Here is a 144,179-nt window from a genome sequence, read left to right as displayed (position 1 = left end):
GACACCTAAATTTCATTGGACTTTTAAAATCCAATGAAATCTAAGTTGGAGACACCCCCCTAAGTGTCAAAATAGTGTCATCTTGCGAGTATAAACCAAAACTTCAAATTAGAACCCAAAACTAACATATTATATATATAGGGATTTTCTCTAGAAAGGATGTCCGCATTTTATAAAATTTGTGGATGTGAACTATCCAGTCGCTATCCGGTAGACAGCCGCAAATTTTGGTCAACAGGTGCTGTAGCAAGTTTGGTCGTCAAGGTATAACAGATGTCTTCGGGATGGCGACCGGATAGTCCACATCCGCAAATTTTGTAAAATGGGGACATCCTCTCTATAAAAAATCCCTATACATATATATACAGTTTTTTTTTTTAGGGCGGACACGTTTGTATTTTTTTTTCACGGATTCTCGTCGCCAAGCGCTCGGTAGTCCATTTTTTATAACAACCGAACGCTGCAATAAGCACTCGGCACCACTTCCTCCGCCGATTTTTGAGGGTATTTCCCCGACGGTTCATCCCATATCTTCCTAGGGTGTACAATGAGGCTTGTGGAGGTTGTATATTAGGTTTTAACTCCGGTTCAAAATTTGGAAGTTGAAACCTAATATAAAAGCAGACAAACCAGTGTCGAGCGCTCGACAACGCTACCTAGTACTCGATGCTGAAAATCCGTGAAAATAAAATTGCGTGTGTCCGCCCTAAACCTAAAGAAGAATTGTATATATATATATATATATATATATATAAAGAGCCCATGGGGGGTTAATGATTTAAGAATTTGATCCAACCCAGTACCAAAGTGAGTAAAAACTCTAGAGTCATGACTCTAGTTTCTCTTACCCACTACATAGAATTTCTTTTTTTGAATTTAATAACAAACAAGTTCCAAATTTTAAAAGAGTGCTTATATTGCCACCCACTTGTCATATTTTCTCACCATCTTATTTTAACATCCACTATTAAATTTGAAAAAAATTATAAAATCACTATTCCTACATTTCATTATTCTTATAATATCCTTTGATATACCAACTCAAATACCCACCTACTAAACACTCTTCCTACCCCCCTTAACTATTATTCCACTATAACACCCCAAATCTTACTGATCTTGGTTTAGGTGGTGTTACTAAATTGATTTTAGTTTAGAACTAATGTTTACATTTTTCTTTGCAACCACAAACATGAATTTGATTCACATGCAGATTAATGAAAAATTTCTTCCTTCTATACAATTATAATTATGTGTTATGCGTACTTTGGATTTCCATATTTGATTAAATGATTATGCATGCACAATTTGTCTTGTGGAAACAATTAAATTGCTTAAGTATCTCATTAAGCCTACTCGGATCACATATGCATTGCACTTGTGCATATGTGTGATTGTTATACTTGAACTAGGTTTAGAAAGTCAAGAGTGACCAAAGGAATGTCAAGGATCAAAAGGTTTGACCTTGAAACCCTAGCAATTGACCAGCCTACACAACTAAGGCTAGAACCCTAGAATACTTGAGTAAGAGATAAGGAAAACAGCCATGGCATGAAGTGTTGATCATGACCAAAGCTGGAGGTTGAGTGTGATCTCGGGTAAAGGAAAGAAAAGAAATAAAATGATGGTTTTTGTTTAAGTGAATTAAGCAAGGAAAGAAAGTAATGGACTTAGATTGGCTAATGGGCTGAATAAACCTAGTTCATTAGGCTAAACACTTATGAAGCAAGGCCTTAAGGGATTGGCCAACCAACCTAAGCCCTCTTGGGAAAATCAAAACCCTGAGAACTAGCCTTGAACCCTTTCCCATGCCAGTTAAGAGAAGACTGAAGATGTGACTCTTCTATTCCCACTCCAACAACCATATTCTACCTTTTTTAAAAACCAACCTCCATTCAGACAACCATTCACACATTCAATTCAATTTCAACGAGAGAAAAAGAGAAAGAAAGAGAGAAAGAAAGAGAGGCAGAGAAAAAGAAGAACTTGAAGGAATTCAAGAACAACCAAAAGTTCAAGAAAGGGGAAGAATGAGTGCAGCCTACACTGCTTTTGAAGGGAATTATGGTAAGAAACCTCCCAACCAAACTCTCAACTTCTTTATTACCAGTTCTTAGGATTAGAATAATGATAGGATAGCTTAGATAAGTTGCATTTCGAAAATCAATAGGCTGTCATGTTTCAAAAACCTTGTTTGGCTGATTTTCAACTCACTGACCCTACTGCCATGTTTTCAATGTCTGCATCAAACCTCTTGGAAATTGACAAAATTGTTTTAATATGAGAAACTATACATCTTAACCTTTCTTTAGAATCAAATAACTCAAATCCAATGTTTTATGAATTTGTAGTGAATTTTACAAGTTACTGCAATTTTCTGCATGTTTTCACAAAGAGAAGTATTAGTTTTTTATGCACGAATTTCGATACATTTGGAATTTTGATTTGAAATTGTTACAGTAGCTTTTAAATGTGATTTTAAACCTTTTCCAATTGGTCTCACTCGATTTGGTTCAGTATACACAAAAATAAGATTTTTGATCATATGAACAGTGATCATGCAGAATTTCAGTTTTTTTGTGTGAGTTTTAGCACTTTGAAAACCCCACTTTCACAACTCCAAATGCTCTGAAAATTTTTTTGTACATAAATATCAATGTGTCTTCTAACTTCTTGTGAAAAATTTTATTCAAATGATTTTTGTACAATTTTATAAAATTCATGGAGCAGGTGTTTCTCTTTTGACATTTTTAAGCGTTTTCAATGAGGTGTCAAACTGCCATTTTCCAATTTTGGATCTTTTGGCCTAAACTCTTGGTTTGAGCAAGTCAAAAACCACCACTGAGATTGTTCTGGGAATAGGAGGGAGTCCAATTACCCCTGGATTGAAATTTGGGTTGTCAAACCTCTTGTTCTTCAACTAAAGCCTTGAAATTGATTTATGCAGTATGTCCATCTTTCTGTCATGACTTTTGTAATACCTTTAAGCCTTCATTTGTGCTTCAATACATAATTTAAGACTTCTGAGAGGTCAGACTTTAATTGTTTTTTATTTTGAAATCTCGGATGCAACTTAGCTTGTCCATTAAGCCATCAAAACCTAGGAAACCCTAATTTCTGTTTAGAGGAAACCATTTCTGATTTTGTTATGCTTCAAACTAGGGAAACCACTTGTTGGGACAACAGCAAGGACAAAGACTACATTTGAGGTAGGGGGAGCTTGTCCACTTAAAACCCTATGTCTTTTCTTTATACCTATATGTTTATATATATGTATATGTGATTGTGTTTGTGCTTTTAGTGCTAAATACTTGGATGTGCATTGTGTTTGAAATGCTTAAAATGAGTTTTCAATTAATCATTAAGTTACTATACAAACAACCTGATCGGCCTTAATTCCACAACCTATATTTACTTTGTTTTAGATGATCACTTAGGGTAAGAAAACCAACATGATATGGCATGTTGATGACTTCAACTTGCTTTATCATGTTGGAAAAATAATTTGAATTCGGTAATCAAATTAGATTGATCAGGTTGGTGCAGTTTGCCTTGTTGAATAACATGCTTGGTGTTTTAAACTAAGTCATCATGTGTAAATATGTTGATGACTTCAACTTGCTTCAAAGAGGAAATATAACTTGAATTAGTGTTGCTCACAATTAAAATACACTTAGGTTGAATTAAGTGTAACTTGCAACCCTCTACATGCATGAAACCGAGACTAGCAATCTAGTTACATGCCTCTAGATGAATAATTGGTATCTTACATAATTGAAGTTAGTATTGAAACAAATTAGAATAATTTGGATCCTAGTTTCATTGCTTTGTTTTAGTCTTACATGTTTTTAGGAATGTAAACTAATTAACTTAAAAGCTTGAAACTAAAAAGGAAATAATTGATTATCCTCATTTGTTTTAAAAAAGAATACAAGCCTATTACATTTAATTTATTGTTAATATAAGTTGCTGGTTTTTAATTCCTTAATTAAAAGCATGCTTGTATGATTTATTTAATGAAGTAGTCATGCACTTGTAAAACTGTCATCACTTAATTTCATATGCATAATTGATAAATGGTTTATTAAGGGCAGGGTTACCTTTATGGAATTTGTCATTGCATTACATTTGAACATTCATAGTTATTGAATTGAAAATGTGTACTCTAATATGTTTTGAGTGTTTGGACTTCCTAATTAGAGATAAAAGGGCAACATGAAACATTATTCTCAAGTTCAATTCTCTAATAGTATACATACAGGTTTATCTAAAATTGGTTATGTGTTTTAAAAATATTCTAGATGAAAAGAGATATGATTATCTACTTTTAATAAAGGACATGTCAGTCTAGACCTACTTGATTATTAGTAGGAAATGAGGATAGGGGTAATTACAATTACAAATTAGGAATAAGTCCACTATTTTGAATTTTGACAGGTTTGCTTTGTCATGGATAAAAGTTACGATTATATTTTACTTTTAAACATGCATTTGCATTTCATGAAATGATTCATGGTTGTTTGGAATGTTTTTTAAAATATGAAAACTGTTATTATTGTAACATGCTCAATTGAGACCCAGACTTAGTTTAAAGTGTACTCTTGCTGTGGTACTACATGTTTCCTATTGAATTAAACTTGTTAGGATTGCTTGGCTGCCTCATATTTAAGATGCTTGTGATTCTAGCTATTCTGGCAAAAATGTTTACTAAAACCTTACTTTTATAACTCAAACTACTTTGAAATGTGTGTAAATGATTTGGACTAGTTGAGTAAGTGATCAGTTGTTTTTGATGATGTTCACCCCTACACAGTTTATTAAGTGCAAGAAACCTTAGGATTAGCAATGGTAAGCTTGGTGTACGTACTTCTTAGATTATGAAGAAAAAGAAAGTAGCTGAAGAGTTAGGTCTCCAATTAAGTGTAGAAGTCCCAACACCACCAACATCACATTTCTCAAGTGAGGAGGATCCTAGCATGGATGAGTGTGTAACAACCCCTTTCCTATTTTTTTGCCTTTATTTTATGCTTCAATTGAGGAATCTGTTGACTTCATACTCTTAGGATTAGAATGGCTCGTTACTTCATTACTTTGTTTCAATTTACAACTGGTTTTCCATTTAAAAGGATTAATGAATTCCCTTTTGTTATTTTGCTTCATTCATTGAATTTCAAAGCAAGGGCTTATTTTCCCATTTTTTTTTTTTTTTGAGAAGAAACGAGAACTTTTATTAAAAAGACAAAGTAAAATAAAAAACACAGAGTGGATCAGGAATCCACAAACTTATAAGAAGAATAAAAGTAAAAAAACAAAACTGATCTTAGATAAGAAAAACCCAAGACATCGCCCCAGAACTAGTCTCACTGCACAACAGCTAACACGTTCAGCATAATAGAGGATATAGAGTGTGCCCAAAAATCAGCCGTAACTGATGCCCATAAAGCAGCCCAAAATTTCGCTCGCTCCCAAAGAACTTCCACTTCAACCCCCTTATAATCATCGAAAATTCTTCTATTGCGCTCCATCCATAAAACCCAAAAAACAGCCAGCACCAAGCATCTCCATAGGGTTTTTGCTTTTTTCCCCTTCCCTAAGGCTTGAAAGCAGGTACTCAAAAGCTCAGAACAGTTTTGTGGTATTACCCATGAAGCGCCAACCTCCCTAAACAACTTCCACCACAATTGTAAAGAGTAAGAGCAATGAAGGAAAACATGGTCCACACTCTCCTCCCCCGCTTTACATAGAATGCACCATTGAGGTGAAAAACAGCTAAAAGGCCTCCTCCTTTGAACAAGATCACAAGTGTTTACCCTCCCAATAGCCACCAACCAAACAAAAACTCGAACTTTAGGAGGAAATTTTGCTGCCCATATTTGGGGATAAGGAGAAAAATAAGGGTCATTGCTTTTGTTGCATAAAAAAGTACTATAGAATTGGAAGAAAGACACCCTGACCCTTCTAGCTTCCATCTTCTAGAATCCACCCTTGACGGAAACAGACGAGCCCCTTCTAGCTTCTCTAGCAAAACCACAAGCTCAGCTAACTCCAAATCATTTGGGTTTCTCCTAAACCCAAAATTCCAACTGTAAGGATATGCATAAGTGTCCACAAAACTTGATATAGAATCATGATGCTTTGTAGACAATAAAAAACAGCGAGGATACATTACTTTCAACGGGCGCTCCTCCAACCAACAGTCCTCCCAAAACCTGACCCTAACCCAAATTTCCCACTACAAATTTGCAGCAATGTAAAAAGGACGGATAGCCAAGAGAAATGTCTCTCCACGGACTACGGCTTAAAACCCTCAACACAGGCTTTGTGTCCCAACCATTAACAGCTTCCCCATATTTGCTTCTTATCACATAATGCCACAAGGAGACTGGTTCCTTAGAATACCTCCACAACCATTTACCAAGTAAAGCTTTATTCCTCTCAATCAGATTTCCAACCCCTAAACCTCCATTTACCTTGCTTTTAGCCACCACCTCCCATCTCACTAAGTGGTCTTTCTTTCCCTCCTCCACGCCTTCCCACAAAAAATTTCTCATTAACCGTTCTAGCTTTGAGGCCACTCCGCAAGGAATTTTGAACAATGACATATAATAAATTGGGATGCTACTCAAAACAGCTTGAATCAAAGTGAGCCTTCCTCCTCTCGATAAAAAAGCCTTCTTCCAACTTTGAAGTCGCTTCTCCACCTTGTCCACTACTGGATTCCAGAAATTTAAAGCCCTAGGGTTCCCTCCAAGAGGAAGACCCAAATACTTCATTGGCCAATTACCCACCTCACAACCCCAGGAGTCTGCCAAACTGGCAATTTTGTCCTCATCTGAATTAATCCCCACCAGAGAACATTTTCCTTTATTAATTTTCAGACCCGAAATAGTGCTGAAGAGATTGAGCACCTCCAGTAGATTGAACCAATTATCTTCCGACCCCTCCAGGAAAAAGATAGTATCGTCCGCAAACTGAAGATGAGAAATCTCCACACTTTCCCTCCCAATCTGCAGACCTTTAATCAGATTGTTTTCTTGAGCTTTTTCCAATATTCTACTGAGCACATCCACTACTAAAGTGAAAAGAAAAGGTGATAAGGGGTCACCTTGTCTCAAGCCTCGCGAAGCTTTGAACTTGCCCCTAGGTCTACCATTAATCAATATTGAAAAGTTAACAGATGCCAAACAACCTCTTATCCAACTTCTCCATTTGTCACCAAATCCTTTTCTTTCCATAACTTCTTCCAAAAATCTCCAATCCACATGGTCATAAGCTTTCTCAAAGTCTATCTTGAAAACCAACCCCTCCTCCTTTTTCTTCCTCACTTCCTCCACTACTTCATTTGCCACTAGAACCGCATCCAATATTTGTCTGCCTTTCACAAAAGCACCCTGAGCTTGAGAAATTGTACTACCCATGATCTCCCTTAGCCTTGACGCCAAAACTTTAGCCATGATCTTATACAGACTTGTCACTAGGCTTATAGGCCGAAAATCCCCAACTTTCAAGGATTCAATCTTCTTGGGAATTAGACAAATATATGTTTTGTTTGTCACTGCATTAACCACCCCATTATTGTAGAATTCCTCCATTACCTTCAGGATATCATATTTCAACACATCCCAGCATCTCTGAAACATTAACATTGAATAACCATCTGGACCTGGAGATTTATCTCGGCCACAATCAAAAACTGCCTTTTGAATCTCCAATTCCTCAAATGGTCTTTCAAGCCAAGCTGCTTGTGATTCACTGATTGGATTCCAATTAATGCCGTCCAAACCCCATCTTTCCTCCTCAGTACTACTATACAATTGCTTGAAAAATCTTAACAGCTCATGTTCTATTTCCTCCTCCGCTTCTACTACTCCGCCTCCCTCCACTTCCAATCTTTCAATAAAATTCTTCTTTCTTCTACCACTAGCAACTTTGTGAAAAAATCTGGTGTTGCTGTCTCCATCCCTAGCCCATTCGATTTTTGATCTCTGCCTCCATTTCACTTCTTCCTTAAAGGCCAAATCTCCCAAACGAAATAGAAGAGTTTCCCTCTCCTTTTTTTTAATGCTATCTAAACTGTCCCTGCCTTCCAGAAGGTCCAGCTCTTCTATTTTTGCTTCCACCTCCCTTTTTTCTTTCTCCACATCACCAAAAGTCTCTTTACTCCAAGACTTCAATTTCACTTTCACCCCTTTTAATTTTCTCATAAGCTTATAACCCTCACACCCTTGAATATTCTCTGACTGCCACCAATTCTGGAACATTTTTTTGAAACCCGGATGATCCAACCACATGTTTTCAAACCGAAAAGGACCTGGCCCCCATTTCAACTTGTTAGTATCCAGCTCAATTGGGCAGTGATCAGAAGTTGCCCTAACCAGCGCTTTTTGTCTAACATTTGGATAAAGTGCTTCCCAATCTTCAGAAAATAAGAACCTATCAAGTCTTCGGCAAATCGCCTCTTCTCCAGCTCTAGACCAAGTGCATTCCGCATTGAGTAGGTTTGGATCTCTCAACCCAGTCTCTAGAATAAACTCATTGAAAACATGCATACTTCTAGTAGTCCTTCCACCATTGGATTTTTCAGAATCATAACGCACCACATTGAAGTCACCACCCAAGCACCATCTTGGGCCGCATAGACCATAAAGACCTCCAAGTTCTTCCCAAAAATTCGCCCTTTCCCGATATCTGCATGGGCCGTAAATGCTTGATAACCACCAATCTGCCCCATTTGAACCTTTGATTTTTACAGAAACTGAGAACTCCCCAATAACAGACTCCAAAACTGAAACATGTTTTGTGTTCCAAATCACCGCTATACCACCCGAACTACCCCTCGCAGGAGCGAACACCCAGTCTTTAAATCTGGCCCCCCAAATACTTGCCACCAGCTTTCTGTCTACTAAAGCTTTCTTTGTTTCTTGTAACATTACAATGTCTGCTTTGTGATGAAACAACTGCTCTTTTAAAATTACTCTCTTCCTTTTGCTGCCTAGACCCCTGACATTCCAGCTAATTATCTTCATGGATTTTTTTGTTCTTCCCTAGAGCTTTTACAGCCCTTCTTTCGTCGATTTTGACAAGAGACGTAGACTTTCTTGCTTCAGTTTTCTCCCTAAGGCCTTTGCTGGATAACATCATACTAGCATTTCTTCCATTAATTAAGGACTTTTTGAGTGGAACCATTGTCACCTTCATTTTCGACAAAAAGCTACTTATTTGTGTAGATGCTTCATTTTTGGCTGACACAGAGCCTACACTTCTTCTCCTTTTATATTTTAAAATCTTCTGGTCCTTTTCGGTAGTCTTAAAGGCATGGGGCTTAGGACCAAGTCCCTTCCTAACCTCCCTCGTCGAACACACAACTTTATCTGCAGGAGGCACATAATTATTTCCAAAATCTGATATGGAATCAGTTGGCGCTTAACCCATTGATGTTTCCCCCTCTGCACCGTTAAAAAAATGTTTAAGAACTCCTTCATGACTTTCCAGCACTCCCAAAGTCTCTTCTTCATCTTCCGAAGACTCCTCCATTTCCTCCTTTTTAGAATCAGTTGAGACCAAAGAAGTTTCATTTTCCAGAATAGCAACCAGGTTAGAATTTGAAACCTCATCTGAAAAGAAATTAATTCCCTCGAATTCCTCCAATTGTTCTGAACCCCTAGTCACGTCTGCAGCTCTGATCACATGGCCATTTTGAATTTCTCCGCCCCAACTTTCCAGTTTACAGTTAGCAACTTCCCTTTCTGCTCCTTCTTCCCTTTCATTATAGTCAAGATCTGTATCAAAAGCAAGAAGATTAGAGTTCTTAACTTTTTCCAATACCACCTCTCCCTGCTCGCATAACTGGGCTCCAAACTTCTCTGGTTTAAGAACAGTAAATTTGTCAACAGGATTTTTTCTGCTACCAAATCTCGATAGGAAGGTTGATTTAGCTAGCTTTGACCCAATCACTTCAGCTCCTTTCCACCCGTTTCTAGAATCTGATCCATAAATAGAGTCCCTTTTATCATTGGCTTCCACTTTATTATTAATAACTTCTGGCTGGGCTCCCTGCTTTTTCAAAACTAACCCATCAGCTTTTTCTAAAACAGTAAGGCCCAAATCCACTTTAGGCCCACTTACATCTCCACTTGACTTATTAATATTGACTTTTGACTGGGCTTCCAGCTCTTTCAAAACTAACCCATCAGTTTTTTCTAAAAGAATAGGGCCCAAATCAACTTTTGGCCCACTCACATCTCCATTTGACTTTTCCGTAACACCCACTGGCTCTTTAGGATTCTGCTCTATCTTTTCATTAATATCTCCCAACAACCCTTCTAGAAAATTATCTCCAGCTTCCTTTCCCACTACAAGAGGCTCATTGATTTTTAAGGGCTGCAACTCATCTTCTATCACCAAGTCCAATATTCCATCTAGGAAATTGTCCCCTAATAATTGCTTCAGCGGTACCTCTTCCCGAACTCCCCCACCACCCCGTGGCACTTTCATTGATCCATCTTCTGGGACTGTTTGCTTGTAAGTAGCTGCCTTTTCACCTTCCAAAAGATTTCAAGCAAAATCATTAACACCCCCATGTTTCTCTCCATCATCAATGCTACTTTCATAAGACTGTTCAGTTCTCAAAGCTGTCTCTTTACTTTTAAGATTTTTCATCTTTTTCTGCCAACTCTTCCTGCCACGTGTAACCCCCTGGTTGTACCTTTCAGACTGACAAACCTTCTCACCTTCCCCCACCTGATTCTTTGCCGGAATAGCAATTGTGTGACTCCTCTGAAAATTCCGGCCGCCATCTATGGTGGGTCTTCGTGCAGCTGAGACGGGTCAGATTTTTATGCTAAGAACTCCAAATTCTCCACCCAGTTTAATGAATTCTGGCAAAAACCCATTATTAATCCCTTTCACTCTGATTCTTGCTTCAAACAAGTTCCCAAAATTCAACGTTCTTCGATCAATCTGGATCAAGCCACCACATACATTCCCAATTAACGTGAAAACATGCTCCGTCCACAAGTTTAGTGGTAGCCCTTCCACTGCAATCCACCCCCCATAACTTACAACCTTTCGTTGACAAATAGAATTGCAACTCTGGTTCCATTTTGACAGAATCACACCTGTTTCGCCTTGGAAGGAAATTTTCGTCAACTCTACCGCCTTTCTTACCTCCTCTTCCGTTGGACAAGCAAACAACGCTCTATTAATCTGGAATGGATTGAGACAAATTTGGAATCCCAACACCTCCGATATAGATTTTTCAACCGAAGACCAGGTTTGATTAACCGTTTGTCTTTCGCATACGACCATACGCTCCCATGTAGTATTTTCTTTTCTGAGATACTCCGTTTCTTTCGACTCTCCCTTGTGGTTCCGATAACTGCCACCCGTCACCTTGAAATCTCTGTTCTGTGATTCTGAGTTTCTTGATACCATCTCTTTGTAAGTAATATGTGAATTTACCCTTGACACAGCCTTATCCGAAGATCTGCTGCTTTTCATGAACTCTGTCTTCTTTTGTTTCTCGTACAGAAAAGAATGTAAGTTTTCCTCCAATTTTCTCTAGCCCGCTGCACCTTGGCCTTTTGGAAGAATAATGCTTCGCACCACACCCTTCGCACCACACTCGGATAGCCTCAGAAAAGACCCATTTTTATTGCTGTACCTCTCCAACCACAGCTGATAATGAGGACCTCTGTAAGTTTTGAAAAGCTCCTTTTCCTGCTCCTTTTGAGCTTCCCTTACTTGATTGATAATCCACGCAGCACCCCCTAACCCAACACCAATTTGATAACTCTTTAACCTGTTTCTTTCTGTGATCAAAAGGATCTCGCTCCTTGAATTCCTGTCTAGCTCGATGAAGAAACTTTTGAATTCTATCCTAAAGGCTCTCTCTCCTCTCTCTCTCTCCTAACTTCTCTCATCTCTCTATCTTAGGATGCAATTGCCTGACTGGCCAGATCTTAGGTATATGTTTTTGGAAATTTACTGGTCTGCTCCTCCATAGAAACCAACTAGACTAAATTTTGAAGCAGTTGAACTTGGCACACCAATGAAATCTATTATAGCACCAAGACCAAATTTTCCAAACCTTTTTTTTTTTTGTAGCACTGAGTATAGGAACCTTCTTTTCGAAGTAAAAAAAGAAAAGAAATAGGAACTTGTTTACTTTACATTGCAATTGATCCACTTAGTGAATGCAGGGTGTAATGAAAACCATTATACACGACATCATTTGCAAAATCATCTTGTTATTATATGGCTTTCCCGGATTTTGCGCTAACCCTCCTGTTGTGTTTGCATCCCCATTGTTAAACCTATTTTAAGAATTCATTTTTAAACTCACAAGCTCACTACTTAAGAATGTTTCTGCTGGTTACATTTTCTTTGTTAAAAGTAAAAATTTAACTCTGATTTTTAGATAACTATATGTGTTGATTAAGCCTTACATTGATCATTGGCTTTGGGATGATGTTAATCTCAAGGTTGCTGGCCAATGTGGCACTACCACATGCTCAAAGTAATAGGCCCTACTTTGGGGTGTGACAAAATTAAGGTGGTATTAGAACATTGTTAGGGACAACTGACATTTTCAAAATTTTGAAATTTTCTATCCTTGAAAGGTGAAAACCACTGTTATAAGTGTTGAGTCAAAATTATTTTGCACTTGAAAAAAAATAATGAACCTTAGGAATTTTGATCATGACAGGTCTGAGCCTAATAATGAGGGGACAAAAGTAGGAACTCTAGGAAGTGAGCTGTCCAAAAAGAAGAGACAGAGGGAAATGAGGAAGCCTGACCCTGAAGATCTTGTGATGGATGATTAATATCTAGTCAAGAGAAAAGGCTCAAATTCTAAGGATAGAAGTGAGGAAGATTCAGAGGAAGATTCAGAGGAAGACGGAGCATAGCTTTAAAGAGGAAGATGAAGAGGAAGAGGAAGTGTCTGCCAAGGAAGTCACACCTCTAAAGAAAAGGAAACTGAACTTTGCCCACAGCCCATCCTTTGAGGGGAAGAAGGCCAAACTGTGCAGCCTCAAAGGGAGGGAGAAAGGAGGACCTAACAGTGCTAATGGCCCAACTGCAAGAACCCCCACACCTATCCCTAGCCCACTTGTGAACCCTGAAAACCCACCTCCCAACCTTATGCTGAATCACCACACCTGCTGCCTAGACCATCATCTTTTCTAATCCCTTTGGACATGATTAGGCATAGCCACCAAGAAACAAAAACGCTTAGACAGTACATTGCTGGCTTTGATTTTCTACTCAGCATTCCTACATAAAAGATCACAGATGAGGCCAAAAACCATTTTCTAGTGACTGGGATGAATGCGAAGTATAGGGAGATCTTTAGAGATTGTTTTCCTTTCCCACCATACTAGAAGATGAGGGCAATCATATTGGCTTGGGGAGGGGAGAATAAAGCCAACAATGAAGCAAACAAAAAAGTTGCAACTGCTAGTAGTGGTTGCAGATCAAGGAGGCCAAACTAGTGATCTTGACCCTTGAAACTAGTCCAAAAACAAAAACAATTATTTTAGTATAATTCCTTTAGTTTATATTTTTGCTATATTTGATTTTTCTTGAACAATTGCCAATTATTTTTGCTCTATGATCCCACTCTTTTGCACAGGTTTTTGAATTGAGTTTTGGGGACAAAACTCTTTTAAGGTGGTGTTACCAAATTGATCACTTAGTTTAGGACTAATGTTCACTTTCTGCAACTACAAATATGAATTTGATTCACATGCTTAGATTAATGAAAAGTTACTTCCTTTTATACACTTGTTACAATTATAATTATGTGTTATGCTTACTTTGGATTTCCATAGTTGATTAAATGATTACATGCACATTTTGTCTTGTGGAAATAATTAAATTGCTTAAGTGTTTCATTAAGCGTACTTGGATCGCATATGCATTGCACTTGTGCATATATGTGATTTCTATACTTGAATTAGGTCTAGAAAGTCAAGAGTTGACCAAAGGAATATCAATCAAAAGGTTTGACCTTGGAACCCTAGCAATTGACCAACCTACACAATTAAGGCTAGAACCCTAGGACACTTGAGTAAGAGATAAGGAAACAGCCATGGCATGGATTATTGATCATGACCAAAGCTGGAGTTGAGTGTGATCTCGGGTTAAGGAAAGAAAAGAAATCAAATGATGGTTTTTGTTTAAGTGAATTAAGCAAGGAAAGAAAGTAATTGATTAGATAATGGACTGAATAAACCTTGTCCATTAGGCTAAACACTTATTAAGCTAGGTCTAAAGGGATTGGACAGCCACTTAGAGCCCTCTTAGGAAACCAAAAGCCCAGACAAGCCATCTCCTAAGTCTCATTTCCCACGCAAAAATTGAACATGAAGAGGTGATTCTTCAGTTTCCTTCCAACAGCCATATCCTTACATATTAAACCAACCACCATTCAGACAAACCACTCCCACAATTAATTCAAACTTCAACGAGAGAAAGAGAGAAAGAAGGAAAGAGAGACAGAGAGAAAGAGAGAAAGAAAAACTTGGAGGATTCAAGAATCTAAGAAAATGAGAAGGAGAAGTGCAGCCACACAGCCTTCGAAGGGATTCCTAGTAAAAAAATCTCCAAACCAGTCTTTCAAGTTCTTAAATACCAATCTTTGAGATTGGAATGATGGTAAGATGACTAGGTTAAGTTGCATTTCGAAAATACATAGGTTTTCATGTTTTAAATTCTTGTTTAGCTGTTTTTCAACCTACTGACCCTACTGCCATGTTTTTGATGCATGCATTAATTCTTTTGGAATTTGACAAAACTGTTTCAATGAGAGAAACTAGATATCTTAACCTTTCTTAAGAATCAAGAATCTCTCAAATCCACTGTGTTATGAATTTATAGTGATTTTTACAAGTTGCTGTATTTTTTGCATGTTTTCACAAAGAGAAACATTAGGTTTTTATTCACGAATTTTGATACACTTGAAATTTTGATTTGAAATTGTTACAGTAGCATTTAAATGTGATTTCAAACCTTTTCCAATTTGTCTTATTCGATTTGGCTCAGTATACACAAAAATAAGATTTATGACCAAATGAACAGTGATTATGCAGAAAAATCAGTTTTTAGTGTGAACTTTGGCTCTTCGAAAATGCCACTTGCACAACTTGAAATGGTTTGAATTTTTTTTTGCATGAGTGTTAGCATGCTAATTAATGGTCTATGGAAAATTTTATTCAAATTAGTTTTGTAGAATTTTATAAAAATCACAGTGCAAGTGCTGCTTTTTTGGATTTTTTGAGGAACCAATTATGCACAAAAACTGCCATCTTTTGTTTTAATATTTTTTGGCCTAAACTTTCAGTTTGCACAAGTCACAAATCACCCATGCTAATTTTCTAAGAACATGACGGAGTCCAATTACTCTTAGATCAAAATTTGGGTTGTCAAACCCCATGTTTTTGAGTTAAAACCTATCTGCAACATACCTATTTTCTTTTATGGCTTTTGTTATGCTTTTTAAACCCTCAATTATGCTTCAATACATGATTTAGAACTTGTGAATGGTTAGACTTCAATTTTTTTTTATTTTAAAATCTCGGATGCAACTAAACTTGTCCATTAAGCCATTAAAACCTAGAAAAAGTCTAATTTTGTCTAGAGGATGTCATTTCTGATTTCGTTATTTTTTTAATTAGGGAAACAACTTGTTGGGACAACAACAAGGACGAAGACTACATTTAAGGTAGGGGAGCTAGTCCAGTTAAAACCCTATGCATTTTCCTTATACCTATATGTATTTATATGTATATGTGCTTGTGATTATGCTTTTGGTGCTGAATGCTTGGTATTGTATTCTATTTGAAATGTTTAAAATAAGTTTAGAATTAATTATTAAGCTATTTTTCTATCAATCTAATCTGCCTTAAGTTCATAGCCTCTATTTATTTTGTTTCTTAGTTGTTCATTTTGAGTAAGAAAACCAACATGTGTATGTATGTTAATGACTTCAATTTGTTTCACCATATTGGCAAAGTAATCTGAAATTAGTAATCAACTTAGACTGATCAGGTTTATGCAGTTTGCCTTGTTAAATAACTTGTTTTGTGTTTTAAACTAAATCAACATGTGTATGCATTTTGATGGCTTCAACTTGCTATAAAACAAAAAACGAAAAACTTTTACTAAGTTAAGTTTTGACTTAGAAGTGTATCAGAACACCTAGTAAGATTAATAGAGTTTGCATAACTGGAAACAACATTAAGGGAAATCGAACCTAGTTTATATACTTGTTGGCTTCACATGCTCCTAGGTTATGAATCTGATTTGAACAAGTAACTAGGAATTGAATGAAGAGAGAAACCCTTGATTATTTCCTTTTGCATCAACTCTTCATTGAATGAATACAAGACTGCTAGCTTAAAGGAAAATGTTGATAATATGATTATCTTTATTTGCATTAATTGAATGATGAAGCATGTTAAAACTAACTTGTGCAATGAACTTATAATGCATATATGAAACTGCCAATACATATGCACATGTATGATTATTATATTATGGTTCATTGAGGGCAGGTCTTCCCTTCATAGGGGCTGCCATTGCATTACATTTGAACATTCATAGTTATATATTGAATTGAAAATGTGTACTCTAATATGTTTTGAGTGTTTGGACTTCATAATTAGAGATGAAAAGGGAAAACGAAAATTTATCCTTGGGTTCAATCCCCTAAAAGTATGCATACATGTTTTTCTAGAGTTGGTTATTTGTTTTAAGAATATGCTAGAGAGAAAGAGATATTATTATCTACTTTCAATCAAAGACATCTCACTATTATTAGTAGAAAATGAGGATAAGGGTAATAAAAATTACAAATTAGGGATAAGTCCATTGTTTTTAAATCTTGACAGGGTTGCTTTGTTATGGAAAAAAGGTACGCAATGCATTGTATTTTACTTTTAAACATGCATTTGTATTTCATGAAATGATTCATGGTTGTTTGGATTATTTGTTAAAATATGCAAACTGTTACTATTGTAACCTGAGACCAAGAAATGATCTATTTGTTTAGTTTATATCTGTAACATGCTCAATTGAACCCCAGACTTAGTTTAAAGTGTACTCTTGTTGTGGTACTGCATATTTCCTGTTGAATTAAACTTGTTAGAATTGCTTGGCTGCATTATATTTAAGATGCTTGTAATTTTGGTCAGTTTAGCAAAACTGTTTGTTAAAGCCTTACTTTCTTATCTAAACTACTTTGAAATGTTTGGAAAATGATTTGGACTAGTTGAGTAAAATTATCAGCTGTTTTTTGTGATGCTCACTCCTACACAGTTTATTAAGTGTAGGAACCCTTAGGATTAACAATGGTAAGTATGGTATACATCTCGGATTTTGAAGAAAAGGGAAGTAGCTGGAGAGATAGGTCTCCAAGTGTAGAAGTTCCAACACCACCAGCATCACATTTCTCAAGTGAGGAGGATCCTAGCATGGATGAGTGTTTAACAACTTTTTTTCTATTTTTGACTTTATTTTATACTTCAATTGAGGAATCTGTTGACTTGATAATCTAAGGATTAGAATGGCTCATTACTCACTTCCTTACTTTGTTTCAATTAACAATTGGTTTTCTATTTAAAAGGTTTAATTAATTCTCTTTTTTCATTTTGCTTCACTCATTGAATTTCAAAGCAAGGGCCTATGTTTTTATCTCATGAATTCATTTTTAAACCCATCAACTCACCACTTAAGAATGTTTCTGCTAGTTATATTTGTTTTGTTAAAAATAAAAATTTAACTTTGATTTTTGGTTTCAAACTCTAGTGTCAATTAGCCTTACATTTATCATTGACTTTGGGATGATGTTAATCTCAAGGCTGGTGACCAATGTGGCCAACGCTGCCACATTCTTAAAGTGACAGGCCCACCACTTTGGGGTATGACATCCACCCACCCATCTTTTTCCAAATAGACAAAAAAATCTTATACCCAATTCTATAATTCATTCTTAAATGTCAAATTAAATCCCTAAAATTAATATTCAATTTCTAAATAAAAAAAAAACATTAAAATAGAATGAATTCTGGATCTAAAACTATAAATAAATAAAAAAGGGCTTAGCGTATAGAATAATTATACATTTTAATAGATATATGGATATCAACAAAATAGTATCATCGATTTTAAGTTTTGGTGATAGAGTAGAATTAGAATTTATGGAAAAAATGTGTGGATGGGATGACAGTTAAGGGGGGTCGAAAAAGTGTTTAGGTGAGTGTTTGAGTTGGTATATCAAAGGGTATCATAGGAATATTTGGTGGTATGAAGGGTTTTTTAATACTTTTTAAATTTAATGGTGGATGTTAAAATAAAGTGGGTGGGAAAATAGGACAGAGGGGTGGGAAAACTTCAGAATGTAATCTTAATTTTCACATTGAATCATTTTTTTTAGGGCTGCTATGTGCACACCTCATATCCTTTCACTACACACCCCTTGTAATCAATTTGTGAAATAACAAATTTAACCCAATACAAAAAGACCATAGAAGACAATTTTTTTTTTTTTTTAAAAACATCCACCATCTATCCCAACCCACCCTCCATGCCACTGCCATGGCGCTCGACGTCAGCGCCGCCCTATTGCCGACGATGCCTCTCATTCTCTCTCCTTCCCTCTCTATCTCCTCTCTCTTCTCTCTCTTTCCCTCTCTTGATCTCCTCTATTCCTTTCTCTCTCTCTCTCTCTCTCTCTCTCTCTCTCTCTCTCTCTCTTTCTCTTTCTCTTATGTCCCTCTTTGTCCTCACCCAGACCCCACCCTCACCCCTACCTTGCTGGCCTCCAAATCAATAGATGACGACCACCACCTCTTTCCCTTTCTCTCTCCTCTTCTCTGTCCCTATCCTCTCTCCTCACCCGCCGCCGAATGGAATTGCAGCGAATGGCGTCGAGCTCTCGAAGGCAGCGGCACAATCGATGCTGGCGACGACGAGAGCCATAGACAAAGGCGTCGACGTGTTGGCGCTGACGGAGGTGCCAAAGATGGTTTGCGACCTTACCGGCCTCCCTTCCCTTCAGGCAGAAGGTGCAGGTCGCCGAAAGAGATAGAGGAGAAATGGAGAAGAGAGAGAAGGACAGAGAAGATAGAGAGAAATGGAGAAAGGAGATAGAGAGAGGGAAAGAGACAGAGGAGAGAGGGGGAAGGAGAGAGGGGGAGAGAGAAAGGGAGGTCTGTTAAGAATTGTTTTGTTACTTTATTTATGCTGAATAAATAATTGTTGTCATATTCTATAGGAAGTCAGGTTGTTACCTATTCTTTAGGAGTATCTCAAGCAGTATAGGAGTCTGTTACTCATGGGTTTAGTTGTCCCTAATTTTATGCTATATTGGTGTTTTGTACGATTTATTTATTCTCTAGTTAATGAATAATCAAATAAGTCAGTTAAGTAAAGTCTCTTACTTGGTCTGTTTCTCAGTAAAAGTCTTAGTTTTATCTAACATCTGGTATCAGAGCCCCTGTCACACTCCTGGGTATGCAATAGAGGCACCCATCCTGAGTACCCCGAGAGGTCAATGCTAACAAAATCGGTGTTAATCCCCCAAGACGCCAAGGAAGGGTTGATCCTTTTGTATTTAAATGGATTGGGTTGGATCAGAGTACGCATTACACAACAAGATCTTTTAAGAAAATACTAAGATCAAAATAAATAGTAATCCAAATAAAGATTAACCAACCTGCTAGGGTGAAATAGTTAAATCAATACCCCAGAAAGGGAATTACTAAAGTATAATTAAAACACACATAAGTTACAAAGCAAAATAACATTGTTCAAAAAGGATTCCCAATGTAAAACACACATGGGAAAGCAAGAACCGCTACGATAGCAAAAGACATGATAACAGAGACCTTGAGACACCCGACAAGAGAATCCAAGCTGCGCACCCCTTCAGTCAAGATCTCTTCCAAGAGGCAAATCTGTATAAGCAATAGTGAAGAAACAAAACAAAACAAAACAAACAAAGTAGAGAGTAAGCATCTCATACGATCATAATTTCCCTCAGGAGACCCTGCTAGGTTTGAAAACCTTTAAAAACATTTCTCTGTGAATGATTGATTTTCAAAATCCCAAAACATTTCCACAAAATTGATTTAACACCCCAGCTGCAGCAGTATATGATAAACATGCATAAAAACTCATAAATAACAATAACTCAAATGGTTGATACACATTAGGTACGATTACGGCCAGCTATAATCAAAGAAAATATCATCCGTAGTGAGAATGCCCTGGTAACAGAAATAAGAACTCGCAATTGAGAAACCGTATCACTTTCACAAAATGGATTTAACACCTCAGCTGAAGCAGTATATGGTATACATGCATAAAAACTCATAAATAATAATAACTCAAATGATCGATACACATTAGGTATGATTGCGGCCAGCTATAACCAAAGAAAATAGCATCCATAGTGAGAGTGCCCTGGTAAATAGAAATAGAAACTTGCAATTGAGAAATCGTGTCACTGACACTTGCTCAATCATGGGTCCCCGTCTCGTACAAACACACGTAGCCACGTGTTAGCCTGGCTAAACTCCCCATAATGTACAGATTAATTCTTCTAGAAGGTTTAGAGATTTAAACCCGAGGTCACGTACTACGCTACCGAAACTCTCAGACCAAACACAACAATCATAATAGCATGTTATCACAGTTTAAAAACTACACATACATACACAAAGTCCATAGTCAGGAATGTAGGATAAATTCTCCTACATGGAATCCAATGCTCTTCAAGTATTCTCTTCCATAAGCCTTCCACGTTCGCGCACAGTCCTATGTTGGCAAATTCGTCGTAACTAGACAATACGGTAACCTAAACCTCTTAACAACTCGACAATTAGGTAACTAGTTGTAGACCTCCAAAGATAAACTCCACTCCTAGGGACTTCTCTTTGCACTCTCAAAACTTTAAACTATAGGAAGTTTATTCCCTTTTGGTATATCTCTTTTTAGAGAAACTCCCAAATAACCAAGGAGTGAGTAATTCTAACTTCACTTAGTGGTGCAAGTGAAAATGAGAGACAAGGGTCTCTATTTATAGACACTAGAGAGTTGGAAGAAGTTGTAATTCTCCAATGTGAGACAAATTGCACTAAAAATACTCAAAAGAAAGCTAAAATTCAAACGGGGTTGGAGAAACCCGGCCGGACTACCAACTTACAGACACACAAAACCCACGGGTCGACCCACATAAAGACACGTGGGTCGCACGACCTGCTTTGCACAGTAACCGGTCTTGGTTGGGATCAATTGCTGAGATCGCTTCACTTAAATGAAGCGTAACGCTCAGATTAGAAGATGGAAGACGATCCAGTGTGACGCACATAAGCCAACTCCCGTGAGCTCACCTCGTTAGCGCACGCGTCAGACACGCTGGCCAATAGCATCTCGCCACGCAACGCTTGTTAGTCCCAGTCAGCAAACAATTTAATTCTTTTTTTTTTTTTTTCTATTTTCCTATTTTCTCTCAACTTCGTTAATTCACCAAAAATAGCTCAGGACTCCAAATAATTTCCCGAAAAATCCTACGGACTCGTAGTGATTAATCCTAATTTCCTGTAACCTCAAAACAACAAATTGATCTCTAGAAAAATTAAAGAAAATTTCACTCCATTGAATTTAATTCTCAAAAATTAATTCCAACTTGATAATTACCAAAATCACACTTAAGGGTACTAGAGCTCAACTCTAAACCACTAATGGTACAAGTTAGTTACTCAAAAGACAAAGGAAACCTCTTTCCTTTAAGAAATCTTAAGTTTCTAAGTACAAAAGAAATTCGAAAATACGTGTCAAAACTTGATAGGATTGCAAAAATCCAGAGTGTTATAGCCCCTACTGGGCCTGACATAAAAAAACTCTCCAAAAATCAGCAACTTTCCCATTTGCAGTAACAAGAACATATGGCGTCTAAGAAGGCAGTAGATAACTATGTCCAGCCTGCCATACCTCGTTTTGATGGCAATTATGATCATTGGAGCATGTTGATGGAGAATTTTCTGAGATCCAAAGAATACTGGAATCTTGTGGAAAGGTATAGTCAAACCGAAAAATGGAGCAGTTTTGACTAGGGGTGTGATTTAGTTTGGAAAATCCGAATCCGACCGATTCTAATCCGAAAATTTCCAATTTTGGAACGTCCGAATCAAATCCGAAATCCGAAAATGCCGAATTCCGAAAATTCTGAAAATAATTGGATTGGAATTGAAATGTATCTGTAAATTCCGATCCAAAATTTTCCCAAGGCATTCCGATTCGATATTTTTGAAATTATGCCAATTTATTCCGTATTTATATTAATATTATATCATTTATTTAGTTTTTCACTATATGTTTCATTAATTTGTTATTTGTTTCAAACATACACACATATATATATTAAAAAAAAATAACTAATACTATTAATATAAACATATGTATATTATAAATATATGTGTATCATAATAACATAAATGCTAATAACAAATTAATGAAACACCCACATTTTTTTTAAGTGTAATTACTAATTTTTGTTTTTTGTTTTTACTAATAACAAAAAGTAACGTGAAAATTCCAATTTTTTATCTGAAAATTTCAAATTTTTATCTGAAAGTTTCGAAAATGTGATATTCCAAAAAAATCCAAAAAGTCTGAGAAATCCGAAAAGTTTGAGAAATCCGAAAATTCCGAATTGGAATGAGATGTTGAAATTCCGATTTTTTGGAATAGAAATTAGAATATAAATTTCATTCCGAAATTTTTTGGATTGGAATTGAAACACCCTATTTCCGATCCGATCCGTCCGAAACACACCCCTAGTTTTGACAGAAGTACAACATAAGAGACTGGATGAACATAAATTGAAGGATCTAAAGGTGAAGATTTACCTATTTCAAGCCATTGATCGTGCAATTTTGGAGACCATTCTCCAAAAAGATACTTCCAAGCAGAGTTGGGATTCAATGAAAAAGAAATACCAAGGCTCAGCGAAGGTCAAGCGCTCTCAACTTCAAAGTCTTCGAAGAGAGTTTGAGACTCTCCTAATTAAAGCAGGGGAGTCCGTTACAGATTACTTCTCAAGAAAGATGGCAATCGCTAGTAAGATGCGGATTCATGGTGACAAGATGAAAGATGTTACCGTAGTCAAATAGATTCTCCGATTGATGACTTCGAATTAGAACTGTGTTGTTTGTTTGATTGAAGAGTCAAAGGACATAGATGAGCTCTCGGTTGATGAGCTGGAGAGTTCCTTGAAGGTTCATGAACCAAAAGTCAACCGAAGTGCCATAGAGGAGCAAGCCTTGAAGGTGTCAACTAATGGTGAATTCTCAACAACAAGAGGATCTAGTCGAGGTTGAGGGTGAGGTCGAGGAAGAGGCAGAGGTAGAGGAAACAGAGATGGGAATAGACCCATGGATCATTACTCAAATCATGATTCTTGCAGCAGAGGCAGTCATGACTCTGGTAACAAAGGTAGAGGGTGATATAGGCAGCACTCAAACCATCATGAATCAAGGACTGACAAGTCACAAATTGAGTGTTATAGGTGTGGCAGGTATGGTCATTATCAATCTGAATGTCATACTAATATGAATAAAGATAAGGGTGAAAGTGCAAATTTTGCAGAAAAATAGAAAGAAGATGAAGCCACTCTTCTAATGGTATGTCAAACCATGAAGGAATCCCACAAAAACGTGTGGTATTTGGACACGGGTTGCAGTAATCATATGTGTGGAGAAAAATCTATTTTCTCTACTCTGAATGAAACTTTCACAACTACTGTGAGATTTGGAGATGAGTCTAAAGCTTCTATCTTGGGGAAATGAAATGTCAGAATTCGGAACAAAAATGATACTATACCCTTCATACAATTTCAAATGTTTTCTATGTTCCAAGTTTAAAGACAAATTTGTTGAGTTTAGGGCAGTTGCACGAGAAGGGCTTACTTGATCAAGATTATAGATGGAGTTTGTCAAATTCATGACAGAAAGAAGGGTCTGACTGCTCAGGCTTTTTTGACAGCAAATCGAATGTTTCCTCTACACATTCAGCATGATGTTCTAATTTGTTTCTCTGCCAAGGTGAATGATTTAGCATGGCTTTGGCATTATCACTATGGTCATCTGAATTTTTAGAGGCTTAAAGACACTACATGATAAGGGGATGGTGACTGGTCTTCCTCAGATAATATGTCCCTCACAAATCTATGATGAATGTGTAGTTAGCAAGCAGCACCAAGATCAATTCCCAAAAGGTAAGGCATGGAGAGCTCATCAACCACTAGAGTTGATTCATTCTGACATCTGTGGGCCGATTAATCCGATATCTAATGGAAAAAATAGATACTTTATTTCTTTTATTGTTGATTTTAGCAGGAAAACTTGGGTCTATTTCTTGCAGGAGAATCATAAGCTTTAGGCCCCGTTTGGGCGTGCTGTGGATAGCAATTCTCAATCACCTACAGCAGTTTTAGTGTTTGGTAAAAAAATTAAAAACTGCTTTTTCCCACAATTCTCAACTCTCCACAACAAAAACAGAAAACATGTTTCTTTGTGCTTTTGAAAGCTACAGTGAATGACAAAACCGTCCCCGGATTTCCACCCTGAAACCCGGAGAGGTCCTGTGGGATCCAAAATCAAGGAAAATCCTATCGAAAATTGACAGGACCGCCCCCGGATTCCACCCTGAAACCCGGAGAGGTCCTGTGGGAATCCAAATTCAAGGAAAATCCTACCGAAAATTCGGCAGAACCTCCCCTGAAAATGGACTAACCCAGAAATTTCAAACCTGTTAAAAACACTTCTAAACAGCAACCACCTCTACCACAACCAAATAGGGTCTCAGATCCAACTTAAAATTTGCAGGGTGGTTATCAGACCTGCTATTCTATTACAAGGAATTTTTAAAAATTAAATGGCGCCTACAAGGTCCAACTAAGGAGATGATTGCAACTGCCTCGACGTGTTTGGCTCGACCTCCACCAAATCTACTACCTGGGGGACAATTTAAGACAAAACAAATGAACTGTGAGACAACTCAGTGAGTGGACAGTTTAACGGGAAACATAAGTAAAATTTCTGTTCCAGAAAATCCTTCAAAAAGCACGTTAACTCTAAAACCTCTCGTTACTGTTTGGAATCCCCCAGTTGTAAAACAATTTCACAAGTCTTAAAAATGTTATAAAACCCATGAAACTCAAGGAAAGATAACACATATCTCAATAGCAAATCATTTAAATTAACAAAGCCATAAAAATAATAATAAAATCGAAATCATTATAAAACTCGAAAAATATTTCTCACTTAAAATCCATACTCAAACTCTGAAAATACCAATTTCATTTTCCACCATGCTATATACCCTGAATAATCCTGGCCATACACACGCGTGGAGTAAATCCAACACGTGCAGGCAATATCCTGGCTATACACACGCGTGGAGTGAATCCAACACGTGTGGAGTGAATCCAACACGTGCAGGCAATATCCTGGCCATACACACGCGTGGAGTGAATCCAACACGTGCAAGCAATATCCTGGCCATACACACGCGTGGAGTGAATCCAACACGTGCAGGCAATATCCTGGCCATACACACGTGTGAATAAATCAGCACGTGCAGGCAATCCTGGTCATACGTGCACGCAGAGCGGCCCCCAAAGGGCGAAGCATCCCGACACACGGCCCAAAGCCTATATGTGTGCCGTGATGGGTCCCAAAGACCTATCCAAACCGATAATCTGGAGGGTACTGCAAAGGGTGGTTTGAAAACCAATAACTCAAAAACACATAATGCAAATCTCAAATCCTTTAATTTTTCTTCCAAAACTCTTCTTAACAAAACCAAACTCATCAACTCGCTAAAACTAGTATGAAAATATATGGTTTTAAAACTTATTTATGAACACAATTGAAATTCGAAATCCATCACCATTGATCAAATCCCAAATTAAAATCAACATCACGGAATAATTAAAATGATACGATTTTCATAACTTATTAAGGATTAAACAACCAACTCAAAGATTTTTATTTCTCAAACAATAATTAGAAAACAAGTATAAATTAAATTATAAACTTCCATAAACATTTTCAAAAATAAAACTTAGTCCACTCACAGTGAGAAGATCTAATGTCGATCCTCCGCCAGATCGTCGCGAACCCCGATCGTGTCGCCTATAACACAACGATAAAATATGAAATTAGTCTCGACTCCAATACGTTTAATTTTGTGTGTGTTAATTCTAATGTCTCGCTAAACTCACGCTCGAGTAACGGTTATAAATCATCTTCCTCAAAACTATACGCTCTCTAACCTATTCCTAACCATCTCGAAACTTCCCGGCTCACACCAGCATCAACCACACCCAAACTCCTAATTTCTTCAAGTTTCTCATTAGGGTCGACACTTAGAGGTTTACTAGTGGATAAATTATCCAAAACCACTCCAACAATTTCCACAAAACTCAGCCAATCCATAGCAAATCCGAACTGGGTTCCAACCCTTGAAATCAAACTTCTCAATGTCCAAAATCCTCCAAATTAACTCTAATTTTTGATGCTAAACATAGAACAACCTTCCTAAGAGTGAAAATTATCCAAAACACAACAAGATTAACCCATAAATCTCTACATTCAAAGGGGAACCCGAAATCACTAAAAATCCAAATTTTTAATTTCCTAAATACTTCAAATTAACCATTAAAAATACAGGGAAAATAAAGCCCAAGATGGGGAAGAGAAAACCCACCAAGAATCTCGAAGACTTGTGGTGAAATTGACTGAAAATGGAGGGAAAAGTTGACGGCCCTGTGTGGCCTTTTCGAGCAGCACCGACGCGCAAGGGGGGCTGGGCTAACTGGAGGAGGAGCTGGCGAGCTGGCCGGCGTTGGGGGAGGCTCGCCGGTGGCCTGGACTGGTCGGGAAATGGCCGGAATTGACCGGGCTGAGCTGGGCTAGGCTGAGCTGGTCGCGCACAGAGAAAAGGAGGAGAGAGAGAACTCGGGGAGAGAGGAGGCCGGAGGGGTGGTCGGCGCCTGGGGGAAGCTCGCCGGAGCCAGAGGCTGGCCAGAGGTGGCCGGTGATGGTGAGTGGGGTGGCTGGGGCTGGTGGGCGCAGGGGAGAGGGTGCGGGAGAGAGGAAAACCGAGAGTGAGAGAGAGAGAGAGAGTGCGGGGGTGATAAATAGAAAGGGAGAGAAGGTTCTAGAGAGAGAGAGAAAGTTCAAAAAAAATTAGATTTTTAAACCCAATTTGTCATTTTACGAAATTGCCCCTCGCTTCAAACGCCCATATCTTCCAATCTGTAACTCGGATCGAAGCGTGCTACGTGTCTATGAACTCGGGGGATCGAAACCTATCTAACGGACCCAAGGTCAAAGTCGAAAACCCATTTATTTTAAAAGTCAACTTTTGGTCAAGCTTAAATTAAAACAAAAATAAATATTTAAATCAAAACCCTTTTTATTTTCCAAATAAATCTCATAATCTTTAAAATGCAATTCCACACCTTAAAAAAAATCTCTTAAAAACATAGTTAAATAAAAATTTAAATTTCTAGTGAAAATTTGGGTCGGGTCGTTACAACCTTCCCCCCTTAAAAAAATTTCGTCCTCGAAATTTAGTAGAAAACTTAAATTTAAGTGAATTGTAGTTGCAACTTCTCATCACCCATCAAATCAAACCTCCTTTTAGCAACCATAAGTAAAAAAAATATGCGTGACTTTGGCATTTCCTTCCGTTTCAAGAAAACCAAGGAGATTTAAACTCAGGAAATCGCTCCATAACGAACCTAAATAATTTAAGCCTCAAAATAAAAACTTGAAAATGTGATAGAAACGCCAAACCCTAAATAAAGTTTTCAAGAATAAAATCATTACGAAGTAAATTAATTTAAAACCTTTAAATCATTTGAAAACCACTCTAACTCACGAATCGAGAAAGTTCATCTTTTATCGTCAATCAAAACGAGAATACGTGATACGCAAAGTGTGTGTGTGTCCCATAGTTTATAAAAATATTGTATTATGCCCAGAGATGGATAACGTACCCATGATGACATCCGGTGAAGCCAAAGCGTCCTGCTGCGTCATGGCGAAGACTCTGCCCTGGGCTTTGGGGCGTCCTGACTGACCCCTCTGTTGTCCTCCACCTCTACTGCCATGGCTGGACTGGGCACCACTACTAGACGTAGCACCCGCAGTCTCCACTGCTCTCTGTCCCTGAATTTGGGCCCTTGAAGTCTGTCCCTGATGAGGGGCCGATCCCGAAGTTCCTCCATCACCCGATTGTAGCATCGGGCACTCCCTCATAAAATGGCCCGTCTGTCCACAATGATAACACCCAGGGCTGCCCATATGACACATCCCATCGTGATATCTGCCACAAGAACTACACAGAGGACGACCTGTCCCACGAATCCGACTACCCTGAGATCCACTCAATCGTGCTGTGCTACGAGCTGAGCTACCCGCTGACTGATAACCGAAACTATGACTGTGTCCAGAACCTCGGCTTCCTTCTGAGTCATGTCTAACACCTCTAAAACCACCACTTCCTGAAGAACCTGAACTGAAACTGCCTCTCTTGGATGGTCCTTGACTAGGGCCACTCATCGAGGTACTCTGAAAATGACGACGCCTCGCCTCGCCTTTACTCCGATCAGATAAAGACCTTTCGACCCTCATAGCAGCATCCCTCAAAGAACTAAAAGTAGAGTGGTTAGCTGCTGTAACCGCCGTGCGAATAGAGTCTCTCAGACCCTCCTCAAATCTCGAGCATCTATCTGCCTCGTCTGCCACAAGTGCTGGGCAAAACCTGGAAAGCTCGGTAAATTTCCTCTCATACTCTGCTACTGACATAGATCCCTGTCTAAGCCTCAGGAATTCGGCTCTCTTCTCATCACAATAAACCCGCGGATAGTACTTCTCGTAAAAGATTCTCCTAAATCTGTCCCAAGTGATCTCCGCCGCGGTGAGTCCTAAACGCTCGGAATCCCACCAATGATAAGCATCACCCACTAGCAGGAAAGTAGCCAAGACTAACTTCCGGTCATCGGGGCATCCCATAACCTCAAAGATCCTCTCGAGTTGTATCATCCACTCGTTAGCCTCACTGGGATCCGAAGTACCCGAAAAATTTGAGGCCCCGAGCTTACGGGCACGCTCAATGCTGTACTCTTCCTCAGGAAACGCCCTAGTACGAACAGCAGTAGTCACTGCCTCGGCTAACCTATCAATAGACTGCTCGAAACCTTGTGTCGTCTCATCGACACCTTCTGCTACCCTATGGTGGGTCCCCGGTGGTCGGCCACGTCGTCGAGGAGGCATAATACCTATAAGAAAACCAAACTCTTATCAATAATGGGGATGCACATTCAGTGCAGAATTGAGGAATCTAAAACCTAATGCTCTGATACCAAGTTGACAGGACCGCCCCCGGATTCCACCCTGAAACCCGGAGAGGTCCTGTGGGAATCCAAATTCAAGGAAAATCTTACCGAAAATTCGGCAGAACCTCCCCTGAAAATGGACTAACCCAGAAATTTCAAACTTGTTAAAAACACTTCTAAACAGCAACCACCTCTACCACAACCAAATAGGGTCTCAGATCCAACTTAAAATTTGCAGGGTGGTTATCAGACCTGCTATTCTATTACAAGGAATTTTTAAAAATTAAATGGCGCCTACAAGGTCCAACTAAGGAGATGATTGCAACTGCCTCGACGTGTTTGGCTCGACCTCCACCAAATCTACTACCTGGGGGACAATTTAAGACAAAACAAATGAACCGTGAGACAACTCAGTGAGTGGACAGTTTAACGGGAAACATAAGTAAAATTTCTGTTCCAGAAAATCCTTCAAAAAGCACGTTAACTCTAAAACCTCTCGTTACTGTTTGGAATCCCCCAGTTGTAAAACAATTTCACAAGTCTTAAAAATGTTATAAAACCCATGAAACTCAAGGAAAGATAACACATATCTCAATAGCAAATCATTTAAATTAACAAAGCCATAAAAATAATAATAAAATCGAAATCATTATAAAACTCGAAAAATATTTCTCACTTAAAATCCATACTCAAACTCTGAAAATACCAATTTCATTTTCCACCATGCTATATACCCTGAATAATCCTGGCCATACACACGCGTGGAGTAAATCCAACACGTGCAGGCAATATCCTGGCCATACACACGCGTGGAGTGAATCCAACACGTGTGGAGTGAATCCAACACGTGCAGGCAATATCCTGGCCATACACACGCGTGGAGTGAATCCAACACGTGCAGGCAATATCCTGGCCATACACACGTGTGAATAAATCAGCACGTGCAGGCAATCCTGGTCATACGTGCACGCAGAGCGGCCCCCAAAGGGCGAAGCATCCCGACACACGGCCCAAAGCCTATATGTGTGCCGTGATGGGTCCCAAAGACCTATCCAAACCGATAATCTGGAGGGTACTGCAAAGGGTGGTTTGAAAACCAATAACTCAAAAACACATAATGCAAATCTCAAATCCTTTAATTTTTCTTCCAAAACTCTTCTTAACAAAACCAAACTCATCAACTCGCTAAAACTAGTATGAAAATATATGGTTTTAAAACTTATTTATGAACACAATTGAAATTCGAAATCCATCACCATTGATCAAATCCCAAATTAAAATCAACATCACGGAATAATTAAAATGATACGATTTTCATAACTTATTAAGGATTAAACAACCAACTCAAAGATTTTTATTTCTCAAACAATAATTAGAAAACAAGTATAAATTAAATTATAAACTTCCATAAACATTTTCAAAAATAAAACTTAGTCCACTCACAGTGAGAAGATCTAATGTCGATCCTCCGCCAGATCGTCGCGAACCCCGATCGTGTCGCCTATAACACAACGATAAAATATGAAATTAGTCTCGACTCCAATACGTTTAATTTTGTGTGTGTTAATTCTAATGTCTCGCTAAACTCACGCTCGAGTAACGGTTATAAATCATCTTCCTCAAAACTATACGCTCTCTAACCTATTCCTAACCATCTCGAAACTTCCCGGCTCACACCAGCATCAACCACACCCAAACTCCTAATTTCTTCAAGTTTCTCATTAGGGTCGACACTTAGAGGTTTACTAGTGGATAAATTATCCAAAACCACTCCAACAATTTCCACAAAACTCAGCCAATCCATAGCAAATCCGAACTGGGTTCCAACCCTTGAAATCAAACTTCTCAATGTCCAAAATCCTCCAAATTAACTCTAATTTTTGATGCTAAACATAGAACAACCTTCCTAAGAGTGAAAATTATCCAAAACACAACAAGATTAACCCATAAATCTCTACATTCAAAGGGGAACCCGAAATCACTAAAAATCCAAATTTTTAATTTCCTAAATACTTCAAATTAACCATTAAAAATACAGGGAAAATAAAGCCCAAGATGGGGAAGAGAAAACCCACCAAGAATCTCGAAGACTTGTGGTGAAATTGACTGAAAATGGAGGGAAAAGTTGACGGCCCTGTGTGGCCTTTTCGAGCAGCACCGACGCGCAAGGGGGGCTGGGCTAACTGGAGGAGGAGCTGGCGAGCTGGCCGGCGTTGGGGGAGGCTCGCCGGTGGCCTGGACTGGTCGGGAAATGGCCGGAATTGACCGGGCTGAGCTGGGCTAGGCTGAGCTGGTCGCGCACAGAGAAAAGGAGGAGAGAGAGAACTCGGGGAGAGAGGAGGCCGGAGGGGTGGTCGGCGCCTGGGGGAAGCTCGCCGGAGCCAGAGGCTGGCCAGAGGTGGCCGGTGATGGTGAGTGGGGTGGCTGGGGCTGGTGGGCGCAGGGGAGAGGGTGCGGGAGAGAGGAAAACCGAGAGTGAGAGAGAGAGAGAGAGTGCGGGGGTGATAAATAGAAAGGGAGAGAAGGTTCTAGAGAGAGAGAGAAAGTTCAAAAAAAATCAGATTTTTAAACCCAATTTGTCATTTTACGAAATTGCCCCTCGCTTCAAACGCCCATATCTTCCAATCTGTAACTCGGATCGAAGCGTGCTACGTGTCTATGAACTCGGGGGATCGAAACCTATCTAACGGACCCAAGGTCAAAGTCGAAAACCCATTTATTTTAAAAGTCAACTTTTGGTCAAGCTTAAATTAAAACAAAAATAAATATTTAAATCAAAACCCTTTTTATTTTCCAAATAAATCTCATAATCTTTAAAATGCAATTCCACACCTTAAAAAAAAATCTCTTAAAAACATAGTTAAATAAAAATTTAAATTTCTAGTGAAAATTTGGGTCGGGTCGTTACAACCTTCCCCCCTTAAAAAAATTTCGTCCTCGAAATTTAGTTGAAAACTTAAATTTAAGTGAATTGTAGTTGCAACTTCTCATCACCCATCAAATCAAACCTCCTTTTAGCAACCATAAGTAAAAAAAATATGCGTGACTTTGGCATTTCCTTCCGTTTCAAGAAAACCAAGGAGATTTAAACTCAGGAAATCGCTCCATAACGAACCTAAATAATTTAAGCCTCAAAATAAAAACTTGAAAATGTGATAGAAACGCCAAACCCTAAATAAAGTTTTCAAGAATAAAATCATTACGAAGTAAATTAATTTAAAACCTTTAAATCATTTGAAAACCACTCTAACTCACGAATCGAGAAAGTTCATCTTTTATCGTCAATCAAAACGAGAATACGTGATACGCAAAGTGTGTGTGTGTCCCATAGTTTATAAAAATATTGTATTATGCCCAGAGATGGATAACGTACCCATGATGACATCCGGTGAAGCCAAAGCGTCCTGCTGCGTCATGGCGAAGACTCTGCCCTGGGCTTTGGGGCGTCCTGACTGACCCCTCTGTTGTCCTCCACCTCTACTGCAAATATTTTATGTAAATCAATTAACTGTAAATACGAACTTTGAAAGATATTATGCTTAAACAAAAAAAACCCCAAACTAATAATCATTTCTCAGTAAAATAATAAAATCTGAAGTTGAAAATCAATCGTTGAAAAAACAAGTTCTCAAACTAAAATTGATACTGTCAATTTATAAATAAATAATTTAAGCTGAAAACTTTCTTCTTAAACACTTTCAATATACTGAAAATCAATAAAACTGCTCAACTGAAACCGTCATACTTAAAACCTTTGTTGCCATAAACTCATCACTTAAAATACTTAACAAACTGAAAACACACACCAGTCAGTCGAATCTGTCATACATGCGCAGAGCCAAGAATCTGTTGTACGCATGCAGAGCCAGAAATTCTGTCTTACGTGCACGTAGAGCCACCCCCAAAGGGTCAAGCATCACGACACACGGCCCAAAGCCTGTGTGTGTGCCACAATGGGTCCCAAAGACCTATCCAATCTGATAACCTGGAGGGTACTGCAAAGGTGGTTTGAAAACCATTTTTCCATAACCCAAATATATCCTTTTTCCACCAAGAATAAATATCATTGAAATCCTTTTACAAATTTAAATCCATAAGCCCAAAATGTTTATTCAAATTAAATTTAAACTACATGAACCAAATATATCCAAACTTTTCGATAATACCCAAAATATTAAACAAACAATACGTATAAAATAAGGAACTAGCTAGATTTCCTTTCCAAGATCCAACAACTCAGAAACCACCAACCTGTAAATCCATGTTTTAAACTTATTTATGAAAGCTTTTGAAAACTGAAATCTGTCACTATATATTAAATCCAGAATCAATTTAAGATATTAAGCATGATAGAATTAATGGAATTTTCATAGATTCTTTAGGAAACTAAAAGTCCACTCGAATTTACTATTTCTCAATTAAAACTCAAGATAATCAAATAAATAAATTCATAAAGTTTAAAAATGCTTTTAAAAACAAAAGTCCACTCACAAATTGGAAAACTCTAGCTTTAATCCTCCGCTGTGTCGTCTCGGATTTCAGGGTTGTCGCCTACAGTTAAAGAAATGAAATATGAAATTAGGCTCGGCTCAACGACGATTAAAGTGTACGTGTGAAGCCTAAATGTTCCGCTCAACCCTTCTATTTTTCAAAGATGATTTATTACTTTTCTTAAAGTCTGATTACCCAAATCTCTTCTAATTCCTTCCCGGCTCAAAATCCAACTACACCCAAACATTTAATCCATCAAACATATCCAATTAAACTTTATGTGCGCTATACCTCGACCAAGACTCGTCTGTGAGTCGATTCGATACAGAAAAGTATCTGAATACAATCCAAATTGAGGTTTCGTCAAATCCAGAAGACTTCCACCTGCTTCAAATCAATAACCAACTTAGAAATCGCTCTAAAAAAAACAAATCTAATTTCCAAGAATGACAATGAGGGACGAGACCACCACTGATGCGGCCCAGATTTGTTGTTTCCAAGACTAATTTAGCCAAAAACAATCGACTTCAATAGAACCCATTTAATTTCTCAAACTTAAGCATCAATAGGGTCTCCTAGGGAAGAAATTTTGTCCAAAATAACCACAAGAACATCCTTTGTAACGACCCGACCCAAATTTTCACTAGAAATTTAAATTTTTATTTATGTTTTTAAGAGATTTTTTTAAAGGATGTTGGATTGTATTTTAAAGATTTTGGGATTTATTTTGGAAAAATAAAAAGGGTTTTGATTTAAATATTTTTGTTTTAATTTGGGATTGACCCAAAGTTGGCTTTTAAAATAAATGGGCTTTCGATTTTGACTTTGGGTCCGTTAGATAGGTCTCGATCCCACGATTTCATAGACACGTAGCACGCGTTGATCCGAGTTACAGTTTGAAAGATATGGGCGTTTGAAGTTAGGGGCAATTTTGTAAAATGGACAAATTGGGTTAAAAAAAATCAGATTTTTCTAGAAGTTTCTCTCTCTCTCTAGAACATTTTCTTCCTCTATTTATTCTCTCTCCCCGCACTCTCTCTCTCCCTGTTTTTCTCTCCGCCTCACCCTCTTCCCTGCGCCATAACCCCAGTCACCATCGGCGGCCACCTTGCCGGCCTCGAACTCCGGCGAGCACACCCCCCGGCGCCGACCACCCCCCCAGCCTACTCTTTCTCTCTTCGTTCTCACTCTCCCTGTGTTCTCTCTCTGCTCTCTCCCTCTGTGCGCAGCACCGGCCATCAATGTGAGACCCAAAATTTTTCAAATTTATTTTGGAATTTTTCTTTAATTTCTAGAATTTTTCTAGAAATTTGTTTGGCGGAAAATCGTATTTTTCCTTAAGCTTTAATTGTTTGACCAACTTTGACTAGAGTTTTGACCCAAGTTAGACCTTTAGAAGGTGGTACTTTTACTCACGAACCCAACGGAGCAAGTCTCGTATTATTCCGAGTCCGGGAGATTATTTTATGAATTTTCCAAAATTTCATTTTTAAAAGCATTTCATCTTAGTTTGTGGAGCTTGAAATTTTTGAAATTTTTTTAAAGGGCAAATTGGTAATTTGACCTCATAGTTAATTAGTACTAGTCGATACGAGTCCGTAGTATTTTTCGGGGTATTTTTCCGAGTCCCGAGCTATTTTTAATTAATTTTTGAAGTTGAGAAAAATAGGAAAAAGAAAATAAAATAGGAAATACCAGATCGCGCCACGTGGCACGATCTGGGCTGTTGGATCTCGCATGGCCCATCTGATCCGACGGCTGCATGTGCAACCAGCTGCATGGCCCGCGACACGTGGCAGCCTCTCCACTTGACACGTGGCGACGGTTGGTGGTGAGTCCACCCACTGAGTCAACGAGTTGACCGAGTTGACTCAGTCAAGCCTTCCTATAAATAGCAGCGCACCCTTGCTGGTTCTTCATCCATTTCAGCCGCACGCTTCCCAAGAGAGAGCTTCTCTCTCCTCTCTCCTCCTTTCTCTCTCTTCTTCAATCTTGTTTTGAGTTTATCTTGAGTTCTGGAGCTCCGATCGACGATCCGATTTCGCCTACGCGATCATGGCGACGAGCTCTTCAATTCTAGTAGTGTGAGTGCTATGTTTTGGTGAAGTTTTAAAAAAATCATTTCTGAGCTCCATAGGTAATTTCTTGATCCCTGTTGAATTTCTGCTAAAATTTTGTTAAATAAATCTCTTGTTAATTAGGCTATTTTAATCTTATTATTTAGCAAGTCTAGTGACCGAGACTCTGCTCGTGGGAAGTCTTCAACAGGTATACCCTTAACCCAGCTTATTTAATCTGCTGTTGTTTAAGTGGTAGTTATAGACGAAACGCCGTTTAACTGTTGTTATTAAATGAACTTAATAAATATTGAGGCCATATCAGTGGTAACCAAATAACGTGATGACTAAGGTCAGTCCATGAGCATACATGCGTTGGGTACTGAGCCAGAGCTCCCTCAGTTTCCCCATGCACTGACCTGGTCACGTTGTAAGGTTCATATCTGATCAACCTCCTCGACAATAAATTAAAATAAACTTAGAAACCACACGGTCTGACATGACTGTCTGCCTCGGGGAGCAGGGTCATGCCGGATCAAGAATTTAGAGAAGCCTAGCAAGTTACGCTAGTGCCAAACCTCTAAATTTTACCTGGTCTTAACAGACAAGGTCGAGAGTACGTTTAGTACGTTCCTAATAGCTGTCGTCGGATTCGGATCTCCAGTTTCCCAACAGGTACAAGTGGGACCCAGACACAGGAAAGGGATCAGGCAAGGGACACACTTTGGTAAAGCAGGTAGGGGGAAAGTACCATATCCCGGTTATTGGATTTCCTGCCTATTTTCGTACTCTATGTATATGAAAATGTCTTTCACAGAGAATGTGCATGATTTTTGTATGGCATATTTGTGTGATTTTCTGTGTGATACCTTGGACGACCTGAGAGTAACGGGCACGTGTTGTGACCTTGGGTTTCGATCCCCTAAACCTCCGGAGGGGTAAGTACGGACTGGTTAGTCGAATGTCCTTCTGGGGAGGCTAACCAATGTGGTATTACCAGGTAAATGGATACTCTCACCACAGTATCGAGGTGGTGGTTGAATTTCCGATACTGGTGGTTGGCCTGTATGTGATCGGTCGCAGGTATGTTTCTGAACTATGTCACGTGACAGGAAGGATTTTCACTGAAAAAGATGTATGAGCATGCAAAGGCTTTACTCACGGATTATTGGCATAATTACCTTTATCATTACTGGCTTTGGTTACAATATTATTGGTATTGATACCCTGTTTTTGGGTGTGCATTGCTTTTAAACTGTTTTCCTTGAAATCCTATATTTTCGAGTATTGTTTCAAACCTAACCAGGATTTTCCCTCGAGGGGAAGCGATGAACGTATGTGACGCTTACCCCCTACTGTACTCTTGTGAGTGCAGATAATCCAGTTGTTGGAAACCAAGATTGAGGTCGTGGGTGTGGCACTTGCAGCTTGTCAATTTCAGTCTTGCTATCTGGTTTAGATCCTTTCTTTGGATCCGTGGTGGTGTTTCTCTTTCATCCTCGTAGGTGGCATATCCCAATGGCTATCCATGAGTCCAATTTGTTGCACCACTTTGTTGAAGACTGAATCACTCTGGCGTGGGTTGGACTATCCTGACATATCTGTTTATCTACTGTTTTATTATGTAGCATTAGGGTTAGTGTATTTGAAACATATAACCCTCACGGGTTGGTACTCTTTACTATTATTTATAATGTGAGGCATTTTCAGTAATTTCTTTCGCTGTATTTTTACTACTCTGATCCAACCCGGGTTCTTCAATAAAAAAGGCTTAACTCGTTTTAGAGAGCTTGTGAATATAATACTCGGGGTAAGGGGTATTATAGTCTCAGGATCTTTAAGACGGGTGCCGCTGTGGTGTTCCCAGTTTCGGGGCGTCACAGAAAAAGTGGTATCAGAGCGGTACGACCTAAAATAATAAAAATAATAATAATAATAAATAAATAGATAACTTTGTAAGATTATTAGTAGATTATTTTTACTAATATGCAGGATATGCCAACCCAGAGCCGATTCAGCAGATTCCTTCGAAGTTTCCAATCAAACACATTCTTCGATAAGTCTTCCCCTTGAAACACTTTTGTTCCTTGTATTACTTGTGTCAATCATTCCCTTATTTGTTTTCAGTCTTGCTGACAAGATGCCGCCCCGTTTCGATCGAACTAACAGTAATGCCAATAATCGGTTCGACCCGCAACAAATGGCTGAATTTATGCAGGCTTTCTTTGCTCAACAAGCTGGTAACCGTCTCACTCCCGCTGAACGTGAAGATAAGCGACGAGGCGAGTACTTAGATCGTTTCCTTAGGACTAAGCCGATGAAGTTTCACGGAAGTTCCGAACCCGATTTAGCTGAGAATTGGGTTACGCACATCGAGAAGAAGCTCGAATCGATTAACGCACCAGATGAGTACAAGATCTGGCTAGCTACACATGTGTTTGAAGGCGAAGCTGACGGATGGTGGAGATGCATTAGGCACCGAGAAAATATTAACACTATGACTTGGGAAGGATTTAGGGAATTGTTCTACGACAGATATTTTCCCGAGCCACTGCAGATGACAAAGATGAAGGAATTCATGGATCTAGAGCAGGGAAACATGACTGTTTCTGAATATGTGGGAAAGTTTACTGAACTTGGACGTTTCGTCCCATCTACCATGAATGATGAGAAGGCAAAGACTGTCAGATTTCTGCAAGGTCTGAAGAACGGGATTCGCCAATACTTGGCAAGTCAAAGGTTTACAGTTTTCAAAGATGTGGTCAATGCTGCTTATGCTCAGGAGCAGGATTTCCTTGCAACTAGACAGAAAGGGGAAATTGCGAGGTCTGAGGGAACAAGATTAGGAAAAAGAAGAAATTTTCAGAGGGGAGGACCCTCCCGAAACCAAAGAAACTGGAAGAAGAATAGACTTCAAATTTGTTTCCAGTGTGGAGGTGAAGGTCACTACAGAAATGATTGTCCTACTAGAACACAGCAGAATGCCCCCAGGCCACAACCACAGATACAGGCTGCACCACAACCATTTAGAGCTCAACCATTGCAACATGCACCACCACAACCCAACAATCGTGGAGGACAAGGAAGAGGTGGCGGAGGAAGACCACAACCAGCTAGAGGAGGACGAGTTTTTGCAGTAAGAGCTAACCAGGAAGAAGCCCCACTTGACGGCACAGATCGATTGTGAGAAAAGAAAAGTGAAGGTAGTCACGAGTAACAGAGAAGAGGTGATCATCCGATTGCACAAACCGCTACAACCCATCAACCCATTGCTGAGAGTTTGTTTCAAAAGCAAGAGAGTTATGCTATGCTATTCACTCATCATTTCCACACAAGCCAAGCAGAAGGAAGATAAACCAATACCAGTGGTAGACGAATACCCAGACGTTTTTCCAGAAGATCTGCCCGGAATCCCACCAACAAGAGAAGTAGAATTCAAGATTGAACTTGTACCAGGCACTCAACCTATTTCAATCCCGCCCTACCGCATGGCACCAGCCGAGATGGTGGAGCTGAAGAAGCAATTAGACGACTTGAAGGAGAAGGGCTTTATCAGAGAAAGTATATCACCATGGGGAGCCCATGTTCTATTCGCCAAAAAGCATGATGGAACATTGCGACTCTGCATAGACTACCGGAAGCTGAACCAAGTCACAATAAAGAACAAGTATCCATTGCCTAGAATTGACGAGCTATTTGATCAACTTAGTAGAGCGAAGTACTTCTCAAAGATTGATCTCAGATCCGGCTACCATCAACTCAGAGTTCGAGACGAAGACATCCCAAAGACTGCTTTTCGTACCAGATACGGACATTATGAGTTCGTTGTGATGCCGTTTGGATTGACAAATGCACCTGCCGCATTCATGGACCTGATGAACCGAGCATTCCGTCCATACTTGGACAAATTTGTTATTGTCTTCATCGACGACATCCTGATTTACTCCAAGAGTAAGGAAGAGCATGAAGAGCATCTGAGAATTGTTCTACAGACATTACTTCAAAAGCAACTTTACGCCAAGAAGTCAAAATGTGAATTTTGGCTGAAAGAGGTACAGTTCCTTGGCCACATCATCTCAGAAAAAGGATTATCTCCTGATCCCAAGAAGATCGAAGCGGTTTTGAATTGGGAACAACCGAAGAGCATGACAGAAGTCCGTAGTTTTCTTGGATTAGCAGGTTATTACAGAAGGTTTGTAGAAGGTTTTTCCAAGATTGCTACCCCGATGACTCGACTACTCAGAAAAGGATTCAAGTTTGAATGGAACGAGAAGTGTGAAGAAGCATTCTAAGAGCTCAAGAAACGACTGACAACTGCCCCAGTGTTAGTCTTACCCAACAATGAAGATCCTTATGAAGTCTACACCGACGCGTCCATAATAGGAGTCGGATGTGTACTGATGCAGAATGGGCGAGTGATAGCCTATGCCCCAAGACAGTTGAAGGAATATGAAAAGAATTATCCAACTCATGATTTGGAGTTAGCCGCTGTTGTACACGCTCTAAAAATCTGGAGATGCTACTTGTATGGAGGCCGATTCACTGTTTTCTCAGATCACAAGAGCCTCAAGCATATATTCACTCAGAGAGATCTGAATTTGCGACAACGACGCTGGATGGAGTATCTTAAAGATTATGATTTTGAATTACAATATCATCCAGGAAAAGCCAACAAAGTAGCTGATGCACTGAGCAGAAAGAAAAACACTCTAGCCAGTTTAATGATGGCTGAACGGGAGATCCTACAGACTTTGGGTCAGTACAAAGTCAACGTACTCCATGATGGAAGGATTGCAAGTATGCAGATTGAGCCCCAATTGGAGCAAGAATTAGTTCAAGAACAAGAAGGGGATCTAGAGATACAACAGAAAAAGAAGGAGGTATACTCAGGAGATGCACCTGGGGAATGGAAGGTACATTCTGATGGAAGTTTGAGGTACAGAGGCCGAATAGTTGTGCCAAACAGGAAAGAAACAAGACAACGGATTCTGAACGAAGCTCATTCCACCAGTTTTGCTATGCACCCTGGAGGAACGAAAATGTACCAAGATTTGAAACGAAGATACTGGTGGAAAGGTATGAAAAGAGACGTGGCTGATTTTGTTAATCACTGTGTGACCTGTCAACAAGTGAAAGCCGAACACCAGAAGCCGTCTGGATTGTTACAACCGTTACCTACTCCAGAGTGGAAGTGGGATTGTGTTACTATGGATTTCATCACCGATCTGCCGAGAAATACAAAAGGGCACAATGGTATTTGGGTTATCGTGGACAGACTCACGAAGTCAGCTCATTTCTTGCCGGTCAAGATGAACTCACCCGTTGATTATTTTGCTGATCTCTATGTCGAATGGATTGTTCGATTGCATGGTATTCCGAAGACGATTGTTTCCGATCGAGATCCCCGATTTACGTCTCGATTGTGGCGGAAGTTACAATCTGAATTAGGCACTCAATTGAATCTTAGCAGTGCCTATCATCCGCAGACGGATGAGCAATCTGAAAGAGTTATTCAGATACTGGAAGATATGTTGCGAGCTTGTGTTCTAGATTTCAGAGGTAAGTGGAGTGAGTACTTACCGCTCGCCGAGTTCGTATATAACAATAGTTATCAAAGCAGTATCAAGATGGCACCGTACGAAGCACTTTACGGAAGGCCGTGTCGTTCGCCACTCTGTTGGGCCGATGTTGAGGACCGAGTTGTTCTGGGTCCTGAAGTGATTAAAGAAACGACCGAAAAGGTCAAGATAGTCAAGAAACAACTAGAAACAGCCCAGAGTAGGCAGAAATCGTACGCTGATCGAAGGAGGAAGCCTTTGGAATTTCAAGTTGAGGACTTGGTGTTTCTGAAAGTTAGCCCTTTGAAGGGTACATTTCGGTTTGGTATGCGAGGCAAGTTGGCACCCAGGTATATTGGACCGTTCAAGGTTTTGAAACGTGTCGGGAAAGTTGCTTACAGGTTGGAGTTGCCGCCTCAGTTAGCATACATACATAACGTATTCCATGTGTCCCAGTTGAAAAAGAGTGTGCCTGACATCCCTCAAGTGATGCCTTGGATTGGTTTACCGCTCGAACCAAACGTGTCTTATGTGGAAGGACCTGTTTCTATTTTAGCTTACGAGACGAAACAACTCAGGAATAGGAAGGTACCACTTGTAAAAGTTCAGTGGCAGCGCCACGGAGTCGAGGAAGCGACATAGGAACTGGAATCCGACATGAGGAAGAGATACCCGCATCTCTTCAGTGAACTCAGGTAATCTCGAGGACGAGATTTTTTTTTAAGTAGGGGAGGATGTGAGACCCAAAATTTTCCAAATTTATTTTGGAATTTTTCTTTAATTTCTAGAATTTTTCTAGAAATTTGTTTGGCGGAAAATCGTATTTTTCCTTAAGCTTTAATTGTTTGACCAACTTTGACTAGAGTTTTGACCCAAGTTAGACCTTTAGAAGGTGGTACTTTTACTCACGAACCCAACGGAGCAAGTCTCGTATTATTCCGAGTCCGGGAGATTATTTTATGAATTTCCCAAAATTTCATTTTTAAAAGCATTTCATCTTAGTTTGTGGAGCTTGAAATTTTTGAAATTTTTTTAAAGGACAAATTGGTAATTTGACCACATAGTTAATTAGTACTAGTCGATACGAGTCCGTAGTATTTTTCGGGGTATTTTTCCGAGTCCCGAGCTATTTTTAATTAATTTTTGAAGTTGAGAAAAATAGGAAAAAGAAAATAAAATAGGAAATACCAGATCGCGCCACGTGGCACGATCTGGGCTGTTGGATCTCGCATGGCCCATCTGATCCGACGGCTGCATGTGCAACCAGCTGCATGGCCCGCGACACGTGGCAGCCTCTCCACTTGACACGTGGCGACGGTTGGTGGTGAGTCCACCCACTGAGTCAACGAGTTGACCGAGTTGACTCAGTCAAGCCTTCCTATAAATAGCAGCGCACCCTTGCTGGTTCTTCATCCATTTCAGCCGCACGCTTCCCAAGAGAGAGCTTCTCTCTCCTCTCTCCTCCTTTCTCTCTCTTCTTCAATCTTGTTTTGAGTTTATCTTGAGTTCTGGAGCTCCGATCGACGATCCGATTTCGCCTACGCGATCATGGCGACGAGCTCTTCAATTCTAGTAGTGTGAGTGCTATGTTTTGGTGAAGTTTTAAAAAAATCATTTCTGAGCTCCATAGGTAATTTCTTGATCCCTGTTGAATTTCTGCTAAAATTTTGTTAAATAAATCTCTTGTTAATTAGGCTATTTTAATCTTATTATTTAGCAAGTCTAGTGACCGAGACTCTGCTCGTGGGAAGTCTTCAACAGGTATACCCTTAACCCAGCTTATTTAATCTGCTGTTGTTTAAGTGGTAGTTATAGACGAAACGCCGTTTAACTGTTGTTATTAAATGAACTTAATAAATATTGAGGCCATATCAGTGGTAACCAAATAACGTGATGACTAAGGTCAGTCCATGAGCATACATGCGTTGGGTACTGAGCCAGAGCTCCCTCAGTTTCCCCATGCACTGACCTGGTCACGTTGTAAGGTTCATATCTGATCAACCTCCTCGACAATAAATTAAAATAAACTTAGAAACCACACGGTCTGACATGACTGTCTGCCTCGGGGAGCAGGGTCATGCCGGATCAAGAATTTAGAGAAGCCTAGCAAGTTACGCTAGTGCCAAACCTCTAAATTTTACCTGGTCTTAACAGACAAGGTCGAGAGTACGTTTAGTACGTTCCTAATAGCTGTCGTCGGATTCGGATCTCCAGTTTCCCAACAGGTACAAGTGGGACCCAGACACAGGAAAGGGATCAGGCAAGGGACACACTTTGGTAAAGCAGGTAGGGGGAAAGTACCATATCCCGGTTATTGGATTTCCTGCCTATTTTCGTACTCTATGTATATGAAAATGTCTTTCACAGAGAATGTGCATGATTTTTGTATGGCATATTTGTGTGATTTTCTGTGTGATACCTTGGACGACCTGAGAGTAACGGGCACGTGTTGTGACCTTGGGTTTCGATCCCCTAAACCTCCGGAGGGGTAAGTACGGACTGGTTAGTCGAATGTCCTTCTGGGGAGGCTAACCAATGTGGTATTACCAGGTAAATGGATACTCTCACCACAGTATCGAGGTGGTGGTTGAATTTCCGATACTGGTGGTTGGCCTGTATGTGATCGGTCGCAGGTATGTTTCTGAACTATGTCACGTGACAGGAAGGATTTTCACTGAAAAAGATGTATGAGCATGCAAAGGCTTTACTCACGGATTATTGGCATAATTACCTTTATCATTACTGGCTTTGGTTACAATATTATTGGTATTGATACCCTGTTTTTGGGTGTGCATTGCTTTTAAACTGTTTTCCTTGAAATCCTATATTTTCGAGTATTGTTTCAAACCTAACCAGGATTTTCCCTCGAGGGGAAGCGATGAACGTATGTGACGCTTACCCCCTACTGTACTCTTGTGAGTGCAGATAATCCAGTTGTTGGAAACCAAGATTGAGGTCGTGGGTGTGGCACTTGCAGCTTGTCAATTTCAGTCTTGCTATCTGGTTTAGATCCTTTCTTTGGATCCGTGGTGGTGTTTCTCTTTCATCCTCGTAGGTGGCATATCCCAATGGCTATCCATGAGTCCAATTTGTTGCACCACTTTGTTGAAGACTGAATCACTCTGGCGTGGGTTGGACTATCCTGACATATCTGTTTATCTACTGTTTTATTATGTAGCATTAGGGTTAGTGTATTTGAAACATATAACCCTCACGGGTTGGTACTCTTTACTATTATTTATAATGTGAGGCATTTTCAGTAATTTCTTTCGCTGTATTTTTACTACTCTGATCCAACCCGGGTTCTTCAATAAAAAAGGCTTAACTCGTTTTAGAGAGCTTGGGAATATAATACTCGGGGTAAGGGGTATTATAGTCTCAGGATCTTTAAGACGGGTGCCGCTGTGGTGTTCCCAGTTTCGGGGCGTCACAATCAACGCCGGCCTCCCCTCGCAGTCGCCACTCTCTGGTGACCTTCCCTCAGGCCGGCGACCTCCCCCAGCGCTCCTCCAGCCACCCCAGCCGCGCGCACAGAAAACCCAGAAAACCCAGCAGTTTGGCTCCCCTTTGTGTCGCAGGATTCTAACCAATTTCCAGTGCCAAACACCTCCATTTTAGGTGAGTTTTCTTCCTCTTCTATTGGGCTTTCACCCTCTTATAGTTTAGTTGTTTAATTTTGAGAATTTGCTGAAGATGAAATATAGGGGTTTAGGGTCATTTCAGAATTTCTGTGGGCTTCGGATTGGGGGGCTATTATGATGTTGTTTTGGATAAATTTTGTCTCTAGGAAACCCAATGGCTGTGTAGGATTGAAAATTGGAGGAATTGGGAGAAATTTGTGAAATCTAGTTTTGGTGCCGCCACTTTGAGCGGCGACAGCGGGGGTTCTGACCACCCAGCCGCCACGTAAATTATTTAGCGCTATTTTGAGTACCAAAACTGAGTTCATTAGTGTTTTGTATAGATAGGTGCGACTTGAGGAACGGAAGTTTCAACTTGGCACGTGAGCGGACACTTTGCAAGCGACACAGCTGTGGCTCGTGACGGTCCGGCGGAGGATCGAAGCTAGGGCTATCTCTGTGAGTGGACTTACTTTTATTTTTGAAAAAGTTTATGGAAGTTTATAATTTAATTTATACTTGTTTTCTAGTTATTGTTTGAGAAATAAAAATCCTTGAGTTGGTTGTTTAATCCTTAATAAGTTATGAAAATTGTATCATTTTAATTATTTTGTGATGTTGATTTTAATTTGGGATTTGATTAATGGCGATGGATTTCGAATTTCAAATGTGTTCATAAATAAGTTTTAAAACCATATATTTTCATATTAGTTTTAGCGAGTTGTTGGGCTTGGGAAAGGAATGTGGTTTCTCATTTTATATACAAGGTTTATTTAATATTTCGTTTTTGTCGAAAAGTATCATTTCGGTCCCTGTATATTGAATTTGATTCGAATTTCATATATTGGCTTATGGATTTAAAGTTTCTTTCGGAAAAGTACTATGATATTTATTGTCAGTGGAAAAAGGATCTATTATTTGGTTTATAGAAAAATGGTTTGGAAAAAGGATCTATTATTTGGTTTATGGAAAAATGGTTTTCAAACCACCCTTTGCAGTACCCTCTAGGTTATCAGATTTAATAGGTCTTTGGGACCCATCACGGCACACATATAGGCTTTGGGCCGTGTGTCGGGATGCTTCGCCCTTTGGGGGCTGCTCTGCGTGCACGTATGACCAGGATTGCCTGCACGTGCTGATTTTATTCACACGTGTGTATGACCAGGATATTGCCTGCACGTGTTGGATTTACTCCACGCGTGTGTATGGCCAGGATATTGCCTGCCTCTGCGATGCAGGAATTCCGCACAGGTGTATGGCCAGGTTATTCAGGGTATATAGCATGGTGCAAAATGAAATTGATATCTTCAAGAGTTTAAATATGGATTTTAAGTGAGAAATACTTTTCGAGTTCTATAAAGATTTCGATTACATTATTTTTATGACTTCGTTAAATTAAATGATTTGCTATCGAGAAATGTGTTTTGAGTTATCTTTTCCTTGAGTTCCATTAGTTTTATAATATTCTTAAGCTTGATAATGGTTTTAAAACTGAGGGATTTCAAAGAGTGACGTGAGGTCTTAGAGCTAAACGTGGTTTTGAAGGATTTTCTGAAACATAAAGTTTACTTTTGTTTTCGTTTTTATTAAACTGTCCACTCACTGAGTTTGTCTCACGGTTATCTTGTTTTGTTTTAAATTGTCCCCCCAGATAGTAGTTTTGGTGGAGGTCGAGCCAATCACGTCGAGGCAGTTACATCCATATTCCTACTCGAACCAGTAGACGTCATTTATTTTTCGGTGTAAAAATTCCTTGTAATAGAATAGCAGCTCTGATAATCATCTACAATTTTAAGTTGGATTCTCTGTGAAATTGTTGGGTCTGAGACCCTATTTGGTTGTGGTAGAGGTGGTTGCTGTTTAGAAGTGGTTTTAACAGGTTTAGAAATTTCTGGGTTAGTCCATTTTCAGGGGAGGTTCTGCCGAATTTTCGGTAGGATTTTCCTTGATTTTGGATTCCCGCAGGATCTCTCCGGGTTTCAGGGTGGAATCCGGGGGCGGTCCTGTCATCCTTCTAAAACTGAAACTTTCAGAAATCCCGAATGGCTCAAAATCCCCAGATTTTCATTTTTACAAAACTCAAATTAAACAACGAAATCAATGTGGAAGAGAAAGCCCATAAGTAGAGGAGAAGAACCCACCTAGAATTGGAAGGATTGGGGTCGATTTTTGGCCGAAATCCGGCGAGACAGAGGGGTGTCTCTGGTGTCATTACTGTGCACGTGGGGCTGGGTTGCTAAGAGACGTCGATGGTGGTCTGTGCCGGCGAGAGGGGAGCTAAGGGAAGGATGGTCGACACGAGGGGGTCGCGCCAGTGGCCATGCGTCGCCGGGAGAGTGACCAGAGAACTGGATTCTGGCCAGAGCTGTTGCGCGCACAGGGTGAGTCGCGAGAGAGAGAGAGAGAGGGAGAGAGAGAGAGAGAGAGAGAGAGAGAGAGAGAGAGAGAGAGAGAGAAGAGAGGTCAAGGGAGGGTGGCCGGCGCCTGGGGGTGCTCGTCGGACGTAAGTCGTGATGGCTGTGGCAGCTGGTGTTTGCGGGCAGAGGGGGGTTGCGAAAGAGAGAAGGAGAAATGGGAAAAGAGAAAGAAAAGGGGTGTGCCGGAAATGAGAGAGAAATGAAAAAATTTAAGAGAAAGGTAGAGGGTTCTAGAAGGATAGGGAATTTTCTGATTTTTTTTTTTTAATTGGGTCTTTCTAGAAACACCTTACAATGTAAAAGTCTAAAATACCCCTCAATCTTTGCTCTTTCATAAAAACGAATCCGTAATTCCGATTAACAAACCGTTCGTGCCTACGCATTCATCAGATCGAGGCCTTCCCAACAAGACCAAAACTAATTAAATATTTGAGTCAAAATTTAAGTTAAACCTTTTAAAATAACACGTTTATAAAATAAAACAATAATAGGTAAAATTCAAATAAATCCATTTTCGTGAAACAAAATGGGTTACCAAAAAATGTTTAAATTTCTAGCGAAAATTTAAAGGAAAAATGTTCTCGAGGTATCACAGTTCAATTTCTTTTAAAGCCTTGTAAAACCAAAGTTAAGTAAAAACTCAAATTTGTAGTGAAAGTTTGGGTCGGGTCGTTACAGTGAATCACAATAACAATGAATATTTTATTTTACTCACAATACCCTCATTGATTTCTATAATTTTTATTTGTTTATTTTAAATTAAAAAATATGTCTATTGTTAGTTATATTTTATATTGTAATAATTAATTATGATATTTTGTTTGTACGATTAAAATTATAATATACTTAAAAAAAAAGAAATAGGCATACTTATTTAATAGTGTTGTTCTTAGAAAAATTAATGCTAATGAAATTTGTAGCCAAAAATTTCAAAAACAAGTAAAAAAATAATTTATTTTTACCAAACAAATAAGTGAAAGGCACTTTCAGCATCATGTACATTTTAGTAATTATACATAGTCACAACACTTTTATATTAACATTTACCAAACACTTGATATTGTTTTTTGCACTCACATCACTTTTGAAAATATAGTTTACCAAACACTCAACTGCTTTACTTTACAGTTGACTTTTCTTCACAACTATTTTTCTTCACAGCTGTTTTTCCTCACAGCATTACCAAACTGACTCTTAGAAGCATTCAAAAGCTTTAAGACTCTTGTTGAGAATGAGATAGGGAGAAAAATAAAGGCTTTTCGAACTAATCGTGGTGGAGAATACAATTCTCAAGCCTTTGAAAATTTTTGTTCTATACATGGCATTCACCACTAACATTTCACTACCTCTTATACACCATAGCAGAATAAAGTGTCAAAAAGAAAGAATCGCACCATTTTAAATATGGTACAATGTATGATACCAAAACGTTTCTGGCCAGAAGTAGTGAATTGGAGCATTCATATACTGAATAGAAGTCCCACATTTGCTGTACAAAACATGACACCACATGAAGCTTGGAGCAGTCTTAAACCAACAGTTGATCTTCTTAAAATATTTGGCTACGTTGCATATGCCCACATTTCGGATGAGAAGAGAAAAAAGCTTGATGACAAAGGTGAAAAATGTGTTTTTCTTGGCGTGAGTGAAGCTTCAGAATCTTATAAGCTATTTAATCCAATTTTCAAGAAGATTGTCACCAGCCGGAACATTGTATTTGATGAAGAAAAGACATGGAATTGGACTGACAATAGCTCTAGGCAGCAGTAGTATATTCCAATATGTTTTGATTAGATGAAGTGGAAAAAGAGTCGGATCAGCAGGAGCAGCCACCGAATTCCACTCATTCAGCCCCACCAAGTTCCTCTCAGCAGCAGTAGCCACTGAATTCCACTCACTCAGCCCCACCAAGTTCCTCTGCAATTATTCCAAGTGATGTCCAACTATCAAATCCATCCAATCCAAGAGAACAACGCCCAAGAAAGAGACTAGCTTGGATGATGGATTATGTAAGTGGAGAACTATCTGATGATGATGCACTTTTTCATTTTCCTCTATTTGTAGATAACAATTCTGTTGCATTTCAAGATGTTGTCAAAGAGACAAAGTGGCAAGAAGCCATGGATACTGAAATCAAAGCCATAGAGAAGAATGATACTTGGGAGCTAACAGAACTTCCAAAAGGGCAAAAGACAATTGGAGTCAAGTACGTGGGTCTACAAAACAAAATTGAATGAGAATGGAGAGACTGACAAGCATAAGGCATGCTTGGTGAAAAAAGGCTACAAGCAGGAATTTGGCATTGACTATGAAGAGGTGTTTGCTCCAGTTGCAAGGCTTGATACCATTCGGCTTGTACTTTTCATGGTAGTAGAAAATTCATGGCCTATCTTTCAATTAGATGTGAAGTTAGCTTCATGGAGAGTTACAAGAACAGGTGTATATTGATCAACCTCTTGGTTATGTACTGCAAGGGAATGAAAATAAGGTTTACAAGCTGAAGAAGATACTCTATGGACTGAAACAAGCACCTAGGGCTTGGTATAGTCGCATAGAGGCATACTTTGCTAAAGAAGGCTTTCAAAAATGCCCATATGAGCATTCACTTTTCACAAAGCTTGGAGAAGGAGGGAAGATACTTATCGTGTGCTTGTATGTCGATGATTTGATCTACACATGTAATGATAGAGCCATGTTTGATGCCTTTAAACAATCTATGATGACTGAGTTTGATATTACAGATTATGGATTGATGCGCTACTTCCTTGGCATCGAAGTAGTACAATTAGCAGCTGGAATTTTGATTTCTCAGAAGAAGTATGTTCAGGAAATTTTGGATAGGTTCTAGATGAATGAGTGCAATACAATTGGTACTCCATCATCACAAGATTTGAAGCTAATGAAGAATTCTAGTGGAAAGAAGGTTAATGCTACACTCTACAAGCAAATAGTGGGCAGTCTAATGTACTTGAATTCGACTAGGCCGGATATAATGCATGATGTAAGCCTTGTTAGTCGTTACATGGAGAATCCAACTGACATTCATCTTCTAGCTGCAAAACGAATTTTTCGTTACTTGAAGGGCACATCTGATTTTGGAATACTGTATAAAAAAGGAGCACAGTCAGATCTGTTTGGCTTCATAGATAGTGATTATGCAGGAGATCTAGACGATAGGAAAAGTACTTCAGGGTATGTTTTCATGATGGGTTCAAGGGCTATTTCTTGGTCATCAATGAAGCAGCAAATTGTGACATTATCAACAACGTAAGCAGAGTTTGTTGCAGCAGCTGGATCTACTTTTCAAGCCATTTGGCTGAGAAGAAAACTTATGGCACTACACTACTAGCAACAAGACTCAACACCAATTTATTGTGATAATATCTTGGCACTCAAGCTTTCTATAAATCCAGTTTTACATGGGAGGAGCATGCATATAGATGTGAGATTTCATTTCTTGCATGATCTTTGCAAGAATGGTATGATTGATTTAATTTTTTGTAAGTGAAGACCAAGTTGCAGATATTCTGACCATGCCTCTAAAGTTACCTGTGTTTTTTAAGCTGAGAAATTTGTTGGGTGTTTGCTCTATGAAGGCTATTGTTTGAAGGAAGTAGCAGCTTGTGGTGCACGAAGATGAAGTTTTTTTCTCTAAACTGATTGTTTGAAGACTTCAGTTTAAGGGAGAGTGTTAAGAATTGTTTTGTTAATTTATTTATGCTGAATAAATAATTTTTGTCCTATTCTATATGAAGTCAAGTTGTTACCTATTCTTTAGGAGTATCTCAAGCAGTATAGGAGTCTGTTACTCATGGGTTTAGTGGGTTGTTACTCATGGGTTTAGTTGTCCCTAATTTTCTGCTATATTGGTGTTTTGTACGTTCTATTTATTCTTAAGTTAATGAATGATCAAATAAGTCAGTTAAGCAAAGTCTCTTATTTTGATCCAAAACTTCTAGGAGATAAAACTATAATTTCCTAATCAATAAAAACAAGGAGTCGTTACTTCTCTTTGGAAGCGGATGTCCTTAAAATAAGAGAAAGCTAGGAAAGTTAAAGAACAAAGGAAGAAGCTCTGGAATTGCTTGTTTATTTGATTCAATGATTCAGACTTATATACATATGGTACTTCTAAAAATAACTAAACTATAATAGTTAAATGAATTTAAATCACAAAATATTAATTGCTTAAAGCCCAATACGGATGTAAGCCATAAAATTTTGATGGTTTAGAGCTGATTGCTTCTAAACTATTTATTTTTAATGGTTATTAAAATATTTTAATAATTTAGTTAAAGTATTTATTTTATAAGGAAATAAATAATTTAACTTAATTATTTTTTTTTGTCCAGATCCTTCTAGATCATGGCTCCCCCATTTAAGAACCTTGAGCTCCTGCTCAAGTTAAATGGTGAGGTGGGGAACTCTTTGGTTGCCTTGTCTCAAAGATACCACTTGGATTTGCTGGGAAGTTGATGCGTAAAAACTCATACTTTCCATGCCAGGTCTCATTAACCTTCTTCTCTAATATGCAATCCTCCGTCAAAGGGTCTTCTCGTTCAAACCTTAGGTCATCAACAGATGAGAGACGAGTGTCTTCGTTAGGGTTATCATCAAGTAGCGATGGTTCAAAGACCTTCAAATTCTCGGCATTAATAACCGAGTACATATGCATGTATGGTGGTAATTCAAGCTGGAAGGCGTTGTCACCAATTTTCTTGATAATCGTGAACGGTCCATAGTGAATAAGCTTGAGCTTCTTACCTTCTCCGGTTAACACCCTTTTCCAAGGTGTAACCATACTAGATCACCTTCCTTAAAGGTACATGGCACACGGTGCTTGTCATGGCAAGCTTTATATCACTTCTGCAATCGTTGTAGTTGTGCCTTTACCTCTTTATGGATCTTGCTAACTCGTTCGAGAAATTTTTGTGCTCGAGCATGTTCTTCTTCTTCCTTTCCACTTAACTGCTTGTCACTCGTAGTGAATGCCAAGTCGAAAAGACTCTGAGGTAAGTATCCCAAACAAACCTCGAATGGAGATTTGAGTGTGGAGCCATGAATTGCTCGGTTAAAAGAAAATTGTAAGTAAGGGGGACTTTCATCCCAAGTTTTTGAGTGCTTGGAATTATAACCCCTTAACAAATGCATCATAGTCCGGTTAATTACCTCTGTTTGTCCATCGGTCTGTGGATGAAAAGTAGTGCTCCGTTTCAACCTAGTATCCATCATTCCCCATAAAGACCTCCGGAAATGTCCTAAGAATCGACTATCTCTATCAGAAATAATTGATGTAGGTAGGCCAAAATGTTTCCAAACATGTTGGAAGAGCTTAGCAGCTCCTTTCTCCGATTACGGTCTTTTTACATGGAATAAGAATCACCATCTTGCTAAAATGTTCCACGACTACAAACAAGTAGTCATTTCCATACTTGGTTTTAGGCAATCCATAAAGAAAATCCATCAAAATGCTCAAGGTCGGCTAGGTACTGGCAATGGTAGATACAGTCCTAACTTTCTATTAGAAGGCTTCAATGTATTGCATAGAACACAAGCTCGAATGTAACGAGAAACATTGAGATGCATCTTTGGCCAGAATACATAGCGACGGAGATTCAGTAGAGTCTTCTCTACTCTAAAATGGCAAGCTAAATTGGAAGTATGAGCCTCTCGAATCCAATGTAGTCTATCTCTATCTTCTGGAATGCATAATTGTGTTCCTTTTTACATCATTCCATCCTTCAATTGATACTCACTAGTCTTTCTGTAACGACCTGACCCAAATTTCCTTGGAAATTTAAAAAATTTTATATAATTTTGTTCATTTAAGAAATTTTATAAGGAAATCAAATTTGAAAGACCTTGGAAAAATTTTTACTAAATTACTTTGGAAAATGTTTTAAGAATTTGTTCAGTGTTTTCACTGAAATTGATTTAATGTTGTTCAAAGCTTACATGTTAAAGGTGTTATGTTTTTATATTGTGAGACTCCGTATTTTTTTTTTTCAAAGATTTATTTAAATATTTTGAGAATTTAATTTGATCATTTTGGAAAATAAAGAGGTTGTGATTTAATTTTAATTTTTTTTTAATTTCTTTGACCCAAAAGTTGACTTTTTATTCTATTGGGCTTTTGATTTTGACTTTGGACCCAAATGGTAGGTCTCGAGTCCACGAGTTTATAGACATGTAGCACGCGTCGATCCGAGTTACGGTTTAGGAGTTACAGACCATACAAGTGAGGAGCAATTTTGTAACATTTCACTTGGGTTTTGAAAACCCTTTTTTTTTTTTTTTAAATTCTGAAACCTCTCATTCTCTCTCCTTTCTCCAGAAATTTCTACCAATTTATCTCATTCTCTCTCTCTCTTTCTCTCCCTCTCTCTCTCCCTCTCGCACCTTCCTCCCCTGCATACACCAACCCAGCCACAACCACTGGCTTGCGCCGGCCACCCCCGCCGACCCCGACCTCCGGCGACCACCCCTAGACACCGACCCCGACCTCCGGTGACCACCCCTAGACGCCGACCACCCTCCCCCGAGTTCACCCACTCTCTCTCTCTCCTTCTCCTTATTCTCTCTCCCCCGTGTTCTCCTTCTCTCTTCCCTTTCTCTGTACGCGACCACCAATCACCAAAACCAGCCACCTCTTGCCGCCACCAGCCGCCGGTGACCTTCCCACAGGACGGCTGACACCCCCAGCTGCTCCTCCAGCCAACCCAGCCCTCCTGCATGCTGGTCCTGCTTGGAAAAGCCACACAGACCCACTGGCCTTCCTCTCCATTTTTAGTCGAATTTTCACCTCAAATCTTCAAGATTTTTGGTGGGTAATCCTTCATTTGCTGTGAGCTTTCTTTTTTTCCTATTGAATTCATTGTTTAAATTGAGTTTTGTGGAAATGAGAAATTGGGGGTTTAATGCCATTTCGGGTTATCTTGGGTTTTCAGATTTGGGGGCTACTATGGTGTTGTCTTGGATAAATTTCGTCCTTAGGAGACCTAATAGTTGTTTAGGACTGAGAAAATTAGTGGGTTTGGTTGGAATTAAATTTAATTGGTTGAATTTTGGACTGGAAACAGTCACCTCGGGCGACACACGCGGTGACTTCAAACCCTCACTACCTTTTTGCTACTGTAGGTTTATTTTAGGACAACTCTAGAGTTGGTTATCGATCTTGGTTAGGATGTTTTTTGGTTAGGCTGAGCCGGGGAGCTTTCAGAGTGTTTACGTAGGAGTTTTGGGTCTACAAGTGGATGTTGGGAACCGTCGAGTTAGAATGAGAGTCGGGTGTGACGTTAAGTTGAGCACACATATACATTTAAGTGTCTTGAGTCGGAACTAATTGTATTTCTTTGATTGTTTATTCTATAGGCGATACGGCCGTGACTCGTGACGATCCAACGGAGGATCGAAGCTAAGGCTCTCTTTGTGAGTGGACATTGTTTTTAGAAGCATTGCCTAAACTTTATGAATTTATTTATTTTATTATCTTGAGTTTTAGTTTAGAAATAGTAAACTCGAGTGGACTTTTAATTTCCTAAAAAATCTATGAAAATTTCACTAATTCTATTATGCTGAATATCTTACAATTGATTTTGGATTTGATAAATGGCGATAGATTTTAGTTTTCAAATGCTTTCATAAATAAGTTTAAAACATGGACTTACAGGTTGGTTTTATGAGTTGTTGGTTTTTGGAAAGGAAATCTAGTTCCTTATTTTATTCACATGGTTTGTTTAATATTTTGGGTATTATCGAAAAGTTTGGATTTGATTCATGTAGTTTAAATTTAATCTGAATAATACATTTTGGGCTTATGGATTTAAATTCATAAAAGAGTTTTCAATGGTATTTCTCTCGGCGGGAAAAGGATTTATGTTTGGTTATGAACGATGGTTTTCAAACCACCTTTGCAGTACCCTCCAGGTTATCAGATTTAATAGGTCTTTGGGACCCATCACTGTACACATTTAGGCTTTAGGCTGTGTGCTCGGATGCTTCGCCCTTTGGAGGCCGCTCTGCATGCACATACGACCAGGATTGCCTGCACGTGTATGGATCTTACTCCGCGCGTGTGTATGGGCAGAACATTGCCTGCCTGTGCGATGCAAGAATTCCGCACAGGTGTATAGCCAGGTTTTTCAGGGTATAAGCATGGTGGTAATTAAATAGTTATCTTCAAAAGTTATTAAATATGAATTAAAGTGAGGAATTCTTTTGAGTTTTATCAAGGTTGTTACGATCTTTTTATGGTTCTTTTATTTTAGAAAGTTGTTATCTTGAGAAATTATATATTTTTTTATTTAATTTTTTTAAGTTTAAATAAACTTTGTGACTTTCTTAAGGATAGTAAGATGGTTTTAAAACTGGGGGATTTCAAAGAGTGACGTGAGGTCTTAGAGCTAAACATGGTTCTGAAGGATTTCTGAACAGAAAGTTTACCTTTGTTTTCGTTTCCATAAATCTGTCCACTCACTGAGTTATCTCACAATTTTCCTATTTTTGTCTAAATTTTTCCCCCCAGGTAGTAGTTTTGGTGGAGGTCGAGTCAATCACGTCAAGGCATTAACGTCCATTTCTTTACTCGGACCCTGTACGCGCCACTTTAATTTGTAAAAATTCTTTGTAATAGAATAGTGGCTCTGATAACCACACTTAAATTTTAAGATGGTTTTCTTTGTAATTGTTGGGTTTGAGACCCTTTTTGGTTGTGGTAGAGGCGGTTGTTGATTTTAGAAGTGTTCTTATAGGTTTTATAAATTTTGAGTTAATCCATTTTTAGGAGAGGTTCTGCCGAACTTTCGGTAGAATTTTCCTTGAATTTGGATCCCACAGGACCCCTCCGAGTTTCAGGGTGAAATCCGGGGGCGGTCCTGTCACTTTCCCTGTTGTAGCTTCACATAAATGGAGCTGAAATCAGCATCTATGTCATACCCTTTGGTGTACTTAGAATGAACAATTGGTTGGATCTGCATAGCCACCAGCAATGCGGAACTAACCAGTCATTGTAGAGATAGCATATCTGCCAACTTGTTGGTCACTCTTTTCTTGTACTTGATCACAATGTTGAATTGTTGGAGGTAAGACATCCATTTCATATGGCGAGCTTGCTGCAATTTTGACTGTGTAGTCAAAAACTGAAGAGGTTTGTGCCCTGAGTGAACCACAACTTCCTTTCCCAACAAGTAAGCTTTCCAATGCTTCATCGATTGGTGTAATGCATAAAGCTCATTGTCATAAGTGGATAGTTCAAAACTGGCCCACTAAACATCTCAGAATGGTATGCAACTGGCTTCCCATCCTGGAATAAAACGGCTCCCATGGCGTAGTTATACGCATCTGCTTCTACTTCAAATGGTTTCTACATATTTGGTAGTGCTAACACTGGGGCCTCGGTAATCTTTTGTTTTAGCAACTGGAAAGATTTCTCATGTTTGTTCGACCATTCAAATTTTGAATTGGCCTTTGTAAGAGAGTGTAAAGGTGCTGCAAATTGTGAAAAGTGTCGAATAAACTTTCTCAAATATTGACATGCACCTATGAAGCTTCGAACTTCAGTCACTGAACGAGGTGTAGGCCATTTGGAGATAACTTGCACTTTCTCTAGATCCACCTTCAGTTCTCCTGCACCAGCAATAAATCCCAAGTATACAAGATGTTGCTTCCCGAATTCACACTTCTTACCGTTCAATTGTAGCTGATTTGTTCGTAAAACTTTCAAAACCTGAGCAATATGATGAAAATATTCCTCCCATGTGATACTAAATAATAGTATGTCATCAAATTATACAATGACAAAATCGTCAATGAATGGGCAGAGTATGTACCTCGTTCATCAATCGCATAAAGGTGACTGGAGCATTACATAATCCGAATGGCATAACCATCCACTTGAATAGTCCCTGCTTCGTCTTGAAAGCAGTCTTCCAAGTGTCTTCTTCATGGATGCGAACTTGATGATAGCCAAATTTGAGATCAAGCTTTGTAAAGTAGTGAGCACCGTGTAGTTGGTCTAACAAGTCATCAATCATCGATAGTGGATACCGATTCTTAATGGTTATTTTTGTAACGCCCCGAACCTCGGGCCCAATAAAAATACCGAAACACTGTCTTTCAATCATTTTTCAAACAATGAGCCATGTGCATAAACATAATAAATCAGGGTGCGAGTCCAAAAACATTTTGTAAAATCACTGTATAAAATCGATTTAAATCAAATTAAAATGGGTAATACTGCCTCGACTTCTCCTCACTGCCTCCTCAGCCTACTTAACCTGCAAAACACAAATAACCCCACTGCACCATATCTATGGCATACCGGGTCATTCAAACAAACAACCCGGTAAGCTCACTACAGCTCGTATGAGTGAAATTACGTAATAATTATCCTCAATAATTAATCATATGGCCTCAAAATACTTTTCCTCAATTATCACAATTTACAATCCACAATATATTTACTATAATACCAAGCCATAAATAAATAATCCTCATAAGTCCATAATTCCTCAATCACATAAAATTTCATTCACCAATGATCCAAGCATCAAGATAATCAATATTCCTCGTTTTCACATCAAATCCCACCAATAATAATAATAAGTCATTCCAATAATCAATTGCCTAATCGTCAACGATTAACCTCAACCTCAAATCATTCACGTCCAATACATAACCTCAATGCATAATCACCATCATTTCTATCCTCAAGATTCAAACCTAGACTTTACCAAATCCATGCATACACGCAAGCAAAGCAACCAATCAAATTATCTAATTTCATTCATATCGCTCTTTGAAAATCACCCAGTTTTAAAACCATTTCTCAAATTCATTTTTAAATCATCTCCAAAACTGTAAATCTCACGCCACACTAGTACCCGGAGAACTGCTGGTCATACACTGAGGTAATTAAGCTTGCCACATCCCGTGCATAAACACTAGCAGGCAGAAATACTCGCCACTTCTCGTGCAGAGCGAATCTATACACGAGTAGGCAGGTAACTAGGCTCGCCATTTTTCGTGCAGAGCGAATCGATGCACGGGCAGGCAGGTATTTCTCGCACAACCTCAATCACAACATCCCTTGAAATTAACTCATAACTATCATTGTTTAACAATATATTAATGCCTCTTGTATTTCTTTTCAAATTCATCTCTACATATGCATCATCATCAACACTTGCTGTGAGAAAATTTATTCTTAAAACATTTATAAAGCAAGGTCCACTCACTGTTTACTCCGAACTATGCCGAATCCTTTCCGAAGTTGATTCCTACTCACGACCCCTCACTTGTTTGCCACTCAAATCATACCAACACTTCCTCAATAAGTAACTTGATTATTCTGTAAAATAATTGCCTAATCATCATTCATTAATCCTCGATAATAAGCATTTCTTGTCTAATTCAGCAATTATTCTCAGGGCAACTCTATAATTCCCAATTAATTCATTAGCCTCAAATCCTCGTCAATTCATTCTCATGATTCAAATCCTACACTTAGCCTTCTCTAATGTATAACAACAAACACACAAAACAGACAATCCACTAACGGTACTCTACATTACAATCCGATAAGTTTCACTCACCGTGTAATCACGTAAAAAGACTGAAATGCCCTTGAACGGCAACACGCTCGAATAACAAATTCGGCAGCATGACGGCATTGGGAATAAGATTTCCCGAACCCGTGTACCTGTTAAGACCAGACAACCAAATCAAATACAAAAGGATTCACAAATGGTCGTTCAACGACCGAAACGGGTGGTAACCACCACACATGATGGGCTGCCCAACCCCAAACAACACACAAACTCACCAAAAGGACCTAGAAAGGTTCCTGGGACCGCAATTGAGCGGAATCAGGTTAAACAACCACTAACCCGTCGCCAAAAGTGGTGGTTACGGTGGTGGCAGCGGTGGCACAAACCTGGAAATACCCAAAATCAACTCTAATTAATCTTAATTGCACAATAGAACCTTCAATTGCACAAAAACAACTCGAATTCAAGTCCAATTTGAGAAATTCGAAAAAGGCATAAACCCTAAAATCGAATTTTCAATTTCTCAAAATTGGACGTGCCCACCTTAGGAGAAGAATTACCCATACCTCAAGGATCAATTCTCGTAACTGGGTCGACGGTCAAATCTTGCCGAAAATGGCCTAAATCGACGGCGGAAGTCGGCGGCTAAGCTTGGCTTTTCTGAGTTGTTTCTGCGCGCAGGGGGCACCGGCTGGCAAAGGGAAGCTCGGGGGGGGGGGGGTTGGCCGGCCCAAGGGGATCACGTCAACACGCCAGTGGTCCCGCGCCACCGGGAAAGTGGTTGGACCACTACCTCCAGTGGTGGGGCCACACGCAGAGGAGAAGAGAGAGAAAGAGTTTGCGGGAGAGAGAGATAGAGATCGGGGCCGGGGAAGGGTGGTCGGCGTCTGGGGGTGCTCACCAGATGTCGAGGTCGGCGGGGTGGTCGATGATGACGGCTGGGAGGGGGTGTGTGTGTGCGGGAGGAGAGAGAGAGTGAGTGATTTTGGGTTTTTAAAACCCATCTTAATAAATTTACAAAATTACCCCTCACTTCAAACGCCCGTGACTTTCAAACCGTAACTCGAATCGATGCATGCTACGTGTCTACGAACTCGTGGACTCGAGACCTATCCAACGTGCCCAAAGTTAAAGACGAAAGCCAACTAACTTTAAAAATCAACTTTTGGGTCAAGCCCAATTTTAAAACAAAAATTAAAAATTAAATTAGAACCTTTTTAAATTCCAAATAAATTCCCAAAATTCTTAAAATAAATTCTCAAAATATTTAAAATAAATCTTTGAAAAAATACGGGATCTCACAATTTTATTGAGTGCCCTGTAATCAACATACATGCACCATCCTCCATCTTTCTTGGGCACAAGTAAGACTAGTGAACCACATGGTGAACAACTAGGTCGGATAACTCCTTGTTCAAGAAGTCCTTGAACTTGCCTCTTGACCTCTTCAAATTTCGTCAAAGAAGTGCAATACAAACCCAAGTTTGGTAGTGGTGAATCTCCTACCAAATGAATTTCATGTTCAACAGCTCTCCGCGATGGCAATCCCTGCACATCCTGGAATAAGTCATTGAACTCCTCCTACAATTTTCCAATATCAGAATATTGTGAAGGAGATACAGTCGATGTTGATAGTGTGATAGCTCCTGAACTTAGCTCTTGAGGTCGAATCATTAATAAAACAAATCGCCCACATGAATTTGCCAATCTCTTGGCCTGGGTTGTTGTTAACAAACTATCTGTGGTTTGTAACCTGCAAGAGTTGATGTGAAATTCCTTCTCATCCTTCACAAGACGATACTTGTGATGCCTCCTGTAGTGAATGGCATCCCGGTCCCATAAGTACGGACTATCCAATATGATTTGGCATACGTCCAATGGAACCACTTCACATGTCACCTCATCGATGTATCGATTGGTGATTGCGAATTTGAAGATACATTGCTTTGTGATCTACATGTCAACGTTCTTCTGAATCCACCCAAGTGGATAAGGCTTAGGGTGAGGTGTAGTTTCTAAGCCAACATTTCTTACTAGAGCCTCTGAAATCAGGTTCTTCTGACTTCCTGGATCAATAATTGCCTGCACAACACTTTGCTTTACCTGAATGTTCACGTAGCAAAGCTCTTCTCTGTTGTAGGCATCTCCAATATCTGTTGGTTTTTTCATAAGGGTAAGTGTAGCATCAGGTTGCTTCAACTCTGAAAGTTCTTCTGCCTGTTGTATAGTCAAGGTAGCCTTTCTATCATTTCTCCCTTGGTTATTTCTCTAGTTCTTCAGTTGCAACTCAGGATGGAGTATCCAGCACTTGTCTTTGACATGTCCATTGGTTCAACAATGTTCACAGTAATTTTCTGCGATGGACCGTCCTTGTTTTGCTTCCCTTTATTCTTCCAATCATATTTGCTACTAGTTTTATCATCCTTCTTGTCAGTTCTTTTGTTTTTCGCCTCAATGGCGATGGCTTTCACAATAGTTTCTTCAATCAACTCTACGGTGAACAATTTTAGTTCTTTCCATATATAGTCAGCAAGACCTCCAATATACTTCATGAATACATCGTAGTCATAGACATCGATATTCAAAACCATAGCTTTGTTATGAAACTCAGTTGTATACTTTTGTACCGTATGCCCGAATCTTTGCTTGAAGTGTTGCCATCGATACCATCTTTCTTCTTCATAGCCAACTAGATAGAATTGTTTTCTCAATAGTATCTTGAATTTCTTCCAAGTTAACTTTGATTCATCGTGGTGTTGTTGGTAGGACCTCCACCATGTTAGAGCATGACTTGAAAGTTTCAAGCTTGCAAATTTTATTTTTTGAGAATTAGAATACTTATACAATGTGTAATAAGTTTCTAATGTGTCAATCCAGTTGTCTAATTTTTCAGCATCAACATGACCTCTGTACATAGGGATATCAACCTTAAAATCAATTTCTAAGGTATCTATGGGATTATTGTTCTTACCCGTTTCTTCTTTGTTATCTCTTGTGTTATGGTTGGTGTCGTCTTCTTCTTCGCTCTCCTCGTCATCCTTCTTCTTAAGATATTTCTCCTTAGAAGTGGATGCCCGTGTGGAAATTAATTTTTCCACAAGCTTAGAAATTGATGCTGATAAGGTTTCCACTTGTTTCTCTAGTTTCGTGATTCGCTCCCCATCACCAATTGGTGTTTCGCTTGAGTTTTTTCCTCTCTTGGATCTTGGTCTTTTATGGACAATCAAAGGACCTACAAGTTCTTCACCAGAAGTTCTGCGTCGGCCGCGAGTTAGGACCATAAACCACTGTCACCCTCTCGGATCTATTCGCTCTGATACCACTTGATCCAAAACTTCTAGGAGATAGAACTATAATTTCCTAATCAATAAGAACAAGGAGTCGTTACTTCTCTTTGAAAGCAGACGTCCTTAAAATAAGAGAAAGCTAGGAGAGTTAAAGAACAAAGGAAGAAGCTCTGGAATTGTTTGTCTATTTGATTCAATGATTCAGACTTATATACATATGGTACTTCTAAAAATAACAAAATTATAATAGTTAAATGAATTTAAATCACAAAATACTAATTGCTTAAAACCCAATACGGATGTAAGCCATTAACTTTTGATGGTTTAGAGCTGATTGCTTCTAAACCATTCATTTTTAATGGTTATTAAAATATTTTAATAATTTAGTTAAAGTATTTATTTTATAAGGAAATAAATAATTTAACTTAATTATTATTTTTGTCCAGATCCTCTTAGATCATTCTTGGTGTGTTTCTCAGTAAAAGTCTTAGTTTTATCTAACAAGGTCGGCAGACAAACTGCCACTGCCGGCGGCGGGCAGGCGGACGGTGTGGGATGTGGTGGGGTTGGGACTTGGGTGGCTGGGTTTTGTTTTTTTGTTTTTACTTGGGGTGTGTAGTTTGGATGTGTTGGTTTGGTGTGGTGTGTGTAGTGTTTGAGTTGAGTGGGTGTATATTGAGAAATTTGGTGAGATTAATGAGATTGAGGTATTTTGGTAATGAGAGGGGTGTGTTATGAGAAAATTCAAATTTGAGAAAAGTGTGGGGGTGTGTAGTTAGAGGAAAACTCATAGGTTTAGTTGTCCCTAATTTTATGCTATATTGGTGTTTTGTACGTTCTATTTATTCTCAAGTTAATGAATGATCAAATAAGTCAGTTAAACAAAGTCTCTTACTTGGTGTGTTTCTCAGTAAAAGTCTTAGTTTTATCTAACAAGGTCGGTGAACAACCCGCCAATGCCTGCGGTGGGTGGGCATTGGCGGGTGGATGGTGTGGGGTGTGGTGGGATCGGGACTTAGGTGGCTAGGTTTTGTTTTTTGTTTTTTTTTTTTTTTAACTTGGGGTGTGTAATTTGGATGTGTTGGTGTGGTGTGGTGTGTGGTGTTTGGGTTGGGTGAGTGTGTAGTAAGAAATTTGGTGAGTTAATGAGATTGAAGTATTTTGATAATGGGAGAGGTGTGTTATGAAAAAATTCAAATTTGTGAAAAGTGTGGGGGGTGTGTAGTGAGAGGAAATGTGGTGTGTAAATAGCAACATTTTTTTTAGTGGGGCTGTGGGTGGTTGGGGGTTGGGAAAAATAAAAATTTCCTAATAGGGCGGCTCACATGCAAAAACGTGATGGCAGTACTACCACTGCCATGTCGACATTGACAACCCAACCATCGCATAAAAATAAATACTTATAAATATATATTTTGTCTTTTTGTTACATAAACATGTGAAAACCCAATAAAACAACACAAAATAAAGAAAGGTCCATTGATTTTAACTACTAAATTTCAATAACTTTTTAGTTTACATACTAAAATTAAATATCATTTTAGATTAGATACTAGTTGAATAGTCAAACCTAACAGTTCTATATTTATTTGCTATGCCATTGTGAAAAAGTACAAATCTACCCTTCCCTCATCAGCAACATGACTGACCTCCGGCCAACCTCCAGCCACTGTCTCCTGCCGTCCTCCGGCCACTGTCTTCCGGTCGACCTCCGGCCACCTTATTCCAGCCAAGCTATACTCATTACACAAAAAAGATAAATTAACATTTGACATAAAGGGGATTCGAACCCCTCTTGAATAAGAGGAATACAACATCTTCCACCACTATACTAAGTCAACTACTATGTAAAATTATTGCTTTAAGCCTAATTTATACTATATTGTCATATATTTTTTTGAAAAATAATTAATCTAATTAGTCACAACTAAATCTAAAGTTGTGACTATCACAATTAAGTTGTGACTGTCTTTAGATTTAGTTGTGACTGATTTGAAAATGTGACTCTCACAATTAAATCTAAGTGTGACTCTCAGGGTCGAAAAAAAACCCTAAGCTCTAACATGAAAACTAAAGACAATGCACCTAAAGCACCCCCAAAATTCATATAGCTAGCAACCAATTAACAAAATTTGAAGTTGTAAATGATATTCATAAAAAGATAATTTTAACATAAAACACCTAGATGTTTAACATAAAAGCTAACATAAAAAGGAAATTTGCATTAAACATATACCCTCTTAAGGAGGAAATTAAACATGTGACTGTCAAGCAGAAATAATTTGAAATTCATTTCTATCTTTGCTTCCATCTAGAAGATGCCATCTTAAATCTAAGTTGTGACTGTCATAATTTAGTTGTGATGTGGGACATGCATTTGCCTATCAATTAATACCTAAAGGATTCAAAAAGAAAAAGAAAAATAAGAAAATCTAACGGATTAATACACCACACCTAAAAATAATAAAAAATTAACCGTGACAGTCACAACTAAATTGTGACTATCCAACTTAGTTGTGACTGTTTGGTAGTCACAACTGCATTTGAAGTTGTTATTGTCCAACAGTTATAACTAAATCTAAAGTGTGATAGATATGGAAAGAGATAAAGTTTAGACTCCCAAAAGATAGACCCTAAAGTCCAACATGAAAACTATAGACATTGCACCTAAACCACCCCCAAAACTCATATAAAAACCAATTAACAAAATCTGAAATTGTGACCAATATCAAACTAGTTATGAACTTCAAGCCTAAATGAAAAATGCTGTGACTGTAAAGATTGTAAGTGGCATTTCCAAATTTAATAGCACGTGAGAACTCAGGAGGCATTGGCTCACTTGAAACAAATGTCACCATAAATAAAATTGCACCAAACATTCTCAAAATGAAAAAAAGTGTCCAACTACATGAACCAATTAATATTAGGTAAGAAGCTGTGACTAAGCTCCACAATTTCATGAATAGAAGCTGTGACTGAGCTCCACAATTTCAAAATAATTAAAACTCTAATGTAGAAACCATAACAACGGAACAATCACATACATAATGAGAAATAAAAATCAAATCAAATACAAAAAAAGAAAAAGCAAAAACAGAGCCGAGCCTAAACTCCAAAATTAAACAATATACAAAACTTGAAACACGAAGATTAGGGTTACTGAACTTAAGCACGAAGTGCTCCGCCGACGCTATTTATCGTTCACTATTGTTAGGCTAGGCTCCTCCGGCGGCATTGAGGCACTACTACAAAAGCATTTACTCCTGGAGGAATTAAATCGCCAGGAAAAACAATTTTCTGGCAGAAAAATAGCTAAATCCGCCAGGATTATGAAGCAGTGGCGGATAGAGTTTCTGCCAGCATTAAAACCGCAGGCAAAACACTTTTCCTGGCGGACAGCTGTCTAAATCCGTCAGGAATACCATTTTACGGTGACAAGGCATTAAACTTTTCCTGGCGGATATATCCGCCGGCATTAACTTATTTGCATTGGATATATCCGCCGGCATTGAGTAATTCGCGTCGGATATAACCGCCGGCAATAACTAATCCCTGGCGGATATAACCGCCGGCATTGATAGTATATCCGCCAGGAAAAGTAATAAAATATATAAAAAAATACTTTTCTGGCGGATATAACCGCCGGTATTGATAGTGTATCCGCCAGGAAAAGTAATAAAATATATTTAAAAATCCTTTCCTGGCGGATACAACCGCCAGAATTATTGAATATATATAAAAAAAATAAATGAAATTATATTTGAAATAATTAATATAAAATAAACTAATTAATATAAAACATTTCAAATAATAATTATACACTAATAAAGATAAAAGCTTTCAATTAACAATACATGTCAAAGAATATTGTTCCATCAATAGAGATAAGATAAAGTACGCAAACAAAAATAATCTACTCAAGTCCCGCAGCAGAACCCGAACCGGAAGCTGAATGTGACCTTGATCCTCCCTGCGGACCAAACTGTCTCACAAATTCTTCATCACCTAAATTATCGGAAAGCAATCCGGAAAATCCAACACCCGTAGAATGATGTGACCCACTAGGAGATGGCTGAGAAGGTACCTCTGGCCGATACATAGGCAGATGCAAAGGTGACTGAGGCATAAACGGCATCTGGTACATAGGATGCATCGAGAACATTCCATAGGGAGAATGTGGAGGCTGACTCTGGCCAGAAGGCTGTTGTGGATGCGAGCTCTGCGAGTGTGTTTGTGTCTGCATCATCACTTGCTGTTGCTGCTGAATAAACATCATCATCTGTTGTTGTTGCAATTGATACTGCTGATGCTGCTGCTGTAGCTGTAACTGAGTCTTTAACAGCTCAATTGCCTCATCTTGGGCATCCTGCTTAGCCTGCATAGCCTCTTGCTTCTTCTACCATTCGAGGCACTGTGCCTCCAAAAGAGCTTCTCTTGTCTTCAATGATCTCCGAGAAGAAGTACTAGATTGAGCCCTAGCATAAGGCACCATTTCAGGTGTCACCCCATGTCCATAGAGCCGAACTCTATTTTTCCTCTCAAGACCCATCTCCTCAACATACACTGCTGTGCGAAGTTCAGAAGTGTCATCCGCTCCAGACTCAACCCGTGAGTCAACAAAATTCTCCATGGACATCTAATAAACAAATATTTAGATAAATTTGTAAGTAAAATTTAAGAACATAAAATACACATTATGGAAAAAAAAATAGTATAATATTTACCCCTCTCTCCTCCGATGGCACATCAATACAACTATTGTCTTTGCGCGTGTGGGTGACACGAAAGAAAGTAACGGGATCGGGTTCAACTCCATGCTTCTTCTTCTAAAAATTTTAACCATTAAAAAAATAATTTATAATATATTTCTGTGCCCTAATTAAATAAAATTGTAACTCAATAAGATGAAAAAAATTAACTATACTCACATAATCTTCAGGAAGACATTCAAATGTCCACGATCCTGATGTATGGCTCATCCTTTGTTGAGAACGATTAGCTTTATTTTTCACAGCTATCTCCTAAAAGATCAAACAGAATATAAATTAGTTATAATTGCACATACTAATATTATTAAATATTTGATTAAAGGTTGTCACCTGAGTTTTTGGGTTATCCCAATGTTCCACCATCTTCGCCCACTGCACAGGATCTACATTATTGGGACATCTCAACCGCCGCTGACCCATCCTGCCAATGTAGCACTTCGCTTTCAAATGTGCTCTGTATTCTATATAAGCATGTTCAGCAATGTGCAAAGTCATGGTCTTAATCACGGGCATTTTTACCAAATCCTCATCACGAAAATGATAGTACCCTACATCCATAAAAGATTTAAAAAAAAACAATTATAAGTAAATATTTACAGGTATTTTACTTTTAATATCATTTTAAAAAAATAAATTAATACCCGTATTATGTCCCACAAAGTATTCTTTGTTTCTTCTTCAACCAATCTCCAATCATGCACTAGAGGAACATTATTGGGATCTTTTACTTCAGAAGATATAAACTTGGAAAACTCTATACTGTTTTGAGAAATACACTTCCCGCTCGGACTAAATTTACAATACTTTTTACCCCTATGATCTTTACCAGCCCACTTAATCTTTCCGGGACCACATTTTCTCCTTTGGGGCATTGCTACATATTAATCCAAATTAATATACATGAATGACAAAAATATTGTAAATAATAGAATAAATAAAAACTTTATATAAACAAACTATAGCTTACCGTTTGAACTAGTCTCAACCTGCTCATCGTGGTGCTCGTCCATATGTTCTTCATTATCACTCATCTAAATAAATTATAATTAACCATATATATATATATATATATATACACACACCACCAAATCCATGCTACATAAATATTAATTAATTAAACAAAACTAAATTGCTATAAAACCAATATATAAACACACAAATATATTTTAACATGGAAAACCCTCGAAAGGTAAAAACCACGGGACGTAGTCCAGCACAAAAAAAATTCACTAATAAAAAAATATTACATAAGAGTTCTTAATTACAAAAGAACACCAAAAAAAAAAAATTAATTTAAACATCCATATCATCATCAAGCTCATCGTCAACAATTGAATTAACCAATTCAGTGGGCAAAGGTAATGCTTCATCAAAAGGTGTCTCTTCCACGCCAACCCTTGTTTGCATATCTTCATTGTCAAGTACCCGATCATCCAGATTTGGTATGGCATAATCATCAATTGTATCTTTATCCTCTAATACATCAAAAAAATCTCTCGAATTCGTTCGGACCACTACATGCCAATCTGTTTCAATCAAATCTGCAACATAAAATACTTGCATTGGTCATCCCTAAATCCCAATCGATTGAAGTTCACCAAGGTAAAACCATATTAATCTGTCTTCATACCCCTAGAACTTCCACTATCAACCCAATCACACTTAAACAACATCACACAACGATCCATATCTTCTGCCTCGGTTGGACCACAATATCTAACCAGAAACATATCTGTGACAACACCATAGCAATTAACTTGCCCAACACCACTTGGAATATTTGTAGGTACAAATACACCACAATTCTGATTCTTATGCTTATCATCCACCAATTTTATTCGAAATGTAAAACCATTAATAGCGTGGCTTTTTTATTTCGTCACAAGTGTGCGAGGAGGATTAGCAAGCCAATGCAAGTCATCGGATATCAACGGATCATTAGCATAAAACCTTGCATTAATCTGTGAAAAAGATGACCTAGAAACATTAGGTAAAAATTAATATTAGGGACATGATGAAGAAACTTAGTAATTGAATTCTTACATGTTTCTTGAACCATTCAGGAAATTCCTTCTTGCTTATCTCCATGATTTGTCGCCAAGTGAACCTTTCCCTTCGATGTTTATCTCTCAAAAAGTCCTCATGTTGCCTTCTAAAAGGCATTACTTCATCACAATTATCAAGAATGTATCTGTGGCATCGATTCCTATCATTTAAATCAAGCTCCACATTTTCATCTAAACCTAAATATTGGCCTGTGGAGTCAAAAATTGATAACCCACCACATATTCCACGACCAATACCATTTGTATTTCGACCCTTTCGATTACGACGAGTATCAACATCTCTAAGGTACATGGAACAGAAAGATAAACCCTCATCAACCAAATACCCTTCAGCAATAGAACCTTCAGGACGACTCTTATTTCGCACATACCGCTTCAGTGTTTGCAAATACCTTCAATATTTAACATGAAAAAAAAAATATTAGAGAATCAAAACTAAAATTAATGCAAATGAAGCAAAAGGAAATGACCATTACCGTTCAATGGGATACATCCATCTATATTGAACTGGTCCTGCAATAGCAGCTTCATTTGCCAAGTGAATTGGGAGAAGCACCATGACATCAAAAAATGAAGGAGGGAAAATCTTCTCCATCTGACATAAGGTCAATGCAATTCTAGAGTTTAGTTGATTGAATGCTGCCTTAGTTTCCTTCTTGCTACACAACTGTCTAAAGATAGCACTCAACTCTAGTAAAACCATAGTGACAGATTTGGGTAACACACCACGTATCGCAAGCGGGAGTAATTGTTGCATCAAAACATGGCAATCGTGACTTTTCAACCCATTTATTTTTCTCTCATTCACATTCACACATCGAGACAAATTTGCTGAATATCCATCAGGAACCCGAATAGTAGACAACACTTTGCAAAATGAGGTTTTTTCTTCTTTGCTCAATGTGAATATTGTCAGGGGCAAAAATGTTTTATTTCCTTCTCTACGAGGGTGTTGACTATGTCTTATATTCAAGACTTCAAGATCTACACGTGCAGCCAATCCATCCTTTGTCCTCTTCGCAATATCCAACAATGTTCCAACCACATTATCACATACATTCTTTTCAATATGCATGACATCGAGATTGTGTCTGATCAAAAGATGCCTCCAATAGGGTAGTTCAAAAAATATGCTTTTCTTTCTCCACTGACCGTTATTACTTCTAGAAATTGAAGGCCTTCGTCTTCTTTGTCCAACAGGAGCATTTTGGTCATGCTTTCCAAAAGTGAACCTCAAACTAGATAGTTGTTCAAGACATTGTAACCCATTCAACTATCTTGGTGTCTGACGATCTTCTCGATGACCATTAAATGCTGCTTGTTCCCTTCGAAACCTATCCCAATTGGTAAAAATCTTTGATGCCCCAAATAGAAAATCTTACGACTCACAGGCAAATGTTTAGATACATTATCATCCATGCAATGCGGACATGCTTTATATCCCTTAGTACTCAATCCAGACAACATTCCATAAGCTGCTAAATCACTAATGGTCCATAACACAGTAGCCTTTATCGTAAAAGTTTGGTTTGAAAACACATCATACGTGGTAGTGCCAACCTCTCACAACTCATTCAACTCATCAATTAATGGTCGCAAATACACATCAATGTCATTTCCAGGACTTCTCGGTCCTGGAATCAACAAGGACAATAATAAATTTGGTTGCTTCATATACATCCATGGAGGCAAATTGTAAACAGAAAGCACCACAGGCCATGTGCTATGGGCATTGCTCATATGGCCAAAAGGATTAAATCCATCACTTGCCAGCCCTAAACGCACATTTCGAATTTCTGACGCAAAATCAGGGTACAAATTATCTAAATGCTTCCATGCCGGAGAATCTGACGGATGCCTCATAAACCCATCCTTGGAACATTCAGTTGCATGCCACCTTATATGTTCAGCAATATGCTTCAACATATAAAACCTCTTCAATCTTGATTTTAAAGGGAAGTACCACATAACCTTAGCTGAGACTTTCTTTCTAGAAGTATCATCTCCTTTGTTATCTTTATATCTTGATTTGCCACAAACAGAACATGCAGTCAATTTTGAGGTGTCTTTCCAATATATCATGCAATCATTAGGACATGCATCAATCTTCTCATATGTGAGACCCAACCCATTTATAAGTTTTTTTGCCTTATAACACAAGTCCGGCAAACAATCTCCATCAGGCAACATTCTTTTAACCAATTCTAGTAACGTAGTGAATAAACTGTCCGGCAAACTCTCTAAACACTTGATCTGGTACAATCTTACAACGGCCTCCAATTTCTTAAACTCTTTACAACCAGGATACAACTCTTGATCTGCCTCTTCAAGCAACTTGAAAAAACTTTCGGCCTCTGTTGGACGCCCATCCACGATAGCAGGTTGTGTCAATGACCCAACCTCTTCTTCCGTTATTGGTTGAACAAATATGTCATTAAGAAAATCATGCATACCATCCATCTCTTCTCCTACGTCATCTTCTATCTCCCTTAAATTTGGCTCTCCAATATTAGGCTCCCCATGATGCCGCCACCAAGCTTTTTTGTAATCTTTATCCATATCATGCCAAACAAGATGATCCACAATAGTTTGTCTTCCAAAAATATATCTATTGCAACATTTTTTACACGGACCAATAACGGAAGAAGATGACCCAACCTCTTCTTCCGTTATTGGTTGAACAAATATGTCATTAAGAAAATCATGCATACCATCCATCTCTTCTCCTACGTCATCTTCTATCTCCCTTAAATTTGGCTCTCCAATATTAGGCTCCCCATGATGCCGCCACCAAGCTTTTTTGTAATCTTTATCCATATCATGCCAAACAAGATGATCCACAATAGTTTGTCTTCCAAAAATATATCTATTGCAACATTTTTTACACGGACATTTGAATTTATCTGGCCCAACACCATTCGCAGCCGCTTGATCTAAAAACAAATTAATTCCATCTACGTATGCCTCTAACTGTCGCGGTATCGTCAACCAAGTCCTATCCATGCTTTATCTCTTAGATGAAAACTCTAGACTCTGACGCCTACAATCTTTCAATCCCTATCATGTAGGCATACCTATTCATACCTATTATATTAAATTCAAAAAATATTCAATAATAATTTATGATTATTTATATATGTCGAACAAACAAATTAAATTCACAAAATATTCACAAATAAGTTGTATGTTTGTTAATCTACTTAACCATTTTTTTTTATTTGAACTGTAACAAATAAATTATATCTACAAATAAGTTGTTCTATATTTATTTATCTAATTAACCCAAATTTTTAAAAAATTTCAGTCAATTTTATTTTTAATTTGAAATAGAACAAATGAATAAATTAAGTTCAAATAATATGTTATATTTTTATTTATCTATTTAACCAAAAATTTGCATTTTTTTTATTTCTCCTATTATTTTTATTTTTAACGTTGATACATGAACAGTAACATAATACTAACATTTTTCATATATACTACCCTAATAATTGTATGTTAGCTAAATAATTAATATTTTTCATACTACCCTAATAATATATTAACACTAACATACAATGCAAAAAATGAACACAAATCTAATGTATACATATATATCAATTAAATCAAGCATATATAATTTTTAACATATGTAACATATATTAACATATTTCAACACATCAACATATAAAAACATATTAAAAAAAAATATATCCAAGCTAGTCATAGAAAAACCTTGTTGCAAAATCAAAATCAACACTTAAATCTTGCTGCACCAAAATCACCACTTAATTGGCCTGCAAAAAAAAAAAAAACAAAAAAATTCACATATATAACAATAATGAAAATGGATATACAAATACAAAAATTAAATATAATCTAGCATATACAAAAATCAAATTCGGCATACCCCCAAAGAATTCAAGAATGAAGTGGATCTTGGCCTCTCAGACAAGAAATTGGAGAAGATTTGGATAAACCTAACAAATTATAAATAAAAAAAATCAGAAAAAACTTAACAAAATCTGAAAATAACCGGAGCTTGGTGGCGAGCGAGAGAGAGAGAGATTACCGGAGCTTGGTGGCGAGCGTGGTGGTGGAGCCGGAGCCGAGCGTGGTGGTGGCAGCGATGAGGAGGAAGAAGAAAGAAGAAAGATGGAGATGGAGGAAAAAGAAAGAATCGGCGCGAGGAAGAAGAGAAGGAGGAAGAAGGAGAAGGAGGAAGAAGCGGCGCGAGGAAGAAGAGAAAAGGAAGGAGAAGAAGAAAGAGGGTGCGGACTAGGTTAAGTACTCAATCCTGGCGGTTTGGACCGCCAGGATTTATTGATGCTTGCGGTCTAATCCGCCAGGATTGAGATCGCGCGAGAATTTTCCCTCTCACTCAATCCTGGCGGATTGGACCGCCAGTATTTCTAAATCCTAACGGTCTATTACGCCAGCATTGATCAATCCTGGCGGATTGGACCGCAAAGATTGAGTGAGGCGCATGAGTTTTTCTCTCACTTACTCCTGGCGGATTGGTCAGCCAGTATTGATCAATGCTGGCAGAATTGACCGCCAGGATTTAGCAATCCTGGCGGATAATATCTTCCGCCAGGAATTGTTAAGCATTTGTGGCGGACAACTCTAATCCGCCAGCATTGTCCGCCAAGAATAGCCATTTTTGTAGTAGTGAGGTTTGACGCAATTGGACCTCCAAATGGTGCGCTCATGGAGAGAGAGAGAGAGAGAGAGAGAGAGAGAGAGAGAGAGAGAAGAGAGAGAGAGAGAGAGAGAGAGAGAGAGAGAGGATTAATACAGATTTGTCTTGGAGTGTTGTTTGGATAACGAGAAAATTTGCAGGAATTGGAAAAAAAAAACTATAATTGGCTAAGAAATTCAAAGAAACATAAGCATATTACCAGAAATTGAAAGAATTGTTGAGAAACTAGACGAAATTGATGCAGATTGCCAAGAAATTGAAGCAAATGGTCAAGAGGATTGTTTTGTTTGCGTCATTTGGGTTTAGGGATTCGTTTGTTTCCACGCTCAAATATGATTAGCAGCTGAAATGAAGCTATATATAGGCCAAAAGAAACAGGTCATGCTGAAAAGTAGTTTTGGTACCTAATCTAAAAGGTTTTATAAAAGTTAGTAGCTCATCTAAAAAACTATTGGGTCTTACTGCTTTTCTAAAAGATTATTAGAATTAGGTATTTAATCTTAACTTTCTACATAAAGAATTCAAATTTATAAAGTCACATCACCTTAATTTTAGCGGTAATAAAGATTACTACTCAACAGTGGCAATTGTTCTAGTACCAAAAAAAAAAAAAAAAAGACACCTCGAGCCCTTGGCATAACAAGGATACGTCAAGCACTCTCGACAAAAAGGGCCAATCACTTGACCATGTTTAAGCAGTGCGACCTTTTTAAAAGGTGGACTTCTTTATTATTTATAAAAAATAAATGAACCTTTTTAACATTACAAACATTAGGTGTATTGATTTCACATTTGGAAGTCTAGTAAGTTTATTTATTATTTTCACTTTTTTTAATTAAGATTGTATCCTAATTTTGAAAATTTTCAAATGACGAACCAAGGCCTAAACTTACCAAATGTCCTTGGGCTGTACAAAATAGGCCTTGGATGGGCTTAGTTCAACTTATAGTCCTCACAAAACTCCAACCAAAAGGAAATAAATGCAGAGATTCTAACTCTGGCTTTGGGTTTAGATTCTTGAGCTACCAAACCGGCCCAGTAAATACATATGCGAGAAGATTGCCCTCTCTGTTTCTTGGGATTACGAGAAGATTACTTTGGTCATTTGGTGTTGGAACAAAGTCTCTTGTAGAGCAGATACAGTGGACAGTTCACTCTTTTGGCTCTGAATTTCTAAGAAAAGATGGCTCTGCTCCAAACGCAAACAGCCCCTCGTATCCATGGCTATAGCTTTAGCATGAAAACCCGTAGTTACTCTTCCATGGTCTTACCATTCCATGCCCCACCACCACCTTCCCTTCCTGTTCCCTCCATGAAAACCCATCACCAAACCTCACCGTTTTCACCCTCAACAATGAAAAGAAGGTTGCTTTGCAGACCCCCTCATGGAAAACATGTCAGAGAAGACTATCTTGTGGTATGCTTTCCCTCGAATTGCTAATTTACTTTTCCATTGCCATTACCCATAATATATTGGTTTTTTTTTGTTTTTGTTAAAAATATAAAAATTCTTGCGTTTTTTCTCCTTGATTTTATGGGTTGGTTTGTGTATTCACATTATTTATCTGGTTGGTGAGAAAATGTAGGAAAAATGAAAGAATTAGATTTGAACTGATTTTCAGGGCGTTAATTTAGCTCTATATGGGAAATGGGAAAGCATGGAAATTTTGTTTTCATTTGGCTTATTTTTAATTTTGAAAGCCAACATTTTGAATTTAGATTCTTATTTTATTTGTTTTTTATCAGCTGTAGAGGCATCTGATAGAAGCAAGGCAACCATAATCAGTAATATTAATGATTGCTTTTAGAACTCTTTAATATATATATTTTTTTTAATTACAAATTTGAGCTTGTGTATGTGTTGGTTGGGAGAGCAGAAGAAGATGTCAGCCCAGGAGGTCCAGGAACTGGTAAAAGGAGAAAGAAATGTACCCCTTATTGTTGATTTCTTTGCAACATGGTGTGGACCCTGTATATTGATGGCTCAAGAACTTGAAATGGTATGCTCTACATATGCATACTATGCTGCTTTGTGTTCATATCTGGGATTTTTTTTTTTTTTTTTAAGCTTTAATGGTTCATATGCTCAATTCTATTGCATACCAGTATTAGTACTTTAATATGGATTTCAAACAGGCTGTCTAAGAGAAATTCCTTTTTACTCAGATATGGATTTCATTTTGCAAATATGAGGTTTTTTTACTCAGTATTAGCAATTTGAGAAATTCAAACCATTTTGTAAGTGCACATGCCTACTATGCCACTTCTAAGAAGCTAAAATAAGGAGGTAAATCCTGAACCGTTAGATCCAGAATTAAACCACTCTCAATTTATGTGTTTTAGTCTTGACTGTAGGAAGAGATCTAACAACCCAATATTACTTATTTTAGCTCCTTACTAAAGGCTACTTATATTTATTTTACACATGCACATAATTCACCTGTGGGACATTGAGACTTCTCATAGCTGTTGATTGCGTTGAACAGGATATAAAGTTAACTCAATCAGTAGTGTTAAGTGACGTTGTGCTAACAAAATTCTGCACATCACAAATGTCACATGGGTGAATATTCCTGTAAAAATATATTTTATTTGAATATTGTAGGAGTAGTGCAAGTGTAGTACCAATAAAGCATATCATTATTGGTCAAATTTTTTTTGGAAAGGAAATTACTTTTAATTGTTGATGAATGTTGATGAATATTCTTACTTATGAAAGGATGGTGAGGTAGTTCATAGTGAACAATAGACAAATCGTTTTCTCAGCAATGTAACTTCAGGTTTATTAGCCCCTATCTTCACAAAGTATTATAGACTCTTCTGTTAGGATAGGATTATAAAGGAATTTTGTTGAAAGGAATTGTATTTTTGATGTAGAACGAACGTTGGACTAAAGTAACGAATGCTAGGTAGGTGAGAAACGAGTGCAGAGAGCAGGGAAATTATGTGTTTAGGAGGAAGAAGGATTGAGAACTGAAGAAGGAAGGGGAAGAGAGCAGACAGAGTTAGATGGGAAAGCAAGAATAACAGAGATTTCAAAGAAGCAATTTTATCATTCAATAATAGTCTGCCTTAGAGGCTTACAGGAACCTATATTTAAAGGGCTGAATCCCTAACACCAATAGGAAAATGAACCTTACTAGGAATAGGAAATAACAAGAAAACAGGAAACAGAAAAATAAATTAACATAACTAAATCCTAATCCTAGACGGTATAGGATAATCCTAGACGGGATAGGATACTGCATCAATTTTGTACTGGAGAAATTGTTTTTCCAATTACCATTTCTTCTGCCATATTTTGAAAAATGAGTTTGACACAATTATTTATTTGGAATTTATTATTAAAACTACAATGAAAGGCCTAATATCTAATGTTTCCACACAGATAATTTACACTCTTTGACCTGTTCTAATATTGTTTAAACCTGAATTAAAGCTAAAATATAATACGTGAGAAACTTAATTTATTTAAATGGGTGAGGTACATTATTTGTATAAGGTATTTCTGAACCTTAGTTAATTTTCACCCTTTGACATTTCATGAACATTTGAATTTTAGGATGCTTACTGGAGTTCTAGTGACAGTGATGTTAATTGACTGGATTAGGACTATCTCCATGTGCTGCCCAAATTTAGAGGTCCTGTTCTTGTAAGATCGTGTTTGATCATGGTTGTATGATTTTCAGTGTTTCTAGAGAACAGAAAATGTAATAAATGGTGGTCCACCTTTTTGTAAAACATTCATGGATGTCCATATTTGATCATATGGATATTATGTTAGAAATGTGCCTCTTCAATTGGGTGGTAAATTGAGAAAATCCTGATCCTACACGTTTTAATGGAGGACAAGATATTGAAGAGCACTCAGAATTATTGTTTTTTATTGGATGGGATCTATGGTCTTAGGATAGTGATGTTAGCTTTTTATTCCATTGGAATTCTATAATATTAGATGAATGAACAGAAAGTTAATTTCCTAGAAAGCGGTCTCAAAAAAGGAGGCAACATAAGCTACTTTTGGTTTTCAGCTGACAAATTATTTGTTAATAGTAAAGTCTATAGACCAAGTTTGCAACCTTATGTTTGTATTTTCCTGAACCATTTCCATACTCTAGAACTACTGCTTAGTTTGGTATTTGGGAAATGTAGATCCTATAAAGTAAAAAGGGCACTGGGATATTCTGATGATTTTTTTGCTTGCAGTACCAAATCATATGTACTTGGTAACAGTGATACTTATCATTAAAATAGAAAGAAATAACATGTTTCTCTTTTTTCATTGTCTTTGTCATTTCAAGGAAATTAACTCGGACTATTTGCTTTATTCATCTCATGTTATGTGAATTCTTCTATAGAAATTTAAGCATGACACTTGTTTCCTTATTGAATCCTAGGTTGAGATCTTTATAGAAGCCAAATAAAAATCGAATAACTTAATCAGTAGACCCAATTTTGAACAGGGTGATAATAAACCCAATTATTCACCTTTTCAAGAATCAGGAATCTAGATAGCATGTTTACCCACCTTTTCAATGCTGTATACACTGATGCAGTCATACAGTAGTTCTCACTTGAATATCAGCTAACCACATACTTAGGGGTTATTCTAAAAATTTTTAGAGCAAAATGCTGATATTATGGGCTATAGGCGATGGGGCTATCAATGTGTCAAACTTCTTGCAGATAGGAAAAATCAAATATGATTATATATCGTAGTATCTAAACCAAACCAAATAAAAATATCGACATGTGTAGATTTTCTTTTGAACAGGCTACCAGAAAGTCTTTCATTGAAAGTATTAATTACCATATAAATTACAATCAGTATTTTAGTTGGACCTTAACGTTAATCAAATTATTTCTACCCAATTCAAATTTAATTAGAAAAACTGTTTGGCTCACATCCTAACAGTTTAAGCTTTTAGGAATATATAAATTTACAAACTTCTCTACAACTTCGTTATCAAAATTTGTCAGTAGTATTGTTCTCCAAGAAATATCTGTCACTTCCAGATGATTTTTTAGTGAACATTCAGGTTTGAAGTTATCATTTTCCCATTTGAAAATACTCTTTTTTATATTCACTGAATTGCAGTATTGAAGTGGGTCATAGAGGAGTTCATACAGCAAGTAGATATAAGCACCTGACTATATGTGATTTCTAGGGTATGCAAATATAGGAGTAATGTTAAAATTTGGATTTTTGTAACAGCTTGCTGTGGAGTATGAGAGCAACGTAAAAATTATTAAGGTTGATACAGATGATGAGTATGAATTTGCGCGGGACATGCAGGTAATTGCTTTGTTTTTTCCTTTTTACTTCTATATTTTATTTTGTCACTATTCTCTCATGACCTCCCATGCTCTCAAACCCTACTTGTTGCTCAGAAATTTCTTTATGGAACTTGTGGGATCTAGTGACCTTTATGAGCCATTTAAAAAATTGTGTTTGTAGCTAGATTTGTTCATAAATAAGTTTTACGTTATACTAGATCTTGTATTGGTCTCAAACTCTCAATGATCAATATTTCTGGATAAACTGTATAGATATATTGCTTTGGTAATATCTCTAAATGAAGAGATCTATTTATTGCTACAGATGTTACTATTTGAAAATTTTTATGCAACAAATGAAGCTATGCAGCATTTTTTTTGCTATTGTCTTGGAGTTCAAATGATGCTTGAATTTGGTGGAAAATAATTTGGAAAAGAATATCTCCTAAACTCGTTGACTCAGGTACGAGGATTGCCTACATTGCTCTTTATCAGTCCCAATACAAGTAAAGATGCCATCCGGACGGAAGGGCTCATCCCAATACAGATGATGCGGGACATCATTGATAACGAAATGTGAAAGACTCTTGGAATGATTTGCTTATTGCAGCACAAATTTGAGGGGCCATGGTTTTGTAACTTTTGTTTGGTGATGGTACAAGCCTTCCCATTACTATTTTAGGTTTGTTATGTCCTAATTTACTAACTGGAACATTTCCTTGGAGTCTAACAATTTTGTAGCCATATGATTTCGGATAGATGTAATTGTAGGAATGTTTAAATATAAGGATGTGTGGCCGTCAAGCTCACGGAAACGTATTAACTTGAATCTGATTGTGGAGCTCTTGTGCCTGACATTTGGTGTCATATTTCCCTACAGCTTGCACAATAAGAGGTGCGTTTGGAAGTGAATGAATCCAGGGAGGGTATAGATCTGGATGATCAAATTCATTTATATGTGTAGTGAATTATTCTTTATTTCTTTTCTTGAAAAACAGGAGAAAACATCTGTATCGGGGATGCATACATAAAATTACTTAGTTTGCATGGAAGAGATTAGTGAAGTTTCCATTGTGTCTTGTAAAGGGTTATGGTACTTATTTGGTCTTGTAGCAAATACAAATAGAATGGTAGTACAGACTACAAAGAGTGGATAAAAGGGAGAACAAAAGGCTACACAGTGGGAGAAAGTGAAGAACTGAAAATAGAGAAAAAATCTGATCGAAAGAGATGGAAAAACCAGAAAAATTAAATACGATGGTGGGTTTTGGATCTATGCTCCTCTGGTGTATGGTGGTATTTTAGAGAAAGTGGTTGGTTTGTGGGGGAGAAGATGAACAGCCCGCCAACTTAGAAAAGGGTAATGAAGCATCTTTTTTTTATAAAAAAAAAAAAAAAAAAAAATAGGGTTAGATATAAAAATGGTTTACGAATTTTATTGTGATTTTTAATTTGGTCAATTAATTATAAAAAATGTCAATTTGGTTCATGAACTTCCCAAGTTATATCAAAGCAATACAAACGTTAATTTTCATAAAAATAAAAAATAAACAAAATTAAGCCTAAATTTAAGCCAAAATGTGATGAATGGACTGAAATATTTTTAAAAATGCAGTCACATGTTGTGCACATGACTAGTTTTGTTAATTTTTTGGCTGGAAGTTAATATTTGTACTATTTTGGTACAATTTATAAAATTTATAAATTAAATTGATATTTTTTATAATTAATAAATTAAATTGAAAATAAAAATAAAATTTGTTGATCATTTTTTGTATTTAACTCAAAAAAAAAATAGTAGTTATTGAGTTAATAGTGTTAGATAGCTGTTAGGTGGGCAATCCTAGTTGTAAGCTGTGAAATGCACAGGTGATACGTGGGCAATCCTAGTTGTTAGCTGGCATATATAATTGTTGTCTAATTAAGGACCATTCTACCCCCTCTATTATAATATTATTTATATCTATTGATAAATCATGGCACATGATTTGGGCCTTGATTCTTGGAAAGGAGGGCTGAAAAACTAGGATTCTACTGTCTTTTCATTTTTAATTGGACCAGTTGCTCCATTATGCAAATCTTGATTACTTTTCATCTGAAGTGACAAATTTGTCCCAACTCCTACCTAAAGCCACAACATTCACCAAAAATCAAAGGTTATAACAGTCATAAAACTTTATTTTGTTTCGTTGCTTAAAGTTAATTGATAACGGAATCATTTTCTATTATGGAAAAACAAAATCGGTCTCGAGCTTACAACTTAGGGTGATTGTACTTAATTGGGTCCCACTCAAATGTGTTAAAGACTTAAAGGTTTTTCGAATAAAATATACAAATAAATAGAGTAAGTCAAACTTGTGTTAAGATTTTCTATTGAGGATCTCTTCAACTTGAAGACCACTCCTTTGGATTCATGCTTTCGCAATTTGCAGTTGACTTTTATATCTAATTGATTTTTTTTTGCCCAATTATATATTTGCCCATGAATTATGACACTAATTTCAAGTGGGTTCATGAATTATGACACTAATTTCAAATGGGTTCATAAAAGTGTAAAAATTTCAAGTGCGTCTACGAAGACTCGAAAACGTTGCAAAATTGACTTTCATCCATAGATTCATCAAATGCTGGTGTTAAGTGCCAGTGTGGACAATATTTATATAAATTTGTTTAATGAAAAAAATTATTATATGTGACCGTAAGATCATGTGGCATAATGACGTGGTGTTACCAATTTTCTAAAATTATAAATGTTAATAATTATAAAGCCCATAGTTAGAGAGAAAATCTCTCATAACCTCCACCCAAAATTTACCTCTCATAACCCCCAATCTTACACTTAATATTTTCCTAAACCCCTTAGGCTTAGTTTGGGATTGCTGTGAGAAAAAACAGCTGTGAAGTAAAGCAGTTGTGAAGTAAAGTCAGCTGTGAAGTAAAGCAGTTGAGTGTTTGGTAAACTATATTTTCAAAAGTGCTGTGAGTACAAAAAGCAGTATGAAGGTGTTTGGTAAATTGTAATGTAAAACTGCTGTGACTATATATAATTACTAAAATGAGGGTATTATGGGTAAAATAAAATTTTCATTGTTGCTGTGATTCACTGCAGTTTTCAAAAGCACCTACGAACTTACTTTTTATTTTTGTTGTGGGGAGTTGAGAATTGTGGGGCAAAGCACTTTTTCATTTTTTTACCAAACACCAAAACTGCTGTGGGTGATTGAGAATTGTCATTCACAGCAGCTTTTGGGTCCTCCACAACAATCTCAAACGGGAAATTAGTCCATTAATACCCAGCCAAGTTTGACTCCTCATTTTTTAATTTTCCAGTTTTACCCCTTTTCTTTATTTTCATTTTGCATCTGCTCTCTCTCTCTCTCTCTCTCTCTCTCTCTCTCTCTCTCTCTCTCTCTCTCCCCTCTGCGTTCTCTCTCTCCCTGCTGCTATCGCTGGCATGTGCGCCGCCGCCAGCGATACCAGTCCCATCACGCTCGCCTATCCTTCCTCTTCCTCTCCTTGCCCTCCACTCTCCGTGAAACATAACATCGACGCCAGCTCGGGTCTAGGCAAACTCAAGCTCCCTCGCCGACAATTCGCCAATTCGGGCGACGACAAGGTGCCGGACCGGTTGGGTTCTTCTCGCCTCTTCCTCCTCTATCTATCCATGGCCTTCTTTTTCCCTGAAAACCCATAGAAACCCAAATGCAGCCCGAAGTCCGCTCCGGCGGTGACTTCAAGATTTCGACGACGTCGCAGCCGCTCTCCACTTCCAGAAGCTTCCTCTTGACGTGGTGAGTGTGAAAGTGGTCTCCGATTCTTCAACTGACCACCGTGGACGACAAATCGACGCCGAGAAGGTCCGAGCCTTACCGCCGGCAATTCCGGTGGTGGATTGAAGTGGTTCTGGTCTCATTTTTCTCCCCTCGACAGTCTCTCTCTACTGGTATACAAATTTGGGTTCAATTGCTTTGAATTTCAAAAGCCCTAATTTGAAAACCCTAATTTGAAATTGATTTGTGAATCTGTTTGTGAAATGTATAGTTTGTGAATCTCTTTTAATTGAATTTGTTATTAATCGGATATCAATGTGGGTTTTTTAATTGATTTATAAGTATATACAAATTTATTTCATTTATTGATTAAACAGTTTCAGTTCATGAAACATGAGTTTTAAATGAATTTTGAATGAAATTATGGTCCTGAAATATGATAAATCAAATTTGCAGGTAGAAACAGATCGAGGCAATGTCGGCTGTCGTGTACTCGTCGCGAGTGAGGTGATCGGACGACGTTGTCTTGGGTTTCAGTTTCACTAAATTCAATTTCACTGAATTCAGTTTTAGTTCATTCAGTGAACTGAATTTGAATTTAATGAATACACTGAAACTGAATTTACTAAAATTGAATTCAGACTGAAACTGAATTTCGTCTTTAGTGAAACAATGAATTGATATAATTGTTATTTTTTGTCAAGTAAAAATGTAATTATTATTTTTTTCCGTACAAAATAATAGTGTAATTATTTTTTTATTCTAGTTAATAATAATGTAAAATTATATTTTTTTTAGTGTAACTGAAATTTAGTTTCACTGATCCACGCCAACGCGCGTCAGAAGGGTAAAAAAGGTATTATAAGTTTTAGGGGGTTTTGGGAGAGTTTGTAGATGAGTGAGAGTTTAGAAAAACTTTTAGGTTGGTTAGGGAGTTTAAAATTACCCACTAAAATTATAACAAGTAGACGATTTTAAAGGTTTTTTCCTAGATTTTCAGGTTTTTTTTTTTTTTTTTTAAATTTTAGGGTTTTAGAAATTAATTATTATACATGTGTTATAATTTGAATGAATTGATAATACTACGACACGTGGTTTTACGGCCACACATGAGAATTTTTCTGTTTAATAACATGTATGCCACCTGAAAAAAAAAAAAAACATTAAAAAATTCATACAAATCAATTAAAAACATTTTGAAATATTAAAACTAAAAATAAAATATAGAAAAAAAATCTCCTCCCAACCCTCTCCCGTAAATCTCTCCATAAATTTTTTTAGGTCGGTTTCAAGGTCGACCATCCCAGAAGAAGAAGAAGGACATATTATATAAAGAGAAAAGGACACCGAAATGTTGGCACCCATTTGAGCAAATTGGAGGATCCGATTAAGCAATCAAAGATCTCAGTGAGACTGAGCTGTCAGGTAAGCTTCTTATTTGGACGATCGGTCTCACATTTGTTTTAGATTCTAGGTGCGATTGGTTTTAGTTTTGAATCATTGCATGCAATTTTGGATGCTTGCGTGCATATAAATGTGTGTATGCGGATTTATCTATCTGGGTTTTGGTCGGTTTGGTTTCGCATTTGAATTTGGTTTTTTGGGTAATTGGGCATTTTCCTATCTGGGTTTTGGTTGGCTTAGCATTTGAGTCCAGATTTTGTGGATCTGAGGAATATTGGATTTCTATATTTGTAGTATTGGTTTCTATTTTGGTACAAGAGCTAGACTTTAGCTGCATTTTGCTTTTGACAAGAGTTTTGGGATTGAGATCTAGTGGTGTATTCTTGGTAAGCATTTTGATCTAGTGGTTGGTAACCAAGCTGCTCCTCCCAAACCCACTACTAAGAAAAAAAGCATAACCTTCCAGCAATGCCAGATATCTCACAAAACCAAATCCCCAAATCAATTTCTATGCAAATTTTGATAGTCTTTTCTGGTTTGGTAATTTGGTTTCTGGGTTTATTTGACTTTTTGGTGTTGTTGCAGAAGGACAGGGAGGAGGAAGTAGGGGGGAGATGAAGAAAGATGGGGTGGGGGTATCTGCTCCTTTTCATCCTTGATTCCTTCATTGTCTCAAGGCTTTCCTTTCGGAAAGTGGAGAGCCTTTTGCATCCGTGAGGAGCTGCCTTTTGCCTCTTCTGTTTTGAAGAGATCAGCCGAACCAAGGGAAGATAGAGGAGATAGTCTGTGAAAGAGAGTAATCTCTTTCTTCTGTTCTCTGGTATGGTGCATTCCTCTCTGTGTGAGAGAGATTGAAGCAGCTGTTCCTTTTTTTTTGTAACAAAAGACATATTGTTCTTTTGGTTTGCTGTAGGAGTACAGCTCTCTCTCTCTCTGTCTCTGATCTCTGTGAGTGCAGTCACCACGTTTGTGAAGGAGACCAAACATGCTTCTTCTGTTCGGGTGGTGGGCTGTAGAGTGTTTGGGTGTATTTGGGATTTGGGTGTAAGAGACCAATCATACTCTTCTGTAATTTCCTTTTGTTATAGTGGAATTTCCTCTCTGGCTCCGCCAAACTGGATGTAGGCATTAAGGCCGAACCAGTACAAATCTCTGTGTTTTCTTGTTGGCATTAAGGAGAGAGAGACGGCAAATCAATTTTCATAGGCAGGAAAATATATTAAGGAAATAGATAACGGACTATTGGATGAAAGCCGAAACGATCTTAGCCATTCGGACGGAGATAAAGTTTAGGATTCAAAAACCATTTTGTTTTATTATATAGATTTCTGTTTTGATATTTTGCTTGACATATATTTGGACTCATATCCAACACTTCCAGCACAACACTCTTCGATCGATCAAAAGGAAATGGGAGAGTTTTTTTCAGGCACCAGCTGCCTGCTTATGATCATGACGACACTGTTCTTCACTTTTTTTCTTGCAAAATTATTTATCCTAAAGAAAAAAAACAATGTGGCATTTAGAAGCACACACAAATCGTTGCCACCAGGGAGAAGAGGTTGGCCGATAGTTGGTGACAGCTTCAATTGGTACAATGCTGTTGCAAGTTCCCATCCCCCTCAATTTGTTGAACAGCAGGTCAAAAGGTATGCACTGCATATATATATATATATATATATATATATATATATATATATACTTATAGCTTTTGTTGGTCGTTACTTATAGCTTTGATATAAACAAACGTACACAAATTATGATTAAAAGATCATTAATATGTATATATATATATATATCAAATATTGCAAAATTAATTAGAAATTTCGATCACTCTCACAAACAATTAAATATGTCATTAATTTGGTTCATTTTGCTCATTAACTAATTGGACATATATATATATATATAATTAACCAATCTAAAATTTATAATTATATGGTTGATATTATTTCGACCAATATGATGGACTTAATTGTGTTTCAATTTAAATAATTTGAACGTACATGCAGGTTTGGGAAGATATTCTCATGCAGTCTGTTTGGAAAATGGTCTGTGGTATCAGCAGACCCAAGCTTTAACCGGTTTGTAATGCAAAACGAAGGGAAATTGTTCCAGTCTAGTTATCCAAAATCTTTCAAAGATTTGGTAGGCAAAAATGGTGTGATCACGGTGCATGGAGATCAACAGAGGAAACTCCACCGAATCGCCTCCAATATGATGCGTCTAGAGAAGCTCAAGTCTCATTTCTTGGAGGATATTCAAATGGTTATGACTCAAACTTTGAGCAATTTCCAAAGCAATCATGTAATACTTCTCCAGGATGTTTGTAGAAAGGCAAGTATTAATTATCGATATATCACTCGTACCTATATATAATTGAATAAATTGAATAAATTTAATTAAATATGTCACCAGGTTGCTATACATCTTATGGTTAATCAACTATTGGGCGTTTCTAGTGAGTCAGAGATTACTGAGATGGCTCAATTGTTCTCCGACTTTGTTGATGGTTGTCTCTCTCTTCCAATCAACTTGCCAGGTTGTGCTTATCACACCGCGATGAAGGTTCGTACATGAGTATATATGTTTTTTTATAAAATAATAATAATAAGAGCATCTGCTGTTGTTGTTCAATAGTTCAATTTTGTGTCTTTCAAAAAAAAAAAAAAAATTCAATGGTTTTTGATCAATAACTATAATTTTTAAATGCAATCCATGTGTCGAAAGGAGAGAGACTGTAGAGATATACTTTTTTATATAGTGGCTCATTTTGTCTAAGCTTTTGTTAAATAGGTGTTTTGACCTGTTCTATCAATTTTTTTTTTTTTTGTCTCAAAGCATGTTAAGTGTAAAAAAAATCATTTTTTTCTAACAATATGAACTTGAAAAAGACCAAACACTCTTATTTTAACAAAAATTTAGACAAAATTAGCCATAAGTGGTATATGGCAACAAATTTTTAATTCATGTGGTAAATTGATACAATTTTTTTTTTTTTTAGATTGTGAAGTGAGATTGAACCCAAAGTTCAAGTGGGTAAAATGTTAAAAAGCCAAATTGAAATGAACCTAATAATAAGGTCGAATTATATACATAATTAATAAATGCGTACATTATGCGCCTAACAAGTTAATAGTAATTTGAGTACTGCAGGCAAGGAATAAAATCACAAGCAAGATAAATAGGCTAATGAAAAACCACAGATCTAGAGAAGAAGGTGCAAGTAGGGAAGTTGGTAATTGCGTGCTTGGAAGACTATTGGGTGATGCGGAAGAAAACTTACCAGATGAAGCGGTAGCAGACTTCATTATCAATCTTCTGTTTGCTGGGAATGAAACAACCGCCAAAACGATGCTATTTGCAGTATATTTTCTTACTCAGTGTCCCAGAGCATTGGAACAATTACTGGTACGCGCCTATACGTACACATAATCATATAGCTAGCTATCTAGTAATAATGTTAAATTTGTTTGCAAAATAATATGGTTGTATTTTGTTCGTTAAAATATAGACTCACTCTAAACTTCAATATACATTATTTTTAACAAGTAGAATATTGACAAGTGCATGTATTATTACATTGTTTATTGAACAAACTTAATATTTCTAGTAATATATATAGGAAGGCTCTACTGTAGGATCCTACAAATAATTTTATTTGCAGGATACCTCATGGGGCCCACTCTCATGTAGTTTTTCAACAATCCAAACCGTCTATTTTTTTAGACCTTTATTCATAGATCATCATTGCAAAAAATTAGTCAAATCGAAAATTATCTGCATATTTAACTTTAATCAAACAAATGAACGGTTTTATCGAAAATTTTTTGTTCGTTTATTTGTTTGGTCAAAGTTAGATATGCATATGATTTCCGATTTGGCTAATTTTTTTTAATGATGATCTACAAATAGAGATCTAAAAAATAGACGGTTCGGATTGTTGAAAATATATGGGAGTGGACCCCATGAGGTATCCTACAAATAATTTTATTTGTAGGATCCTACAATGGAGCCTTTCTGTATATATATATATATATATATATATATATATGGAGAAGAATCCATGGTATCATATTTTTTATACAACTTTTGACACAAGTTTTCAATGGAGAAATGAACATTCATATATATATATATATATATATATATATATATACAGAAATGATCACTCATTCATTGTAGAGCGGGGAATTCTCCGCTCACCTAACCACCCAGTAACGAATTTCAATGATCGGAACCGTCCATATTTTAGAGCACTATTCAAAGATCACCCTTGCAAAAAGTCAACCAAATCGGAAACTGTTTAGCTAGTGTATTACTGTCAACATCATTTCAACCTTATCTGACGAACTGTATTTGTCTGCAAAGTTTGGAGGACCAAACAATTATTGATTTGGCTGATTTTTTACAGTCACGACCCTTAAGGATGGACCTAAAAAATGGACGGTCTTGATTATTCAATTCCCCGCTCTGTGGTGAGCGGGTGATTAGGTGAGCGGGGAATTCCCCGCTCTACAGTGAGCAAGTGATCGTTACTGTATATATATATATTATATATTTTTTTTTCACCTTATTCCTTAGTTTTAACTCTCATGATTTCGAGCTCCCGTTCCTTAGTTAGATTTTAGGTTTTAATCTCGAGTTTTAGTTACTATCCAAAATTCGAAAGTTAAAATTTAAAATATAACTTCGAATGATGATTCAATACCCTAAAATATAAAACAATATACCCTAAAATGTTAAATCCTGCTAAAAAAGAAAAAAAAATCACAATATATACCCACGTCTGTTCTTTAGTTAAAGAGCCGGCATCTTGGAGAGAGATTTTATATATATAAAAATGTAGTCCTTCTCTAGGGTGGGCGTCCACATTTTTTTTTTTTCACTGATTTCCAGTGTCGAGCGCATTTTCTTCTTCTCCTGAGAGCTCGGCCCAAAATCCCGTAGTTAAACCTAACATGTAGTCTCCACAAGTCTCAATATTCTTCATATTATGAGGGTATGAGGTGAACCGTCGAGAAAATACCCTAAAAAATAGACGGAAGAAATGGTGCCAAGCGCTTGTTGCAGCGCTCGGTTATTATAAAAAAATCACTACCGAGCTCTCAGTGATTGTACTGAGTGACGAGAATTCGCAAAAAACAAAAAAAAAACGAACGCGTCTGTCCTAGAGAAAATTTGTATAAAAATGCTAGCTAGTTCATATCTAACTACTATATATAATGGTTGAAGGCTTAATTAAACCCAAATTATTCACCCGGCCAAAAAAACAAAAACTCATTATTAACTTCTTGTAGAATGTAAAAGAAATGTATAAGACTGGCCAAAAAAAAAAAATGTACAAGACAGTCATACGTATACTAACAAATTGGTCACATGTACAGGATGAACAAACCAGTCTCCGAAGCAAATCCGTTGGAGAAGAAATGCTTACATGGCAGGATTATAAGGCGATGTCATTCACTCAATGTGTAAGTATTGTCCTTTCATCCTAGATTCCTAATCAACAAATCATTCGCAATATTTTTTACATTACAATTATACACAATTTTTTTTTTTTGGTCAAGAAAAGATTTCATTAAAATCAACAACCAAAACCACAAGAGAAAACTAGGGATAGTTATAGCATGATCGATCGATTTTATTTAATTTGTTTTATTAGATTCCTATCCATCTTCAATATGTGTAGGTCATCGATGAAACACTTCGACTTGGGGGAATCGCAATTTGGTTAATGAGGGAGGCAACAGAAGACGTCGAGTACAAAGGTATTTTAACAGTAATGCTACACTTATCACATTTTTATACCACAATTTCATACCATCTTACATGGCATTCATACATTGAACACTACAAATTAAAAAATAAAACCTAAAAAAGAAAAAAGAAATACATATCCAGTAAAATAATGACACATCAAGTGAGATACAAATGTGGGAAAAAAAATGTGGGACAACTAGCATTATTGGTATTTTAATTAATTTTACGTTAAAAATTTGATCTTTTTGTAAGTATGCATGCATGCATCATGCATGTATGACTAAAAATGGATCTATAATTTCATACTCTCAATTTCTTAAGACTAATAATTGGTATCATCTATATCTTTACTATTATACAGAAATAAAGGAAAGCTTATTTGGTTGACATAGTCAAGGCTTCGTAAAAAATTAAACAACCCAAAATATCCTTTTCTACAAAGAATAGTTAATACAAATAACTGCATTTTTCAAGACTAAAATATAACGTTAAGAAACTGTAAAAAGAAAAAATAGTAAGTTGGTAGTTTATTCTTTATAAAACTGTAAAATATTGATATTCTTTTTTTCTGAAAGAGTAGGCCAATAAGAGGCTAATCAAACTGATTTATGGGTGAGACTGCAATCATGACTTAATTAATTAACCCATAAAAATTAATTTTGTATGTATAATGTTTTTGGGTACGTATTAATTCTGTTATTAATGTTTTTGGGTAGACTTTGTCATTCCCAAAGGATGCTTTGTTGTTCCATTCCTTTCAGCAGTCCATTTGGATGAAAGTGTGTACAATGAAGCCCTCACCTTCAACCCATGGAGATGGATGGACATTGAAAATCAGGTTTTGTCTCTAATAATGTATTAGAATCTTCTTAATTAAGAAAGGTTAATTAATGATGTTTTCATGCATTAACGAATTACTGCATGTTTGTATTCAACTATGAATTAATTAGGAGAAAAGAAATTGGAGAAGTAGCCCATTTTTCGCACCCTTTGGAGGAGGAGCCAGATTCTGTCCAGGAGCTGAGTTGGCTCGCCTTCAGATTGCCCTTTTCCTCCATTACTTTGTCACAACATATAGGTAATCCTAATAAATAAATTTTCTCAAGAAAAGATGTTCGCATTTTTCAAAATTTGCAAATGTCGATATAGTGTTGGCATGGGATAGACAGTGTGTCAACACAGATGATATGTTGTAGCAAGTTTTGGAATTTCGTATCAACACACTGTCTACCCTATGTTGGCACTGTGTTGAGATCCGTAAATTTTGAAAAATGCGAGCATTTTCTCTAGAGAAGGAATGTCCTATTAGAATAACATACATGAATTTCAGTTTTATATTAAAGTTTGAGAAATCAACCACACGATTACAAAAGAAAAAAAAATCAAAAATAATTTTCAGCTTAAAAGATTAATCCACTATACATATATAGTACTTCTTCTGATTTTCTTACATTATCATCAAAACATTAGTAAACACTGCCCATTTAAATCTTACATATGGATTTTGCAATCAAGCAGATGGACTCAACTTAAAGAAGATAAGATGTCATTCTTTCCCTCCGCTCGTTTAGTGAATGGCTTCCAGATATGTTTAACTAGACGACAAGAACAAGTGGAGAAAAATTGCAAGGATTAGACTTACCCGGCCATCTTTTGTTTGTAATTAATTTTCATTATACTCTTATTATTTTCAATGCGTAATGCTCATTATATACTCATATTTCTTTTCTTTCTTTTCTTTTTTTTCAAGGAATAAATTAATTTATTCATCATAAAAAATAGAGATATTTGCATAAGTAATAACATCCAGATTATAGAGTTGTGTGCATTTACCACTTTAAAAAAATATATATATATTATTTATTGTTGTAAAATTTTATTTACTCGCAAATATACGAGTCTAGTAGTATATTAACGAGGTCGAACCTTAAGGAGTAATGAAAAACGATACACTAAACTTAAAGTTAATTTAATTTAAAACTAATCTAGTTTGGAAATTTTGTTGGTTTGTGAGACAACTTAAAATAAAATATAACTAAATTAAAAATCAAATAAAGTAGATGAAAAGAAAATAAAGGTGCACGAAATTAAATATTAAATCTAGAAAGGAAAATAACAATTTTTTGGTTATAGAAGCTAAACAATGGTATAAGAACCAAGGTTAGGGTTCCACACCACTTATGAACATATTAAATGAGATTTTTAGTAATTTCCCCAAAAAGGAGGGCACCCAAGAGTCACTTGATGTCCTCTTACAAAGATAAATATGAATTAACCACAAAAGTTGAAGATTTATATGGTAGATCTTGATTTTGCTTAAAAAAATACAAACTTTAAGCAACTCAAGTGAACCAAAACTAAGGAACAACTAGAGTTCAAAACGTTTGTGTTTCAAAAAATTAACCATAAAGTTAAACTTGTGGAAAGAGGATCTAACTACCCATAATATATGACATTATGGATGAAAGAGGATCTCTTTCTCATTTTAATATCAAAATCTAGAGCTTGTAGGATCTTAAACAAGGGCAAAATTAACATAAAGACATCACTTAATAATGTTAATGGTGGTGTTTCCCCCTAACCTTGGTAAGAGGGTTTAGTGACCACCCATGAGCTTATATCTTAAATAAAAATAAATAAATAAATGAGCATGAAATTTAAAGAACAATAAAATAAATAACACTACTAACAATAAAGTAAATAACTACATAAAATAAAAGGCATAAAGTAAATAAAAGATTAGGAGAAGAGAGAAAAAAGACATAATATTAAAGTTAACCATAAAATAAAGAACTACATAAAATTAAAGGCATAAAGTAAATACAAGATTAGGAGAAAAGAGACATAATATTAAAATTTCATTAATTAAAATGCAAGAAAATTACATTTCTATTCTCTCTCAAATATCATAGCCAAATGGCTTGAGAGAGAAATCCTAGGAGAATACTAGAAAAGGTAGAAAATTAAATTCTAGAGTAAAAGATGTGGTAAAGGGGCTGAATGTTTCCTTATATAGGCAAAATTTAGGGTAAAAAATATGAGAAGGGGGGAGACATGTGACAATTTATGTAAGGTTTAGAGGGTAGCTTGTGACAGCAATTTGAGATGAGGATCAGCATAAGAGGGTGCTGGAGAAATCTGGAAGATGGGACACGTGTCGTAGTGTGGTTGGTTGGAAGAAGATTAATCAACCAAATTGTTGGGCGGAAGGAAAAGAGAAGCGGCTGGCTTGGAGATGTGCTGATCTGCGGCTGCATGGGAGAACGTGAGAGAGAGAGAGAAAGAGAGAGAAAAGGGCCGGCTTGCTGAGCGACTTAGATAGCTGGCTCGGCTCACATGGGTGAGGAGTGACTCACGGACAGGAAAGAGAGGTAGGCGGAAAGAAAGGAAAAAGTGGCAGATGCTTGCCACGTGTCACTGTGGCATTGGAGGAAGGATGATTAATCAAAACAATTTTGCATTTGGGCGGAAGCTTTACTGTTGGCGAGTGACTCTTCGCCTCCCATTGGGTTGGGCCATGTGTAATTGGGCTGCATCTTCTCTCTTTCTTTCACTAATTTCTTCTTTTGGGCTTTTGTCCTTCTCTTTTCTTTTAATTAAACCTACAAAATTCAAATAAACTAATAAAATAAAATTTAGTCTAAATAAATAAATAAAAAATGCTACCTAATAAAATCTAAGAGATATGACAAAAAATTAATAAAACCCACTAATTAACTAAATAATAAAAATAAGAATTAAAACACTAAAAATTGCTAAAAGACATAGACAAAAATATATGGTTTTAAGGATAAAATATGTATATAAATTAAGCTCAACATTTACCATCCACACTTTGCACCGTGTAGTAATATGGCACCTAGATGACATTTTTTGTTAAATCATCATATTTTTTTAATTATTTTCGCCAAACTTCCTATTTTGTCCTTAAATAAAAATTAAAAAATTTAACTTTTTCTCACTCGTTTTTATTTAACAAAATTTTTAATCAAATTAAAAAAATTAAAAATTAAAACCACACCTAATTAGTAACTGATGAGTGTGCATTTTGCATCACTTTATAATACTAATTCCTTAACCCAGAGTGTTAGAACTCGATATTTTTTGTTTCTTGTCTTATTTTTGTGTTTTCAAGTCAAATGAAGCAGAAATAGAAAAAGGGAGCAAATGGAGCCATTTTGGGACATTTCCTGGTCAAACTAGGAAAACGAGTCGAATCCTGGTCAAACCAGGATTTGTGCAGAAATTCTAGTCAAATGAGGATTCCTAGTCACACTAGAAAACATCAAGTCCAGAATCATCATTGCAGAGCCAGAAATAAGAAATCCTGATTGGAACATGAATTTCTAGTTGAACTAGAAAACCTAACTCTACTAGCTAAATGAGTCCTAATGACACTAGGAGACCCCAGGGGCAATATGGTCATTACGAGAAGTCGAAAATGATAAGGAATTTTTCATTTACAAGAACTCCTAGTTGGACTAGGAAAGGTTGGTCAAAGTCAACTCTACAAAGTCAAGGTTCCAGAAGCTTCCAGAAGATGGTGGACATCCATGGAAATGAATGGAGAGAATAAATGAATTCAAATTCAAATGGAAATGAGGGGTGAAATGGAAAGTCAAAGTCAATGGTCAATTGTCAACTATGGCAAGTCAACAAGTCTAATGGGCCATGGGCCTAGGTCATGCCGAAGTCAAGAGGGGCCATGCATGCATGCATGCGCCTAACCCTAGCAGCCCAAGCCCAATGCGCAAGACCCAAGGTGGCAGCCCATGCATGCATGTGCATGCCATGCAAACCCTAGCAGCCATGAAGCCCATCACTCAAGGTCCAAAACCCAGCAGCCCATGCGCATGAAGGAAACCCTATGAGGCCTTGCACAAGTCACTTAAGCCCAAAAGGCCAAGCCTTTCTGCTAGCCCAAGCCTCCTCTAACCCTAGCTGCTGCCGCAAGTTAACGTAGTCTTGTCTCACAAGGATTTCTCCCTTACATCTCTATAAATATATCATGTTCTCTCAAACTTCAGACCTTCAGTTTTTATTATTTTTCAGAGTTTCAGAAAGAGAGAGAGGTGACGAGTTCTAGATAGAGGAAGAGAGTGGCGTGGCAGCAAGGAAGAAGGAGCCTTTGCAGCAAGTCCTAGCTCACCCTAGCCGTGAGCCACTTGCTTGTGTGAGGTTCCCTTCTCTTCCTTGCCTTGCCGCAGCCCCTCTCCATTGTTTCTTTATTTTTTCGTCTAGAATTTTGATTTTATTATTAGTTGTGTTTCTGAATTTATTATTAATATGAATTGGGATTTTGTTTATTTATTTCAGTTTTTTTTTATTGTTTTAATTATGTAGGTTTATTTATTTTATCTTGCATATTAGTTGTAGGTTGATTTTCAGTATGCTTGCTTTAACAAATTGTTTATCCGTTTCTTGATTAATTAATTTGATGTTTGCATGTATTAATTTTTCATTATGTGATTGAATCTGTCACTAGTTGTTTGCGTCATTTGACTGGCCACCTTAGGATAATTGCATCTAGTTTATTTGTTAGGTTTAGCTGCGAAATAATCAGACACTAAATCACAAGTAACAAGGGAATAAGGGATTATTCTTGGTAATGGTTTTGGGCGACCTCTATAAGAAATAATCAAAGCTTATATGTTGTGCATGTTTGACGTTCTCACAAATCTTAATGACTCTTGCATGGGTAACAGCTGCCTTAGCTTAGCACTAGGGAACATGTAAGTTAACTGATTAAGGAAGGCCTAAGAAGCTCTTAGTTTATGCCTTAGGAGAACAATTGCGAGAAAGTAACTAATCAAACCTTTTTAGCAGTCAAATTTTAATACATTGTGTTTGAATTAATTGTCATTAGCCTTGGATGGTTAGAGTATGCATATCTGATTTGAAACTGAAAACTTAACATTGCAAGATAGAATAAAGGGTGTGTGCGTGTGGTGATGTGTGCGTGTGTTTTCATCTCTCTAAAACCCCCATTTAGTTATTCTTGTGATTATTTGAACTGATTTGTTGTTTATTAACCATTCCATGTAGGATCGACTTCGTGCTTGTACGCTTTGCTACTGATGCGATTCGTGCACTTGCGAGTATACTTAGAATGAAATAGATGTTTATTTTGTTCTAAGAAAACATTCAACAGTAACCCCTCCCTTCAGTCCAAAGTCCAAACCCTCCCCCATCGTGATTGCAACCAAGCCATCTTTCTGGCATGCACCAACGGATCTGCAACTGTAACACCCCAGATCTTAAGGATTTTGGTTTAAGGGTGTTACCAAGTTAATTAATTAGCTTATAACTAATTGTTACATTTTGAAACACAAATGTGGATTGTATCCACAAATTTAATTCCATGGAAAGTTGTTTTCTTCTATATACTTCGCATTATTTAATTTACATACTTATGCTCAATTTTGATTTCCTTTAATTGTTGACTTATTGATGCAGCGGCTAAGTGATGAAACAATAAGAGGGAAAATAACACAACCTTCTATGAATTGAAAATTCCAAAAACTTTCAGAACAATAGGAATTTGGAGAAAATCTTCTCTCTATTATATTATGAATCTCAAAAAATAAGCTAACCTCTTACAATGAAAACTTGGGTTTTATATAGAACTAAACACCTTATTCGACTAGGAAAGGAAAATTAAAGGAGAGTCTTTGCTTGCAAGAAAAAACTTCTAAAACATCCCAATTTGTCTAAGAAACATAAAGGGAATTCATTCATTTCTTCCTTTCACCCTTTTTTGCTCCCTTGCTTGTCTCGATTGTTTCTAAATAGCTGACTGCAATGCGTGCCGCATCATCATCCCCATATTGGAAAGAATTTGCCCTCAAATTCACATCCTCCTCCTCAGAGCTACAACCACGATAAGGAAATAGGTGCTTGACATTGAAAACATTAGAAGTACGAACATGACTCGAAAGTTTGAGGCGATATGCATTCGGGTTGATCTTCTCCACAATCTCTACTGGTCCAATCTTTCGAGCAGCTAGCTTGTTGTACTCACCAATAGGAAATATATCTTTGGTTAGCATAGCATAAACATAATCACCAATTGAAAATTCCACATACCTCGAGTTAATTATACTTACACCTCTGAGGTTTATCGTCTTTTCACATACAACCCCTGGGGTTTCAACAATTATACATACACCCTCTGAGGTTTCAAAACTGTTGCATATAAACCGCCTATAGTGAGACGAAAAATGATGGAAAATTATGCAAAAAAGCATGCTAAGGGGTTAAATGACCTAATAAGATTACTCAAGGTGTAAGGTCTAACCTCAATACAAATATTTTCTTTTTTGTTTATTTATTTTTTTCTCTTGTAGGAGGTTATATACAATAGTTTTGAAACTTCAGGAAGTGTATGTATAATTTTTGAAACCCCAGTGGATGTATGTGAAAAGACGATAAACCTCAGAAAGTGTAAGTGTAATTAACTCCACATACCTCCTTTTTGAAACCACCGCTTCCTTATATTTGGCATTGGTTTCCTCTACTTTCTTCTCTGTATGCTCATGGATATGTTGAAGTTGAGTCACAAAATCCTTCGCTTTGACATCTACCCGCTTCATATCTAGAACAGGGGCAAGTTCAAGGGGCATCCTTGGATTATAGCCGTAAGTAATAAGAAAAGGCAAACTCAGCTTGTCAAAGTTTTTCATCCCATGACTTCAAATTATCTCCAACCAAACTCCGCAATAAGTTTTCAAGAGAAATGATTAACCACCTCCGTTTGCTCATCAGTTTGGGGTGATAAGTGCTGCTAAAATTCAACTTTGTATTGACAAGCTACCATAGACTCCTCAAAAAATGGCTAAGAAAACAAGTATCCCTGTCAAAAACAATAGAATATGGTAGTCCATGTAAACGATATACCTCTCAAAAGAAAAATTAAGCCACGTTCACAGCATCGGTAGTCTTCTTGCACGAAATGAAGTGTACCCAAGGAGTAAAATTTCGGTTTCGAGGAAATTTTCGATGGAAATTTCGATGGAAATTTTCGCGGAAATTTCGATTAAAATTTCGATTTCGATAAAATTGGACAAAAACGACGAAAATTGCTATCAAAATATGAAAATTTTGAATGAAACTTGACCATATGTTTATTTAACATATTATCTACTACATTGATAAAAAACATTGAATAAATCAAATAATATTGTAGATTTCATATGATATGTGATGAATATAATGCGCGCCGGAGACAATACTGTTAAAAAAATACTTCACTAATTAATAATTACATAATAAAATTACACGAATAAATCACTAATGTGGCAACGGAAAGTAGCAAGCTTACTCAAAGGGACTTGGAAATGGTCTTCGATAGTTAAAGTAAGCCGAATTGGGTTAAAATAGAACCAATCCGATGACAGCAGTGGCAACAACGGTTTATCTAAAATTTCAATTTTACAAATTATCGTAATTGGAAAACCAAACATTAAGTAAATGAAACTTCATGATAAGAGGATAAATTTCTTTTTCATAATTTATGTTTACAACTAAACGAAACACTAAAATGACCAAATCAAACCCCAAATAAAATCTCAAATCTTTTTTTTCTTTCCAATTGCCTACAGATTCCAAATCTCAATCTACCTTACAAAAAATAAAATAAAAAATTCCTTCTCTTTTTTTTTTTCTTTTCATTTCTTCTCTTCTTTTTTTTTCTTTCCTTTTCTTTTTTTTTCTTTTTTTTTTCTTTTCTCTCCTTTTTCTTTTCTTTCCTTTTTTTTTTTCCCTTTTCCTTTCTTTTCTCTTCTTTTTTTTTCTTTCCTTTTCCTCTTCTTCCCCCGTGACGTGACTTCCTCTTTTTCTTTTTTCCTTTTCCTTCTTCTTCCCCAGTGGTCTTCAACTCTTCGTCTTCTTCCAATTCCAGTGGCTGCCTTTTTTTTTTTTTTCTCCAGCTTTTCTTTTCTTCTCCCTTCACCAATTTTTCTCCTCCCTTCGTAATCTCTCTCTTCCCTCTCCCTCCTCCCTAATCTTTTCTTCCCTCTCCCTCTCCGGATCTCCTCTCCCTCCAACAACGGCTCTCCCTCTCCGATCTCTTCTCTCCCTCTGGCGACGGTGCTCTACCTCCCCTCTCCCTCCGGTCTCTGCCTCCCCTCTCTCTCTCCGGTCTCTACATCGAAAATTTCGCCGAAATTTCGAGGATTTCAAAAATTTCGACGAAATTTCGGCAAAATTTTTCGAAATTAATTTGGTATGGTATTAAAATTTTCATACCTCTAAAAAACGAAATTTTACTCCTTGAGTGTACCAACTTGGAAAATCGATCCACGACTAAAAAAATAGAATCCATTCCTTTTGGGTTCGAGGAAGTCCCAATACAAAATCCATACTAATATCAGTAGCAGTGCCCTTGGATAACTGATAGATGTGACAACCTTCCACAAACTTAGTCACCCCACGTCTTGGTTTTGGCCAAAAATAAGAAGAAATAAGCTGCAAAGTCTTGTCAAGCCCCACATGCCCTTCATTGTGCATTTCTCTAATGATCTGCAAGCGTAAGCTAGATTCAGGAACACACAACTGATTTCCTTTGAAAGGAAATCCATCAAGCATGGTGAAATCCGAGCGTTTTCCTGCTGCCACGTCAACCATAAAAGGAGAAAAATAGGGGTCATCACCCAACAAATCACGAAAAGAGTAAAAACCCAAAACTTGAGTCCTCATGATAGTAAGAATATGTGATCGCCGACTAAGAGCATCTGCCACTCGATTCGAGACACCTGACTTGTGCTTAATGACGACCATAAATAGCTGAAGATAAGCCACCCATTTAGCATGCCTAGCAGACAACTAGTCTTGTGAATTAATATGCTTCAAGGCTATATGGTCAAAATACAAGATAAATTCACTGTGAGATAAATACAAATCCCAATGCTTTAAAGCTTATATCACTGCATAAAACTCCAGATGATAGGTGCTATAATTTTGCTTGGCTCCATTTAATTTCTCACTATAAAAGGCCACAGGTCAGCCATCTTGACTCAACACCGCCCCAACTACCTTGGATGCATCACAATGTAATTCAAAGGGCTTGTTAAAATCAGGAAGAACCAAAATTAGAGCAGCAATTAATTGTTGCTTGATATTGTGAAAGGCCTTTGTAGCTTCGTCAGTCCAATTAAATTTTCCAAATTTAATGGAATCTGTAATAGGAGCCATGATACTGCTAAAATTAGGAATGAAACGTCGATAAAAAGATACTAACTCATGGAAGCTTCAAACATCATGTAAGGTCGTTGGTAATGGCCAAATCTTCACTACTTCAACTTTTGACTCATCCACAAAAATTCCATCCTTTGAAATTTTAGGATGAAAAAACACTTTTTGGCGGCAGAGTAAAAATTCTCTTGTCTGAGAACCTTCAACACTTCTTTGAGATGATCAAGATGTAACTTCGGTGTAGGGTTGTAAATTAGAATATCATCAAAATAAACCACCAAAAATTTTCCAATGAATGGACGAAACATTTGATTCATCGCCCTCATAAAAGTGTTAGGTGCATTGGATAGGCCGATTGGCATGACCAACCATTCATACAACCCTTCTCGTGACTTGAAAGCCGTCTTCCATTCATCCTCCTCTTTAATACGAATTTGGTGATACCCACTCTTGAGATCAAGTTTGCTAAAAATTGTAGCACTATTCAATTGATCCAACAAGTCATCTAAACAAGGAATTGGGAAGCGATATAGTATCGTAATTTGTTGATCGCTCGACTATCCACACACATACGCCAAGAGCCATCCTTTTTGGGAGTGAGTAAGGCCGGTACTACACAAGGACTAAGGCTCTCTTTAATATGTCGTCTCTCAAGCAATTCTTCCACTTGCCTTCGTAATTCTTCATGACCTCCATACTTCCTTCCACGAAACTCCGATTTAAAGTCCATTTTCGCATACGCATTTGCAAACTGAAGTTCTATTTAACCGTCTAGAAATTATTGGCCAAAGTTTCATTTTTTAATTCATCCTTCTAAAACTCTAGAATCCGAAAAACTTAAATAGAATCCGACAATTAAGTTTAAACTTGAATAAAAAAAAAAACTTGGAGTCGGGTCGTTACAAACTAATCAATTTCCAAGTACTAATTCGATCAATTCAGATAAATGGAACGGAATGAAACCCTACCTTAACGGAAATCATTCCTTAATCATCCTCACTTTAATCCGGTTTAACTTATCAAATTGACCACGAACCGAGTTTCTCTAAAATACATAATATGCTCAACATTATTCTAACTTCGAAAAAATTTTAATTAACCTAAACAAAACCGACGGATTTAAACCCTCAACAAATAATTATCTCAACTACCTTGTCAATTCGGTTCCACGTTGGATAATCGACCAATCACATTATCGAGCTTCCCGTATATTGTATACCTTTCAATTCCCAACAACAATCCTATCAATTCAAACCCAATCCACAAATCTATAAGTGTAATATCCTAGAAAGTTCATATTTTCCTTTATAATTTACCTTGTTTTTACATGAATTGTTGGAGAGTTATATTTTTTTTTTAAATGTTTATAATTTGGTTTGACCCCAAAGTTGACTAGTTTAAATAATGGGTTTTTAATCTTAGTTTTGGTCTCCTTAGAAAGTTTCCAAGTTCACGAGCGCATAGATGCGAACGGTTTGTAAATTGGAGGTACGGTTTAAAAGTTACAAGCGTTTGATTGCGAGAGATATTTTAGTAATTTAAAGTTAAAAGGCTTTAAAACCCCCAAATTCCAGAAATTTTCGAGGATTCTCTCTCTCTCTCTCTCTCTCTCTCTCTCTCTCTCTCTCTCCCTCTCTCTCCGCGTCTCTGTCTCTTTCGCCCCCTCACCTTCGCCGACCTGCCACCGGCGCGTGGCGGCGCGTTCGGCGACGGATGGGCTAGGTTTCTGGCCCATGAGCCTCGCCTCTTCCTCCTATATCTACCCCTGGCCGCCGATCACTCACTTAAGCCACCACTGCGACGAATCGATGCGAAGATCGAGAGAGGCTCTTGCCGACGATCTCAATTTTTCGGCGACGATGAGACACCGAACCTATTGGGTCTTCTTCCCCTCACCACGACGAGTTCAACCATGATCTATGTTCGCCCATACGATGCTCTACGATGGAGCAATGAGCTCGAGAAGTCCAACGCAACCGCCGGCTTCCACCGCCGATATCAGCCATTTCCGACAACTTTTGGCCATCGGTCCAGTTGTCAAAATCAATCCTCTAGGTATGAGTAATATTTCCCCTAAGGTGGGTACGCCCAATTTTGAGAAATTGAAAATTCAATTTTAGGTTTTATGCCTATTTCGAATTTCTTGAAATTTCTTGTTTTTGTGCACTTGAAGGTTCTATTGTGCAATTAGAATTATTTAAAGTTGATTTTGGGTATTTCTAGATTGTGCCGCCGCTGCCACCATCGGAACCACCACTTTTGGCGACGGGTTAATGGTTGTTTGACCCGATTCCGCTCAATTGAGGTTCTAGGAATCTTTCTAGGTCCTTTTGGTGAGTTTTTGTTGATGTTTGTGTGTTGTTTGGGGCGGGGCAGCCACCGTGTGTGGTGGCGGCCGCCCGTTTCGATGGTTCAGTGGCCCAATTAAATACAATTCAGAAACAATCTGATTGGAAATTTTGAGAATATTTTGTTCTTAATTACCTAAATGGATTTATTTCGTTTTTTTTTTCTTTCTAATTTTAGAATGTAAATGGGATAAATTGAAATGATGATTGTGGGGAGCGAATAAGGTTTACATTGTTTGGCATGTTGACATGAATGGACAAACTCCAAAATTTGTTCTGATGACGTTTTTGTGTTGTTAGTGCACTTTTTGGATTGCTATGGATTGCCCATTTGATTGATAATGTCATGATGTTATTTAATTTATAAGAGAATGCAGATTGATTTGCTGTTGAGTAATTTTTTTTTTTTTTTTGAGAAAAGGGGAAACTTCATTGATTAAGAATAATTGGAGACATCTGCTGAGAGGATTGGGAGCAACCAGGGGGGTGCTTCCTCAACCCAAGTGGAGAACACATTACAAGATAAGGCCATTTTGGCTACAGCATCAGCTGCCATGTTACAGCTACGAGGTACCCATTGACAGGAGAAGGAGATAAATAGAAGACCAAGTTCCACAGCCTCGTTGAGCAGGGCAGCATCAGCCCCCAAGTAGAGCGATTGGGACACGATCTTCGCCACCGCATCCTTGGCATCAAGCTCCAGTAGAACATGCCTGAAGCCCAAGTCCCAAGCAAACCGTAGTCCTTCTCTTGCTGCGATCAACTCGGTATGAGCAGGGCATATGAAGGGTTGCACCTGTAGCGCCCCAGCCGCCAGAAAATGGCCATCTTCATCTCGGATAACGATCCCGACACCGCGAGCACCCGATACAGAGCATGTCGCAGCATCAACATTGACTTTCACCCAGCCAGCCAGTGGGCGCCTCCATTGCTGGGTCAGTGTTGGTTTCGGCATGTTCTCCTTTCTTAAGTTGGCCTCCCTGTAGTTACGCGCGAATTCATCCATTCGCTCCACAAGCTTGAGGGGCGAGGTAGCAGAGCCATTAAAAAGGAAGTCGTTTCTGGCGTTCCACAAGCCCCAGCAAATATAAGCTGCAAGTGTTAGTTCAGTATGGGAGAGTGTTGTAGTTAAGTAACGTAGAAAACCAGAGAAACCATCCCAAATCCACTTCCTCGAGGCGCCATATATCACTGAGGATTTCCAGACATCATGTGCATAGGGGCAGTCCCAAAGGGCATGTAGCAAAGTCTCAGGAGCACGCTCACATCTGGGGCAAAAGGGATCCATGGTCACCTTCCTCATGTATAAGGTGGCTCGGCATGGCACAAAATTGTGCATACATCTCCAGAGAAACAATTTGATTTTATTTGGGCATTGCAAGGTCCAAATTGACTTCCAAAGATTTGAGTTCACACCCGTAGAAGTAGTGGGGTTTCCAGCAATTCTATCCTTTTCAGATCGGGCAGTCTTGTACCCACTGCGGACGTTATAGAGACCATTTCGTTCGTAGTGCCAGATGAGGCAATCATCTCTCATTTGTGTACTCAGGGGTATACTCAAAATCGCAGTGGCTTCTTCTTCCCAGAAGGATTCCCGAATGAGTTGTTCATTCCAAACACCTGGAGCTGAAAATAGTTCAGTTACAATGGTGTCCGGCGCCAATAGGGGAGGAGAGCAGATTCAGAATGAGGAAGGTCTAGGGATCCATTTATCTTGATACACGCGAACACAAAGCCCAGTACCCACCCTCCATCGTAGCCCCAGTTGAAGAAGCTCTCTGCCCCATAGGAGAGATCTCCAAATATGTGAAGCATGACTGCCCAGCTGGGCGTGGAGGAGGATTCCATTGGGGAAGTATTTGGCCTGGTAGATCCTAGCCACCAGTGAGTTGGGCGCAATGAGGAGGCGCTAGCATTGCTTGGCGACCAGGGCTTGATTGAAGTCACCAATATGTCTGAATCCTAGACCACCACCATGTTTTCCATGGCATACAGCATCCCAGTTGGCCCAGTGGATTCCCTTAGCATTTTTGGCCTTGGCCCACCAGTATTTGGCGAAAATGGAGTGGATTTTTTGCCATACACCTTTAGGCATCTGAAAACAGCTCATTGAATAGGTGGGCATCGCTTGGAGGACGGCTTTGATTAGAACATCGTTCCCAGCACGTGATAGCAGTTTTTCTTTCCACCCATTAACCCGCTTCGTGACTCTGTCTAGGATTTCATGAAATAGCTGTTTCTTTCCTCTACCTGCAGAGGTTGGCAACCCCAAATATTTCTCATGGCATGCAACAATTTTAATTTGGAGGATATCACTCACCGTTGATTTCACTTCATCAATAACATTAGGACTGAAGCACACTGCTGACTTGGAAAAATTAATCATTTGCCCGGACGCCAATTCATAAGCCTGGAAAATTTCTTTAAGAGTGAGACTAGCTTCTCTGTTGGCATTAAGGAAAAGAATACTGTCATCAGCGAAGAAGAGGTGGGATATCGAGGGGGCAGTGGAAGAAACGCGGACCCCCTCAATAGCCCCTCTATTTTCTGCCTCTCGCAGCAGACCCGAAAAACCTTCAGTCACCATTAGAAACAAATAAGGGGAAAGCGGGCAACCTTGTCTAAGGCCCCGTTGTGGTGTGATGAGACCGGTAGGCTGGCCATTCCAGAGCACAGAGAAGGAAGTAGTGGATACACAATCAAGCAGCCGAGCAACCCAGTCTACATGAAAGCCCAATTTAATCATAACTGCTGTTGAGTAATTTAATTAGATCATTGTGCGTTGCAGATTGAATTAGTGATGTTGTTAATTGGGTCAATATATGTGTGCTTATTTTCCAAGTTCCCAAATATAATAATGTGGTGAATTGGTTTTGAATTGTTAAGATAATCTTTGTACTTAACTGAATAATTGTATAATTAGGTACCTTGGTTAGTGAACATGGTTAAATTAAAAATAAATTATGTTAGTTTATGGAACCTATTGGAATGAAAGTGGTTTATTGAATTTACTAATTTCGTTGTGACTTTATTTGATCTCTTTGGTGGATTAAAGGAATTTAATTTATGTTTGCACATTGACCTAATTAATATTTCCATAACTGAATATTGAGAATTAGATTTGTGATGTTTTGCTATTACTTGAACAATCTATAATTTTGGAATGTGCTTTAGTTGAATACCATTAATGTTGAGGACTGATATACTGATGGTTTTGTTATTAATTGAATAACTAAATTATTTTGGAATGCTATTGAGTTCTGCTAATTGTACGTATGATGACTGTGATTGATTTTGATTGTTAAAGAATCGGCTTGAGTTGCCAAAATGGATCCATATTGTTGCTTGAATACTGGGAAGTGAGAAATGTGGTTATATGCCTAATGGAAAATGTATTAAGTTTCTTTATATTTTGGGTAGCACTCATACGAGCTTCACAACTTATCGGGTTTGTTGTGTAACCTGGTGCACCATTTCACAGTGCAAGGGTTGATTTGCAGTTGAATCGAGTTGAGGATTTGGCGAGGAGCGGATAAGGCAGTGAGACCCCAGTTGAAGAATAAATATTAATTATTTTTATTTTGGCTCATTAAATTGTATTTCTTTAAATATTAGCTACCACAAGTAAAATATATTTTTAATAAATTCTAGTTTTAAATTTAAATAGGCTTATGTATTTTAAGGAATTTGAGAATACAATGCCAGATAATCAGGCGTTATACTCTTGAAATCCTTAAAGTACATGCCGCATGTGCCTGGGATTCGGGGCGTGACAATAAGCATCGCAAATTAAACGGAAAAGAATTATACCTTTCGCATATAATTCCAATCGGTTAGGGTTTCAGAAAGCGATCGGCCCTTAATTGAAGAATTCCAATCTTTCACAACATGTCTGTAACACCAATAGTCAATAAATTACCCAACAATGATCCTACAACACCACAGCAGAAGAAGGATGGTCGGAATTTACAGAAATCGTTCATTATTGTGGCTGCCCAAATCTGATTTTAAATCCAGCAACAAATTTTTGAATTCTAAGGCTGGGAATTAATTCATATAGGTTCAGTGGGTTTAAAGGATGTCGAATTCATCTCGAAGGAGCCCGAACACCACATGCGGCAGAGCCCGCGGCGGTCGTGGGTTCAATTTGGGGTTTTTCATTCTATTAACAATTGGCCCAATCCATTTATAGAATCACGTAGAGAATGATCAAAAATCGATACCTAGGTCGACAGAATCCACCGTCGGATTCGCCGGAAAAGCCGTCAGAGCAGCCACGAGTCTTTCGCCATCGTGGAGGGTTGTGGAGGCAAAGGGAGGATGTCATCATGCTCAGTTCGTCGAGAGAGAGCCATTGATGGTGGTCCGGCGTCGCGTCTTGGCCAGAAAAGTGAAATCGCCGGCTAGAGCTTCCTCTCGGTCTTCGCGTCAATTCGTCGCCGTCGAGGGTCGGTTGGACCATCAGAGACCAGGGAAAGAGAGACGACGAAGAGGCAAGGTGATGGAGCCCAGAACCTCCGGCGTTGGTCGCCGGACGGCGCCACATGCGCCGGAGATGTGATCGGCGAGGGAGAGACAGAGGAGAGAAAACAGAGAGATATGGGAGAGACACGGGGAGGAAGGAGAGAGAATGTTCCAGATTTTTTTTTTGGGTTTAATTAAAGCCCTAAGATGGAAAAAGACTAAAATGCCCTTATAACTTTGTTTGTCCATATCTTTTAAATCGTAACTCCAGATCACGTTCCGTTTTAGTCTACGTGATCGTGAGATCGAGACATTTCCAAAAAGACTGAAATTGAAGCTGGGTCTTTCCAATTTTTTTATCATTCCCTCAATGGTTCACAAAACTAATTTAAAGTCTAATTAATTCACCAAAATTAACTTCGAGGTCCAAAAAACGTTATGTAAAATCCTGTGACATTGTCTCAAGTAATCTTACCTCAAATCCATTTATTTACCTCCAAAATATTTCAAATAAATTCCAATATCTCCAAATCAATATAATAATTAATAAATAAGTCACTATCATTCCAAAATAAATTATAAAAATTTTCAAGGTCTCACAATGTGACAGTTTCCAATTAAAAAACAGTAACTATGTGATAGTTATCAATTAAAAAAGAGTAAGTATATGACAATTACCAATTAACAAATATAAACTCCAATCAACCCTACAAGTCTACAACCCCTTTTTTTTTCCTTTCCTTGCTTTTTTTTTTTTTTTCCTTTCCTTGCTTTTCCTTTTAACCTTGAACATCATACATCATATAGTCTGTTACTTGCTTTATGGTTTAAGATCCAAAACTTAATCTTCTTAATGTTGTTGGTTCCAAGAAACACAGTGGAGGATGTCCGTTGGTTAATCAAAAGCCAAATTATTTTGTTACATTAATTTACAACAATTACTGTGGCAAAATCCAATCTTATCACTTTAGCCTATATGTTTTCGAGGGACAAAGATCCCCTACCCATTTTCTCTATCATGCTTTGTACAAGGCTAAAATCTTAGCCATTGAAGAGAGAGTAGAAAGAGAAAGAGAAGGGAGAGAAAGATGAGTTCAATGGCTAAGATTTTAGCCTTGTACAAAGCATGGTAGGAAAATGGGTAGGGGATCCTTGTCCGTTTTCGAGATAATTAATTGATGATTTTGTTAATAATTCCTATTCAGCATAGATTTTTGTCCAGATATCATATTTGTATTGAACTGAAACATAAATAGTAATTTTCTAACCAATTAATGTAACTTGTAAAATTAGTGTTACTGTTAGTGTTAAAGTATTAATTTGAGAGAGCAGTTTTACTCACTTTTTTTAACTCACGTGTATGCTCACCTCTTATCTAAAATGTGGTCATGTGTTTAAAAATGTAAGCATGAGTTAATCTATTGTATTTAATTATTACTCAACAAGAAACAATTCATATAAAACATTTTAAAATATTTAAAACTTCAAAATTAAAAAAACAAAAAAAAACAAAAAAAACTTAAGAAAACCCATAGCCCACCCACATGTGCATCTCCCCACCAGTCACCGCGCCTTCTTCTTCCTTCTAAAACTTCCTCATCCCAGACCTTCTGCAACTAAACCCTAAGGTCATGTCATCACCAATCGAAAAAGAGAACCCAAAGCCCAAAACTTTAGCCATCTCACATCTCCTTCAAGCTTATATGTTTTTTTTCCTCTACTCAAAACAAAACAACCACAATGGTTTTTATCTTTATAATTAGGTAAAAAGCACATTGAATTTTAGAAGCATATACCTTTTTTTTTTTTTTATCACAAGGAAATTGAATCTGATATCTGTCTTTCATACAAGGCCCATGTCATCACCAATTGAGAAAGAGAACCCAAAGCCCAAACCTTGGGGTTTAGTTGCAGATGGTCTGGATGAGGAAAGAGGAGAAGGAAGAAGAAGGGGGCTAGTGGGGAGATGCACATGTGGGTGGGCTGGGTTTTTTTAAGTTTTTTTTAATTTAAATTTTAAATTTTTAAATATTTTATATAAATTGTTTATTATTGAGTAATAATTAAATATAAAAGATTAACTCATTATTACATTTTTAAAACATGACAAGATTTGAGATAAAAAGTAAGTAAACATACACCTGAGTGAACACAATCTCATTAATTTTCATTAATTTGCTGCTCTCAATATTGCATTCGTGAAACTAGTAAAATTAATTCTCTCAAACCAAAGCACAAAAAGGAAAGAAAATTCTTGTCAACCAGATAATTAGTTCCAATTTCATATATATGTAATACCAAGAGACCAAACCACCATAATTAATCTGATTTAATAAAATTAGTAACAAATTAAAAGAAGTTAATGCATCACGAAATGCGATCGATCTAATCTAATATTGATCTTTTAGAGAGAATAAACGACGACGTTTCCAGCGGCCTCAGTGGCGAGAAAGCCAGGAACATAAGGGCGGCCATAATGCCGACCGGAAAAAACAAGAGCATCAACGGCGGAGGAGGCAGCGGAGGCAGCATTAGCGGCAGCACCACCATGAACGCCGCTAGACCCGCAAGCACCAGAACAGACCCCATGCCCATACACTGCACCATGATAATATTATTGACGACGACGACGACGACTGCCACGTCAGACCTCCGACCATGTCTCTCCCAAAACGACAATGACACGTCAGCAAACGACAGCACAAAAAAAATAAACACGAAAGTCCTCCAAGCGAATGGCAATGAAGGCTTTGACAGTGGTTACGGCTTATATAGGCTAGTGGTGGGTTTGCGGAGGGAGTGTTGGAGGAGAGATCTGGTGAGTGCGCGCGCATAGAGTTGTGGTGAGCGCCATGCGATCAGAGCCGTTAAATGCTCGGGATGGGAAAGTGTGTGGGGCCCAGGGAGAGGATTTTGGTTAATTTTAATTGGGAGGAAATCCAGTTTGGGGTGATGGTCCGAATCAGACAGAATCGGAGCGCCATATCCCGAGATATTCGGCTGATACGTTCAGCAACTTCTACTGTATCAAATTGATTTATTGAATATTTAATGGTTTGGTTGGGTGTTTCTCATAATCCATTTTTCTTGGTTTTAACTTTTAAGTAAATTATCCTGATTTTAATATGAAATGCCAGAAATGGTTTGATATGAATTTTAGTTTTTGAACAACTTCTTAAAATATATATTAAACTTGATTTACTGAAAATACTTACGAAGAGAGGTAGTTAGGTCTTATAGGTTGGTAAAAATATGAGACCTACAATTGTCACATCATCAATTAACGTCTAATTAAATAGTTAAACAGACGACAGTAGTTAATTATAAATAAATCAGAACATTACATACTAAATTGAAAAAATTATAACGATAAGCTTGTGAAACACTAAAAATTTTAGAGATGTAAAAATTTTTCAATATGCTAGCTTGATCAAATGTGTCAAAAAGTCTGAGGATGAGGCAATGTGAAATATTAGAGAAATGGAGATTTAAAATTGTAACATCTGCAGTTTGTGCATTGAAAAATATCATTAAATTATTATTAATTGATATTTATTTTTTATAAATAAAAAATTAAAATAAAATATGTAATTATACATGAGAGAAACTTTCTTGTAATAAAAATATGACTAATTTGTTATCTCAATCTAATAATATGATGACACATAAAATTTTTTTAATTTTTAAAATAAAATTTATCTTATAAGATGTCAAATCAGTCATTATCCTTATAATATAAATTTTTTTCAATTATACATTATATGAGGAACAAATTCAGATACTTAATTAAACATTATTGAAAAAAAAAAACCTATGGACTCTATCCCATGCACAAGAAGATATGATATGCTAAGCCTGAAAAGTTTTGGAATAAAGAAAAAGATTCAAAGGTGCTTCCCGAAGTCCAAGAATGCTGGGGTTGTGATGCAAAATCATCATGGAGGCAAGCAATGGCCGTGTAGGATTGTGGCGTCTGCAGTTGGTCTCAGTTCAATGCATGAACCCCAAAGAAAACGTCAACAATACGACTTTTTTCATTCCAAGGAAGATCTTTGCACAAACATATTAAAGCATAAATATGCACAAAACCAATGTTTTTTTTTTTTTGGCCGGGGAATGAAAGTATTTTATTAATGAGAAAAGCCAGGGAGGCAGAAATGTACATTACAAATTACAAATCACAAATATTTTTGCAATGCATATGATAACGATGACGATGATCATAACTATAATAATAGATAATTAAACTTAGATTTTTTTAAAAAATAATTTTTAAATAAAAATCGAAGATGTTTTAAAATTTATAAGAAATTTTTTTAATTTATAATAATTTATAAAAAAAATTTTAATTTATAATAAAGTTCTTTTAATTTATAAAAAAATTATTTTAATTCATAATAAAGTCTTTTCTCGATTTGAAGGGTATTTCTCCTCTTAAGATGTAAAGTGGGTTTTGTAGAGGTTACATGCAAAATTTCGGAATTAAAATCTAATATAAAGCCGTCAAAGAAAAAAAATAAAAAAACTTAATTAAAAATTCTAAATCACTACTGATCTTAGGGCCAGTTTGGTATTGCTGTGTGAAAAAATAGCTGTGAGGTAAAACAGCTGTGAAGTAAAGTTAGCTGTAAAGTAAAGCAGCTGAGTGTTTGGTAAAGTATGTTTTCAAAAGTGCTGTGAGTGCAAAAAACAGTATCAAAGTGTTTGGTAAATGTTAATGTAAAAGTGATGTGACTGTGAATAATTACTAAAATAGACATGATGCTAAAAGTGTCTTTCACTTATTTGTTTGGTAAAAATAACATGTGTTTTACTTGTTTTTTAAATTTTTGGCTACAAATTTTTATTAGCATTAATTTTTCTAAGAATAACATTATTAAATAAGTATGTCTATTATTTTTTTAGGTATATTATAATTTTAATCGTGCAAATAAAATATCATAATTAATTATCACAATATAAAATATAACTAACAATGGACATATTTTTTAATTTAAAATAAAAAAATTAAAAATATAGAAATCAATGAGGATATTATGGGTAAAATAAAATATTCATTATTGCTGTGATTCACTGCAGCTTTCAAAAGCACCTAGAAACCTGCTTTCTGTTTTTGTTGTGGGGAGTTGAGAATTGTGGGAAAAAACAGTTTTTAATTTTTTTACCAAACACCAAAACTGCTGTAGGTGATTGAGAATTGTCATCCACAGCAGCTTTTGGGTCTTCCACCGCAATCCCAAACGGGGCCTTAGTCTAAGAAAAACTTAAAAAAAGGACTGCACTCTAAATCTCCCTAATAATAATACATTATAAATAATGTCATTTTTTGGAAAAATTATAAATATTGTCATTGACAGATTATATTTATTTCATTCCACAACTAGAATGATTTTTTTTTGTAATGTCATTATATATAGTATGTACGCGAAAACTATAATTATATCTCGTAACGGAAAAAAAAAAATTGAGACAAATAACATCTTTTATCTTGTAATTTCATTGATGTATAACATAACGTTGCATCATATAAACTTTGCTACAAATTGGCTTGTCCATTATAGTCATTCACGAGAAATTATTTTGTATAACCGCTATATTGACACGTGGTATAACCAACCTATTTGTTATAATAAGAGTGTATGTTATTAATATTGTACCCTACTAATATAAACACATCGTCCAATAATACCCTTACACGTTGGATTAATTATACTATATTGCGGTATATCGGTTATACCCTATAATTTTTCGTCATTCACCAGTATATTAAATGCGGATTGTTGGTTCTCAGTTAAGTACCAAAAAAATTGTAAACTTTTTTTAAATTTTTCTGTTTTTTGTCTCATTGTCTTATTGAACATATCAAATAATCAAATTATGAATGGATGCATTTATGGGATCCAATCGGATTGGAATAGGAAATATCATATTAGTGATATAAACTCCTCCGTCCCTCAAAACCATCAAGGAGTGGTACATGAATATTCATTTGTTGTCAATCGATTTCACCTTTTAGCCTCATCTTAGGCCCTGACTCACCTTGCTTGTTTATATCAAAAATCTATCTAATAATTCAGATTAGTAATTTGATAATACAATTTTTTTTTTGTATCAAATATACTCCTATTATTTAAAGCAATGTTAGTTAATAATAGCCCTAAAAGGATAGCCTCATTTTTAATTAGTTCTAGACTTCTAGTTTACTCGTACACGGTTTGAAAGGTACATGTACATCCTAGCTAGGTTTATAACTCTCTCTCTCTCTCTCTCTCTCTCTCTCTCTCTCTCTCTCTCTCTCTCTCTCTCTCTCTCTCTCTCTCCCTTTTTTTTTTGTAATTAAAAGAAATTAATTGGCTCTCCTGTCATATATGATATATCATTGCTTTTTCTTTTCTTATTCGGACTATCATCACTTTACAGATCTAATTATAGTATTATTAATTTATTACAGACACATCGTAGGTACGTGATGTTCTAGTTCTAGTCTATATATAAAAAGCTAGGATTATAATATTCACATTGTCATTCAAGCTGGAGCGTCAGAGGCAGACGATTGGATATGATGGGGATGTTCTGCAAATCTGCAATCTGCATGACAGAATATTATGTTATGTTAAATGTGCAAGTTGGTTGGTACATTCCAACTTATTACTTAACAAAGGCAGTATGCAATGTATCTGATGAAGATGAACCACCCCTATCCCACCAGCCTACGCTTCCTTTTCCTACACGCAACCATCAACTATTCTAATTAGGCTTATTCACACCATTATCCTCTGTAAGATACACTTTTTTTCATTTTGCCCTCTGAAACTTAAATCCTCGCAGTTTGCCACCTGAACTTTACAAAATTGTTGCAAAAGACCCTATACCGTTAACTCTGTCAATTTTGAGTATACTAAGATTGCAACGTGGAACGGATATTATGGCCAGATTCTACGGTACTGGATAGACCACACGAGGTCGCCACAGGCCTGTACACGTGTTCTAATCCTAACCCTCCACATATTTTCTGATCCGACGGTTGAGAATAAAGCCCATGCCAGCTGGTCTCCACCACTTCCCTATATACCCCCTCAACCCACTCTCAGCCTCTCACATTTCCTCACCCACCTTTCTCCAATTCCTTCTCTGCAATTTCCAGTCCAAATTCTTGTAGAAAATCTCTGTTTCAAGAAAATCCATTTCAGTTAATCTGATTCTAAGCCATAAAACCAATGTCTCTGAGGCCCATTGCAGCTTTTTCTTGTTCAAACAAGCAAGCGGACCTCTTGTTATGCTCAAAAGTTGGATCTTCCACTTCTACCCTGAAGCATGCTTTGGCTCTGAGTCTTAATCCGCAGTGTTACAATTATCTGAAATTATTGTCGTGTAATTTCAATAATTATCCGCCCACTTGGGGTGGATACTATCCTATCTCAAGCTGATTGGATAAAACTCATATCTCAGTTAAGAGATAAGGATGGCAGATGAGGATTGTGGTCTTTGAATTTGAATTCAAACAGAGACCCAATCTCATCACACTTCTGATAACTCTCTCTAGGAAACCACAAGAAAGAGAAAAAGTCTGATGGTAGACTTATACATAAACACTCGTGCATATACTCTTCAGTAACTCAACCTTAGACAATTCACCAAAAGAGTCTGGGAGCTTTGGGATCGTGGAAATCTTGGGATCTGACTTTCATAGCAAATCCCTTACCTTTGGAGACACAAGAACGTGCACAGAAGTTGTGGTTTGCGTTTCCACAGCAGCTGGGTAGATTACTGCACGTCGAGGCCGTAACATCGAGGTGGTTACACTAATTCAAGACACTTCTGAAGTTTCCGCACAGTAAGTAATCTGAACTGGAGTTTGATTTCCAATTGGCATTTCATTTCCAATTGACATTCGACTGCCGTAGTAATTGCCATATGAGATGTCAACTGTTACATTACGGAATGTAAATTACTGCATTGATATAAATAATTATTACATTGGTATCAGAGCTTCATCTTCGATGATTCGCCTCTTTAATAAGATGCATGTTTTTTTGGCTTTCCTCCTGTGAAGAACCATCAGATCGAGTCTTTCTTTTATGCATATCTTTGATATATATATATATGCTATATGAAATATGCTATCTGATGATTAAATAGGAGGATTCTGTGCAGTTTTGATATATATATATGCTATATATATATGTTATATATTATTTCACTTTCTCAAGAGCTTCTTTTTATACTCTCTTTGAAATTATTTTTGATGGGTGCTGAGCAAAACTTAAAATGTAGTAATCTATTTGACTGATGATGTATTACATACCATATTTAATTTTATGTCGTGCTCATGCTTGGCTCATCTTAAACTCATATGCTATTGTGAATGTGCATTCTAAATAAGTTATATGGACAGAAGCATGTTTTTTTTTGAGAACTCATGCTTAGATATTTATTTCAAAGATTAATTAGAATTGTTTTTGGACCTATGTTTTGAGTGATGATTATGAGCACAGCAATTTTTCGATCTCAAATCATAGGAAAGGAAGTTGTTTTAATTAAACTTTAGAATAAATAGAAAGTGTGTATTTTTAACAAATCTAATGTCAAATCTTTCGCATATTGTCTAGATTCAATGGCTGCAAAAAATGTTGTTGCTGATCTCACTAAGGGTGAGAAGCTCATTGGAACCAACTATGACATATGGCATAGGAAGATTCAGTATCTTCTTAATGAGCAAGAGCTTCTGGACACCTTGACCAATGTTGTTGTCCAACCTGAAACTGGGACAACAGCCCAGCACCGCCGTGAACTTAAGGCCTACAATGCTTGGTTTAAGAAAGATCGCAGCACGCGCTTTATTATGTTAAGCAGCATGTCTGATGATCTTATTGGAGAGTATGAGAACTTCCAAACTGCCAAGGATATGTGGGACCAGCTGAGATTTGCTTTTGGTGGTACTTCTACCACTCGGCTCAGAAGCCTAGTGCTGAAATTTGAGGTGTACCGAAAGGACCCTAAGCACTCGATGGCTGAACACCTTCGGGTGATGTCTGGTCTAATTCGTGACCTCAGAGCTGCTGGAAACAATCTCAGTGATGAGCAACAAGTTCAAGCTGTCATCCGATCACTGCCTGAATCATGGGGGCCTATGAAACAGATCATGACCCATAATGAGAGTATCAAGAATTTTTCTGATATCTCTCGGCATGTTGAGCTGGAAGCAGAGCGCCAAGAGGCTGCCAATGCTACTGTACTTGTCGCCCAAGGTGGCTCGCGTAAGACAAATAGGTCTAGGCGAAATGACAAAGGAAAGGCATTCCAGCAGGGTGGGGCGAAGGCCCTTGCTGCTAAGGTTAATAAAGGCACCAAGCAGCGCAGAGGCAAGCGTGGTGGGAAGAAAGATATGTCCAAGGTCAAATTCTATAACTGTGAGAAAATGGGCCACTTCGCTCGTGATTGTACTGAGCCGAAGAAGGTACATTCTGATCCAAACTCTCTCTACATTTGTGTAAGTTCTCATGTTTTAGTTGCTTATACATCCATTGATTGGGTTGTAGACACAGGAGCAACCAGACATGTGACGCGAGATCGAGTAGGATTCATAGATTATCGTCGAGTTCCAAGCGGTACCCATGGCGTGTTCATGGGTGATGGAAATCATTTGGAGGCATTAGGAGTTGGTTCATATCAGCTTCAGCTGCGCACTGGGCGCAAATTGCTTTTGCATGATGTTCTATATGTTCCTGGAATTCAACATAATTTATTTTCAGTTTTAGCATTTTTGAATAAGGGATATTGTTTCAATTTTTCTTCCAGTGTTTTATCTATTTCTTTAGATGAAACAATAATTGGTCATGGTTTTCTAAGGAATAATTTATTTTATTTGGATTTAAATAATTCCGACTCTTCTTTATCATATGTAGCTAATGCTAGTATTGATTCAGTTACTTGGCATGCTAGACTTGGGCATATAGGTCGTGATAGAATGACTAGATTAGCTAGAGAAGGCCTTTTGGGCTCACTCGCTAAGGTCGACCTACCAATATGTGAATGTTGTCTGGCTGGTAAAGCTATCAGAAAGCCTTTTGGTAAGGCTGTAAGAGCATCTCAACCGCTAGAGTTAGTCCACTCTGACATTTGCGGACCTATGAATGTTAAGGCACGTCATGGCGCCTCTTATTTTCTAACATTTATAGATGATTATACGCGATATGGTTATGTGTATCTGATCGCTCACCGCTATGAAGCCTTGAATTGTTTCAAGCGTTTTGTAGCAGAGGTTGAGAATCAGACAGAGAAGAGTTTAAAGACTTTTCGCACTGACCGAGGACGCGAATACTTATCTGAGCAGTTCAAAGAATTTTGTGAAAATAAGGGGATACGCAGACAACTTTCTATTCCTTATACACCTCAACAAAATGGTGTAGCTGAGAGAAGGAACAGAACATTATTAGATATGGTTAGGTCAATGATGGCGCAGGCAAACCTCCCAATATCTTTTTGGGGAGATGCTTTATTGACTGCGACATATATCCTTAACCGAGTGCCTTCTCAGTCAGTTTCCTCAACCCCATATGAATTATGGAAAGGCGAAAAGCCCAATTTGGAGCATTTGCGCCCTTGGGGTTCAGCTGGTTTTGTTCATAACACTTCTCATAAATATGGGAAGTTAGGCCCAAGAGCTAAGAAACATATCTTTATAAGGTATTGTGACAGCTCGAAAGGCTATGTGTTGTTTGGTGAACATCCTGATGGAGGAATGACTGAAATAGAGTCCCGTGATGTGAATTTCATTGAGAATGATTTTCCTGGTATTGGTGACACTAGAAAGGATCTTGATCTCCATGAGTTGGAGGTAAGCAATGACATTTTACCATCTTCAAGCGAGGGTGGGGAATTAACTCCTAATCCTATGATCGCTGAAGATAGTGGGAGTGTTCTTCCTAGTGGGAGTGTACCACTAGATTCTCAAGATCCTGAAATACGAAGGAGCAAACGAGGAAATGTTCCCAAACGACATTTTGAGGTTGAAGGGACTGCCTTCGTATGTTTGCCAATGGACGTAGATGAGCCTGCTTCTTTTAAGGAAGCGCTGTCTTCCTCAGCCAGTAATGAGTGGATGGCTGCTATGCAGGATGAGATGAGCTCAATGGACAAGAATAAGGTTTGGGAGTTAGTTGACCTACCGCCTGGGCGCAAGACCATTGGAAACAAATGGGTCTTAAAAATTAAGCGCACGGCGGATGGTTCAATTGACAAGTATAAGGCGCGTCTTGTGGCGAAGGGCTATACCCAACGAGAGGGGATAGACTATGATGAGACTTTCTCCCCAGTGGTGAGATTTGTCTCTATTCGCCTGCTTCTGGCTATTGTCGCACAATTGGATTTGGAACTTTTCCAAATGGATGTAAAGACTGCATTTCTCAATGGAGAACTAGACGAGGAGATCTATATGGATCAACCAACTGGATTTGAGGTCAAAGGACAAGAGCGCAAAGTTTGCCGCTTAAAACGTTCTATTTATGGCCTCAAACAAGCGTCTAGACAGTGGAACATTAGATTTCATGATTCAATCGTCTCTTTTGGTTTTGAGATGATTGAAGAAGACCACTGTGTGTATCTGAAACGATCCAAGAAAAGTATTGTTATCCTATCCTTGTATGTTGACGACATTCTCATAGCTGGAAACGATATGGACTCCATTGTCGCCACTAAGAAGTGGTTGTCTTCTAAATTTGAAATGAAAGACATGGGAGAAGCAAATTACGTGCTGGGAGTTAAGATCATGAGAGATCGCTCGAGAAAACTTCTGGGTTTGTCTCAAGAGACTTACATTAAGAATATCCTTGAGCGTTTTCGCATGAGTCAATCCAAACCCATTGACACTCCTATGGAGAAAGGATGCGTCTTATCCCTTGATTTATGTCCTAAGAATGATAAAGAAAGAGAGTATATGTCCACAGTGCCTTATGCATCTGCGATTGGGAGTCTGATGTACGCTATGTTGTGTACGCGTCCAGACATTTGTTACGCAGTTGGTATGGTCAGCCGTTATCAAAGTGACCCTGGTCCCGCTCATTGGAAAGCGGTGAAACGGATTTTACGATACTTACGTGGAACCTCTGACCTCGTTCTCTGCTACCATGATGGGAACCTAAGACTTACAGGTTATGGCGATGCAGATTGGGGCAATGATAGAGATGAGTGCAAGTCCACCTCAGGTTATGCATTTATCCTTGGAGGTGGAGCTGTTTCTTGGAGTAGCAAGAAACAAACTTGCGTGGCCCTATCCACAATGGAGGCTGAGTACGTCGCCTGCTCGGCTGCTGTACAAGAAGCTGTTTGGTTAAGGAAATTCCTTGGACGATTAGGTATTACTGCTCGTGCTATGGAGCCTGTGCTTGTTTATTCAGATAGCACTTCTGCTCTAGCATACGTAAAAGACCCTAAGTATCATGGAAAAACCAAACACATTGACATCCGTTATCACTTTATTAAAGACAAGGTTGCGAAGGGTGAGGTAGTTTTGAGACATATCTCCACTGGTAGTATGGTTGCTGATCCTTTGACTAAGCCCATTGCCAGGGATGTATTCCTTTCTCATATTAGGAGTATGGGACTACGTAGGATTTGATGTGTTTTAATTTGCCTCTTTGTAATTGACTTTATTTGTTTGTTAATAAGAAGTTATTCATTACTTTGTGTTGTTTTTGAATAATCATTTTACGCACTTTAGATAAATGTCACAAGGCTTGGATCAGCCTGCTCACACGGGTGATTCGCCTTGGCGCTGAGGTAGCGAGCAAGATGAGACATCTAAGTCCTTGAGCGCGGAGGTAGCGCATTAGGACGTGTATATATTTTTGGCGCCAAGATGGCAAGCAATAATAATATACCTATGTTTATCATATGTCGCCTTAGACAGAGCTAAGATGAGACCTTAACCAAAGGTCGATCATAGAGATCTTGTCCATGACTCTATGTTGCCTTATTGGAGCCGAACGTGAGATTTCAGGCAGGCGCTTAGAGAGCGACTGGGCTGAAAAAAACTCAGGTTAGACGCTTGTATAGCGACTAGACTAAGGTTTGTATGGCGTACGTCTATCATCTAGACACGTGACATGCTCTTTTTATGAGAATACGTCATAGTATATATTTCATACTATATATGCAATAGCTGACCGATAGTGGGAGTGATGAATGAATCCCTGCTTCATCACTGTGTGAGCCACTTGGATCATTATTTTGATCTTATTTTTACCCTTTGTTACTTAAGCATATGTCATGCAGAGGATACTTGATGACGCTACTTTAGCATGTTTTAACTAGGACCTTCACTAATATGGTCTTAAGGGGCATGTCTAGGAAAGTGGTCAAGTCTAATTGAATTGACATGAGTGCGTAAGGAAGATAATTGTGATAATACACCATGTCTTGTGACTCATTGCTGGCCAGCGAATACGTCGTATTAGTTATCGACGTATGTCATGAGCACATTACATACTGAGGGATGGAACATTGCTTCTATGAGGGATTAAGAATGTTTCATTTGGTGTAGTTCAAGTTATCTGGGGTATATATATATATACGAGATGCTTCTGGGTGTAGCATTTTTATTAGTCAGGTGATGACTTAATAATCTTGCTCCCGTAGCTGTACGTTCTTTCTCGTTAGGTCGCACGTCCCATCTCCTATATGAAGGGATTGAGTACTGAAGAGATTGAGAATGCTTATGTGGTTTTCATGCCCTGTGTGGGCGAGTGGGAGATGTTACAATTATCTGAAATTATTGTCGTGTAATTTCAATAATTATCTGCCCACTTGGGGTGAATACTATCCTATCTCAAGCTGATTGGATAAAACTCATATCTCAGTTAAGAGATAAGGATGACAGATGAGGATTGTGGTCTTTGAATTTGAATTCAAACAGAGACCCAATCTCACCACACTTCTGATAACTCTCTCTAGGAAACCACAAGAAAGAGAAAAAGTCTGATGGTAGACTTATACATAAACACTCGTGCATATACTCTTCAGTAACTCAACCTTAGACAATTCACCAAAAGAGTCTGGGAGCTTTGGGATCGTGGAAATCTTGGGATCTGACTTTCATAGCAAATCCCTTACCTTTGGAGACACAAGAACGTGCACAGAAGTTGTGGTTTGCGTTTCCACAGCAGCTGGGTAGATTACTGCACGTCGAGGCCGTAACATCGAGGTGGTTACACTAATTCAAGACACTTCGCACAGTAAGTAATCTGAACTGGAGTTTGATTTCCAATTGGCATTTCATTTCCAATTGACATTCGACTGCCGTAGTAATTGCCATATGAGATGTCAACTGTTACATTACGGAATGTAAATTACTGCATTGATATAAATAATTATTACACGCAGAAAACCCAACAAGTTTGTGGTTTCTGCGTCGAACACTGTGCCGCTGACTGGTGTAGTGTTTCAGCCATTTGAAGAGGTCAAGAAGGATGCTCTTGTTGTTCCTGTGTCCCCTCAGCTTTCACTTGCTCGCCAGAGTTATGCAGATGAGTGTGAAGCTGCAATAAATGAGCAGATCAAGTGTGTATCCCTATGTTCTTATTTGAATCTACTTTCAATTGGATTATTAATGATTTTTGTTCTGATTAATTACGTGGTTTTCTTTGTGTGACAGTGTGGAATACAATGTGTCATATGTGTACCATGCCATGTTTGCATATTTTGACAGGGACAACATTGCTCTCAAGGGTCTTGCCAAGTAAACCACACAAATCCCGAAAATCTCGTTACATAGTGTATGTAATGGTTTTAAGAATTAATGTATGGTTATGTCTCAATCAGGTTTTACAAGGAATCAAGTGAGGAAGAAAGAGAACATGCTGAAAAGCTGATAAAATATCAGGTAATTAAACTCAATTGCCTGCCCAGTCTGTTTATTTTTCTCATCAACAAGAATTAATGGAAGATACATGTTTTATGTGTTTTCTATTGTCTTGTATTGGAATACTATCTGATATTATTACCATTATGCTCAGAACACACGTGGTGGAAGAGTAAAATTACACTCTATAATAAGCCCCCCTTCAGAGTTTGAGCATGCAGAGAAGGAAGATGCACTGTATGGTAAGATTGTTAATTTGTTTTTAGTAAAACTACACCTGCAAGTGGAGATTTATGCACTAATTTCTTTATTATAGTCAAGCTTTTTGGTAATTACTGCTGAATTCAGGGATTTTCTTTTTCCTTTTACTGATTCAATTTATGTTCTACTTTGTGGAAGTGACAAGCTATATTTATGTTCTCCTGAGCTTGCATAGGGTAATACATCTCCATGATATGAGTGCTCTCTAATAACCTCGCTGTCATTAATTGCTTGGTGCAGCTATGGAATTAGCATTGTCTTTGGAGAAGCTGACAAATGAAAAACTCCTGAGCTTTGGAATTAGCATTGTCACAAAGTTGCTAGCAGCCTTCAACAGAGTAAACTTACTGTTGGTCAAGTCTTTCATTCAAGGATATCCAGAAGTGAAGATGTGATTTTTAGTTCAGAATTCATGAATCCTATGACTGTTATATACATATAAATGAAGTTATATAATTAAGTGGGACATGTCAGATTCCTCGCGTAATTGATTGGTATGCTTATTTTCTGATATTGGTGTCCAAAGCTTTTGGACTCTTGGCCTACGTTATGCACCAAACTCCTAATACAAACAAGGCGTGACCACGCAAACAGGGCAAAGAGTTCAAAATCAAGGCCAAAACAGAGTAAACGTTCATGATATCAAACAAACAGAACAATACAAATAAACATGGAAACCACAAATGCAAAGAACTAAAATGAAAGCCAAAACAAGCTAGGCCAAACAAAAGTGACAGCAGAAGCACAATTTTTGATTTTTTAATTCTTGGATATATTGAAATAAAGAACGGCAGGGTGAGCCCCAAGCATGAAGAAGACCAGCAGCATAAGCATTTCTCTTCATAATCACCACCTTTGATTTATGTGAACATGTCTTCTGTGATTACCAATTCTTTGTTCCAGTTGAGGGAATATCTTGAGAAGCATGTTATACATAGCTCTGTAATACCATATCCTCCATCTCCTGCAAAACACAAGTGACGCAATGGCAATTCCAAACCCAAATATGACTCCAATTTCAACACTTAGAACATCCCAATCAATCTCACCATGTCCAGAATCTGGATGGCTTCCATTTGACGGTGGTGGTGACGACCCTGGTCTTTCATCTGCCGTCAAAGGAGGGCCCCATAATCCTTTGTTACCTTGGAAGGAAGTTTTGTTAAATGTTGAAAACTGAGTACTGGTTGGGATCCTGCCGACCAATTGATTATTTGAGAGATTCAAGCAAGAAAGAAAACTGAGTTTTGCAAACTCTCCGGGAATTTGCCCGCCCAGCTTGTTGTTTGAGAGGTCTAAGGACTCAAGTTGATGCAAATTACCAAATGAAGATGGTATTTCACCAGTAAGAGTATTACTGGACAAGTTGAGAGCATGGAGTGCTGTGAGTTCTCCCATTTCCTTTGGTATTGGTCCGTTGAATTTGTTCCACGAGAAGTCCATTGACGTGAAGACGGTTAGAATCTTTACTAGCTCCATCTCTCTACCTTTGTTGGTAACTATTATTGCATCCTGATAATAAATCCGGTATGTAGGGCCGAATCCACCGGGAAAGCCTTCAAAGACAAGATGTTTGAGCTCTGATGGGGCATCATCTTTGTTAGCCATCATTGCCCGCCAGGATGTCAAAGCTCTTCCAGGTATTTCACCACTGAAGTTGTTGTGGGCTAGGTCTATGATTTGAAGCTTTGGCCAGGTGGCATTGGTCTCGGGACATCCAATGCCTCCATAAAATTTATTGGACCGCAAAGAAAGGACACGCAAGGAGGATATATTCTTCAACAAGCATGGAAAGGTGTCTGTTATCTGATTGTTTCCAAGATTTAAAACCTCTAAATTTGTGCAGTTGGCTAGAGATTCTGGAAATTGACCTTGTAACTGATTTTCACTAAGGTCTAGAGTTCTTAAACCACAATCTTCAGGAAAGTTATCAGAAATAGTCCCAGCAAGACTGTTTCTCCTTAACTCAAGTACTCCAAGGCCGGGCATTGCAGTCAAGCACGGGGGAATCGTGCCAGTCAGAGAATTATTGGACAAATCAAGTACCACAAGAGAGTCTAGAGTGCACACTGATGTTGGAATGATCCCATGGAGGTTATTGCTCGAAAGAGACATGAAAACAGGGGAGATTAGCTCAAAGTCAGCCAAATTCATACTAAAGTTGAAATTATTGCTTGAGTAGTCCAAATATCCGGCACCTCGTGGGAAAATAGGGATTTGTCCCTGAAGCTGGTTAGAATGAAGGTCAAGCAATCTTAGAGAAGAATTAGAAATATTGAATAAAGGATCTTCTAGACTTACCAAGGAGTTACAACCAAGATTTAGCCTTCTAAGAGAATTGAGCCTCCAAATCCAATTTGGTATCTTGCCATCAATCAGGTTTTCTGAAAGGTCCAATCGTCTTAATACGGATAGATTTCTCAAGAAATCAGGGAATGTTCTCAAGTTTCCAGAAGCCAATTGCAATGTTTGAACCTCAGGAAAGAAGGAAAATGAAGAAGAATTGATGCCATTGTAATTATTCCACAAGTTATTGTATGAAAGATCAAGAAAGGAAAGATTACTTTGCTGCCGAAGACCATTAAGGGGAAGTGAGACACTGAAATTGTTTGAAGAAAGTGAAAGATAATGAAGGCTTTGGAAATTCGAGATTGAGATGGGTACTGGGCCTTCCAAATTGTTGCTACTCAAATCAATATGTTCCAACATGGACGAAGAGACATTAGAAAATTCCGGGAGTTGACCAGCGAATTGATTGTGGGAAAGATCTAGGTGTCCCAGCAATGGAAGAGAAAATAGAGACAGCGGAATACTCCCATCGAGTAAATTGTTTCCCAAGTAGAGAGCGTCCAGCTTCGTAAGGTTTTCCCAGTGAATCAAATTTATTGGGAATGTTAGATCATTGTCAGAGAGATCTATAGAGGTTAGATTCTTGGCCATAGAGAACAACGGAACTGAACCTTTAAACCTGTTCGATGATAAGTCCAAAGAAACCAATTGTGTAAGGTTTGCCATTGACCTTGGGATTGATCCACTGAAATTGCAACTTGAAACGTATATTGTAGACAACATTTTGAGGTTGCCAATAGAGTCCGGCAATAACCCTGAAAACTTTGTCCACTGTAGATTCAAAGATCGAAGAGATCCATTCTTTGGAAATTCTGGTAAGGAACCCTCAAGTTGTTCATTCATTGAGAGGTCAATGGTTTGTAGAGTAGATATCTGGAAGATCTCTTTGGGAACGGATCCGTACAACCCGCATGAAATGAGACTCAAGGAAGTCAAGTTTGAGAAATTGGCAAAGAATCCTGGAAACGGAGCAGAGATATTGATCCAATCCAATCGAATCTCAGATAGTGAGTGAAGCTTTGCAAGGGACTGATGGATGGGGCTTGAAAGACCACAAAAGGACAAGCTCAACACCCTCAGGTTTGGCAGTGAAGATGATATGGATTGGCACCAGTGAGTCCCCTGTGCTGAAATATCTACAAGATCAAGATATAACTCTTCAAGCCTTGTGAGATTCTGAATAAGCATGCTTAACTTCGGAATTCTCAGAACAAGCAGGACGTTATCAGAATAGTAGGCATAATTTCTAGAAAGATCAAGGATAACCAACCTTGTCAAGCGTGAAATCTCAATAGGAATTTGCCCGGAAAATTCTGCATAGGATAAATTTAGATACCTCAAATTCATAAGCTTTCCCATGGCAGATGGAATTTGAGAGCCATTGAAGTCGTTATAGGACAAATTTAGACTTTGAAGATGTTGAAGATCGAAGAGACGGCTCGAATTGTCAATTCCACTGGAGATAGATTCGTCACTAAGGTCAAGGCCGACAACTTGCCCATTGGTGCAAGTAACACCAAGCCAAGAACAACAGTCGGTACTTGAATTCCAGGATATAAGCTTGGAGGAAAAAGAAGTATCGAATGTAAGGCTTTGTTTCAAGTGGAGCAATGATGTTTGCTGGTTTTCAAGACACTGGCTGTGAACTGCAGTGATGAAGAATAGGAACAAGTAAAAAAGCAAAGTTTTCATTTTGGATAATCTTGTGGAGATGCTGAGGGAAAGTGAAGGAGTGCTGATGGGTCTGGTGGCTTTTTAACCTGGTGGGGAAGGCCTCCATGAGATTTGTACTCTTTGCCTTGACTTTGAAGTCTCTCCCAATGCAACCAGGAAAATGGAACGAAGCTACAATCTACATTGATGATGGGACTTGGACGTGTAAACTAGGACGAAACGACTTGACAAACAGTGTTTATAAGTAGACCTTTTTCATTGAGTGTTGACTGACTATTGGCGTGCTCTGGGGTTCCAATTAAGACAGACAGTGATCATTAATCGAGAATAGGAAGAAATGGATCTTTGACTTTGGATATTAGAGACGCTGAGGGAAAGTGCAGAGTAGTGGATGTGTAAAATACGTCCAAGAGACTTTCGTTGGCATGACTTTGAAGTCTTTTGCCTGTCTGTCTGAAAGCAGGGGACAGAAGAAAAAGGGACTGGCATAGTAGGCCAGGGCTTGGCATAAGGAGACTGCTTTATTGACTGACCAAGGTGACGAATCCAAAAGAAAGCAACTGGAAGAGTGGAAGACGGTGTGAAATTTCGCTCCTAGCTAGCTAGCTTCAACTCAGTTTATCAATGCCACTGGTTGAGCTTCTATTTGCACTTAATTAAGTGTTAAAGAAAGTGCTTATAAAAATTTGGGACGGAAGGAGATGGGGATGGAACTCCACTTGACTGACTTGGGTGCCCAGAGAAAGCAAGTGGGGGAAGGGACCATGAAATAGAAGCTTCTTCCTTTAAGAAGAAGAAACTGTTGGTGTTGAACATTGGAAAGTACAAAGGACATAGTTCTCATAGCTGCAGGTGCCCTCCTAGCAGTTCTACTTGTACTCTGCTGCTTTTTGCTTGTCTGTTTGATCAGGAAAAGGTCTGCTTCAAAAGGAAAGAATGGTAACACCAAGCAGGCTGCGGCTGGGAGCACTGACAAGGCAGTTCCTGCAGGCACTGTAGTCCAATCCGGTGGTGAAACGGGTGGAAAGCGCGCTTGTTCACTTTGACCCTTTATGTGCCACTGCGGAGATAATGGGCCGGTAAGAGTACATATGGGACAGCATATAAGGCAACATTAGAGGAAGGCAATCAAGTAGCAGTGAAGAGGTTGAGGTCAGAAGGAGTTTGAAACTGAAGCTGCAGCACTTAGGAAGATTAGGCACCCAAATCTCCTAGTTCTCAGGGCCTATTACACATTTGATGATATGCTAGATCTTGCCTTGCAATATTTAACTTCACAAAATTCAGCGTTATGTGCCTCACTTTTTCTCTTGGTTTTCTTTTGGAATCACTGGATTCAGGAATGTGCCTCACTTGATCTAAGGGTCACTGTATACGCAAATTGGTACAACTCATATTTCATATCCTGAATTGATATAAGGGTCCAAGTTTAAGTTATTTTTGAAAAAAATTTCCCAATTAATAATACTCATTCCCTACCTTTTCTTATTCTTCTGTGTAAGGAGTCTTGTTGGGTTCTTTGTTCTTGATTCTGATGTTGTTGTAAAGTTCAATGGCAGATAAATATTCGGGAGAAATGCTATTTAACTTCTTTTTTCTACGTTTTCTTCCGATCAATTTTCTTTATTATTTTCATTCTGCAGTGTAATTTTATGATCAGAATCGTTTAATTTTTAAATTGCCCTTTAGAATTCATATTTACAAAAAATCAACCAAATCGAAAATCGTTTGGTTATTTAACTATTATCAAATAAACCGACAATTTTGTTAACAATTAGATTCACCATCTGTTTATTTGATAAAAGTTTTATGACTAAACGATTTTCGATTTAGTTGTTTTTTGCACAGATATAAAAGGTTATCTAAAAAGTTAACGGTTTCAAACATGAGACTACATTGCAAAATGAGAATAATAAAGAAGAACTTCAAAAGAGAAGGTAGATAGCAAAATCCTCTATGGTTGAAAGCTACAAACCTGATCAAGATCAAGATATTGGGTCTGGTCATTTTCAGATTTCCATCTCAAAATACCTTAATTAGCTAATGACCATTGGGTCTGGTGGATGACACCCACTATTCTCTGTCAAAGTAGAACATGAGTTCAAATCTCATAGACGACAGTTTGTTTTATTACAAAAAAAAAAAAAAAAAAAACCCTTAATTGCATTGTTGATTATCTTGGATTTTGGGAGGATAGAATTGTTCAAAGAAATTAGGAGAAATTTTTTTTTTTAAATCAGGAGTAAATTCGTCATTTATTTGTAATACAAGTTCATAGAAGTCAAACCACCTCATATATGTGGCTGTTTTTTGGACAAAGAATGTAACTAGACTAATGGACTGGGCTAATTAGTTTCAAAATTAAAGTTAATGGAGTATACTGAAACAACCTATAATATATATGCATCCTGAATTGATACATGGGTCAAAGTTTTAGTCTTTTTTAAAACATTTTCTCTATTTTCAATTATCTACACCCTTAGCCATTATTCCTAATTATATGCGATGACAATTAAGATCATAAATTCCACAATTTAAGAGATAGGTTCAATTCACGTTTTCTATAAATAAAATTTAATAAGATTCAATTTAAAAGATTCTAAATCTCTACCGGTAGAAAAACAGTCGATATACCTCAGTTCTCAAATGATGTATAATGTACATTTCAACCGAGGTCTCCAGGGGTGATATCTAATGTACCTTTTTAGACATCAGTTATAAATTGATGCCTAATATACGTTTAAATATTGTATTTATTTTTTTATCTAATATTAATGATGGACCAAATACATCAGTTAACATCATTTTCGAAGACCCAAGTAAGTGAAACACATATGTTAGATATATAGGTCATCGAACATTATTTTGTAACTGATATGAATGACTATATTATACATCAGTTTTGTAATATGTTTCGATATAGTAAGTCAAGTATTTTCAAATATATACATCGTAATTCATATGATTAGACATGAGTTTAGATAAAGAACTGATACGAAAATTTTCTATGGTATCAGTATTGTTTGAAATTATGATATGTAATATCGCTAAAATTACAGTTATTTGAATGAACTGATATCATTAATATTTTCCTAAAAAAAAAGTGATATACGAAGTGTTGTATACATCAGTTTAATTTCTGGACAATTGATATAATTGATAATGGTACTAGAGTACCCAAGATAAAACCTGCTGGTAATCTCAAAAACCCAATTGTTTTCAATTTCACAATAACAAGTGGCTTGCAAGTTAAAAATATCTTCCTCTCATAAATGTATCATCCATACAATGTCAAAATGAAAGTACTTAATCAAATTCACCCAAAAAGGGAGTACACAATTTAAACTAGCTAGCTAGCTAGCAGTACATCTACTTAAGCTACCCTATTTCTTCTTTTCAAGCACTTAGTATTCAAAAATCTGCCACAATTTACAAAATATAGGCATGGCAGCAGCACTTGGGATCTAAACCAATTATTCCTTTACAAAAAAATGGCATGGCAGTAGCATCTCATCCAAATACCAGAAGCAGCAACCCTTCATCAACAAATTTGCAATATTCCTTAACAAAATAATGGCATTGTAGCTCTAGCTAGCTATATTGATCTAAACAAAATATCAACAAAATATCAAGGGACCAAATACCAACATACATGTCTAAACATAATTCAAGTTCACAAATTCCCCCCACTCAACCCGAACCTCATCAATCTGCTCTTGGCTGTAACCGGATCGTTTGGTATTCTCTTTAGTGCACTGTAATGACAATTAAATAAATTATACTAACATATATGTTATAAGTTAATCAAAATATGCAAGCTAAAAACAATCCAAACAGGGCCTGCGAAAGCAAAGTCACAATTAATTTGAGTAGGTAATTCATATATGAATTCTAATACTAATTAATAAAGGGCCCCTTCTTGGTAATTGACCATCATAATTCTAATACCAATTAAGCAAAGTCACAATTTGAGTTAAAATTAATACTAGGGCAAATTACACAAAAGTACCTCAATTAACCACCCTATATCACTTGAGTACCTCAGTTAAAAAAAGTTGCTCTCAGGTACCTCAATTACTGATTTTGCACACCCAGATACCTCCGTCAGTTTTTCCGTCTGGGAGGCGTTAATTGCCTACGTGGATCTGACCTGGGCCACGCGGGACGCAAACCTGGCACTGACGCGGCGACCCCAGATTGGTTCCCGCCCAAATTAGCCCAGTCAGCATCTTCCCTCCAAAAACTGAGCTGCCACGTCACTTAAAATAATAATAAAATAATAAAACGTTTAAAAACAAAACAGAGCTTGTCGTTATAGTCTTATTTTCTCTTCTTCCTGATCAGTTCTTGGAAAAACGCGAAGATTAGGACTTAGGGTTATTGGAGAGAACTATTGAAGAGAAAAACCTTGCATTATTGGGCTTCATCTTCTAGATTCGAGGAATCTTCTCTGGGTATCCTCTGTTCCAGTTCACCCTTCTCTCCAATGGATTCGGTATCTTGCATTTGTGGGCGAAGAGCTGTACTCTTCAGTTCTTGGACTGATCTAAACCCTGGGAGGAGATTTGTCCGGTGTGCCAGTTATGGGGTATGCCTGTCTTGTTCTTGAATAAAGATAATAGGTAATTTTGTTTTTTGAAACTTGACAATTTTTTGCAATGTACAGCGAGGAGGCTGCCAATTCTGGGAATGGGTGGACCCCCCGATGTGTGAACGCTCGAGGGTGATTATACCGGGGTTGCTTAGGAAGGCGACGATGGCTGAGGACGAGCTTAAGATAGTGAGAAGGAAGAACAAATTGCTTTTCACTTTGCTGTTGGCTTCAGGTGTTTTGATGTTATGGGTATATGCTAGCAGTTAAGGGGTTAGGTGGGTGTTTAGGTTTTTGGGTTAACCATGGCCAGAAATTTGGCGGTTTTTTTGGACTCGTTTATGCCTAAAGATACTGGGAAGGAAGAACAAGCTGTTTTTCACTTTGTTGTTGGCTTCAGGCGTTATGATGTTGTGGGTATATGCCAGCAGTTAAGGGTTTAGGGTTTAGGTTTTTAGGTTAACCATGGCCAGATATTTTGTGGTTTTTTTGGACTTGTTTCTGCCTTTATGCAATGCAAATGGTTTATTTTGAAATGGTTTATGCCTTTTATGAAATGGTTTATGGCTTTAATGCAATGCAATGCAATTGCAATTTAAATGGTTTATTTTGAGGTTCCTTTTATAGCTTCATTGTGGTGATGGCAAACACACTATTATACATAACATGGTTTAAAAAATCCCCTATTAGAATTCTCACACCTTCTCCCAGGGTGGGTGTATGGTTTGATAATACCATGTAAAATTGGACTTTAAAATGTAAATAAGGCTCATAAGTCATGGCAAAAAACAAAAAGAGGCTCATAAGGAATACCACAAAAAACCCTGCATTCGCTTAGATAATGTCAATTACACAAAAACCTTGTCTACTTGTTCACTGTGCAATACAAAAAACCTTGTCTACTTGTTACACAAAAAACCCTGCATGTGTCAATCTGTGCAATACTAACTTCAATAACCTTGTCTACTTGTTCACCATTATGTCCAAAAAAGATATTCCCACCTGCACAAAATCTGTTGAAAGGCTCCAAAGTCCCTAACTTCACATGTATTACAAAATCACTTAAATAGCCTAGCTTCATCTGTAATTCCAAAACACAAAACAAACCATATTTTCCACCAAAAAAAAAAAGCAAAATGTCAATACAACCCATTGTTCATTCTTGCCATAAAGGCAACCTGCTTCACTGAGTGTTTTGGGAGGCTGGGGGTGCTCCTTGAGTGTTGGACTGGGATGACTGAGATAGTTGAGCAGCATGAGAACCTCTTCTTCCCCTAGCACCGCTGTTGGTCTGCAAAGTACAAAACAAATCAGTCTATAGGTATGCAAATGTTCTATAAAATTCACACCATGATCATTTTGAATATTACATGTGCTCTTCCTCCTCTCCTCTGGCTCGTTGTAGATGTACTTGCCCCTCCATTTTGTCTAGTTTGAGAGCGCCCTCCTCTAACAGTGGTTGGTGCTGCACTTCTTCTCCTTGGCAAATGCCTGTGACAAGTCCTGGCATTATGGCCAGTTTGATGGCAAATGGAGCATTTGACTGTGATTTGCTCTTCCCTGCCTAGTGCAGTCATGTCAGCCAGAGGCTGCAGTGGCTCATTTGCACCCCTCTTCCTCTTCATTTTTGGTCTTCCAGGTTGTCTATTGTATTGGGGAGGTTATGGTGGAGTCTTCCTTGTTCGCTCCCACAAACTCATACCATTGACTGGATTGATGAGGCATCTGTAAGCCTCCAAGTATTTCTCCTTGCTGTAGCATGAGGCCACATAGTCATAATGATTCATATGCATATGATTCATGACTGCCACTGCATGCAAACAAGGGATCCCAGTCAGTTGGAATTTTCTACATGCACATGTCCGATCTTCCAAATTCACAACAAAGATCTGACCCCTCCCAGCATCCACTTGGTAGCTCCTATCTCCATTCCATGTTATCACACATCCCCTGCATGCATCCTTGTTGTCCTCCACTTTTTTCACAACCTTGGGACAAATAGGTTTGTTCCATCGGAGCATTTTGTCCCTCCTAACTTGGATCCTCTTCATTAGCATAGTTCTTACCATCTCAAACATGGTGAGGATTGGCTTCCCTCTGGCTTTCAATATCACAGAATTGAAAGACTCACATATGTTGTTAAGCAGCATATCACAGTGTGGCCCACATTGAAAGTGTGATCTGCTCCAGTGCTCAGCAGGCCTTTGCTTTAACCAGACATATGCAGCATCAGAAAGTTGTCTTACTTCATCCATAGCAGTATTGAAATGTGGAATGCAAGTGGCCCTGGCACTTTTCCACAAAGCATCCTTCAGGGCCTGACCCTTATGCTCTTTGTTGAAATTTGTGTACAAGTGCCTAACACAAAATCTTTGTTGACTATTGGGTAATATGTCCTGTATGGCTGGCAACAAACCCTTTTGCTGGTCAGTGATAAAAGTCCAGTGGTGGGAGTTGACAATGTCTAGATCATTAGCAAGTAACTCAATAAACCAAGACCAGCTGTCCTTGTTCTCTATTTCCACAGCTGCGTAAGCTATGACCCAGGTTTCTTCATTACCATCCACACCAACAGCCACAAGCAGTTGCCCTCCATATGGATCTTTTAAGTGGCAACCATCAAGCCCCACTATTGGTCTGCAAGCTTTCTTAAAACCCTCCTTACATGCACCTAAGCACATATAACATCTCAGAAACCTCCCTTCATCCATTTCAACCTGTGTAGTGGTCCCAGGGTTTGTCCTCCTAACCTCTGCACAGTAATCCCATAGTCTCCTGTACTGCTCAGCATGTGTGCCTTCAATGATATGTTTTGCCCTCCTCAATGCCCTGTAAGCTAGCATTCTTGTCACCTTGACATTCCACTCAGATGAAACAGTCTGCTGGAATGAGTCAGTGGACCATTCTGGGGTGTTCCTGATCCTATCTAAGTACTTGTCACATATCCATTCAGCAAGAATATTCCTGTTCTCATGGATCCTCTGGCACTCATGATGCTTGTAGATCTTCTTGATTTGCAAAGTAGGATATTTGTACATCTTCCCCACATGGATCTTCCAAGGACAACCTTTTGCACACCTGACATTAAGCTTCAATGTTGAATTTCGAGTGAAGTGAATTTTACCAAAACCATTCTTGATTGAATATTGCTTGATGGCTGCCCTAAACAACACAGCATCTCTATAAGTTTGGCCACAAATGAACTGAGGGTCAGCTAGGTCAGTGTCAGGATTGAATGCAGGATACCTTCTGGTTGGTGCATCCTCATCATCACTACCATGGATACTCTCTAGCTCCTCTGTCCTGTATCCCTCCTCATGATCATCAATCTCTCCTACATCCAAATCTAAATTTGGTACTGAACTTGAAGGAGCCTGACTGGTGGTAGCATGATCTGTGGATCCTGGAGCAGCATTAGGTTATGGCTCTGTAGGTTGTGGCTCTGTAGGTTGAGAAGGATTGCCTTCCATCTCACATTCTTCCTCCACAAACCTTGTAAACCTAGTCTGATCATCATCAGGTGAACCCTCATCATATTCCCATTCAGGGTACTTGTAGTAGTAGAAGATGAAACTTTTTCCATAACCCAACTTTTCTGCCATTTTATCTATATATTTGAAGCACATGTATTGTTTATTGCAGTTATCAACCCATTGTATTTTGCCACCCTTATACTCTGCGTGTGTTAATTCCCCACCATGGTGCAGTCGAATGGAGAATTTTTCAGGATTGTCTGTGCAAAAAAAAAAAAGCCAATATGCAATCAACAATTGACTGACGAATGCATTCTGAATTTTTAAGTCACTATTTAAATGCATAAAGTAAAGCAACAGAGGACAAATACCACAGTCGAATGCAACTGTTATTCATTTAGACCACCTACCAGTCAACACAACACTACTTGCTTTATGACTCAACAAAGCACTTCCCTATAAAATAACACACTACCAGACAAAGCACGCGACAATTCCCACATGCCCAGAGAAGAATCTACACAAAGTCCAAACCCACCGTACCCACCCAAAACCCTAAAAGCAAGACAAAGAATCTACGCGCCTAAAGCTTATATAAAGGCCTAAACAAAGAAATATAAAGCCTTAAAGACGGAAAAACTAGGAATTCAAGAGATTCAAATGAGCAACTTACCATAGATGGGCATTTCCAACACATCGTGAGGGCGAAACTTCCAACCCATCGCTTTTCTTCAATGTCTTGTTCTAGTGTCGGGAGGGTATGGCTTTTCTGGTGTTTCGATCTCACTTTTCTGGTGAATAGATCTCAGGAGGACAACAATGGTGGTGGCCTGGTGGGAGATCGAAGGTCTGTGTAGTTGGGATAAGCTTCTAGAATTTCTGAAATCTGAAACGTTTAATTGTTTTGTTTATATGTTATTTGATTTTTAAAACTCAGGTTTAATTGTTTTGTTTTTAAACGTTTTATTATTTTATTATTATTTTAAGTGACGTGGCAGCTCAGTTTTTGGAGGGAAGATGCTGACTGGGCTAATTTGGGCGGGAACCAATCTGGGGTCGCCGCGTCAGTGCCAGGTTTGCGTCCCGCGTGGCCCAGGTCAGATCCACGTAGGCAATTAACGCCTCCCAGACGGAAAAACTGACGGAGGTATCTGGGTGTGCAAAATCAGTAATTGAGGTACCTGAGAGCAACTTTTTTTAACTGAGGTACTCAAGTGATATAGGGTGGTTAATTGAGGTACTTTTGTGTAATTTGCCCTTAATACTAATAAAGGGCCCCTGCAAATCAGTCAAATTCACCAACTGAGATAGTCAAATTCAAATTAATTAGCAAGCAATGAGATAGCTAGTACATGCAAGAACTACTGAAATATAGGAAGCCACGCTGCAGAGTCAATTTCACCAATTGCATTATCAAATGCAACTAAACCCCTAAAATCTGGTCCAACAGAACACACGAGTCAATTGAATACGTACCTTTGACTCAAATGCCAGGTTTGGATCCTCAATGATCTCTTTCATGTACCACATCACATAATACCCACATTCCACATCACCTGGTTTTTTTGGACACTACACACACACAAAAACCACAAACAAATAGTTAATTATTATGCAATCGTGGTCCTAATCAGCATGACAAACCATTTCGGCCAAAAACTTAAGTAATAAATGCAATACATACATCAAGATGCTTCCATTAAGTCACAAATAAGATAACATTAAGTTAGTCACAAATGAATCAGATTTCATATTATGTAGCTTGACTCATTTAAGAAGGAAATAGCCATTTACGTGTCCACAACATTCATCCATTCTCGGTCCAATTTTTGTTTTGGAAGCGAGTCCATGATATAAACAATGTTCTTGTCTTCATTAATCAGTGTTAACATCCAATGGGAGCTGCATAATCAAAAAATAAAGAGCATGAGATAAAAAAAACCAAGAGTAGCTGATTACACTAGAAAATAACCTTACCCAGAGTTGTAGGGCATCAAAAACAGCCTATCACATTTCCCTTGCTGAAATCGACCTGCCCTCCAAATTCCCTACTCCAGCAGAGACACATGATGGGTTCACAAAACTAAGATTTGTGTGTGCTTACAAAGAGTGAAAGAAGTTATGAAAAAAACACTGAAAGAAAATAAAGAAATGCTCGTTTGAATATTTCACCAACACAAACTTTGTATATCCTTGCTTGCTTGGCTTGCCTCCTAGAGTGTCTCTAGCAATCTTAAAATTGTAGCAACATAGGGAAAAAAAATAATTAGAAAAATAACATGGGGAAAATATAATGAAAAAGCTAGAAACACATGACATGAAGAAAAAACGAAGTAGAAACATACATTAAAGAAGTGGCTTCAACCCAAATTGGCAAAGTATGAAAAGAAGCGGAAAGACGAAAAAATGATGACGTGGCAAGAGCATATTTGAAAGTTTAATTTATGTGATCTATTCACTCAATTATCTTGATTAATTTCACTTTCAGTGATCGGACCCCAATTTTTGGTTTATGTGATCACTCACGAACTAGTCAACCAAACACAACTCAGACAGTCCAGCAACAAAAATGTGAAACTCCACATTGACTTCTAAAAACCAAAAATCACTTCAGTAAACAACACAAATCAAACACACCAAGGATCAAGTGACATCCTATACACTCAGAGGACCCATCACAATAGGCATCCCAGTGTTATCCACAACTACAGTGGTGTGTGATTAGCTAAATAGTTATATAAGGCATATATCAATATTAAGCAAATAGCTCCAGTACAGATTTGTGTTTAAAAGATGAGTGAGTCAGTAATCATAACAACACAAAACAGGGAAGACAGATGCACACAAGATGTTCACCCAGAAAAACCACAAAGGGTAAAAACTGGGGGTCTATCCAGCTGACCAGGCAATCCACTAAATCAGAAGTTCAATACAAAAGAGGGCACTCAGCACACAAGCTCAATCACTAGGTCCTAGACTAAGTGGCAGCTAGCTTACCCATTTTGTGCAACTTCCATACGCAAGGCAGATGGTCATTCATGAAGAAGGCAGCTCCACTCCAAGCTCATCAACCCATGGCACCAATCCGCACCAAGCTCAGTGGTTTCATCAATGCATGAACATGATATGCAAATGTAGGATTCAAATAACAAAGATCAACTTTCTCAAGCTATAGGCGTGGAAAAAGTTGATGTTGAATCCTTCAACTAAAATCTAAAATGAATGTGTTTGAATAGAGTATAAAAAGATTTAAGCACTCAAACCCATTTAGAATTTTAGATGAAACAAAGAACAAGTTCAGAAAATCCCTTTTTTGATTTATCAAGAATTAAAAACCATTTTCTGAAAATTAATGAAGATGAGCACTTCACATGGAAAAATACCCAGGCGTGAAAACCCCAAGAATCACGCTGGAAATTGGCTCATCGACACCCCAAAAGATCTGAACCAAAACAGCCCATATACCCGTACACACTCACGCAAGAAGCATGTTCGCCCATGCCACGTGGAAGCCAATCAATGGCTGTCCACAAGAAACGGATTAAGGGCATATTCTCTTTGTCCTAGAGGGGTATCCTAGTATTTACTAAGGATAGGAATAAGCAGCTGTCAAAAGGAATTTTGCTTTTAAAAATCAGAAATGAAGAAGATGATGAATAGTGCTGATGTGTGAAGGTGTGTGCGTGAATGGGAAAGATGAATCAGATCTGATTTGAAAACATTAGGGGAACCAAGTCATGTGCTGTGCACATGCATGTCTAATACTAAACAGAATATGGGCTTTCAAAAAATTGGGCTTAAAAAGCAAAAACCCGAAATGACCCACTGTAGCGACTGTGACTTAAATGACAGTCACTGTACGTGAAAAACAGTGTTCTTTATGATTAGTGAACGACTAGTCAAATAGACAAAAATCTGTTAATTTCATGAAATGAATGAAGTGCAGTATACCTTGTGACTTGTTCATTCCTGACTTCTTCAAAGCAGCAGACCTTGTCCTAAATCTAGCCTAGAGCTTGTGAGTGAATAAATACAAATTAATACAATTGTTTTGACAAGGAAAATAGCCAACATTAACAAATCCTAAAAGCTAACAATATTTGTCACCAATATTGACAGATTAGCTGACGGAATGGACGAAAAGATGTAAAGTGGGACACGAGAAATAGTTGTAGATGGTAAAATGAGACAAATAAATATTTGAATGGTAAAGTGAGAATCAACTAAAACTATAAATGGTAAAAACACAATTTAACCTTAATAATATGGTTTGTTTGCACTAATACCACCTAGACAATTGGGGGTGTGCACATTTACCACAAAAATTTTTTTTGACAATCAACCACCCATACTTTTTCACAGGTGACAATGTGGCACCTAACACCCAATTTTATGTTAAAAAAAAAAAAATTTACTATTTTGTCCTTGGATAAAATTTAAAAAACTAAAATTAGTGAAAATCATTTTCAATAATCAAAATATTTTTTTTAGAATTATCATTTTACACTCAAATCAATTTAAAATTAAATAACAAAACTTAAATTTTTTTTTTTAAAGTAAATGATTATAAAACCCAAATTTGGGCTCTCTATACCTTTAAGACCATGTGCTTTTTTTTTTTCTTTTGAAGGAGGTCCAATAACACCTAACCCGGTCCACATTCTAACATTCCTCTTCTTCTTCGTCTCGTCGTCTCCGTCTATCTGTGTTTCCCTCACTCTCTCTCCCACCTCGTTGGCTTAGAGCTCGTTGTTGAATGGTTGTGCTGATGCCCTGGAAGATTTGCTCATAGAGCTTCTTTGTGTTGGCGAAGACGGTCCTAATGCAGGCCTTGGGAATCGAATCGTCTTTGGCGGAGTAGGCTTTGAATCGTTGATGGCGTCGATGGGGTTGGTGGTGGACCGGTCATCGAGCATGGTATCTTGGTATCCATCTCTCTCTCTCTCTCTCTCTCTCTCCCCCTCTTTCTCTATAGCTTCGATTCTCTATTTCTGTTGTTGATATACTCGTTTTGATCTGCGATTCAATTTTGCCTTGTTTGATTTCAATCAGATCTATATCTTGTGCTAAAAATTGGATCTAGTTTTGTTGTACTTGTGCTAAAAATTATGATAGCTTATTTCTGATAGCTTCTTGGTTCTTTATGGAACGAAGCTTCTTAGTACTTTCATCTATGGGTGATGCAGTTATCAACTAGCTCTAAGTGGAGGACGGGTCCATATAGGAACTGGTTTTCTTTTTGGTAGAGTTTTTATTTGTTCGCAGGTTTGGGTTCAGGGAAATACAAGTTTAGGGAAGTTTGATATTTTGGAAATCAGATGGCTGAAGTTGGATTACAATGGTGGAGTCTAAGGTGGGTTGCAATGGTTGTGATTGGTTTTCTTGTTGTTGTAGTTGCTTCAGTAGTTGCTTCGGCACAAGAAACTTTGAAACAAGATGCTTCAAGAAGTCCTACTATAATATAAATGTCTCTTTTCCCATTCGTTTCTTTCCTAATTTTGGGTATTAATTTATGAATGATTAATTCACATCATATATCATAAGTAATCTTATAAAAAGAAAAACAGATTGTTTTCCTATGAAAAGAATGTCAAAGTCCAGAAAAAAAGTGAGCATTCCTCTTATTGTTGGTGTAAGTCAGCTAGAAAACATTTGACCTTTGTTGACAATTGCATTATGAAATGAGCAACGCAACACATACACATAAGTAATAACTTCATTTTAAAAAGAAAAATACACTAGAAATCACTCATGACCCCTAGAACCACAGAAGGTGAATCCAACTGTTGAATAAATCCAACTTTTATATTTTTAAATTGTTATTGGTGCACTTGTGATGTGGTGAAATTGGACATGCAGGAAATGGAATTTGGCTGGAAAATTGTAGTTGGTACAATAATTGGATTCATTGGAGCTGCTTTTGGGACGTAGTAATAATATGTGAGTGGACTATGATTAATGTTACTGACAAGCAGTAACAATATATAAGTGAGGGTTATGGTTGTTACTGATTGTCAGTAACAATATGTAAGTGGGTTATGATTGTTACTGACAAACAGTAACAATATGTAAGTGGGCTATGATTATTACTGACAAGCAGTAACAATATGTAAATAGGTCTATAATATGTAACAATATATGGTTGTTACTGCTTGTCAGTAACAATATATAAGTGGGGCTATGGTTGTTATTGCTTACCAGTAACAATATGTAAATGAACGTATGTGATGCTCACCCCTGCATTGTTGTTTTTCTCCCTCTTATGTGATGCGCGTGTGGACTTTGACGGCCTCGATTAAGGAGGTGGTGGTGCGGTCTCGAGCTTGTCAACTCATGTGTTCCTGTTTAGTCAGTATATTTCATTGGGCATGTCTTTGGTGGTCTTTTACTGTCTTTATATACCCTTGGTCATATCCTGTATTTACACTAAGTCCTTGGGTTGTCTACTTTTGAATTATCGAGTCTGTATAATTAGTTTCCTTGAAGTTACTCTAAACAATAGTAGCTTCGGGGGTTGGTTTAATTATGAATTAATTATTTATATATTTTTCCGCTATAAACTCAAACACTCTGATCTAACCCATTTTACTAAACCAAAAGGCTTAACTTATTTTGTAAATATTTGGGATTATAACACCGGGGGATTGGTTGTTGTAGTCTCAGATATTCTCAAGATAGGTGTCTCTGTTACGTATTCGGGTTTTGGTGCGTGACACCTTTTTGCATAATTTCTCATCATTTTTCATCTCACTATAAGGGGTTATATGCAATAGTGTTGAAACCTCAAATGGTGTATGTATAATTGTTGAAACCTCATGGGGTGTATGTGAAAAGACGATAAACCTCAGGGGGTGTAAGTGTAATTAACTCATAGTTTAGATGGTATTAGTGCAAAAAGGCCTAATAATATTGTAAAAGAGTATGAATGAAAATACAAGATTCAATAGTTTTTGTCTCTTTCTTTTATTTTGTCTTTTTCTCCTTACGTGTTTTTGTTGACTAATTGTGTACCCACTATAGGGGTCGGAATAGGCTGAGCCGGGCTCGGGCTTAAATTATAGGAGCCCAATAGGATTTCGGGCTGGGCCGGGCCGGGCTGGGCTTGCGCTTTAATACATAAGCCCAAGGCCCGCCCATCGGGCTTTGGCTTGCGGGCTTGGAGGGCCGGGTCGGGCTAAAATGGGCCCAAAGCCTGTTTAGACACATATATATCTTTAATAAAAAAATATAGGATTTTGGTTATGTTGTGATTTGAACATGAGACCTCATATAACAAGCTTCAATTCTCAACCAACTGAGCTGACTAGTTTATTTGTCAAGTTTGTGAATCATAACATATTTAATAACTCTTTCGTTTGTTTACTTCAATAAATTATTAATATGCTTATTAAGTTATTATATAATATTGTTATGTTAGTAATAGTGTAATATCATAAATAATAAACTTTTAAAATTATATACAACATTACAACTATAATAAAAACATAAATGTACATATGTTTTATTATATATTTTATTATATATTTTTATAAACAAACGATGCAATTGTGTTTTCAATGATCCGAACCGTTCAAATTTTAGTTCCTCACTCAAAGATAATTCGTGCAAAAAATGAGCTCAATCGGAGATATAAAAGTGACATAACGGTGGTCGAATTAATGAACGATCGTGGTTTTTCTAATGATGATTGAATGAGTAAATGAATTTCGATTTGGCCAATTTTTTGTAAGGATGATCTTTAATTATGAACATAGAAAATGAACGGGTCAGATTGTTGACATCACGTTGTGGTCTTCATAATTATGGAAACAACAAGGTTTCAACGAGAAAGTTATTATAATTATACTCTTCAAGTGTATTTATATGTAGAAGCTCACATATCGATCGTGTTTTCAACGATTCAAACCGTTCAAACTTTAGTTCCCCACTCAAAGAGAATCCTTGCAAAAAATTAGCTCAATCGGAGATGTAAAAGTGACATAACGGTGGTCGAATTAATGAATGATCGTGATTTTTCTAATGATAATGGAACATTCGAACGGTTAGATGAATTTCTATTTGACCGATTTTTTGTAAAGATGATCTTTAACTATCAACATATAAAATGAACGGTTCAGATCGTTGAATTAATGAACGATCGTGGTTTAATAACTTTAATTATAGGTGTATTATAAAAGTTTATTATAATAACTTTAATAACTATAGTTGTAAATTTGTAATGTTGTATATAATTTTAAAAGTTGATTATTTATGGTATTACACAATTTACACTATTACTATTTACTAACATGATATGATTATAGTATTATATAATAACTTAATAAACATATTAATAATTTATTAGAGTATACAAATGAAAAACCTATTAATATGTTCTGATTCACCATATTAATAATTTATTAGAGTATACAAATGAAAAACCTATTAATATGTTCTGATTCACCAATTAGACAAATAAACTAGTCAGCTTAGTTGGTTGAGAGTTAAAATTTGTTCCAAGAGGTCTCAAGTTCGATTCACAAGGTAGCCAAAATCCTATATTTTTTATTGAAGATATATTGTGTGTAAATGGGCTTTGGGCCCGGCCTAAGCGGGCCGGACTTCGGGTGGCCCATGGGCTTCAAGGGGGTGGCTCGTGGGCTTCAAGGGGATGGCCCAAGCCCAGCCCAATGACTATTCGGGCCGAGCCGAGCCGAGCCAGCCAAATCGAACTTCGGGCCCAATGGGCCGGGCGGGCTTCGGGCCTTGGGCTTTTTGGTGACCCCTAACCCACTACAACTAGTCATTTACTTTTTCAATATTTTTGGCATCCCTTCAATCAACTAATGATCAAACACGGTCTAGAAGCATCCACGTCACTTGATGATCACTACTTCATTGCATTGTAGAATTAGCCATATAACATATTAACATGTTATACTATTAGTCTATTACTTATACATATATAATTTAGTCTAATAATGTTTTTTACAATTATAATATAAAAAAATTGAATTATAATTAACTATTTGATTAAGCCTTGATTTAAACGAGCTCAACGTTTGGAAAGGAATTTAGTGCAGGTACTGAAGATAATAATGGGACTTGATATTCATACTTAATGATGATATGTTTTGTTGCAGTGCAGAGTGATTTACATCCATCTGTCATTGAAGTGACTTCCTAATTCAATTCACTTCAATTACTATTTTTATTAAATATAACATAATACGCTTCAAGTCCATATATTTTTATTTTTAAACTGCTCTTTACTGTTATTTGACTTATTTCTCTTCCATTTTCCATCGCACTCTTTCTCTCAACTCTTCTGCTGCTATACTTCACAAATGGGAGGAAAGAACAAAACCAAATCAAACAATACACAAAAAATGGGAGGACCAAAGCAAAGTGCTGCTCACACTGATTCCAAACCCAAATCATCTTCAACTTCAACCAGCATTGCCAACATTTCAAAAGATGAGAAAACCTCCTCATCTTCATCATCTACACCACAAGTTCTTCATCAACCACATCAACGACATCCCGTACCACCAGACGCACCCATTGTCTCCTCCTACAACGACAGAATTCGTCCTCTGTTCGATGCTGTTGACAAGCTCCGTACGCTCATGGTTATGGAGGAAGGCATTCAGCTCCCCACCAACCCATTGTTGTGGTGGGGGACCAATCGTCTGGCAAATCCAGCGTCCTCGAGTCCCTTGTCAGCATCAACCTGCCACGTGGCCAAGGCATCTGCACCAGGGTACCCCTTATAATGAGGCTGGAACACCACTCCAATCCTAAACCAGAGCTTTCTCTGGAGTACAATGGCAGAGTTGACCAAACTGATGAGGCCAACGTTGCTGCTGACAT

At 37.6% G+C, this 144,179-nt stretch overlaps 6 protein-coding genes, 1 long non-coding RNA gene and 2 pseudogenes across 9 annotated transcripts in view; 6 read left to right on the top strand and 3 right to left on the bottom strand.

The window, feature by feature from the left end:
• The first annotated feature begins 44,962 nt into the window (after positions 1 to 44,962).
• On the top strand, positions 44,963 to 46,919 carry LOC147291830 (uncharacterized). Its single transcript, XR_015121009.1, has 3 exons — positions 44,963 to 45,137; positions 45,484 to 45,598; positions 46,791 to 46,919. It is a non-coding gene; the product is annotated as an uncharacterized LOC147291830 (long non-coding RNA).
• A 3,485-nt stretch (positions 46,920 to 50,404) lies between these two features.
• On the top strand, positions 50,405 to 50,827 carry LOC147291829 (secreted RxLR effector protein 161 pseudogene; annotated as a pseudogene).
• A 17,624-nt stretch (positions 50,828 to 68,451) lies between these two features.
• Positions 68,452 to 72,227, bottom strand: LOC147291828 (uncharacterized; annotated as a pseudogene).
• Positions 72,228 to 74,988: 2,761 nt separating this feature from the next.
• LOC147291827 (Thioredoxin z) lies at positions 74,989 to 80,234 on the top strand. The gene is made up of 4 exons (XM_086237821.1): positions 74,989 to 75,322; positions 75,783 to 75,905; positions 79,121 to 79,201; positions 79,646 to 80,234. The coding sequence occupies exons 1-4, from the start codon at positions 75,089 to 75,091 to the stop codon at positions 79,760 to 79,762; spliced, it is 555 nt and encodes a 184-aa protein (XP_086093947.1). The 5' UTR covers positions 74,989 to 75,088; the 3' UTR covers positions 79,763 to 80,234.
• A 1,401-nt stretch (positions 80,235 to 81,635) lies between these two features.
• Positions 81,636 to 91,917, top strand: LOC147291826 (abietadienol/abietadienal oxidase-like). 3 transcript variants are annotated; one of them, XM_086237155.1, is made up of 12 exons: positions 81,636 to 81,691; positions 84,246 to 84,377; positions 84,942 to 85,176; positions 85,270 to 86,005; positions 86,369 to 86,693; positions 86,775 to 86,924; positions 87,513 to 87,767; positions 89,744 to 89,830; positions 90,049 to 90,127; positions 90,836 to 90,957; positions 91,070 to 91,197; positions 91,638 to 91,917. In XM_086237155.1, the coding sequence occupies exons 4-12, from the start codon at positions 85,767 to 85,769 to the stop codon at positions 91,753 to 91,755; spliced, it is 1,503 nt and encodes a 500-aa protein (XP_086093281.1). In that variant the 5' UTR covers positions 81,636 to 81,691; positions 84,246 to 84,377; positions 84,942 to 85,176; positions 85,270 to 85,766; the 3' UTR covers positions 91,756 to 91,917. The 3 variants fall into 3 exon arrangements, with proteins under 3 accessions (XP_086093281.1, XP_086093280.1, XP_086093282.1); XM_086237154.1 differs by having other exon boundaries at positions 84,945 to 86,005; XM_086237156.1 differs by lacking the exon at positions 91,638 to 91,917 and having other exon boundaries at positions 84,942 to 86,005; positions 91,070 to 91,201.
• Positions 91,918 to 114,314: 22,397 nt separating this feature from the next.
• LOC147291825 (ferritin-3, chloroplastic-like) lies at positions 114,315 to 122,635 on the top strand. Its single transcript, XM_086236038.1, has 7 exons — positions 114,315 to 114,464; positions 116,577 to 116,579; positions 121,502 to 121,678; positions 121,773 to 121,856; positions 121,940 to 122,000; positions 122,134 to 122,221; positions 122,481 to 122,635. The coding sequence occupies exons 1-7, from the start codon at positions 114,340 to 114,342 to the stop codon at positions 122,633 to 122,635; spliced, it is 693 nt and encodes a 230-aa protein (XP_086092164.1). The 5' UTR covers positions 114,315 to 114,339.
• Positions 122,636 to 122,861: 226 nt separating this feature from the next.
• LOC147291824 (receptor-like protein 41) lies at positions 122,862 to 126,399 on the bottom strand. The gene has a single exon (XM_086235535.1). The coding sequence runs from the start codon at positions 126,279 to 126,281 to the stop codon at positions 123,087 to 123,089; it is 3,195 nt and encodes a 1,064-aa protein (XP_086091661.1). The 5' UTR covers positions 126,282 to 126,399; the 3' UTR covers positions 122,862 to 123,086.
• A 5,638-nt stretch (positions 126,400 to 132,037) lies between these two features.
• LOC147291823 (uncharacterized) lies at positions 132,038 to 134,456 on the bottom strand. The gene is made up of 4 exons (XM_086236037.1): positions 134,330 to 134,456; positions 132,557 to 134,248; positions 132,266 to 132,414; positions 132,038 to 132,145 (listed from the first exon to the last, which is right to left on the bottom strand). The coding sequence occupies exons 1-4, from the start codon at positions 134,454 to 134,456 to the stop codon at positions 132,038 to 132,040; spliced, it is 2,076 nt and encodes a 691-aa protein (XP_086092163.1).
• Positions 134,457 to 143,695: 9,239 nt separating this feature from the next.
• LOC147291822 (putative dynamin-related protein 4A) overlaps positions 143,696 to 144,179 on the top strand; it is a 1,465-nt gene continuing 981 nt past the window's right edge. The window contains 2 exon segments of the mRNA XM_086236036.1: positions 143,696 to 143,971; positions 143,974 to 144,179. The exon segment at positions 143,974 to 144,179 is cut by the window's right edge and continues 494 nt beyond it. Coding sequence (XP_086092162.1) covers positions 143,696 to 143,971; positions 143,974 to 144,179 — 482 coding nt within the window.

The sequence above is a fragment of the Dryas octopetala genome, chromosome 3 (genome assembly GCF_963921425.1).
Source record: "Dryas octopetala chromosome 3, drDryOcto1.1, whole genome shotgun sequence".
Classification (NCBI taxonomy): Eukaryota; Viridiplantae; Streptophyta; class Magnoliopsida; order Rosales; family Rosaceae; genus Dryas; species Dryas octopetala.
The sequence above is the reverse complement of the archived record's forward strand: the minus strand, read 5'-3'. Positions and strand labels throughout refer to the sequence as shown.

What these genes read in the sequence shown, in the direction of transcription:
- LOC147291823 (XM_086236037.1), bottom strand. Translation starts at nt 134,456, where the DNA reads ATGGCAGAAAAGTTGGGTTATGGAAAAAGTTTCATCTTCTACTACTAC. An exon ending in AAGGTTTGTGGAGGAAGAAT is followed by an intron (nt 134,249 to 134,329) that starts GTGAGATGGAAG and finishes CAGGATCCACAG; the next exon opens with ATCATGCTACCACCAGTCAG. An exon ending in TAGACAAAATGGAGGGGCAA is followed by an intron (nt 132,146 to 132,265) that starts GTACATCTACAA and finishes TGTACTTTGCAG; the next exon opens with ACCAACAGCGGTGCTAGGGG.
- LOC147291827 (XM_086237821.1), top strand. Translation starts at nt 75,089, where the DNA reads ATGGCTCTGCTCCAAACGCAAACAGCCCCTCGTATCCATGGCTATAGC. An exon ending in TGGCTCAAGAACTTGAAATG is followed by an intron (nt 75,906 to 79,120) that starts GTATGCTCTACA and finishes TTTTTGTAACAG; the next exon opens with CTTGCTGTGGAGTATGAGAG. An exon ending in AATTTGCGCGGGACATGCAG is followed by an intron (nt 79,202 to 79,645) that starts GTAATTGCTTTG and finishes TCGTTGACTCAG; the next exon opens with GTACGAGGATTGCCTACATT.
- LOC147291826 (XM_086237154.1), top strand. Translation starts at nt 85,767, where the DNA reads ATGGGAGAGTTTTTTTCAGGCACCAGCTGCCTGCTTATGATCATGACG. An exon ending in CGATGTCATTCACTCAATGT is followed by an intron (nt 89,831 to 90,048) that starts GTAAGTATTGTC and finishes CAATATGTGTAG; the next exon opens with GTCATCGATGAAACACTTCG. An exon ending in TACTTTGTCACAACATATAG is followed by an intron (nt 91,198 to 91,637) that starts GTAATCCTAATA and finishes GCAATCAAGCAG; the next exon opens with ATGGACTCAACTTAAAGAAG.
- LOC147291824 (XM_086235535.1), bottom strand. Translation starts at nt 126,281, where the DNA reads ATGAAAACTTTGCTTTTTTACTTGTTCCTATTCTTCATCACTGCAGTT.
- LOC147291825 (XM_086236038.1), top strand. Translation starts at nt 114,340, where the DNA reads ATGTCTCTGAGGCCCATTGCAGCTTTTTCTTGTTCAAACAAGCAAGCG. An exon ending in GCAATAAATGAGCAGATCAA is followed by an intron (nt 121,679 to 121,772) that starts GTGTGTATCCCT and finishes TTTGTGTGACAG; the next exon opens with TGTGGAATACAATGTGTCAT. An exon ending in GAAGGAAGATGCACTGTATG is followed by an intron (nt 122,222 to 122,480) that starts GTAAGATTGTTA and finishes TGCTTGGTGCAG; the next exon opens with CTATGGAATTAGCATTGTCT.